The following is a 132406-nucleotide window of genomic DNA, read 5'->3' as shown; positions in this document are numbered from 1 at the left end:
ACATTGATCTATAGTAGATTTTCCCTTTATAAATCCCGCTTGTTCTTCGGCTAGAATCAAGTTTTCAAAAGCCCAAGATTCCAATTTACATAACAGATATTTAGCATACATTTTGGCTACCACATCCAAAAGGCTAATTGGCCTGAAGTTTTTTGGGTCCACTTTAGAGCCACTTTTATGGATGGGGACCACTGTACTTACTCCCCATCCCTGTGGGACTGTTCCATGTTGATTGATAAAGGTAAACATTTTGGCAAAAACAGGTGCCCACCACTCAGAGTTAGATTTAAACAATTCAGCCGGGAGCATATCTTCTCCAGGAGCCTTTTTAACAGGGAGTGCGTTAATCAAGCTAGATATTTCTTGTGAAGTAACGGGTTCCCAAACAGGGCAAGAATAAAGGGGAAAAAAATTAAAACTAAAACAGGTATCTACCATGGGACTAACCTTTGGAGGAGTAAAGGGGGCGGAAAAATGTGTGCACCATTGATCCGAGGTAATTTGATTGTCCAAGGGGCTATACTCCCCCTTAAGTCCTTTTGAAATCAGAGCCCAAAATCTAGCCAAATTCTTTTCTAAAGAGGCCAAGCCTAATTCCGTCCACTGTAAATGAATAAAATTATATTTTTTTACACATAGATTTTTATATCCTCTACATAAGAGGATATAAGTGTTAAAATTTTCTAAAGAATCTACCTTTCTTAAATTTCTTATGGCTCTTAATAGGGTACGCTTATATGCTACACATTGCTTGTCAAACCAACCATGTTTAATCTGTCTGGGTGGGGAGGGAGAGATCATCAAAGGCCTAATATCTGTAATTATTGTGTTATAAAATTCCAAAGAGTCTGGGGAGGCCAAAAGATAGTCTCTCAGGATTAGCATCCTAGGCGAGTTTAAACAGAAGTTAATGTCTTCTTGAAGGTTCCCATTCCACCGAAGGCTTTTTTCCCCTTGTAGAATTAAGTTTTCAGGAAGAATAACTGCGGGAGGAGTAGTAACAGTTGGAATGACCAGACCAGATTGAATAGGCATATGATCACTTTCCGGTCGTGCCAAGACCTCAAATGAGACAAAATAAGCAAACAAAGATTGGGATAGGATCATATAATCAATAACACTCTTTCCTCTAGGACCAATGTACGTATATAAGTCAGACGACGGACTGGTGGATGATCCGTTACCTATGAATAGATGGTATTTAAAGATAAGTGCAAACAAAGACAGTCCCGCCGAATTAATAACACAATCCTTGGAGGTCCTCATGGGGAAAGCAGTCAAATCTTCCGAATCCAAACCAAATTTTCCTCCCAATTTAAAATTATTTGGGCCTGATCTTGCGTTCGGATCACCTACTAACAAAATTAACGGATTTAGATTCAACTGATGCATAAAGAAAAGGGCCTGATCTAAATCTGACCAGAAAGATGTATCTGCATATTTGGAATTTAGTGGGGGACAGTACATGTTGATCATAAAGATCTTTGGCCCAGTGGGCCAAAGAATTTGAGTAATTAAGATGTTACTGGAGGTACCAACTTCAACCTCGGAAATGATTGGATTATGGTCGACCAAAATTAAAGTTGCCAATCCGCCTCGCGGTCTACCACCATTGTCGGATTATGTTGCAGGAGAAGAGAAGACAGCATAACCCGCGAGAGAAGGAAAGGGTGACAAAGTTAACCATGTTTCTTGGATACAGAGAATTTGGAATTGTGTACAGAAATCTTTAAAAGAACCGTCTGCAAATTTGGAAGGCCATCCAGCAATGTTCCAAGATAGAACCCTGATAGGTGGGACCCCGCTGGTCAGCCTAGACTGCAGCAGTCAAGGTTGGGATGTAGCATTTAAATTGTTCAGTGAAGGCAATGAGATATGGTTCTCCCTAAGACGTATTATCGCTTCGCAAGTATGCGCAGGTCTAATAACGTTGGAAATTAGCCGCTGCAGAGCATAAGGAGGCATCTTGTTCTGGGGTTTCAACGGAGAACCCTGTTCATCTTTCTCCAAAAACCTCAGATCAGTCTAAGAGGGGGTAGAGTGAGTAATGAGATAAGCCTTTCATTGGGGATCGTATGCTGTAGGGTAGGTAGGACACTCATATACAACTGGGAAGTCTCGAGGGGAAAAGCTTGTGTCCAGTTGGGAGGCCAAGTTTTGTGCATCCAAGAGAGGATGCGAAACTCCAGGTACATTCGGAGTGTTTTGAGTTTCCGGCTTGGAATATGCAAAAGGTTTGAGTCATCCTCATCCAAAGATGGTTTTGGAGTTTTTGCAGTCTCAAAGTAATGTCCTGTTGGGCGGACGTTGGAAGGGCAGAGAATGCCGCAAAAAGGTTTTCCTCCTCTTCATTACAAAAGCTTTGCAGTTCTACATTATTGTCAGAATTAAGTCCAGGCGATTCTGCATTTTTATCGGAATTGGATACAGGCACTTGGTTTAAGCTGGGTAAGGTGGTAACTAGGAGAGAGTGAGCACAAGGAAGTGCTCCAGTGTCAATAGTGGGCCGTAAGGGTGGAATAACCTCACCCCTGAGGGACGTCTTCGTTAATAAATTTGGAGAGGAGAGTGTTGGGTCCTTGTTTGAACTTTTTGCCCTCCCACCAACAAGACTAGAAGGTTTCGGTGGGTACGGTGGGTTCAACCTTGAGAGAATAGGACGAGGATCAGCTAGATTCTGAAAATATCTTTGAATGACTATACCGTGCTTAAGTAAGATTTGCATATTTGCACAGAGGAAGTTTACTTTGTCTGGGTTTCGAAACGTCAGCAAAATCTTTGCTTTTAAATAATTATTATAGAGATATTCCACCTTGGTAATGTCAGAGACTTTCACCTTGTCCAGAACCATCTGCTGTAGCATTTTAACAATTTGTAATTTCCGGTTAAATTGCATATCACGAAGGTTTATTCTGAGACAGTTTATGAGCACTAATTTATATGGAATAAATGTTAGATTCCAACAATTCTCCTTTTTTGCGGTGGAGTTAGCAGTTGGCAATTGCGTGTCAAGACGAGTTGCCTGCTCATGTACCTCTGTAGAATAAAATTGAGATGTCTTGGGTAGATCCAATGTCGAGGAAGAAAATGTTAAAGGTATTGTCTCTGAGATGAAATTAGATCGAATCGGGTGTTTTTCCTGCAGCGGGAGGTTATTTTGTTGAGAGCTCCTAAGTTTTACTAACTCTTCCAATAATTTAAAGAGTTTGGAGAAATTTATTTTTCTGCCCCTCGGGGCCTTAAAATTCTTCATGTTTTTCGTCTTTTTGCGTTTATGGTCTTTTTATCTTTATGATGGTGTTTAACTGTAGCTGACCTCTTAGCATTTCTTGACCGCATATGTAAGCTTTGGACCGTGACCAGGAAAGGGGTGCTAACAGAAAGGAGAGACCTATGAAAAGCATCCAATTTCTTAAATTCCTCAGCTAGAGTTGTAAGCAGGCTCTGCTATAAAAATTTTAATACAACAAATCTCCTTTGAAATTGCATCCAAACGAGTATTTCAGTCTTTACCATCAAAGAAATGATTAGAAAGATGTTTAAGGGAATTTCCCAAAGTTGCCTCAGAAGGTTTAAATGCCGAACACGACTTTAGCAGAGAGGTGGAGTTCAATTCCTCTGCGGGATTACTAGGAGCTGCAGAATTTCCCAACAGATAAAATGGCTGTCGGGTGAGTGGATTTTCCACTTGCTCTAATTCGAAGGCTAGATTGTGTAATGACGAAACAGGCTGACCCAATGTCAAAGTATTTTTCATATCTAACAACCAGTTCAAAATCTCGGCGTTTAAGGTAATGACCTGTGGATCTTGTGGCGGGTCTTTTGAGCATTCCTTGTCAGTACCCCTTAGTCCTTCGTCAAATGGGAGTGGTCTATCCAATTCAGAGCTTGGAAAAGTTACTTTTTTGAACTACAACTCCCATCAGCCTAATCCAGTGGCCATGCTGGCTGGCGCTGATGGGAGTTGTAGTTCAAAAAAGTAACTTTTCCAAGCTCTGATCCAATTCCTTCTCTTTCAGATTAGAGAGGAAAAAGTTTGTAATTTTCAACTGCTTTACATTGCTAGAGGGCAGAGTTGTTTCTCCCTCCAGCGAAATTCCTTGGACTCTATACATCTTTCTGGTGCAAACCATCTTACAAAGGGGTTAACTCTGAAAATAACAACATGAATGTAGGAGTCAGTAGCAACGACGTGTAATGCTTCTCGGAAATAAAATAGTTCAAAGGCCAGATGTATCACGACAGACTGCAAAAAGACATAGCCAAGGCAAAAAGGCAGTAAAGAAAAAAAAAACCTCTTACTTCCACTTCTTGCAATCTCGCCCGAAAATATCAGGTGGGAAGCGAGGACGTCGGTCAGGAGAGTGTATTTACAGCCTCCTTACCTCCCTCCGTAAAATTTATCAAATGCAAAACTCATGGCACAGGGGCTGAGAAGAGTAATCCAGCAAAGTAAACAATCCTCAGACTTAGTCATAATTTTTTTAAAGGGTCATGAAGAGGTATAGAACTCATTAATTTGATAAAACTGACGCGGAGGAAAAAAACCAGGCTACCTACAGTGCCTGACATCTTGGCTCCACTCTCTCTAGTAAATTTCTGACCTCTCACTGTCCTAACTACTTCTGCTCCGAAGTTTTTGTACACAAAACCACAGTATCAGATTAATAAGCAAAGAAATTAGGACAGTGAAGCAAGGGCCCAAGAATTTTGACATGAGACTAGTTTACCTTGCCAGTCAAAAACACACTTGCAGTTCCTGGGTGTCCCTGTTTTGGGGGCTCCCGTGGAGGCTACTGTCGATTGGCATTTCATGAGATCATAATATATTGTTAGAATTGCTTAATATGTTTTTTAATAATGTTGTTAACCCTTTTTAAAAGTTTTTTTAAAAAAATGTTTTTAATGCTGTTTTGTTTTAATGTATTTTAAGATCTGTTTTTATGATGTTTTAAAGTGTTTTTAGTGCTTTGTTTGCCGTCCTGGGCTCCGGCTGGGAGGAAGGGTGGGATACAAATTAAATAATAAATAAAATAAATAAATAAATATATAAGAATGCAGCCTATTTCCATGATCATAACCTTACTTTAAAAGTTTTTGTGGCTTTATTTTTGTGGTTGCAAAAATAGGTCATAGTGGGATTACATGAAGGACTGATTCACACTGCATTGACTCCATGCAATTGGCAGGCATTCAAGAGACCTTAGGACAGGGTGCTGTGTTCCTGCACGGAATACACAATTTGCAGCTCATACTTTCTAACTTTGTTATTATGTCAATGTTCTTGTACTGGTATGAATAAGTTCTAGGTTTGCATGCCCCATAAAAGAAACAAGACAGCCTTAATCTTAAAATGAGCATGTTTTACCACCTAGAAAACACAGGCAATTTGGCACATTTAAGGTCCTTGTGTGTGGAATTGTGTAGGTCTTACGTGTATAGAACACAATGTGATATATTTTCCAGTGTATCATACAAGCTTCCAAATACTGTAATTTGCAAGGCTTTTTTGGACCTCAACTATAGTAGCAAAATGTTTGGGTCCAGTACTAGAGCAAAGCATTGTACCAATCAAATTGATGCACTGGAAGTCATGCTTCAACAATAGCTGCAAATTAAGTACACACTAAGGTCCTTGGAAGAACATCACTTGTTTTAAAGGGTTATATAAATAACTCTAGAACATCAGAACATCATGTTGTCTTACTGTATATTCATGTTTCTAGAGAGCATAAATGGGCGCTCTTTTTCAAAAGCATCTCTCATTTTTGAAAGCTCGGTTTGGAAATCCTAGCATACACAAGCAGCTAGTACACAGGGCAAGAAAAAAAAGAATGTGGTAATTATTAAACAAGTACAATTATCGGGGGGGGGTGATCTCAGGCCTGGAGACCAAATGTGCCCCTCCAGGCCTTTCAATCTGGCCCTTTGAATTCATCTCAGGCCACACAACCTTCCTAGTCACACCCTCTTTCCCTAGGCTACATCCCTCACTGGCCTTGCTTCACATCTAAGTAGAGAATTATGGGAAAGACCTATGGGAGACTATACTGGGTGAGATGGGAAAATAATCTGATCTGGTATAAAACAATTTCCTGTGTGTTTGATGGCAGTTCCATGTTACTTATAATGCAGAGTTACTCTTTATGAGTGATCGAGGTCCCCTGAAAAGTGCATCCTTTGTAGCAGCAATATACCAGCAGGTAATGTGTGAGGTATCCTGCCAAAAGCTCACATTATTTCTTCCTGCAGATTTGCTAAAAGTGCAATGCAATCCCATACATGTTAACTTGGAAGCATGTCCCACTGTGTTCAAAACAGCATATTCCTCAGTAAGTGTAGTTGAGATGGCAGTCTCAAAAATGCAGGCCTTAAATCTCCCATGCTGTATCACTAATTATTTATTTATTATTTTTAATGATATTTATTAGTCGCTTTTTTCCAAAATGAAACTCAAAGCGACTTACAAAAAAAAATCTTAAAAACATATACAGAATAAAGATAACAGTACAAAAGCATACCAAGCAAAACTTAATACAATAAACAGAACAATACGATAAAAATCACAACACACAATACAACTCAAATATAGGTTTTCTGCTACCCCCCTCCTGGCCCCCAAACTCAGAACCTACTAGTTCAGCCATCGTAGCCAAGAACCCACCCACCCCCGGCTTAGGCTACAGGAAGCCCCACTTCAAGTATGTTTGGTGGCAGAAGCCACCTCGGAAACAAACAAACAGGATGCAACCGCGTTGGAGATGGAGGCAGGGCGCCTCCACGTGCCAAGCAGGGGGTCTTTGTGGATGCAGGAAGGCCATGGGGAAACCCAGCGGGCGGCCCCCACCTGTGTGGGTCCAGAGGTGCAGTTTGCTCTTGATGTAGATCTTCTCGCAGCCAGCATAAGAGCAGGTGTAGACGGCAGTCCATTTGAGAGGCCAGAAGCGGCGTCCCCTCTTGGGCTTGGCTTCCAACAGCTCCAGTGAGGAGGAGGGCGGGGTGAGCAGGCCCCCCGGGGCAGAGGCCTGGGAGGGGAAGCTCTCCTCAAAGAAGCCGGAGGCGCTCAAGTGTGAATGGGACTAATACTGGAGTGGGTGGGCAAAGGCCGGGTGGTAAGGCGGCTGGAGCTGCAGGGGTGCTCCCCAGTCCTCGGAGGCCGCCAGGAGGTCGTCGGGGCTGAGCAGCGGCATCCCTGCACCAGGGAGGGATATGCAGGGAGCCGGTGGCCAGCATGCAAGCCGTGGAGCCACCCTCCTGGTTGATCCCAGGGCAGGGCTGCAGTGCCAGGCCCAACAAGGGCCCGTAGTCCAGTTCCGTAGTCCACCTCCAGCTCCGGCTTGATGTTCTCCACCGCAAACAATATTGCAAATTTGTTTCTGCCTCCAGTATAAAAAGTTACTGCATTCCATGAGGCTTAATGGTCTCAGAGCTACAGAACACTGGACATTCTCCTCAGTTATGGAGAAACTGAGACAGCAAAAAGTAAACACTGCTTCTCGGGGGGTGGGGGGAGAAGAGAGCAGTTCCTCTGTTTACTGGCCATTGGGCAAAACTATGCCTGCCAGATGGACAGAGACCAATGTGAAAAAGGCAGCATTTTCTGCTTGTTCTAAGCAGACAGTTTCTATGGAAAGTCAAGCTGTGTACTAGGCCCAGTATTTATTCTTGATAACAATTTGTGCAATTCTGTGGAAAATGCAAACAAGGAAAGAGTTAAGTGAATGAAACTGCACACAAATTAGTTGACCTTCGATAAGCCAGTATATTGGGCATTCTGATGACTCCTATATTAAGAGTTACCTTTTATCAGAAGTTTATATTTTGGAGACTGTGTCAGTATCATTTTTCTTAGTGCCCCAGTCCTACCAGCAGGGGTATTTTAATAGCAACCAACTTGTATTTTTTATTATTTACAATATTTATTATTTACAATATTTTTTTCTAATCTGTTTTATAGACCACCCTTTATTATGTTGGTGATCCCAGGGCAGTTTCCAACATATAAAACAGCTCAATTAAAATACATTTAAATAAAACAAAAATTAAAATCAGGAAAGAGTTTTGCTGGACAGTTTTGTCCTGCTTATTAGATCAGGGTGTTATTGCAATGTAGAAGCACAAATCAGATGCAGTTCCTGAGCACCTGGCTGTCAGGTGTCCTATGGCACTTATTTTCCAGGGAGAGGCAACTGAAGAAAGCTTCTGATATTATTTTTTACAGATATGCATCTCAGTGGTATAAAAAAGTTTTAACTGTGCACTACAGACAATTATTTATTTGGAGCAACAGCAGCACACCTTGGGCTCTCTCAGCCTAAACTACCTCACAAGGTTGTTGTGATGATAAAAAGAGAGGGGAGAATCATGCACTCCATCCTGAGCTCATGGGGAAAGAGCAAGACAAAACTGTAATGAATGAATGAACGAACGTCTTCCTTACTACAATCCTTTCTCTTTCCCTTAGGGAAGAAATCTGTTCACTTTCCAAATTGCAGCTCCTCACCCTGATCTCATACAAGTCAAAGGGATAATGAAACTGAGTAGCCTAGATCATAAGAAGTTTTTAGATCATCAATTTCACCACTAAGCAAAACCTTTTAAATTAAAGTTATTTTTAGGGCATTGCTGGAAGGAAGAGGTAGCATTGCACCGATTTTTATTTTTAAAGGGTTACTTGTGTGTCTATTTGAATATGACGAGCTTGACGAGCTAGAGGGAGCCCCAGCTGACGAAGCGTCAAGGCGAGTTAAGCAGCAGAGCGAAAAGAGGGTAAGTAGCTCCCATTTATTCCATTATTTAATTGAAGTAAAACAGCTCAGAGCAATAACTAATAAGGGCAGCCCAAGGTCACCCTGAGCTAGGAGCCAAATCCTGAAAGAACCTATATCTTAGGAGACAGATCCTAGGAGAAGGAAGCCTATAGAAAGCTAGTTTTCAACACCACCCTAGCAGGAAAGCTTCAGGGGACACTGTAAACAAGGCTAAATTCCAGTCAGAGAGAAGGGGGAAAAGGAAACTCCACCGATACATACAGGGAGAGAGTCAGCTCAGTCCTTGCTAAAAAGGGCAGCTTCAGCCTTCCTGAAACACAACCACAAGCTCTGTTTCCTTAGGTTAAAGAAAGGTCAGGCTGTTCTAGGTGGGAAAACAACAAACACAAAAGACTTGCCTGGAAGTCGCAGCCCCTTGCTGAGATTAAAAGCAGCCAAAAGCTTAAACAGCCCCGCCCCTCGCTCAGGAAGGAAGCCTGAGAGAATACTAAAGAGTTAAGCCCCAGCTGATAGCCATCAGCCTCAAGTAACACATCATTGGCTGGCAGCAGTAGCTGGGAGGAACCAGCCACACATATAAAGTCAGAGCACCCTAGCAAGGGAGCCTGCTCCACGAGCTAGAGGGAGCCCCAGCTGACAAAGCGTCAAGGCGAGTTAAGCAGCAGGGCGAGGAGGCCAGGGCCCCCCACTCTGCCTGTCTGTTCCCTGACCTCTACTAAACCGCAGTCTCCAACCCATTGACGTAATAAACCTTAAACAAAACTATGCAGGTAAGAAGCCAGCAGGAGTGTGGGGGCTTTCCAGTGTTTTGCACCGCCTGCAGCATGTACGACTATCTGCCTGTTGGACAGAAGTTGTGGGTGTGCTCTCGGTGCAATGAGCTCCTGGCTCTTCTGGAACGACTTCATTTCCTTGAGGCCAAGGTGGCGGACCTGGAAAAGCTGAGAGAGGCAGAGAGGTGTGTGGAGGAGGCCTTCAGGGACGTTATAGCTGTGCCCCACTCCAACGATGATAGCTGTCCTGCTATCATGGACAACGATGGTCTTGGGGAAGGAGAGCATCCAGCTGAGGAAGAGGGAAACGATCCCTTAGAAGGGACCCATTCCTTGGGGGATGAGCAGCTATCCTCTCGTGCCGAGGATATATCTCCAGGGGGTGGAGGGATCCTTGTAGTGGGTGATTAGATCATTAGGAACATAGACAGTGGGGTGTGTGATGGGCATGTAGACCGCAAGGTGTTTTGCCTGCCTGGTGCGAAGGTTGCGGATATCGCCCGTCGTTTAGATAGTTTGGTAGACAGTGCTGGGAAGGAGTCAGTGGTCGTGGTGCACGTTGGCACCAACGACATGGGGAAATGCAGCCGTGAGGTCCTGGAAGCAAAATTTAGGTTGCTAGGTAGGATGCTGAAAGCCAGGACCTCCAAGGTGGCTTTCTCTGAAATGCTACCGGTTCCACGCGCAGGACCAGCCAGACAGGCCCAGCTTCGCAGTCTCAATGCGTGGATGAGACGATGGTGTCGGGTGGAAGGGTTTGGATTTGTTAGGCACTGGGGAACATTTTGGGACAAGCCGGGCCTGTACAAAAGGGACGGGCTCCACTTGAACCAGAATGGAACCAGACTGCTGGCACTTAAAATTAAAATGGTGGCAGAGCAGCTTTTAAACTGACTGAGGGGGGAAACCCGACAGGAGCTGAGAAAGGTCCGGTTCGGAATAAACCTCCCCCCTGGGATAAAAACCAAAGAAATGATGAAATTTTAAAAGGGGTAGGCCTAGAAGTAGGCATTGTGAGAGCAGGGGCACAGGATATAAATTCAGAAGAGCAAAATTACCACAGGCCTAACCACAAGTGCCAAAGACACTTGAAGAGAGACACTGCTTACAAGTGCCTGTACGCTAATGCTAGGAGCCTGCGAACCAAGATGGGAGAACTGGAGTGCTTGGTCTTAGAGGAGAGCATTGATACAGTGAGCATAACGGAGACCTGGTGGAATGGAGGAAACCAGTGGGATACGGTTATCCCTGGATATAAACTATATCGGAAGGACAGGGAAGGACGTATTGGTGGCGGAGTCGCTCTATACGTGAAAGAAGGCATTGAATCCAGCAAGCTCGAAACCCCAAAAGAGGCAGACTCCTCCACAGAATCGTTGTGGGTGGTGATACCATGCCCCAGGAGGGACTTAATACTGGGAACGATCTATCGTCCCCCTGATCAAAATGCTCAGGGAGACCTTGAGATGAGATATGAAATTGAGGAAGTATCCAAACTAGGAAATGTGGTAGTAATGGGTGACTTCAACTACCCGGACATAGACTGGCCGCATATGTGTTCCAGTCATGACAAAGAAGCAAAGTTTCTAGATATTCTAAATGACTATTCCCTAGACCAGTTGGTCATGGAACCGACCAGAGGGATGGCAACCCTGGACTTAATCCTCAGTGGGGACCGGGACCTGGTGCGAGATGTAAGTGTTGTTGAACCGATTGGGAGCAGTGACCACAGTGCTATTAAATTAAACATGCATGTAACTGGCCAATTGCCAAGAAAATCCAACATGGTCACATTTGACTTCAAAAGAGGAAACTTTACAAAAATGAGGGGATTGGTAAAAAGAAAGCTGAAAAACAAAGTCCAGAGGGTCACATCACTCGAAAATGCTTGGAAGTTGTTTAAAAACACTATATTAGAAGCTCAACTGGAGTGCATACCGCAGATCAGAAAAGGTACCGCCAGGGCCAAGAAGATGCCAGCATGGTTAACGAGCAAAGTCAAGGAAGCTCTTAGAGGCAAAAAGTCTTCCTTCAAAAAATGGAAGTCTTGTCCGAATGAAGAAAATAAAAAAGAACACAAACTCTGGCAAAAGAAATGCAAGAAGACAATAAGGGATGCTAAAAAAGAATTTGAGGAGCACATTGCTAAGAACATAAAAACCAACAACAAAAAATTCTATCAATACATTCAAAGCAGGAGACCATCTAGGGAGGCGATTGGACCCTTGGATGATAAGGGAGTCAAAGGTGTACTAAAGAACGATAAGGAGATTGCAGAGAAGCTAAATGAATTCTTTGCGTCTGTCTTCACAGTGGAAGATATAGGCCAGATCCCTGAACCTGAACTAACATTTGCAGGAAGGGATTCTGAGGAACTGAGACAAATAGTGGTAATGAGAAAGGAAGTTCTAGGCTTAATGGACAATATAAAAAGTGACAAATCACCAGGCCTGGATGGCATCCACCCGAGAGTTCTCAAAGAACTCAAATGTGAAATTGCTGATCTGCTAACTAAAATATGTAACTTGTCCCTTGGGTCCTCCTCCGTGCCTGAGGACTGGAAAGTGGCAAATGTAACGCCAATCTTCAAAAAGGGATCCAGAGGGGATCCCGGAAATTACAAGCCAGTTAGCTTAACTTCTGTCCCTGGAAAACTGGTAGAAAGTATTATTAAAGCTAGATTAACTAAGCACATAGAAGAACAAGCCTTGCTGAAGCAGAGCCAGCATGGCTTCTGCAAGGGAAAGTCCTGTCTCAGTAACCTATTAGAATTCTTTGAGAGTGTCAACAAGCATATAGATAGAGGTGATCCAGTGGACATAGTGTACTTAGACTTTCAAAAAGCGTTTGACAAGGTACCTCACCAAAGGCTTCTGAGGAAACTTAGCAGTCATGGAATAAGAGGAGAGGTCCTCTTGTGGATAAGGAATTGGTTAAGAAGCAGAAAGCAGAGAGTAGGAATAAACAGACAGTTCTCCCAATGGAGGGCTGTAGAAAGTGGAGTCCCTCAAGGATCGGTATTGGGACCTGTCCTTTTCAACTTGTTCATTAATGACCTAGAATTAGGAGTGAGCAGTGAAGTGGCCAAGTTTGCTGATGACACTAAATTGTTCAGGGTTGTTAAAACAAAAAGGGATTGCGAAGAGCTCCAAAAAGACCTCTCCAAATTGAATGAATGGGCAGAAAAATGGCAAATGCAATTCAATATAAACAAGTGTAAAATTATGCATACTGGAGCAAAAAATCTTAATTTCACATATACGCTTATGGGGTCTGAACTGGCGGTGACCGACCAGGAGAGAGACCTCGGGGTTGTAGTGGACAGCACGATGAAAATGTCAACCCAGTGTGCGGCAGCTGTGAAAAAGGCAAATTCCATGCTAGCGATAATTAGGAAAGGTATTGAAAATAAAACAGCCGATATCATAATGCCGTTGTATAAATCTATGGTGCGGCCGCATTTGGAATACTGTGTACAGTTCTGGTCGCCTCATCTCAAAAAGGATATTATAGAGTTGGAAAAGGTTCAGAAGAGGGCAACCAGAATGATCAAGGGGATGGAGCGACTCCCTTACGAGGAAAGGTTGCAGCATTTGGGACTTTTTAGTTTAGAGAAAAGGCGGGTCAGAGGAGACATGATAGAAGTGTATAAAATTATGCATGGCATTGAGAAAGTGGATAGAGAAAAGTTCTTCTCCCTCTCTCATAATACTAGAACTCGTGGACATTCAAAGAAGCTGAATGTTGGAAGATTCAGGACAGACAAAAGGAAGTACTTCTTTACTCAGTGCATAGTTAAACTATGGAATTTGCTCCCACAAGATGCAGTAATGGCCACCAGCTTGGACGGCTTTAAAAGAAGATTAGACAAATTCATGGAGGACAGGGCTATCAATGGCTACTAGCCGTGATGGCTGTGCTCTGCCACCCTAGTCAGAAGCAGCATGCTTCTGAAAACCAGTTGCCGGAAGCCTCATGAGGGGAGAGTGTTCTTGCACTCGGGTCCTGCTTGCGGGCTTCCCCCAGGCACCTGGTTGGCCACTGTGAGAACAGGATGCTGGACTAGATGGGCCACTGGCCTGATCCAGCAGGCTCTTCTTATGTTCTTATGTTCTTAACCCATTCTTTAACTAATTTACCTATCTATCTACAACTATCAATACTGTTTTAAACATGCAGAATGAGTGAAGAACAACCACACCACAATTAATAGATGCCTATTGCAGCAAGTGCTAGCTACAATTCTGGATCCTGGTTTCAGTTTTTCCATTCTCAGCTTGAAGAGCACTATGGGTTGATTGTTCCAACTTTCCTCCACCAGTCCACGGTCAGGAACAGAGGAGAGGAAGCCCCCTCTAGCATGGCTCCATGTCCAGCCAGCACAGAAATACAAAAGGCTGGCAGAGGAAGGATGGCACAATCCTTCCCTCCTCTGCCACCTTGTTCACTCACCTGCATGGAATTTCTTGTCACTGATGGCAACCAAGTGAGTTCGTAAAGCTGCGTTAATAATTAATGTTTTGATTTATGTTTGATTGTTCTTACTAGATTTTTTTTTACTGTAAGAACTAGAATACAGGCATTTTTATAAAATATATAGCCATGCAAATGTTATACATGCATGAATGGCCATGTGCCTATCTATTTAGCTGCAGGAGTGCATATTTGGCTGGCAAGCTGGCAGGGCTCCAATGACGTTAACAATTGCATCACAGGCACAGATTCAGATATCACCCCAGATTCAGATTCCCAGCATTACTATATAGCGATGTTGAGAAAAAGTTGCACCTGTAAAATTTCACCTATTATGAAGCACCTAAAGACACTGCCCTGGCACCATGTGTTAAAAACTCCGGTAGTTGGAAAAGCCTAAAGCTTTGGAGAGCCACTGTGAATCAGAGTATGAGACAGAACTGGCAAGACTGGGATGGGGAACCTCAGGCCTGGGGGGGGGGGCAAATTCAGCCTCCAGCCCTCTCTTGAGACCTTCCCAGGCCACACCTGTTATTTCCAGGCCACTTGCTTCACTGTCTATCCTCCTTGAGTGTTTTTGCTGGAAAAGAATGTGTCCTACAACTGTAATAATACCTCTTGCTTGCCTGAAGGGAAGACGGATGGAGAGCTGCATGTGCATAGAACCTCTGACTTTTGTGTGGCTACTGTACAAAGGCGAGAGTCACATCCATGGCTCTGCCCACTTTTGCAGCATGTGAGATCCACCCACTCTGGAAGGTTGCCCACAAAAAAATGCAGCCCATGGGCTGATAAAAGTTCCCCACCTCCTCTCAAAGTGTACTACTACTACTACTACTACTACTTGTTGCCCTGGGCTTCTACTGGAAAGAAGGGCGGGCTATAAATCAATTTATTGTTGTTGTTGTTGTTGTTTGCCTGCCCTACACCAATATGTCCCAGGGCAGGTTAGAAAATCTAAAATACAATATTAAAGAGAATTAAAACACATTTCAATCACAATAATAGGATGGCCAAAAGGGTAAAGAGGTGTGTCTTTAGCATTCACCAAAACCTATATATGAAGGTGCCAGACACACCTCTGTAAACAGGGAATTCCACAACTTAGGGGCTGCCACAGAGTAAGCCCTCTCCTGGGCCATCATACCCCAAACTTCTGAGGGTGGTGGAACTACCAAGAAGCCCCCCTCTGCTGATCTTAACACCCAAGAGGGTCTGTAAGAAAGGAGACTGTCTCTCAGATATTTGAGGCCTATGTCATTTAGGGCTTTAAACACCAACGTAAGCAGCTTGAATTGGGCCCACAAATGAACTGGCAACCAGTGCAACTGTTTTAGAACAGGGGGTGATATGAGTTCTAACAGCAACCCCAGCCAGAATTCTAGCCACTGCATTTTGGACCAGTTGTTTCTGAGGCATCTTTAAGGGCAGTCCCAGGTAGAGTGCTTTGCAATAATCCAATCTGGAAGTACCAGAGCATGGAGTACTGTTGCCAAGTAATCTCTGCCCCAAAGGGGCTTTAGCTAGCAAACCAGCCGGACCTGGAAAAAGGCACTCCTAGCCACTGAGGCTCCTAGCCACTGAGGCCACATGTAAGTGTAAGGCATCTCCTTAATTTCTACAAGACAGGGAAGTATCTCTGGAAAAAGGATATTTCATATTAATGAAAATAGTTGGTCTCCAAAGATTCTAGTTTAACCTCTTGTTTCACCAAATCCTCGGGAAAATAGTGTGTTGGTGTGTTTTAAATTATTATTTTTCTTGATAGGAGAAAGCATGTTAATACAAATCAGATGCCCCTTTAAACCACCCTTGGCGTACAGATGTTGGAAGAGTGATAAAAGCTAGACTCTCCTCTCCTGTGACCTTTCAAGCCATGCTGTTTTTCATGTGATCATCCTAAAGTGTTAGTTAAGAGATACTTCCCCACTTTTTTTTAGGGGGTTGTGGGAAGGTTAGCACTGTGGCAGCTCCTGAGGAATCACAATGTGGAAGGGCCCTCTCTCACTTTCAACCAAACTGTTGTTTTTAAAAATAATTTCCCCCTCAGCATTACATCCAAATAAAGTCTCAAGGAAAAATCTGGTGAAACTTTTGACGTCCTATGTTATATGAACACACGAGCTCTTTGGGGCATTGATAATGGGGGACGGGAAATGCCCTGCATCTCTTGCATCATTGTCCCCACCTGGGGGCCTGGTCCCTCATGCTGCCACACCCCTGATCAGCTGAGAGGGGGTAGGGAGAACCACATGCACAGGGCAGGGCAGAGTAGGAAGAGCACTCAGATCTGCCCTGGAGACTCCCACCTACTGTAGTACCAGCCCTGCTTCTTTGTATTGTTAAGCCAAAGCAATGGGGGGGGGGAGGTGAGCCTTGGTCCAGAAGAAACAATTGTTGCTCCTGGATCTGAGCCACACTGTGTCACATCAAAGGTCCATTTAGTCCAGTATCCTGTTCCATATGGTGCAGGGGCGTCACTACCGGGGTGCGGAGGGTGCGGCCCACACCCGGGTGTCACCATGAGGGGGGTGACACCCGGAGCCGCCCTGCCCCGCACTGTTGCCCGGCAAGGCTGCTCCAACTCCTCGGAGGCGGGCGGATGGGCGAGACCAGGAGCAGCGGCGGCGGGGCGAGGGAGGCGCGTTGGCATTCCCAGGCCTTCTCCGGCTGGGTGCCCCTCCGGCGTGCGCCCTCCCAGGGGCATGGACAGGGTGGCTGGCCTCAAGTGCACGCATGCAAGCCCAGCCACCTCGTCCATGCCCCTGGGAGGGTGCGCACCGGAGGTCCGCACCCCTCCCGCACTCCCGCTAGTGACGCCGCTGATACAGTGGCCAACCAGATGTCTTTGAAAAGCTCAGAAGCAGGGCATGGGGAAGGGACATAGCTTAGTGGCAGAGCATCTGCCTTTCATGCAGAAGGTCCCAGGTTCAATCCCCAGCATCTCCAGGTAGGGCTGGGAGAGAACCCTGCCTGGAACTCGGGAGAGCTGCTGTCAGTCAGTGTAGGCAATACTGAGCTAGGTAGACCATTGGTCAGACTCAGTATAAAGCAGCTTCCTATGTGCCTATGCATGAGGGCATTAGGCCTCCCTCTCTGTCGACCCATTCCAAATATTTATTTATTTTATTTAAAATATTTCTATCCCGCCCTTCTACCCTACAATAGGGCACTCAAGGCAGCTTATACTATTCAATTCAATATACTACTCCACAATATACTGCTCCACGAGCTAGAGGGAGCCCCAGCTGACAAAGCGTCAAGGCGAGTTAAGCAGCAGAGCGAAAAGAGGGTAAGTAGCTCCCATTTATTCCATTATTTAATTGAATTAAAACAGCTCAGAGAAATAAGCAATAAGGGTAGCCTAAGGTCACCCTGAGCTAGGAGCCAAATCCTGAAAGAACCTATATCTTAGGAGACAGATCCTAGGAGAAGGAAGCCTATAGAAAGCTAGTGTTCAACACCACCCTAGCAGGAAAGCTTCAGGGGACACTGTAAATAAGGCTAAATTCCAGTCGGAGAGAAGGGGGAAAAGGAAACTCCACCGATACATACAGGGAGAGAGTCAGCTCAGTCCTTGCTAAAAAGGGCAGCTTCAGCCTTCCTGAAACACAACCACAAGCTCTGTTTCCCTAGGTTAAAGAAAGGTCAGGCTGTTCTAGGTGGGAAAACAACAAACACAAAAGACTTGCCTGGAAGTCGCAGCCCCTTGCTGAGATTAAAAGCAGCCAAAAGCTTAAACAGCCCCGCCCCTCGCTCAGGAAGGAAGCCTGAGAGAATACTAAAGAGTTAAGCCCCAGCTGATAGTTGAGCCATCAGCCTCAAGTAACACATCATTAGCTGGCAGCAGTAGCTGGGAGGAACCAGCCACACATATAAAGTCAGAGCACCTAGCGAGGGAGCCTGCTCCACGAGCTAGAGGGAGCCCCAGCTGACAAAGCGTCAAGGCCCCAGCTGACAAAGCGTCAAGGCCCCAGCTGACAAAGCGTCAAGGCCCCAGCTGACAAAGCGTCAAGGCCCCAGCTGACAAAGCGTCAAGGCCCCAGCTGACAAAGCGTCAAGGCGAGTTAAGCAGCAGAGCGAGTTCGGCACCAGGGCGAGGAGTCCAGGGCCCCCCACTCTGCCCTTCTGTTCCCTGACCTCAACTAAACCACAGTCTCCAACCTATTGACGTAATAAACCTCAAACAAAACTATGCAGGTAAGAAGCCAGCAGGCGTGTGGGGGCTTTCCAGTGTTTTGCATAGCCTGCAGCATGTACGACTATCTGCCTGTTGGACAGCAGTCGTGGGTGTGCTCTCGGTGCAATGAGCTCCTGGCTCTCCGGGAACGACTTTATTTCCTTGAGGCCAAGGTGGCGGACCTGGAAAAGCTGAGAGAGGCAGAGAGGTGTGTGGAGGAGGCCTTCAGGGACGTTATAGCTGTGTCCCACTCCAGCGATGATAACTCTCCTGCTATCATGGACAATGATGGTCTCGGGGAAGGAGAGCATCCAGCTGAGGAAGAGGGAAACGATCCCTTAGAAGGGACCCATTCCTTGGGGGATGAGCAGCTATCCTCTCGTGCCGAGGATATATCTCCAGGGGGTGGAGGGATCCTTGTAGTGGGTGATTCGATCATTAGGAACATAGACAGTGGGGTGTGTGATGGGCGTGTAGACCGCAAGGTGTCTTGCAGACCGCAAGGTGTCTTGCCTGCCTGGTGCAAAGGTTGCGGATATCGCCCGTCGTTTAGATAGTTTGGTAGACAGTGCTGGGGAGGAATCAGTGGTCGTGGTGCACGTTGGCACCAACGACATGGGGAAATGCAGCCGTGAGGTCCTGGAAGCAAAATTTAGGTTGCTAGGTAGGATGCTGAAAGCCAGGACCTCCAAGGTGGCTTTCTCTGAAATGCTACCGGTTCCACGCGCAGGACCAGCCAGACAGGCCCAGCTTCGCAGTCTCAATGCGTGGATGAGACGATGGTGTCGGGTGGAAGGGTTTGGATTTGTTAGGCACTGGGGAACATTTTGGGACAAGCTGGGCCTGTACAAAAGGGACGGGCTCCACTTGAACCAGAATGGAACCAGACTGCTGGCACTTAAAATTAAAAAGGTAGCAGAGCAGCTTTTAAAATGAATGAGGGGGGAAACCCGACAGGAGCTGAGAAAGGTCCGGTTCGGAATAAACCTCCCCCCTGGGATAAAAACCAAAGAAATGATGAAATTTTAAAAGGGGTAGGCCTAGAAGTAGGCATTGTGAGAGCAGGGGCACAGGATATAAATTCAGAAGAGCAAAATTACCACAGGCCAAACCACAAGTGCCAAAGACACTTGAAGAGAGACACTGCTTACAAGTGCCTGTACGCTAATGCTAGGAGCCTCCGAACCAAGATGGGAGAACTGGAGTGCTTGGTCTTAGAGGAGAGCATTGATATAGTGAGCATAACGGAGACCTGGTGGAATGGAGAAAACCAGTGGGATACGGTTATCCCTGGATATAAACTATATCGGAAGGACAGGGAAGGACGTATTGGTGGCGGAGTCGCTCTATACGTGAAAGAAGGCATTGAATCCAGCAAGCTCGAAACCCCAAAAGAGGCAGACTCCTCCACAGAATCGTTGTGGGTGGTGATACCGTGCCCCAGGAGGGACTTAATACTGGGAACGATCTATCGTCCCCCTGATCAAAATGCTCAGGGAGACCTTGAGATGAGATATGAAATTGAGGAAGCATCCAAACTAGGAAATGTGGTAGTAATGGGTGACTTCAACTACCCGGACATAGACTGGCCGCATATGTGTTCCAGTCATGACAAAGAAGCAAAGTTTCTAGATATTCTAAATGACTATTCCCTAGACCAGTTGGTCATGGAACCGACCAGAGGGACGGCAACCCTGGACTTAATCCTCAGTGGGGACCGGGACCTGGTGCGAGATGTAAGTGTTGTTGAACCGATTGGGAGCAGTGACCACAGTGCTATTAAATTAAACATGCATGTAACTGGCCAATTGCCAAGAAAATCCAACATGGTCACATTTGACTTCAAAAGAGGAAACTTTACAAAAATGAGGGGATTGGTAAAAAGAAAGCTGAAAAACAAAGTCTAGAGGGTCACATCACTCGAAAATGCTTGGAAGTTGTTTAAAAACACTATATTAGAAGCTCAACTGGAGTGCATACCGCAGATCAGAAAAGGTACCGCCAGGGCCAAGAAGATGCCAGCATGGTTAACGAGCAAAGTCAAGGAAGCTCTTAGAGGGAAAAAGTCTTCCTTCAAAAAATGGAAGTCTTGTCCGAATGAAGAAAATAAAAAAGAACACAAACTCTGGCAAAAGAAATGCAAGAAGACAATAAGGGATGCTAAAAAAGAATTTGAGGAGCACATTGCTAAGAACATAAAAACCAACAACAAAAAATTCTATCAATACATTCAAAGCAGGAGACCATCTAGGGAGGCGATTGGACCCTTGGATGATAAGGGAGTCAAAGGTGTACTAAAGAACGATAAGGAGATTGTAGAGAAGCTAAATGAATTCTTTGCGTCTGTCTTCACAGTGGAAGATATAGGCCAGATCCCTGAACCTGAACTAATATTTGCAGGAAGGGATTCTGAGGAACTGAGACAAAGAGTGGTAACGAGAGAGGAAGTTCTAGGCTTAATGGACAATATAAAAACTGACAAATCACCGGGCCTGGATGGCATCCACCCGAGAGTTCTCAAAGAACTCAAAGGTGAAATTGCTGATCTGCTAACTAAAATATGTAACTTGTCCCTTGGGTCCTCCTCCGTGCCTGAGGACTGGAAAGTGGCAAATGTAACGCCAATCTTCAAAAAGGGATCCAGAGGGGATCCCGGAAATTACAAGCCAGTTAGCTTAACTTCTGTCCCTGGAAAACTGGTAGAAAGTATTATTAAAGCTAGATTAACTAAGCACATAGAAGAACAAGCCTTGCTGAAGCAGAGCCAGCATGGCTTCTGCAAGGGAAAGTCCTGTCTCAGTAACCTATTAGAATTCTTTGAGAGTGTCAACAAGCATATAGATAGAGGTGATCCAGTGGACATAGTGTACTTAGACTTTCAAAAAGCGTTTGACAAGGTACCTCACCAAAGACTTCTGAGGAAGCTTAGCAGTCATGGAATCAGAGGAGAGGTCCTCTTGTGGATAAGGAATTGGTTAAGAAGCAGAAAGCAGTGAGTAGGAATAAACGGACAGTTCTCCCAATGGAGGGCTGTAGAAAGTGGAGTCCCTCAAGGATCGGTATTGGGACCTGTACTTTTCAACTTGTTCATTAATGACCTAGAATTAGGAGTGAGCAGTGAAGTGGCCAAGTTTGCTGACGACACTAAATTGTTCAGGGTTGTTAAAACAAAAAGGGATTGTGAAGAGCTCCAAAAAGACCTCTCCAAACTGAGTGAATGGGCGGAAAAATGGCAAATGCAATTCAATATAAACAAGTGTAAAATTATGCATACTGGAGCAAAAAATCTTAATTTCACATATACGCTCATGGGGTCTGAACTGGCGGTGACCGATCAGGAGAGACCTTGGGGTTGTAGTGGACAGCACGATGAAAATGTCGACCCAGTGTGCGGCAGCTGTGAAAAAGGCAAATTCCATGCTAGCGATAATTAGGAAAGGTATTGAAAATAAAACAGCCGATATCATAATGCCGTTGTATAAATCTATGGTGTGGCCGCATTTGGAATACTGTGTACAGTTCTGGTCGCCTCATCTCAAAAAGGATATTATAGAGTTGGAAAAGGTTCAGAAGAGGGCAACCAGAATGATCAAGGGGATGGAGCAACTCCCTTACGAGGAAAGGTTGCAGCATTTGGGGCTTTTTAATTTAGAGAAAAGGCGGGTCAGAGGAGACATGATAGAAGTGTATAAAATTATGCATGGCACTGAGAAAGTGGATAGAGAAAAGTTCTTCTCCCTCTCTCATAATACTAGAACTCGTGGACATTCAAAGAAGCTGAATGTTGGAAGATTCAGGACAGACAAAAGGAAGTACTTCTTTACTCAGCGCATAGTTAAACTATGGAATTTGCTCCCACAAGATGCAGTAATGGCCACCAGCTTGGACGGCTTTAAAAGAAGATTAGACAAATTCATGGAGGACAGGGTTATCAATGGCTACTAGCCGTGATGGCTGTGCTCTGCCACCCTAGTCAGAGGCAGCATGCTTCTGAAAACCAGTTGCCGGAGGCCTCAGGAGGGGAGAGTGTTCTTGCACTCGGGTCCTGCTTGCGGGCTTCCCCCAGGCACCTGGTTGGCCACTGTGAGAACAGGATGCTGGACTAGATGGGCCACTGGCCTGATCCAGCAGGCTCTTCTTATGTTCTTACTATTCAATGGAATGCTGCCTCTAACTGTGGAAGTCCAATTTGGTTATGTCGACAGTGAATTCAGCTAAGGGGCATCCTTATCCTTCAGCAAGGCTGGTCCTATAGAAGAAGATGTGGCAGGAGTGTCAGTTTAACTCCCCCCTTTCTGAATAACAGACATGACCCAGACAAAACTGCCTTTATTAGGGCAGAAAGTGAAAGATGTATCTGTAGCATTCCTCTAGCTCCGCATAAAAGAATGATACCTAAAAGAGGCAATATGCTTTCCATGTTATCATCTGCTTTTTTTAAAAGTGTGTGTGTGTGTGTGTGTGTGAATGCCTTCTCTAGGGAAACACTCCTGGTGCAACATCATCGTCAGTTTTTAGGCACCAGACTAAAACATTCCTGTTTGCCCAGGCTTTTGGTTACTCATTTGGATGGTGTGCCCTGATTCCTGGCCCGTTTGTGTTGTTCCTCTTTTAATGGGGTAGGGTAGGATTCATTACTTTTATAGTTACTGTTGGATGAATACTTTTAGGCATGATGTTCTATCAGCATTTTTCTTTCTATCTAGTTTTTAAATTATCATCAGTTTTGTAGCTTATGGATTTGTAAGTCACTTTGAGATATTTTCTTGTGAAAAGCAATGAAGAAATGTAATATATAATAGTAATGATAATAGGTGGTGAGGAGACAGGAGTCTTCTGTGCCATTTTCCTACTGAGAATCACCTCTCCGCCTGTTATTTGCCCCTGAAGGTACTGATTTGGAGCAAATAAGAGATTAGCAGGGATTTTTTTTTAAGTGGGGGAGAGCTTCCCCCACAAATGTACTCCATAATTAGGCAAAATAAATGATTATACACTTGCTCAAAGCCAAACATTTCACTCTCTGGGGATATTTGAAAATTTACAAATGGAATTCCCTTTGTAAAATAAGAAAAAAATCGGAACATCTCTTATTTCTGCAGAGGAGAGACCTGCACTAAGAAATTGGGAAATTTTCACATCCCCTCCCTGGCCGGAAAGGATCTTCAAGCACTTTCAGACCTGCCCCTTCTCTTTCCACTCAGAAGAAAATAGCGCTTCTACCAATCTCCCTCTTCCCTTCTCTTGCCTACTCAAAGTAAATAGGAATGGGAAGGGTTGGGTGCCCAAGTGTTGAATTTCACTTCCTGTCACCTGGAGTCTTTTGTCTCTCCCTGAATGCTGTTAAGGGCACACCTGAAGTTCAGGCAGCAAGGAAGGAGTTACTGGAAGATCCGCTCGTAGGGAACGCCTCTCTTCGACGGCAGAGCAGCCTGTGAGTCAGTTTCACCTGAAACTAGTCTACAGGTAGTGAAGGGAGAAGCGGAAAAGGGAAACAGATCGAAGCTCCCCAAGGACGGGGGAGGCAGAACCCAGAGTGAGGAAGACGGCGCACAAAATCGAAGGGACGGTGGTGAGAGAACCTCAATCGTCAGGTCCCCAGCCAAGCACCCATCTACCGTAACTCTCTCCTAGAGGGCTTGCAGAGGCGAACGCTGCGTACCAAAAGGAAGCGTCACCCACGGACACGGCCTGAAATTGGTCTTTTTGGGAACAGCAGAATCGGAGTTATAAAAAATAAATAAATCTGGAAATAAGTGTTTTACTTTTTTTAACGCTCTTTGGGTGTTTGCTTGAAAGGGAGACAACTGGGAGACAATCCTTGGAGCATTTCGCGTTTCCAAGAAACTTCCTCGTCGTCGACTGCCCTTTCGCGAGCCTTCCTGCGATTTGAGTCTCCTTCTCCCTCTCTTTAAAAAGCACCACCCTTGTTCGGCTAGGGAGACCCACTCCTTGGAGGAAGAGGGGGCCTGCCTGAAGATGGCTCCAAGTCGCACCCTGCTCCAGGCCCGCCTGTTGATGAACCTCGTCGTAGCCGTGTTAGTACTTGGCCAGGAAGAGGCGCAGGAAGAAGTCCCTTTTAGCGAGAGCTGCCTGGCCCATTTCACAGCTGGCTTGCCCGAGTTTGTCCTGGACACGGATGCCTCTGTGCAAAACGGAGCCACTTTCCTGGCCTCTCCGCCTTTGGAGAGGGGCCGGGAGTGTGTGAGAGCCTGCTGCAAGAACCCCCAGTGCAATTTGGCCCTCGTGGAGCAGACCCCGGGAGGAGAGGAGCAAGACAGCATCCAGAACTGCTTTCTTCTCAACTGCCTCTACGACCAGGCCTTTGTCTGCAAATTTGCCAGAAAGGAGGGTTTCCTCAACTACGTCAAGAGGGAGGTGTACGATGCCTATGTGGCTATGCGAGAGCAAGGCAATCGTGGTAAGGAGACGAAGGCCAGCTTGTGGAGGTTTTTTCCGGGGGGGGGAGAGAAAGGTGTATCGTGGGATATGCCGAGGCTTGCACTCGGCTGGGGTCTTGCAGTAGAATTCCAGCAAGGCATCCAACAAACCGGACTGGCAGTTGGGATGGGGCTGGGAGGGAGAAATAGGGCTTCTACAGCAGTTAGGGGTAATTTGGGTGGCTGTTAAAAACAGGTTTAGACCAGGGTTGCCAACATTTTGGGTCTCGTGTGCAGGGGTGTAGTCGTCCAGGATCTTGGAGGGACTTAGACTTCTTTTTTGGGAGCCAAGTCCCAGCAAGGTCCCTGTGTCTCCAGTGAGCTATGAGCCAATCAGCATGAAAGGGGAGTGTATTATCCACTGAGAAGAGTCTTCTAAAGCAGTTTCCAAGCCTGGCCAGATTACCTAGCCTTTCCCAACCTTTGGGTCCTCAGCCAGCATGGCCGTGGTCAGGAACGATGGGAATTGTAGTCCGACAACATCTGGGGACCCAAAGGTTGGGAAAAGCTGGGAGGTTGTTTAATTTTAGAAGGGGGTGTGGCTGTGACTATTATGCAGGGGTCCTGCACTTCTGAATTTGCCACTACACTACTGCTTGTAGGCATATTTGTAAACTGGGAAACTGTTGTAGGCACCACATACCAAGGACACTGCAACCTATTCAGTTGGCTGCAACCAAATGCTTCTTTCAAGCCTAATTTCAGCAGTGTGAGGAGCGGGGCCTCTGTGGGCACCAGGATGGCCTCTGCAGGTGCTTGTACACCAACAGGTACTACATTGGTGACCCCTGGATTAGATAAATGGAGAATAGGTGTATCAAAACAGTTATGGGTTGTAGCTGAGTTGAGCATCCATGTCCAGGGACAGTGTAGCTGGGAATAGCCAGTGTTGGGCACAAATAATAGGAGAAGGTTGCCACTTCACACCCTGAGCATCCTCTCTCTTGCCAGTGGAAACAGAACGGTGGAGCTGGTGGACTTTGGCCTGATGTAACAAAACAGTTTAATATGCTTGTGTGTGAGAGGCTTGGGCTTTGCTAAGTATTTTTGAAAAATACACAAATCCATTACCTTCAACAAGAGGAGAGATAGACACATCTGTGTTACAAAGGCTAAGCACAGGGAGTATATCCCATTGACTTCGTTGGGACCTAATTCTGAGAAAAAGATGCTTGGATGATGTTGAATAGCCAGGATGTATCTTGGCTGAATAATTTAACTCTATATGTATGTCTGTGACTCTAGGTTGAATTCAGTCCTACTCGGAGTAGATATTTCCAGGTTACAGACATGACTAACGTAGGTTCATTAATTTCAGTGGGTCTACTCTAAGTAGGACTTGGTTGAATACAGGGGTGAAGGGCAGGGGACTGAAGTTTGTTGTTGCCCCTTTATAATGGCAGTCTTGTTGTCACATAAAATGCAGCAGGATGCCTACCTGAATATCCTACAAAATCCATAAAGCAATTTCGAACCAAGCAAATATTAGGAGTTGTCAGCTGTTAGCTTCTTCATCATTCGTTATCAGATCTCAAGACTTTTTCGAGGAAGAGTGCAATATTATAGGAATGTTCCAATTTGCTTTAAGTATGAAACCAGTTCTTTCTATGTTATGGCTTCATGTGTGCATAGGCACATTGTGGGCATGATGAAAAATCTATCCCATATCGCCTTTCAATATGGAGGGGGTATGACCTAGAGTAGCACTTCCATGAACAAAATAGTAACATAGGAAAATGCTACTAAAGGCCTTTCTGCACACCTTGATCCCTAGCACAACAAATGCACAGGTGTTGCTCTTTTTTTGGTGCTATCTAGGTATCCTCCCTCAAGGCTGGGCTTGTTTCAGGGAGGCTGCATTTTCCTGCCACTAAATGTGAAATATTTTGTACTTGGCAGCAAAGGTGGCCTTGAACTAAATGCTGCCTCAAGCAAGGAGCGTCTTGTTCAATTTTTGAATATCTTGGGTTTGTTAAAATTCCTTTTATAGCTCATTAAAAAACTGATGCAAAATTTGTATGTGTGATTTAGCTGTATTGCTTAAGACAATAAACTGACTGATCATAATCGGTCAAATGTGTACAGTTTGAGTGCTATTGATCTTGTAAATATTCCTGTGAATAAACCCCTCTCCACAAAACATTTAATATTAGCCATGCAGGAAAGATGATCTGCTTGTACTATCTGTTTCAGTCATTGCATTGCTTGCCTAGGAAATTACCACCCACCCAAAAGTGCATCCATTATTGTTGTGACTGCTTTCAGGTTGTGTCATGGACAACTGCTAGTTCTTGTTAGTGATATAATTGTATCGGTCGTCACTAACTAACCCCATGTTTATGTCCTTGGTGGTTGTGTACTATTCCATTTTTTAAAAAAAACAACAGTGAACTTACCCAATGACAACTATTACCCTGCAACAAGGCTGGCTCCACTAATCCCTCTATTGCATGGTGATGTGATGCTGTGCTTCTTGCACTAGATCAAGGTTGTGGAAATGCCATGTGTCATAATTGGGTGGAAATTCCCCAGGAGGTAGAGTGGTGTCCTACACTTTATATACTACTTGGACTAGGGAAACTTGGGTTCAAGCCTTGCTTAGCCGCTTGGTTTACTTGTTGTGACAATAAACTTGCTAGTGATAAACTTGCCATTGGCTGCTGCCCTGAACTTCTTTGAAGCTCCTGCCATATTAAGCAGTATAAGGGCAGCACACATGAAGAAACTATATTTTTGAATGCCAGTTGCTGGAAACAGCAGGAGGGGAGAGTGTTCTCGCACTCAAGTCCTGCGCTTTCCATGAACATCTAGTTGGCCACTGTTAGAACAGGATGCTGGGCTAGATGGGCCTTTGGTCTGATCCAGGAGGATCTTTTTATATTCTCTTTGGGTTGGTCAAAAGGCAGAGTTCTTTCTAGCCGGTGCTACTGGAGACAGAGAGGCATGGTGCCAGACCATAGGCAGGACTCTGATAGCAAAGTTTACTCTAATGTGCAGCTAGACACATTTTGTGCAGTGACAAAAAAATGTGCAGTGTGAAATAATTTTTTGTGCAGTTGAGCATTTGGGATTTAATAAGTAGCTAGGTAGTTTCTAAAAAAGAAATAGATGAGAAAAGATAAAAAGAAATAGAAAATGAAGACAAATACTGGTTCATTTCAAATCTTCATAATCTTATACTACTAGTCAGTGCTTTTTTGGTAAAAATTAGCTGCCAGTACTCGTATAATGATACGTAGTACTGTGAGTGCCAGCCCAAAATGGCTGGCATAGGCAGCAAAAAAAAAAAGGGGCTGGTACTCAGTACTGGTGAGTACTGTCACAAAAAAAGCCATGCTAATAGTATATTTTGGAACAAACTACTTGACTAGTTTGGGTGGTGGACAGGGTGGTAGCTGTTCATGCAGTAGGAAAAAAAAGCTAAGAACAAACCCTGTCTGATAGTACACAACGTGGCCAACCAGCCAGGTAACAATAGTGTGCACAGCAGTGTTTCTGTTCCTCTAGGGTTGTTTTCATCGTTTGCCAAGTACTCAACGGGCAAAGGTTTGACCTGATGTAAGACAATTTTCTCTGTTTGTCTAGATGGCCTCATGCAGCCTCGAAACCAACTGAATGCCAAGATAATAATCTTAAGAGATTTTTGAAAGGTTCTCCCTTGCTTTAGGCACCATCTACACCATACATTTAAAGCACTCTTGTACCACGTTAAACAGTCATGGCTTCCCCCAAGGAATTCAGAGTTCCCTGGGAAAAGGGATTGATTGTTAAACGAGGCTAGGAATCATAGCTCTGTGAAGGGAACAGGCGTCTCCTAACAACTCTCAGCACATTTACACATTACACTTCCACTGATTCTTTGGGGAAGACAAAACTGTTTAAAGTAGTATATAGGTCTGCTTTTAAAGTATGGCGCAGATGTGGCCTTATTCTTGTGTGCGTGTGGCAACGATAATTCCACAAAAAAAGCCGCCTCTCTTGTTTTTTTAAAAAAGCAACCATAATACTGTTTTAGCAAATGTAGCTGTTACTATGGCTGGGTCCACACTTTTCTGAGTGATTTTTTTGTGCTTTCTTTTGTGGAAACTGCTTTAGGTTTTTGTCGCAGCATTATCATTTGTCCTCAGCATAGTTTTATATATATATCTCATGCTAGGGATGCTAAATGGATGGTTTAAGGATGCTAGAGCAATTTGCCCTGTCCTCATTACACAGTTCCCCCTGAGGATGCTCAGAATTACTGCAGAATGTCTTGTAGTAGTCAAACCAAATTTCATGCCTAACTTATTAGTGGGGAGACTTCTAAAAAAGTAGGAAACAAGGGTGCTGTTGTAAATGGACCCTACCAGTATCCTGAAATGTGAGAGGTGTGTGTATAATTTTAAGAAAAGGTTTGGTGTTGCTAATGAATACCCCCCCCAAATTATTACATGGGAAATAAGAATTGTAAATAATTAAGGATACTAGTTCATATAATCGGTATTAGTTGAAGATTGTACCCATTAACATTGATTTGGCCTTCTTCCATGTGAACTTGCCCTTGTGTTGAGGTCATAATGTGAGTCCCTTCTGTGGCTGGCTGTGATGGATAGAGGCCCCCTTACTGATGTCGCCAGGTTGTGTAAGGCTTTTCCCATGAAGATTTGCTTGGTGCTTGGTCTTTGTTTTTGGATATATATAAAATATTTGTTTCTGTGTCTTCTTCAGTTCCAATTTCTTTAGTTCTTGCTCTGGTATGTTTTGTTTTTAAAAATCTTTTAATTGTAATTTTTATGATAGCTGCCTTGGAGGCTGACCTGTGGGATTGAAATATTTGAAGTACAATTTGCGATGACAAGAAATTGCGATGGGATCTGGGCCAGAAAATGAATGTATTCTGTAGCTGTGACATATGAACTAGGTCAGGAGGTGGGGAACCCTATGGAGATTGCGAGGCTTGTTTGAACAGGACAGGTGAGTGTATCATTTCCGTTGGGTGCCAGGGAAGAGTTAGGTTCTTGTAGGTGTGTTTCTAGGAGACTGGATTAACAAAGCCCCTGAGCAGTGAGGTTACTTCATCTACCTGGCAGATAGTTTGACATATACGTCATTTTCTTTCCATGACCTACCTGAGACCTTTGCAGACATCCTTCTCTACTGTGTTAGAGAGACTGGAGGAGACAAAACAGAAACGTTTGCCTCCAGTCTGTGCATATCATTAAACCTTAGTTTTGTCAGACAAGGTTGTGTAGCTTAGGCAATTCGTACATTCCTACCCAAAGAGTAACAAGCAGAGACAGCTGAGAATGTGTGCATAGTCCGCATTAGTTGCCATGTTTGCAGGAACACCCAACATTGGAAAGTTCCTGTGACCCAAAGTATATCGATCTGCCAGTCTGATGGCTAGCCTACCTAGATATGGAATTTGTGGTTAAGTGTATGAATGCAATCAATGTGCATGTTTCAAAAGCCTGAGTAGCTTCAGGAGTATTGGGAGGGGGAGTTTAACTCTTTCCCTGCCATGGTCTTAAAAATTGTCTTTCCAAAGGGCTCTGCTTACCTTGAAATGGAAATAGCCCCTTGGGGGAGTGTATTTTGGTTGGAACCATGGCAGGAAGAGAAAAGTTAAACTCCCTGACCTGTCTCCCACCCCCAGTCCCAAGGCTGTTCAAACTTCCTCTTTTACATAACAAAATGCATTTTATTGAATTTATATCCTGTCTTTACTCCAAGGAACTGAAACTGGTACACATTATTTCTCTCCCCCACCCCCCGTTTTGACATCACACAATGTAGTTGGGCACTCTGTCATTAGGTAGAGTGGGGCAGGGAGTAGCAGAAGCAGATCAGAGGACAGAGGTGTAAATGCCCTGTGGCCTGTTCTGTGCTCCCTACGCCAGTCTGCTACCCTCAGGTGCAGAGGAGTGAGTTTGTGTATGGAATGAGAGGGAGGCTGCCATCTAGCCCTTTACCTTGAGCAGCAAAATGCCTTGGACTGGTCCTATTCAGTACTTTCTTGCCATTAATTGAGGTGGGAAAAGGACATGATGTGCAAGAGAGAGAGTCAAAGGTAACTGAAAGGACATAAGGAAAGCCCTGCTTGATCAGGCCAAAGGCCCATATAGTCCAGCATCCAGTTCTCACAGTGGCCAACCAGATGCCTGAGTGCAACAGCACTGTCCGCACTTGTGATACGACAGCTGGTATACTGCCTCCGACAGCAGGGGGAGAGCACTGCTAGCCTCTGATAGGCCTATTCTAAATCAGTTTGTCTAATCCTCTTTTAAAGCCATCGGAGGTGGTGGCTGTGATGTTCATGTATTAGTGTATATATGGTAAGTGCTGTTTGTATAGGAGATACATGGTAAGTGGAATGAAAGAGGAGGGGGGAGTGAATGGGCAGTAGAATGCTGGATGATTGGCTGAGTGTTTAGAATGGCTGAGGGTATAAATGGAAGGATGACAGTTAAATCTGGGTGGACGGTGAACGTGAGTGGGTTGTTTTGGTGGGTTTTTGAGAGGAGATTGGGTGGAGAGTTGGTGGATGTGAGGAGAGTGTGGAGTTCGGATTAATACTAAGACCAGTACCTCAGGAATAGATGAAACCATATGCTTAAGTGCCTTTATAAAGTAATCTTGTTATCTCTGTTATTTAATAAATATATTTGGTTTACCAAAGGCCTGATCCTTGGCTGGGGTTCCACAGACCAGAAGGGAGGGTAAGGTAAATACCAAGGCTGAAGGGTAACAAATGGTGGCAGCGGTGAAGAGAATAACACCACAAGTATTCAGAGCAAACCAGGATTATCTGCATTGATACAAAGGGATTGGGACAGCTTAAGCACGCAGTCACAGAGGTAACCTGATAGAGAGACTCAGGCAGAGTCTCTGGGAATACGGGTTATAGGATGTGACTGTGGTGCTGCCTAGCAGGGGGATCTGGTGAGGTCTATGCTAGAGCGGGGAGATAAACCATAAAAAAGGACAGTCCGGACTGGTGGAGTCCCTGGTGGTGCCTAGTGACAGGCAGTAACCACGAGCAGGTAGGAACCTGACAGGGAGAGCCAGGGAAGGGCGTCACAGTGGCCACCACTACATAGAATTATTTTGGGTAGAGAAGCACTCCATTAGGATGGCCCCTACTTGCAATCTGAAGAGGTCCTGCTTGTTCATTTCCTTAGTCTCCTTCCCTGCAAGCAGGCTTGAAGCATTTAGGTTATTGTAAATGAGAGGGAATATGTAGAGTTGGGGGGGGGCAGTTAAGTAGGAGAGTTGGCTGTTCATATGGTTCAGTTTAGCAGGTATGTATCTCTACAGCGTGGCTCAAATAGTGCATGTCATGTGTGCCCAGCTCCTGCTTTATGGGTGCAAAGAGCACTAAGGCTGTAGGAATTGCAGGTGAGGGTAAGGAAGCTATATGGGTAATGGGGGAAACTTAAGCCAGAAGAGAAGTCAAGGATGTTTTATGTGCGGAAGAGGTACGTTGTCCAGATGGTGCTGTCCTCCTAGTGTAGGGATGGGGATGACCCTGTGGCCCTCCAGATGTTGTTGGACTTACATTCTCATCATCCCTGGCCATTGCCCATGCTGGGAGCCAGTGTCTAGCAACATCTGGAGGGGCACAGGCCCCCTCCCCTGTGCTGATGGATAGTTGTGTGAGATTTACAGTTGTGGGAGCCGGCTTCAGAAATGAACAGCTATGTGGCCTTGGCTGAATCACTTTCTTGCATCCTCAGTTTCCCATCTATAAAATGGGTACAAGGCTGATGTCAGGATGATTGGCCATAAAGCATTTTGTAACTTAAATGGTACGTTAGAAATAATTACTTAGTGTGGGTGGGGTGATGCAGCAGAGGGGTATGTATATGTCATTTCCGAAAGTGGGCAAACCTGGAAGGTAGGTCTGGGTTAATAAAATTACATGTTGAACTTGTAAATCTGGTGAAACAGTAAAAGTCATGGACAAATCCATAGCTTCAGAATACGGACAGATAAATCAGTCAGGTTGGCCATGTTACTTCCGTTTTGTCATCCTGTATAAGGCAAATGTCACAACTGGTATGTTAGGTATGATTTGTCCAGAGCCTTTCCCAGTTACAGTGGCAACCTTCACCCACTTGGTACAGCATTGTGACGGTCAGGACACCAAACACTGCTAACTTTTCTACACTTGGTTTTATTTGTTAGCTTTTGCACTCAAATCTATACACACAACATAACATTATAATGATCCAACTGGCCATCCTGGCCACACATGTGTGCATTGAGTTTTCTGGCCCACAAAAGCTACCTGTTAATTTCTGTAGAAGAAGTGAATCTGTGTGTGCATTCTGTAGATCAGGATGGGGAACCTGTGGCCTTCCAGATATTGTGGGATTACAGCTCACATTGTCCTTGGCATTCTATTCGTAATACACACACTCAAACAAGACTAGTTCTCCTTCCACCATATTGGCTACCAATGCATACTGCATTTCTAAATATAAACTGCAGCAGAAGTGATAAAACAACTTGGAAAATACAGGAAGGGATTCTAGAGGAGTGTGAGCCCCAACAGGAGAGATGCTATTAGAGCCTGTATACTTCGTTGTTATTATGTGCCTTCAAGTTGATTATGACTTATGGTGACCCTATGAATTGGCGACCTCCAATAGCATCTGTTATAAACTACCTTGTACAGATCTTGTAAGTTCAGGTCTGTGGCTTCCTTTATGAAATCAAGCCATCTCTTGTTTGGTCTTCCTCTTTTTCTACTCCCTTCTGTTTTTCCAGCATTATTGTCTTTTCTAGTGAATCCTGTCTTCTCATTATGTGTCCAACGTATGATAACCACAGTTTCATCATTTTAGCTTCTAGTGATAGTTCTGGTTTAATTTGTTCTAACACCCAATTATTTGTCTCCTTTGCGGTCCATGGTATGCGCAAAGCTCTCCTTGAACACCACATTTCAAATTGGTTTATTTTTCTCCTATCCACTTTTTCACTGTCCAGCTTTCACATCCATACATAGAGATTGGGAATACCATGGTCTGAATGATCCTGATTTTAGCGTTCAGTGATACATCTTTGCATTTGAGGATCTTTTCTAGTTCTCTCACAGCTGCCCTACCCAGTCCTAGCCGCCTTCTGATTTCTTGACTATTGTCTCCATTTTGGTTAATGACTGTGCCAAAGTATTGATAATCCTTGACAAATTCAATGTCCTCATTATCAACTTTGAAGTTACATAAATCTTCTGTTGTCATTACTCTAGTCTTCTTGACATTCAGCTGTAGTCCTGCTTTTGTGCTTTAACTTTCAACAGCATTCGTTTCAGATCATTACTGGTTTCTGCTAGTAGTATGATATTATCTGCATATCTTAAATTATTGATATTCCTCCAGTTTTCACACCTCCTTCATCTTGGTCCAAGCCTGCTTTCTGTATGATCTGCACATAGATTAAACAAATAGGGTGATAAAATACAGCCTTTTCACACCCTTTCCGATGGGGAACCAATCGGTTTCTCCATATTCTGTCCTTACAGTAACCTCTTGTCCATGTCCAGAGTATAAGTTGTACATCAGGACAATCAGATGCAGTGGCACCCCTATTTCTTTTAAAGCATTTCATAGTTTTTGTGATCTACACAATCAAAGGCTTTGCTGTAATCTATAAAGCACAGGGTGATTTTCTTCTGAAATTCCTTGGTCCATTCCATTATCCAACATAAGTTTGCAATATGATGTCTGGCACCTCTTCCCTTTCTAAATCCAGGTTGGACATGTGGCATTTCTCCCTCCATACAGGAATACCTCGCATTAGCGTACTCAATGGGACCAGAGCGAGTACGTAAACCGAAAATGTCCTTAAAGCGAAGCACTACCTTTTAAAACTTATTTTACCTCTCCTTCATGCGGAGCCTCAAAGCCCCACACTAAAGCCTCTGCTGCTGCGCTGCCGCGCCTCTCAGCTAATCATGATTGCGCCTCCCAGCTGATTTGCAGTGGCGCAATCTCGTCTATTTCCACCCCCACGGACTGTTAAGTGTCCGTAAGTGTGAAGCAAGTGTACATAAACAGGGGCATGGTGGAGTATGGAGTATGTCCGTAAAAGCGAGTGTACATTAAGTGAAGGTCCGTATAGTGGGGTATTCCTGTATATGGTAGGAGCCTTTGTTGTAGAATCTTGAGCATTACTTTACTAGCATGGAATATTAAGGCAATAGTTCAACAATTACTGGATTCCCTGGGGTTCCCTTTCTTTGGAATTGGGATGTATATTGAACACTCCCAGTCTGTCAGCCATGGTTTTATTTCCCATATTTGTTGACAAATTCTTGTCAAAATTTGGACAGATTCAGTCTCAGTAACTTGTAGCAGCTCAATTGGTATGCCATCTAGGGTTACTAGGTCTCGGTTTTTTTCCCCGGAGTCTCTGGTTTTTGGGGGGCCCCTCTGGTTCTCCAGCTAGCACCCCTTAATCTCCGGACTCTCAGCTTCAGTTTTAAAAAAATTAAGTTTCTAGGTAATCTGGTTCCCGAGATACACACCAAAACGTCAACCAGTACCCCCCGCGCGACTGTTAAATCTGTTTTACAGATCTTTATAACAGCTCCTAGCTCTAACTACAACTCCCATCAGACCAATCCAGTGGCCATGCTGGCTGGGGCTGATGGGAGTTGTAGTTTAAAAAAGTAACTTTTCCAAGCTCTGGCTCTAACCCCGCCCTTTGAGGATTGTAGCCAATAAATGAAGCCAGGGTTGTGACTTGTTGATCCAGGCATGCCTAGGCTTAATTTCAACGTCAGAAAATGGTGGCTTTGAGATTTTGCAGTTTGCGTAAGTAATATGGCTTAACGGGTTTTTTCTTTTGTGTGCAAGAGTCAGACCCTGGGCTATGAAATATGAAAGTATTTAATCCAATACTTTCCATGCACCTGGAGTAAACCTCATTGAACTCCATTAGGACTTACTTTTGAGTACACATGGTTAGGATTGTGCTGTAAATTAATGGGACTTTTGAGTAAACATAGCACAGACTTGTGGTTGTGTTGTAAATCTTTCTCTCCCCCTTCAATCCTATTTTTAAAGCAATTAGGCAGGGTTTACCTAGGTATCACAGTTCTTATTATGTAGGAAACTAATACTGATTTTTTTAAAAAATGTTCCTCAATGACCAACTGTTTTGACAATAAACTATTATAGGGGGTGTATTTTTACACCTGCAAGTGTGTGTGGAGCCTTTCCAACAACCCTGTGAGGTAGGGTTGGTGACTGGAAACCAACGCAGCTCACAATAAGAAATAAATCCCTTTAAAAACCAATAACCATAAAACAAGTATAAACAATTGCAAAACAGCTTAAAGTGGCATGATTCCAAATTTTGGCGTGCATGAATGAAGTTTATTTATTTTTATTTATTTATTATTTGATTTATATCCTGTCCTTCCTCCCAGCAGGACCCCAGGGCGGCAAACAAAAGCACTAAAAACACTTTAAAAATCATAAAAACAGACTTTAAAATATATTAAAACAAAACATCTTTAAAAACATTTTTTAAAGCTTTAAAAACATTTTTTGTAAAGAAAAGGTTTAAAAACATATTAAAAAGCAATTCCAACACAGACTGGGATAAGGTCTCAACTTAAAACGCTTGTTAAAAGAACAAGTTCCTTATCACTTGAGGGTACAGTTTTCCCTGGTTGAGTAAGCCCCATTGAATACATTGGGACTTGCTTCTGAGTAAACAAACATAGGATTGCACTATAAATATCTTTACAGGTTGTGTAAATAATGAACATATTTGATAGTCATGCTTATATAAATATTTTCTCATACTGTGTCCCAATAAGTATCCGATTTCACACTATGGTTGTACAATACTTCCTCTACATTTTAAGTATGCCTTGGGGTGGTCATGGTTCTCCATTGTTTTCATCCTGAGGGGCAGATAGGCTGAGAGATGGTGAGTAGCCCATGGTCACCCACTAATAGCTCATTTCCATTTTGAAAAATTAATTAAAACAATTTACAAGCAGGCAAAATTTATTAAGTGGATTCACACAATACATTTAAAGCACATCCAACTCGCATTTAAAGTGCACAACTTCCCCTAAAGAATCCTGGGAAGTGTCGTTTCCCCCTCACAGTTATAGTTCTCACCACTCTTAACAAACTGCAGTTCCCATGATTCTGTGGTGGGATTCATGTGCTTCAAATGGATGTTGAATGTGCTTTAAATGAATGGTGTGGATCTGCCCTAGGTATGATGTGCAAGAGTGAATTGAAAAGAACAATTTTAAAAGATACTTCTTATATTTACTCATTTCTCAGACCTCTTTCTGAAGTGAAGGGTCAAATCGGTAAAAATGTTTGGAGCTGCCACGTTAAAAGATAAGGGCACAGCATTCCAGACAGGGTGTTGCCAACCCTGCTTGGAGATGGATGTCTTTGCAGAGGATGCCTAGTCAAGCTTTACCAACAGCACAATCCAAACTATATCTACTCAGAAGTCAGTCCTGCTGAGTTCTATGGGGCTTAATCCCTTAGTAAGTGTGTTTAGAATTGTAGCCTTCAGGAGCATCCATCTTTACTCCTGAGTGTTCCCATCTAACATCTCCACAGCAGTAGGCTCCTTTGTCCCTACAGTGTCCTTCTGGTGACTGGCCTGGCCTGAAGGCACTTAAACCCTTCTTGCCGTAAACTAGATTAAATGTTCCCTACCCAGGCTCCATCTTTTAGCGAAGATGTCTAGCTTAATTTCAGGTCAGATATTTTTTTTAATTGTACGCTCCAAGCAACTGTGATTGATGCTTAATGTATCATGCTTAATGACATCACTTGGGCCCGCCTCCATGGCATCACTAGGGCCCACCCCTCAAATCTCAGGTTTTGGGATGCTTCTGACCTGGCAACCCTAATGCCATCTGTTCCTGGTTATTTGTTTTATCCAAGTATTTTAAGTGCAGCTTTCACCTCACATTCTAAAATTTCTGGTTCTTCTTCATACAGCTCATCCGTGAATGAATCTGTGACCTTTGCATCTCTTTTATATAATTCTTCAGCGTATTGCTTCCATCTTCCTCTTATTTCATCTTGGTCAGTCAATATGTTCCCCTGTTGATTATTCAGCATCCCTACTCTTGGTTTGAATTTCCCTTTGATTTCTGTAATCTTTTGGAATAGGGCTCTTGTTCTACCTTTTTTATTATCCTCTTCTATTTCTGTACAATAATTATTGTAGTAGTACTTTGTCCCTATGTACTAGTCACTGTATTACTGTATTTAGGGTTCTAACCGTGTTTCTGTCTCCTTTTGCTTTCCTTATATCTTCAACCATTTTAAAGGTTTTGTCATTCATTCATTGAGGTCTTTCTCTTTTTAATTAGAGGTATTGCCTTTTTGCATTCTTCCCTGGTAATGCCTCTCACTCCATAGTTCTTCTGGTTCTCTATCAGCTAGGTTTAAAGCCTCAGATCTGTTCCTTATTTGATCTTTATATTCTTCTGAGATGTTATTTAAATTGTATTTTGGCATTTATTTTATATTTATTCTTTTATTATTTGATTTATATCCCGCCCTTCCTCCCAGCAGCAGCCCAGGGTGGCAAACAGAAACGCTAAAAACACTTTAAAACATCATAAAAACAGACCTTAAACTACATTAAAACAAAACAACGTTAAAAACATTTTTAAAAAAGCTTTAAAAACATCTTTTTTAAAAGGGTTAAAAACATATTGTTAAAAAAACCACATATTAACAAGCAATTCCAACACAGATGCAGACTTGGATAGGTCTCAAAAGGCTTGTTGAAAAAGGAAAGTCTTCAAAAGGCGCCAAACAGATAGCAGAGATGGCGCCTGCCTAGTATTCAAGGGGAGGGAATTCCACAATTGCATTACTATTGCTTTCCTGTTCTTCTCTAGCTGTACTCTGATTTTCAAAATTACCAGTTCATGATCTGTACGGCAGTCTGCTCCTGATCTTGTTTTTGCAGAAAGTATGGAACTTCTTCATCTTCTGCTTCCAATTATATAATCAATTTGATTCCTATATTGACCATTTGGTGATGTCCACATTGTCTTTTCGGTTGCTCGAAAAATGTGTTTGCAAGAAACAAATTACTGGCTTCAGAGAATTCAGTAAGTCTTTCTCTTGCTTCATTTCAATCTCCAAAAGCCCCATTTTCCCACAGTTTCTTGTTCTTCTCCATTCCCTACTTTTACATTTCAGTCCCCCGTGATTATCAGAACACCCTGTTTGGGTGTGCGATGCTCTGATAATCATGGGGGACTGGAATACAACAATAGGGAACAGAAGAACTAGAAATTGTGGGGAAAATGGGGCTTAGGAGATAGAAATGAGTTCCTCAAGGAATAATGCTGTTGATCATAAACTTTTTTTGGATAACTGTTATTTCAATGTTCTTGTGATGCTGTGGTGCTCTGAAAACATCAACCTCTTGTGCTATTTCTATTTTCTCCATAACATGGGAATCTTGTGTATCCTTATTATGAAAGGGCAGGACCCAAAGAAGTTTACTGACAATAATATTTAAACTATGCTATTTAAACTATGTAATGTAATGTAAAATTTTACTGCAAACGTAGCCATAGGCCATGTGCAAACACAATAAATACAAGATACATAAAACCAAATAACATTAAAAAACCATTTAAACCCAAACTCAGATTTAAAAACCCTACTGAAGAGTTTCATTGGAAAATTTTGTTCTAAGTTTTTGTGCTGCTAATGCAAAATTAGCCACTGCTAGGGTTACCACTTTATAATTATCTGCCAATAACACAAACACCAGTTCCTATGTAGGGCAAGATACAAAGGGAGCAAGAACAGGAAATAACAATTTGCGCCTAGGATTTTCGTATAAAGGGCAGTAGAGAAGATAATGTGAAATCTCCTCAATAGCCTGACAACCGTAAATACAGTGGCGTTGGGAGGGCGGGATACTGCGATAGCGGCCTTCAAGGAAGGCCGAGGGCATAGTTTGGAATCTGAGGGCAGTAAACGCTCTCCTGATGGGAGCGAATGTTAATACACCCAGATATGTAGACAGAGTGGTTGGGCTTTATATATGGAAACCAAATTGAGTACGGCGCCGTCGCTATAGTAACTCGGTCTTGGTTGGCATCATGGTCGAAAATCCAATTGCGTAGGGCAACCTTGTTTAATTCAATAAATTTGGAGTGGGGCAGGTTATACTTATCAAGGATCAATTGACATTCTTGAGCCCACCCACCAATTTTTAGTTGCTCCGACCAGGACTGTTTAGTCAGAGAAGAGTCATCAAGACTGATGATTCGCAGCCAATAACGCAAGTAGGCCAGATCAAAATGCGCGGAAAGTGAGGGGAGGCCAAGTTCGGCCCTTAAATGGGCGACAGGGGTTCCTGGTGGGAGTCCAAGAATCTGTTTCATGAATGTATTTTGAATGGACTCTAAATTGGACTTGGCAAGAACTCCCCATAGTTCGGAGCCGTATGGTATTTTCGGGAGAATTTTAGTTTTTAGAATTTTCACCATGGGGACGATGAGTTGACCTCCACGAGAGTAAAAAAAACTTCTTGCTTGACCTAATGTGCGGGCCCCTAAAAGGGATACGGCTTTTATTTGGGAGGTCCAAGAGAGGGTGTTAGAAAGGTGGATACCTAGATATTTAAAGGTTTGAACCTGTTCAATAGGGGCTCCATTGAATGACCAGGAAATTTGAGTCCTCATAAATTTTCCTCAGACCATTATTTTGGTTTTAGACTGATTGACCGTGAGCTTCTGTTTGTGGCAGTATTCCTCCAATTTCAAAATCATACGTTTAAGGCCAACTTTAGTTAGAGAGCATAAGGCCAGATCGTCAGCGTATAATAGGGCAGGAATCTTCCTCTGACCAATTGAGGGCGGGAAGAAAGCAGGCGAAGAAAGCTCCTCCACTATGTCGTTAATAAAGAAATTAAACAAGAAGGGGGCCAAAAGGCACCCCTGTTTAACTCCTTTGTGCCCCGGAATTTTTGAGGAGAGAATGCCATTTCTCCCCACTCGAACACGGATTACATTCGACTGATGGAGGGCCCTAATAAGCCATAAGAGCCTTTTATCAATATTAGATTGGGCCATTTTTTCCCACAAAAGCTCTCTATCTACAGAGTCGAAAGCTGCTGAGAAATCGACAAAGGCAATATATAGGGATCTATAGGTTTTAGTTCTTGTTTTCCTAATTAGATGGTATAATATAAATGCCTGATCAGTAGTGCTTTTTTTTGGCCGAAAGCCGGCTTGTTCTTCACATATGATTGAGTTGGTAAAATCCCAATCTCTCAGTTTATTTAATAGTAATCTGGAGTACAATTTCATGGGCACGTTCAACAAGCTAATGGGTTGGTAGTTTGAAGGAAGCGCCAGGTTGCCTTTTTTAAAGATAGGTACCACTATACTGGTCAGCCAGCCAACCGGGATAGCTCCAGTGTTATTAATGTATGTGAAGAGGGAGGCCAAAAGCGGGGCCCACCAAGAAAGGTCCTGCAACAGAAAATCTGGTGGAAGCATGTCTTCACCGGGGGCTTTTCCAGCTCTAAGAGATTTGGCTAAATCCCTAACTTCCGCGGATGTTACCGGGGGCCAAGCAGGAAGATCGTCCAAATCATCAACTATAGCAGCCGGTGGGGAAGTATGTAAATTCCCCAAAATGGAATGAAAATGCGCTATCCATTCCTCCTGTAATATTGGAGGGATGGAGGTGTAATTATTTGTTCCGAGGCATCCTTGTAAGAGCTTCCAAAATTCAGCCTCATTACCTGTATTTAAACTATGACTTCATGGGTTTATTCTAGGTCTAGGCAAACCAGTTCAGTGGGAGTGGAATAATAACCTTCTTGAACTTTTGCCCACATTTAGAAATGCACCTTCTACAGATACTGGGAAATACTTGGAAGCACAGTCCACTTCCAGTTTTTATTTTATGGGCTGGGAAGAAGTGCCCCAGAACTGACACCATCCCACAAGCAGCTGTTGATGACTTTTGGATTTGATCCTAAGTACTTGGATATGGGAAAGTGAGTTCTATTGAGAGAGCTGGGGAATTTACTTCCAAGTACATGTTTTCACATTGGAGTGTTGGTGTGCTTAGCATTTTGCAGTTCATTTTCATAACAAGCTTTGTCATTCAGAAGGATGCTGTTATCCAATTTTTATGGAGAAAGAGCTTAAGTTGATAGCCAATTATTCATTCAGGTTCTTGGTCAGAACTAGGGTTGCCAGGTCAGAAGCATTCCAAAACCTGAGATTTTAGGGGCGGGCCTGAGTGATGTCATGGGGTGGGCCCAAGTGATGTCATTAAGCATAATAAATTAAGCATCAATCACAGTTGCTTGGAGCGTACAATTAAAAAAAAAATCTGACCTGAAATTAAGCTAGACATCTTCGCTAAAAGATGGAGCCTGGGTAGGGAACATTTAATCTAGCCTACTTGTTTTCAGTAAGAAGGGTTTAAGTGCCTTCAGGCCAGGCCAGTCACCAGAAGGTCGCTGTAGGAAGAAAGGAGCCTAGTGTTGTGGAGATGTTAGATGGGAGCATTCGGGAGTAAAGATGGATGCCCCTGAAGGCTGCAATTCTAAACACATGTACTAAGGGACTAAGCCCCCATAGAACTCAACAGGACTTACTTCTGAGTAGATATAGTTTGGATTGTGCTGTTGGTAAAGCTTGACTAGGCATCCTCTGCAAAGACATCCATCTCCAAGCAGGGTTGGCAACCCCCTGCCTGGAATGCCCTGCCCTTATCTTTTAATGTGGCTGCTCCAAACTTCTTTACAGATTTGACCCTTCACTTCAGAAAGAGGTCTGAGAAATGAGTAAGAGTAAGAAGATTCTCTACCCTTTCTGTCTGCATAGATGCCCTCATTCTTCCCCTGTGCCCAGCAGAAGCTCTGGGCCAGGCGGGACGCAGTGGCATCTCATAGAGGACACCCTTCCCTTTCCTGGGGTGTATGATTTGTCCTGGCCCAGAGCAGATTTTGGGGTGAGCACCCCCAGTTGCTTATTTTTTCCTGTATGTTTTGCTCTGCTTTGATTTTGTATAGATGCTCTCTTCTGTGCCCTGTGCCCAGCAGAAGCTCTGGGCCAGGTGGGACGCAGTGGCGTCTCGTAGAGGACACCCTCCCCTTTCCTGGGGTATATGATTTGTCCTGTCCCAGAGCAGATTTTGGGGTGGACACCCCCAGTTACTTATTTTTTCCTGTATGTTTTGCTCTGCTTTGATTTTGCATATATGTCCTTCTCCGTGCCCTGCGCCTAGCAGAAGCTCTGGGCCAGGCAGGATGCAGTGGCATCTCATAGAGGACACTCTCCCCTTTCCTGGGGTATATGATTTGTCCTGGCCCAGAGTAGATTTTGGGGTGGGCACCCCCAGTTACTTATTTTTTCTACATATTTTTGTCCATTTTGATTTTGCATAGATACCCTCCTCTGTGCCCTGCACCCAGCAGAAGCTCTGGGCCAGGCAGGACGCAGTGGCATCTCATAGAGAACACCCTCCCCTTTCCTGGGGTAAATGATTTGTCCTGTCCCAGAGCAGAGTTTGGGGTGGGCACCCCCAATTACTCATTTTTTATGATTTTATGACATCATTATGTATTTATGATAATATCAGAAGCCTAATGATTTTGATTGCATAAATGTGTTGTTGTTCTTGATGGGGAGAGTCCCCCAATCACAGTGATATATCATACAGGGTACCCCAACATATATTTTGGGGTTCAGAGACATGTTAAGTTTGGTTTGGCAGCTCTACTACTCCTTTTCATCTTCGTCAGGTGAGGCTGTTGATGTACTAGACCGCTGCCTGGCCGCGATAATGGGCTGGATGAGAGCTAATAAACTGAAACTCAATCCTAACAAGACTGAGATGCTGTTGGTGGGAGGGCCCTCTGCCCAGATGGTTGATGTTCGACCTGCCCTAGATGGGGTTACACTCCCCCTAAAGGAGCAGGTACGTAGTTTGGGGGTCTTATTAGACCCGCTCCTGTCACTTGAGGCTCAGGTAGCCTCGGTGGCACGGAATGCATTCTACCAGCTTCGGCTGGTAGCCCAACTACGACCCTATCTGGACAGGGAGAATCTCGCCTCAGTTATCCATGCTATGGTAACCTCTAGATTGGACTACTGTAATGCACTCTACGTGGGGCTACCTGTGAAGACGGTTCGGAAACTTCAGCTAGTGCAAAATGCTGCGGCCAGAGTTCTCACTGGGACAAAGAAATTTGACCATATAACACCTGTCCTGGCGCAGCTGCACTGGCTACCGATATGTTTCCGGGCCAGATTCAAAGTGTTGGTTCTTACCTATAAAGCCCTAAACGGCATCAGACCGCAATACCTGGTGGAACGCCTCTCTCGCTATGTACCTACCCGTTCACTACGCTCGACGTCGAAGGCCCTTCTCCGGGTCCCAACTCATAAAGAGGCCCGGAGATCAACAACTAGATCTAGGGCCTTCTCGGTGGTGGCCCCCGAACTATGGAATGCCCTCCCAGACGAGATACGCCTGGCGCCTTCTTTGTTATCTTTTCGTCGCCAGGTAAAAACCTACCTTTTCGCCCAGGCTTTTTAAACATTTTAAATTTAATTTTAAACCTAATATGGATTTTAATTTATAAACTCAATGGCAATTCTATTTTGGATTTTTATCATGTTATATTTTTCACACTTGCTCATATTTTAATTATGATTTTATTTGTTGTACACCGCCCTGAGAGCTTTCTGCTATAGGGCGGTCTAGAAATGTAATTAAATAAATAAATATATAAATAAATTTGAAGTTGCTGTAGTCATCTCTTTTTTTAGTGTTTTGAACTTTCAAGCAAATAAGGAACTGGGAACTAGGAACCAACTTCAGCGTCGTATCAGTTAAATAGATTAAACAGTCGTGGGGGGGCGGCTGACGTTTTGGTGTATATCTCGGGAACCAGACCACCTAGAAACCTTTTTTTTTAATTGAAGCTGAGAGTTCGGAGATTAAGGGGTGCTAACCGAAGAGCCGGAGGGCCCCCCAAAAACTGGAGACTCCGGCTGAAAACCGGAGATCTGGTAACTCTAGTCAGAACACACTATTGAATCTAGGCTTCCAGGATCCAAATTCAAAAGATCTGAGTCATGTACTTTTCATTTGAATCGGTTTGAAAATGTGGATTCAGCATGTTTGAGATTCAGAACTTTTCTTACCTGGCCTTTAATGATGATATTTTCAAGAGCTTTGAATTTCAGAATACAGACACATTCAAGCATTCAGCTAAAATTTTGGGCAGGGATGTGCATACAAGCTACATTCCCAATGTCCCTGTGTGCATAGCCCCATCTGCTCAATCCCCAATCTTCCTCGTGTTGAATGGGGAAGGCCTATTGGGGGCTTTTACTTAAGTTCACTTGAACATGAGTAGAATGCTTGCTTCATCAGGGTTCCCCAACGCATGGAAGGTTGTACTACTGTGAAGCACATGCAGATTTTACCTGGTCAACATGAGTATGTTGGAGACTGAGCGGGCCTGGTGGTGCACACTAGCTGTTGGGGGCTGTCCTGCCCCCCCCAATTTGACTTTGCATGTTTAGGCAAATACCTAGACAACTTTGATTCTGAATACAGGGCTCCATCCAAATCTGTTGCTGAAGTCATAACCCTTTTAAGAACAGATCTTGCATATTCTGCTGGTTTCTCCAAGGCCAGACTGCTGGTCTGTAAAGCTTTCCTACAGCATAAGTGTCCAAAGGATGAGAAATAACTGAAGTAGAACCTGATTACGCTTCTTTTCAAATGTCAGGTTGAAATTGCCACTCAGTCATGAAGCTCACTGGGTGACCTTTGCTCAGTCATACCCTCTCAGTCTAGCCTACCTCACAGGGTTGTTGTGAGACTAAAAAAGGTGCTGTCTTAAGCTCTCTGGAGGAAAGTTGGGGTACAATGAAACAAATGAGAAAAGCTACCCAAGACGGAGACTGTTCCAATTGTCTTCTGACTTGCTAGTTCTTGCTTCCATGCCATTAACTCTTCTCCATGCTAATTTAGTAACTGGCTTGGGGTGTTTGTGACAGGGGAGAGCACAGGTAATATGCAAGGAGAGATGCAATCTTTTTAAAATTGTATCAGGATTATTTAGAGGTTGTTTTTAAAAAACCAAACAAACCCTGACTTCTACTTGAGCACCTTACAACAATTTTTAAAACTGTAAAAAGTATGCAACAATACGATCCATAAAAATAAATATCAAATAAAAATATGACAGAATAAAATATGACAGCAAAGACCGCGGACTAGAATCAAAATGTCTACATCAGCTAACAGAAGGCAGTTGGAGGGAGCCACTCATGTTTCCCAGGGCAAGCTGCTCTACAGTACTGGTGCAGCCACTGAGAAGGCTATGCAAAGTCGTAACTACCTGGAATGTTTCCCAGTATGTTCATTGTCAGAGGCCTCTTATACTTCCTGCTTGTACTTTGGTCCATTCCAAATATATCTGAAAAACAAAAAGTGGGACACAAACCTTTCTCTTTCCTTTTGATTGATTGTGCTAGCTAGTGGCAAGTGTGAACGTTATCAGACAAAGTTGTGAGAGAGTCCTGAATTGGTCAGGATTTTGATCGAGGCTCACTGTGACATAGATGGCTGCTGCATTAGATTAATTTCAAGAGGCCTGGAAAGCTAAAACTGATCCATTGCAATGGCACCAAATTCATAGCAGTTCTTTCACAGTGGCAGTAGTGTAGTGGCAGGGTCCGTTCATGATAGTCACACCAAGTCCCCTCACAGCCACACCCATTTCCCACTTTGTCTCATCTCCGCTGTTCTGGTGTCATCTCTGAGTCCACACCCCACTGCAACAGATGTCTCTAGGAGCCAATCAGCATGAAAGGGGAGGCTGTTAGCTCAGTAGCTGACTCACCACCTGTCACTTGGATTAGCTCTGATCAGCACACAAGGACAAGGACTCTTCAGTGGCTAACGTGCTCCATTTTCACACTGATTTGCTCATACATAGGAACCTGGCTGGGACTCTGCTCCCCAAAAAGTAAGGAGGACGGACACACACACACACACACACACACACACACACACACACACACACACACACACACACACACACACACACACACACACACACACACACACACACACACACACACACACACACACACACACACACACACACACACACACACACACACACACACACACACACACACACACACACACACACACACACACACACACACACACACACACACACACACACACACACACACACACACACACACACACACACACACACACACACACACACACACACACACACACACACACACACACACACACACACACACACACACACACACACCCCCCCCCCCCCCCCAGATGACTATACTCCTGCACAGTGGTAGAATAATATTTAATGTTGTCGAAACTGCAGTAGCCTTCAGGCAAACATTGCTGCAGTTTCTTCAGCAAATCCACCAGAGAAAGTAGCTAAACCCGTGAGAACACAAAGCAGTACAGGTTAAACCCCAGAGTTACAGTGCTTAGAGTCAGAAGCTATTTGTCAGATCGCATCGTCCTCTATGTGCCTGCCTGGACCCTGAGATCTTCAGGAGAGGCCCTTCTTTCAATACCTACATCCGCGCAAGTACAACTAGTGGGAATACGAAATAGGGCCTTCTCGGTGGTGGCCCCTAGGCTTTGGGATTCCCTGCCTAGGGAGATAAGAATGACCCCTTCCCTGCAGTCCTTTCGCTGACAGTTAAAAACTTTCTTATTTCAGCAAGCCTTTGATTCCAAAGGTGGCCAAGGATAGGCCCAAAAGGATGTTATATTGTTCTTGCCAGTTTATTTTTTAATTATTCTGATTTTATTATTATTTTTTAATTATTAGAAACAGTTTAATGCTATTTTAAACTAGAGTTCATTTTTAATTATATCTGTTTATACTTATTCATTTATGTATTATATGCTTTTATTTTTGATAGGTTTTTAATTGTATGTGTCTTTTATCTGGAGTCGCTGAGTTCCAATCTGGAAAAACAGCGGGGTATAAATAAAGTTAATAATAATAATAATAATAATAATAATATAACCAATGCCAAAGAAAGAAAAAACTGGGCAGTTTTATGAAGCAGAACTTTGATCTGAGCTTATGATATGCAAATACTCTATCTGTGAACTTCGACTCAAATAAGCAAGTTAGTCTAGAATGGTTGTCAATGAGGAATTTGTTTTTCTAGGCCGCAATTAAAAAAAGAGAGAACTTTGTGTCCTGCACTTGTGTCGAAAGAGGCTGTAGCTGTAGGGGTCAAGTACATTCCTATGCAGAAAGCCCAGTTTCAGTCTATGACATCTCCAGTTAAAAGATTTTTGGATATAGAACTAGAGAAGCCCTTTGCCAGAGACCTCAGAGTATTGCTGCCTATCAGAATAAACCATGCTGGGTTAGCTTCACATGTTCTCATTTGCTAAAGGGGTTTGCTTACGATGTCTATGCTACAACCGTTACCCTGTTTAAGTGTCTTGGATCCTTAACTTGAGAACCTTGGGAACTATAGTTCTGGGATCTAGAGCTCTTTCACAGAATTGATTTTAAGTAGAAAGCTACAGAAGCTTTTATTTTGGGCATTAACTGGTCCTAATACTTATTGTTTCCACTGACCAACTGCGCACGCTCCTCCCTGTACTGTTACAGCTACCAAGGTCTTGATCTAAGTTTATGGTTCATATAGGCCTTTTAGTTCTTTTAATTTCCATGTTGCAAACAAATGCTCCAGATAGAGCAAAAGCCCAAGAGTGAGTGTGTTTGTCCCTCTCTAAGTGGATAGTACAGGTTGGATGAGTTCAGTGGTGTCTTGTGTTAATTTATCTCCTAAAGAGCTGATGTGATTCAGCTTTAGAATCTGTCTTCTCTTTTCAGAGAGAAGCTTTATTGGTATGAGTTTTATTTATTTTTCTTAATGTGTATCTTGAGTGAAATCTTTTGTCTGGAATAACATAGGTAAGACCAGTTTAGGCACATTCCAGGAATGGCTGAAATCCGGTTAATGTGAAGAAGGGTTTACGGTGTCTTGACACTCCGAGCTACAGTTGGGGCTTGCACCAAATTGTGCAGTGCAGAATCCTCCCTGTTCAGGATTCCAGCCTCTTCATTTCCTCTCCCTCCTAGTTTTCCATTTTTCCTTTCAACAGTCAAGCCAGTCAGCATTTTATGGCCACTGAGCATGCTCGGTTTTCATGTAGCTGTTTTGGGGGATTCTCAATAGGATGTGCTAACATTTTTGTACTTCTGCAAACCTGCTGACATCTCTCTCCTGTGGTATCATTTTGGCTACATAAGCCATGTAACTCACCTCTTTCCTCCTCCCTGGCAATAAAATTACAATAATAATTTGCACTTTCATGGAACCCAGAATCCGCCTCCTGAGGTGGATGCCTCACTCTTCTTAATGGGAGGGCCGCCCTGGCTTCAAGAGCCTTCAAAATGTTTGAAAAACCAGAGAGATTTTGTTTGTTGCTTGGTATGAGCAACCTCCGGGCCAAAGGCAGAGTTAGCACAACAGGCTGCCCTCTTCCTGTGCGCAGTAGAAGACCTGTGCTGGAAGGTAAGAACATAAGAAGGGCCTGCTGGATCAGGCCAGTGGCCTGTCTAGTCCAGCATCCTGTTCTCACAATGGCCAACTAGATGCCCATGGGAAACCCGGAAGCAGGACTTGAGTGCAGGAGCACTCTCCCCTCCTACAGCTTTGCATACTGCTTCTGATTATAGTAGCAGAGCACAGCCATCATGGCTAGTAGCTGTTGATAGTCTTAATTTCCATGAATTTGTCTAATCTTTTAAAGCCATCCAGGTTGGTGCTATCACTACCTCTTATGAGAGCAAATTCCATGGTTTAACTATGCACTGCATAAAGAAGTACTTTTGTCTGTCCTGAATCTTCCAACATTCAGCTTCACTGAATGTCTTTGCTGCTGCCTGACCTCACTGCAACCCAGGTGCTGCTTACAGTGCAAGAGTAACATATTTTAAGCTCCCTGGATTCCAAGGAGAAAGGCTGAGGTATGACAGTCAGTGAATCTGCCTTGGCTAAAGTTGTCAAATGGTCATCAAGCACAGATCATAATATAATATGGAAGAATATAATGTGGAACAGCGAGGTGCGTTGGGCTGACATGGTTGCCCCCAAGTGCCTTGTCCGGCATTGTGGAGCCTGGTTTGCACCTTGGTACAGCAGTGAGCTAAGGGCAATGAAACAGGCTGGACAACGGCTAGAGTGCAAGTGGCGAAAGATGTGCTGTGAGGCTGATCGGGCACGAGTAAAACATAACTGTGCCTACTGTGTGGCGGTGAGGGCGGCAAAGAAGGCCTACTTCTCTGCCTCCATCGCATCCTTAAGTAGCCGTCCAGTGGAGATTTTCCGTATTGTCAGGAGTCTGTTGACATCAACTCCAGGAAATGGAGTTGTAGACCCTTCGGAGGCCCACTGTGAATTGTTTGCAAGGCACTTTGAGGGTAAAGTTGCTCGCCTCCGTAACAGTCCACATCTACTGTAGTCCCCAATGAGGTGTCCAGTGCAACGTCTGCTGCAACTTCTTGGAATGGTTTCAGTTGATGCGGCCTGATGGTGTAGACAAGGTGCTTGCGATGATGCGGCCAGCAATCTGTCCTCTTGACCCTTGCCCTTCTTGGCTTATTAAAGCTTGCCGAGGGGGTCTGACCGAGTGGATCCAGAGTGTGGTCAACACATCATTGCGGGAGGGAGTGGTTCCAGTCGCCTTGAAAGAGGCGGTGATCCTACCATTCTTGAAAAAGCCCACCCTGAACCCATTGGTTTGTGACAACTACCGAACGGTTACAAATACCCACTTCTTAGGGAAGGTGAGGTGATTAAGATGGATGCAGCAATTGCAAGTACGCTTAGATGAAACAGATTATCTTGAACCATCCCAGTCTGGGTTCAGGCCTGTTTATGGGACTGAATCGGCCTTGGTTGCCCTGATGGATGACCTTTATCGGAAGAAGGACAGCGGGAGTGCGACCCTGTTATTCTTACTTGATCTCTCAGTGGCTTTTGATACCATTGTACAAGGTATCCTCCTGGGCTGACTTGGTGAGATGGGTATTGGAGGCACTGTTTTACAGTGGTTCTGATCCTATCTCCAGAGTCGTTCTCAGAGAATAGCATTGGGTGACTGTCTTTCGGCCCCCTGGCAGTTGTGCTGTGGGGTGCCTCAGGGTACCATCTTGTCCCTCATGCTGCTTATATGAAGCCCTTCGGAGGGGCTGCCCTTGAGGTTGGTCTGGAAGCTGCAGCTGGTGCAAAATGCAGCGGCGAAACTGCTCATTGGGGCAGGGTATTGCCAACATGTCACCCCACTGCTGAAAGACTTGCACTGGTTGCCCATTTGCTACCGGGCCAAGTTCAAGGTTCTAGTTCTGATGTACAAAACCTTTTACAGCTTGGGTCCAGCATACCTGAAAGACCGTCTTATCCCATAGATACCCAGTTGATCACTGCGCTCTGCAGGTGAGGGCCTCCTGCAGATACCATCTTATCAGCAGGTCTGTTCTGCACAACATAGGAAATGGACCTTTAGTGTGGTGGCGGCACCTACCCTGTGGAATTCCCTCCCCTTAAATATTAGGCAGGCGCCATCTCTGTTATCTTCTCGGTGCCTATTGAAGACTTTCCTCTTTCAAGAAGCCTTTTTAGTTAAGACCTATCCCAGTCTGCATCTGTGTTGGAATTGCTTTTAATATGTTTTTTAAATCCTTTTTATTTAAGATGTTTTTAAAGCTTTTTTAAATAATGTTTTTAAAGTTGTTTTGTTTTAATGTATTTAAGGTCTGTTTTAAAGTGTTTTTACTGCTTTTGTTTGCCGCCCTGGGCTCCTGCTGGGAGGAAGGGCTGGGTATAAATTGAATGAATGAATGAATGATGGCTTCTATCCTGGACATGCAGCAATGGTGGTGCGAAAAAGACAGGCTCTGATGATCACATCCCACATCAGCTAGGCAGTTGTCCAGATCAGGGGTGGGGAACCTCTGGTCCCCAGGCCAGTTTTGTCCCACAAAGCAATTTCCTCCCAACCATGCCAACCTGTTAATCACCTGGCATCACTTGTAACATCAGCTGATGGAGTTCAGTTCTGCTCAGTTAAATCCTGCTTAGTTTTGCTGTGCATGTCTGTTTCCTGCTGGGAAAAGGCACTCGCAGACGAAGCAAGTGGACTCTCCCCCCCCCCCGCAAGCACTGGAGAAGCTGGTGCAGGAGGATATAAGCCCTGCATGACAGCTGATGAGCGGAGGTTAAACCCTGCTCAGTTTGGCTGTGCCTCTCCACCCCTCCCCCAGTTCTCTGCTGGGAACAGGCATGCACAGCCTAAGAAAGCAGCCCCATTTTCCCCAAGCATCAGCTGGGCAAGGAAAAGCTGAAACCTCTTGCCTAAGCAGTGCTGGGGAGGGGGTCCATTTGCTTTGGCTGTGTGCACCTGTTCCCAGTAGGGAACAGACATGTGCAGCAAAATCAAACAGCCCCAGTTTTCCCCCCAAGCTTTTGGCAGCCATTTAGCTGCAAGAGGGACTTCTCCTGTGTACAGCGATGCCTGGAAAATGCAGACTTCCTTCCTGCCCCCTCCCTCCCCCCCCAAAAAACCCTGGAAGGGGAGAAGGAAGAACTGCTTTGCTAGCCCTGTACTCGGCACTTGCCAAATCACTGAGCGTAGGGCTAGCAGTGCACCTTGTGCTGTGGTTCCCAAGCACCTGACAGCCAGAGAACCACACTAAGGGATATTGACAGGTAGGCAGCCTTGTCCACTTGTCAAATTTGGCCTACAAGGCCAATCCTGATAAGGATCTGGCCCATGGAGTCAAAAAGATTCCCCACCCTTGGCCTAGGCAAAACCCCTACTGTTGAGAGACAACACTTTTCTCACCCACTCTAGGAGATTACTTTAGGAAGTGTGTTTGCACATGATTTACAGTGAAGTACTTCTTGGTGCATTTCAAGCCTGGGGAGTATTTCACTGTGAGATACAGGTAATCAAATGCCAAATAAGTGTACTTGTAATCTCCTAGAGTGGACTCCATTGTAGACTCCATTGTTGAAATCCAACGTGATCCTAATCCTCCTGTCCAGAATCTGTGGCTTATAGGGAGCTACGATTGACTTGCCACTTTCATAGCACTTCTTGTATCAAGCAAGTTGGTCAGTGTCTTCGCAAACAAGTAGTATGGGCTGAGACAACTAACACCTACATATGCCTGCTCTACCTGTACCATGGAGGGGCTGTGGGATCAAGCGTGCTGGCCCTGCCCCCTTCATCCTGACCATCATATGTTGAAAGGAATGGTCTGAATGGGGATGGAAAGTAAGCCTGATTGAACACACTTTCAGTCCTCAACACCATCTGAAACTTCCATGATCAGAATTCCTGACCAGTGGGCGGATTGTAACCACGTTCACCCAAATGTGCTTGCCATCCCCTTTCAGACCTTCATGCTTAACCTGGAGAGGTTGGGGCTGAAGCACGCAAGACCAGAATATCTCTCTTCTCTCCCCCACCCATGCTGTCTCATCTATGGATAGAATTTAACAACTGGACAGGCCTAATATATCAGAGGCCAATGTTACCTAATAAATTCATACCCTTAAAGTGAGGCCCTGTGCTTTATTTCACCCATGGTGTCTGCTGCTGGTGTACCAGTGTGGGACAGTGGTTAGAGTGTTGGACTAGCACCTGGGAGACCAGGGTTTGAATTCCCACTCGGCCATGAAGCTCACTGGGTGACCTTGGGCCAGTCACTGCCCCTTAGCCTAACCTACCTTACAGGGTTGTTGTGGGGATTAAATAGGGAAGGGGAGAACCTTGTATGCCACCTTGAGCGCCTTGGAGAAAAGATGGGATATAAATGCAATAAACAAACACCAGCGTTGTCTCTCAGGGCTCCACACAGTGAATACTCCAGTGTGAAAATAGGTACATGTTCTTAAATGGTTGTGTACATTTAGCTGGCTCCTCTGAGTGAGCTTCAGTTCTTCAGTATATGTGCACTAGTATTTAAAGACATGTATTGTGTTTGCTAGAGAGCCAGTGTAGTGGTTAAGGTGTTGGACTACGACCTGGGAGGCCAGGGTTCGAATCCCCACCTAGCCATGAAGCTCACTGGGTGACCTTGGGCCAGTCTCTGCCTCTCAGCCTCAGAGGAAGGCAATGGTAAACCCCCTCTGAATACCGCTTACCATGAAAAACCTATTCATGGTGTCACCATAAATCGGGATCGACTTGAAGGCAGTCCATTTCCATTGTGTTTGCTGTATGCAACAGTGTAGCATGCATGGTAAAGCACAATTGTGTAACGAGTGGGGCGGCTCTAACTACAAAACTAGCTAGTATGGTTCTGAAATCCAGTTCTCTCTAATGGTTATCCTTAAAAATCTTGTGTGTCATTGCCACATGGCCTAATGACAGAATTAGGATTAGGATTAGGCAGACCTATCTAGTCAGAGAGAAAAATACACATTTTCCACAGTGGTAAGAACTCACTGGACAGAATTTTTGATGGATCCATCCCTACCCAGGATTCCAAAAGACTGAGTCCTTACTGGACTGGTAAGATCAACAGAGGGTACCTGGAAAGGAGAAGCATAGGCACAGTTTGGGGATGTGGATCCCCGACAAAGCTGCCTTGGTGCCTGATTTCCGAGGGTTCTCCTAGTCCACAGAGAGATAACAATGGAAGTTTTCATTAACTGGTTAGGTCGGATGAAACAGACAGAGCATGGCTACAGAGGGAATAAGGAAAGAGGCCGTGTGAGACAAACACCAATGGAAGGGGAGGGATTAGCATTGCCCACTCACCTAATGGTCAGGTTGATAGGAAGGTAAAGCAGCTATCCCATCTAGCCAGTTGAGCAAGCAGCATCTGTGGGACAGAGAAAGAGATTCAGTGGAACATGCCCTGCATACTGAAGGTCCCTACTTCAGTTTGTGGATGAGAGACCCTCTGCCTGAGATTTTTGCAAGCTACTGCTAGTTAAGAGTGACTGGGACTGATGACTTTGAATAAGGCAGTACAGGCTTAGATTATTTTTGTGGTCAGCATCCACCCCTACCCCACTTTTGCATCCTCCCCCGAAGCTTTTCATGGGGCAGGGAAAATATAGGGACTCGCATGGAGAAAAATGTTGGGGAGTTTGATCTCTCAGATTCATGTGTAGTTTGAACCTCTGTACAGAGCAGCTTCATATGTTGGGACCTTTACCTTTGTGACATGAGCATAGCCTGTTGCTATGGAGAAACTGATCTAATGAGTTTCATGGGAAAAGAGGTGGCATAATAAACATGCCCAGGGAGTTATTCATTTATAAAGTTGTGTTTGCTGTGAATTGAAAACCCCTGTGACAAGCATCTGATCAGTCATGTATCTTTGTCTCAACGTACACCCTCAATGCACTTGTTCAGCATTATGCATGGTGTTGCTGCTGGCAGTACATATTTTTTGTCACACAGACTGCATGTTAATGGCCCAGAGTGGTTGGTGGATCATTTGTTAATGGGAGCCACTGGTTGGGAAATACCTGAACGTCTCTTGAGTGTTTAGCTATACAAATCTTAAGTGCTATTTTCAGGGACTTGGGGCACAGGCCTGTAACACAAATTTGCATAAATGTATAGAGTGCTTCTGGGCAAATTAAGATGATAGGTGGCTGCAGGTAGAGTCTCGCAGCCACTGGAGTGTACCCAGTTACCCTGTAAATAAAATGTCAATTTTAAAAGGGGGGGGAGATCTGGGGCCAAGCACAAAAGATGTTGGGCTAGAGGCACCTGGCCTACCCCCTAACATGGCCAGGGATTATGGGAGTTGTAGTTCAGCAACATGTGGAAGACCAAAGGTTCCCCACACCTGGTAGGACTATGCTGCAGGGCTTCTGTCTCCATATAGGAAACCTTACGCACACAGAAAATGGAGCCCTGTAGACTGAGCCAATCACATGTTGGCTGAGGATTATGGCCAGCATGTGCTTGCAGGCCCCTTCCTTTGTTTTGATACTTGAAGGCACCAAATACTTAAGCAGGGGTTGTTACTTTATCCATATGATAACAGAGTTCTGAGAAGGGGAATTGATGCCTGTTATGGTAACAGAGGAATTGGATGTTAAAGTAATTCTGTACCAATTGCCCTGGTTGTCAATGCTTTTGTGGGCCCAGTTCAAAGCAGGGCTGTGGAGTTGGAGTCTGGAGCAATTTTGGGTGGAGTCGGAGTTGGTAGAAATGTTCCGACTCCGATTCCTTCATAAATGGCAAATGTATATTAACAAATTTACTGTAGTAAAATGGTAGCACAAGGCATTTCATCACCACCATGTGAATCCAGAGCTTAGAAAAGTTACTTTTTTAAACTACAACTCCCATCAGCCCCAGGGATTGGGCTTGTGGGAGTTGTAGTTCAAAAAAGTAACTTTTCCAAGCTCTGGATTCACGTGCTGGTGATGACGTGCCTTGTGCTACCATTTTACTACAGTAAATGTGTTATTACTAGTTAATATACATTTGTCATTTATGAAGGAGTCCGAGTCGGACAGTAGAAAAATAGAGGAGTCGGAGTCGAAGGTCTGATGTACCGACTCCACAGCCCTGGTTCAAAGAACTGTTTTTGACCCTTAAAGCTCTAAGCAGTTACTTGAAGGACCACATCCACCCATATGAGCCAACACAGGCATTAAGCTCTACTTCAGGAGCCCTGTTTGTAAACCCACTGGTAAGGTCAGTTTGGTAAGCAGATTCTTTTTCTGGTGGCCCCCCGACCATGAAACTCCCTCCCTATGGAGGTGCACATAACCCTGACTTTTCACATGTTTAAGTAGCATTCAAACTTCATTTCAATCTGCCTTTTCCTAATTAAGGTCTATTTTTGAGGCCTTTTCTTGAATGGATGGTGTTTCTATTTTGCTGTCTTACTAATTTTAATTGGTATGTTTTTAAGTACTTGTACAACTCCTTTTGAATGGTCAGTTTTTTGTTTTTATTAGATGGGTGGGCTATGCCCCCAAAGGCAGCTTATTAATAACACACTACTGAGTAGAAGGGCTCAGGAGCAGAACAGATGCTCTCTATGCATTCAGTCCCTGGCATCTGCAGTTAAAAGGATCAGATCGCAGGTGCTGCGAAACACCTTTCACTGCCTGAGATCCTGGAGAGCTGCTGCCAGTTTCTTAAGTGCTGGCATTTTATATGAGGAAATGTTCTTAGGGAAATGATGAAAAAAGTGTTTGTGTGTGGCTATAGCCTACTCTAAGCCTTTGGGTGTGTCTTGGGCGTGTCTGGCAATACCATACAATGCTGTCAGTCTTTGGCTATTTTATCAGTCTCACTTGTCTGACTACTTTCAATGCTGAAGTACTGACAACTTTGAAGCTTATTGAAAACTTTGGAATAATTGGCAGCAAGGCAGTCTAGTTTGAAGTCACTGGAAACTTCATAGCACATTTCCATTTGATTTCAAAATATAATTTATCATCTTTGATTTGTCAAGCAAGTCTTTTTTTTTTTTTGCACTGCAAACTCTGCACTACTGGATTATCTCCCTGTCCCAGATGAACCGTCCTTGTTGCTCAAAATACATTGGGAAACCTTTTTTTAATCCCATCGTTGCAGAGGTGGGGATGGATCAGGCCCATTGTGCCTTTTTAAGTAGTCTGCCAGCCCAACCTCCTTGCGATGACCGTGCTAAGCTGAGAAGAGCACAGTGATGGGGAGGAAAACAGCTGTGTCAGCACTTCATTTCTCTGCTCAGCCCAGAAGTTTAAACCTCTCCTCTCAACCCCACCTTGTGATAGGGATTAGTGTATTTACATGTCTGTGGGGACAGGTGGAACAGTCAGTGTCACTTGCACAATGACTGTGCTCTGTCCCAAATCTGTGCATTGAATTTTTTATGTATGCATTCTTTCACAACATTTACATTTTTAAAAATTTATTTATTACTACATTTGTATCCCACCTTTCCTCCAAGGAGCTCAAGGTAGTATACATGTGTGGTTCTCTCCCTCCCGAGCTTATTCTCACAACAGCCCTGTGAGGTAGGTTAGGGTGCAAGACAGTGACTGGCCCAAGGTCACACAGTGAGCTTCATGGACAAGCGGGAATCTGAACCCTGGTCTCCCAGGTCCCAGTCTGACACTCTAACCACTACACCCCACTGGTTCAGTGATTTAGAAGACCTTACAAAGTGGTCTGAGGACTTCCCTGGTTCTTTTTTCTTATTTAATTTTAAATTGTTTCTACCTGATGTGCCTCCCCTCCTTGGAGGCAGCCATCTTTTTCTCTGTACAATTTTCCAGAAAGGGTATGCATGTTATGCTGTACTTCTGCTGCCGGGGGCGTTTTAGTTGAAAGTTTTGAACAAGGGTGGCAAGTGCCGTCTTTTCCAGCTGCTGCAAGCAGCAGAGTTGCATTTCAGTGGCTATAGCCGCTTTGGCCACAATCACTGCTGATAAAACAAGTTGTTATCTGTTTTTTAAACTTGCAGATTTTATCTGTATATTGATAATTGTGTTAAATTGTTTGAAAACTGCTTTAAGGATACTTTGGTTAAGCAGTTTATAATTCTAAATTAAATAAATAAATGTGGTCCTCAGAGGGGCAGGCAACCTTGAATGTGGCTTTCAGGCTGAAAAAGAAATCCATCCCTGGACTTATTAGTATTAGTACAGTATTAGTATTGACGCTTATGCCCTTTGGAGAGATCAACTGTTGAACAGAAAGGCTAGAGTGAACTTTCAGATATAAGATATTAGTCAAGCTTCTTCAGCAGCTGTCTCAAGGGCCTGCTTATGCAATCAGTAGTATCAACTGGTAATACTTTTTCTGAGCTGTATGCTCTTCCTATTTTATAGGGGATTGGTGTCTTAAGTGCTTCTCCATGAAAACAGCTCGCTGCACACAGCCAAGTATTTTCTCTCTGACAAGCTATTTTTTAAATATATGGTGTGCTTTTGATTCATAGAGGAGCAGAATGCACTCCCATACCTGCTTCTTGAAGTAGGCAATTCAGGAAAGCCAAGTGATTTTGCCTCATGTGTATAAGCAAAGACATAGATGTCCAGGCAGGAAAGGAGGCAAAATGGCGCCTTACAGAATGAAGCTCTCAGCTGTACAGGAAATGGTTTAACACTTGCAAAGCCCTTTTCAATACTGGAGTTCTCGACTTTGCTCATTAGTCAGACTGTAAAACATTTTTTTGCAGAGTAACTGGTAAGGTACTCTGGTCTTTCTGTAATGCCTTCCCTCATGTGAGGTCAACTAGGGGAACTCCAGCACTAACCAACTCTTCTCTCATTTTTCCCCTCTTCCTCAAAACTTCATTCCTCAGGGTGTCAGCCAGATTTCCGGTTGGGACTTGTGAGCCTACACAACAGCTTTGACTCATATTTTACAACTGAAAGTGTCCCAGGTCCATAGCCAGCCTCAATGTTTGGGTGGGGGGAGACTAAGCAAAGTAGAGGGATTTTTTTCTGTAATAAATTTATTTTTTAAAAATTTTTATGGGGGTAGGGTCCCCCCAGCCTCCCCTGGCTACAGGCCTAATGTCTCAATCTACTGTTAGGCAAATGCAGTATTTTCGCCTTCTATAGTTTAGTGTAGCCATGGATGTAAAGACTGGATAACAGGCAGAAGAATTTGGCATTATGTATTTGGGATATGTGAAAAGTGACCAGCAAATATAGGATCAGTGTTGAATTTTGGCCCTTAGCTTAGACCCAATGTAGTTAACTCAGCAATCACCAAGTGCAATTACACTTCACAGTTAGGTTTTGTGGTTGTAGTCTTGGACAGCATCCACACTACACCCTAAAAGAACATGGTCTTTCTCAAAGAATCCAGGAAACCGTAGTTAGTTAAGGGTACTGGGAGTTATAGCTCTCCGAGTGGTAAACTACAGTTCACAGGATTCTTTGAGGGAAGCCGTGTGCTTTAAATGTATGATGTAGGTGTGATCTTAACTGCAGCAAAGGATTGCTAAATATGATTCAGGTGGCCTATAAATGTGAACTATTAATTCCCAAATTTTTGAAATCATTTTCCATTTGGATGAATTGACTTCAGCAGCACTGAGCCCATATATAGTCATCCTCTCTGTGATGTAGTCCATCTCTTCATCTGCTGTTGTACATATTTATATGAGATGCCTGGGTAACTAGGAATTACATGCTAGCAATCCAAAATGAAGCTCCATGGTTACTCTTGCATCTTTTGGTGCCAATTATGGCGAGTGATGAGAGCTTTTCATCCTTGGCCCAGGGTCATTGCACTGTAGTTGATACTACTGCTAGATACAACTGCAAATAGTATTTCAGAAGAAAACTATAGTAGAATCGCACAACAGGGTTCTGCTTATCTGAAAGAATGTCTCCTCGCATATATTCTGTCCCCACCCTGATGCAATGAGAGACTCTCAGAAGGCTCTCGTGCGAGTGTTCCTGTGATCTGAAGTACAGCATATGGCCACGTTTTAGAGCCTTTTCAGTAGTTGTGGCCCCCGGTTTGAGGTTTCCTGTCCAGGGAAGGTTGCTTGGTATCCCACTGCTGGCTTTCAGGCACCAGGCAAACCTTTAAAAGAGCCTTTGATTAAATAGGAATGCAATCTTATGATGCTTGCTTGAGAGCAATCCCTGCTTCCGAGTAAATATGCATAGCATTTATTATTTCTAACATACCTCAATGTTTCTAGGTACTCCACAGAGATTTAAAAATTAGTTTGCTTTACAGCCAAACCCATGCAGTGGATCTTTTCCTCTTGCACAGTTGAATCTTTCAGCTGGAGTTGCGGCTTGGTGAAATTACATCCCCTTCACAGGACCATTTGTCCCCTGCAAAGGTGGGGGGCACTCTAAGGAGGAGGTGTAGATAAATTTCAACAGTGTGGACATGTGGCTCCGCCCTTTCAACAGCAGCAGCTCCAAGTGACAGCTTGGCTGTACAGCCCTTTTGAAAATCTAGCCAGAAAGTCCCTGGGAATGACCCATTGCTCCCAGGGGCATTCTGAACATTTATTTATTAATTTAAAATATTTCTATCCCACCCTTCTACCCTATAACAGGGCACTCAGGGTGGCTTACAAAAATAAAATCAAACATATACGTAATAAAAAATTAAAAGGTAAAATTACAAAAACATTAAAATAAATTAAAATGCATAAAATACAATTAAAATACATAAAATACAACACACATATACATATACATATACATATACATATAATACATATACATATACATATACATATACATATACATATATATATATATATATATACATATATATATATATATATATATGGATTGGTACTAAAGGGACTACAAAGGTAAAATTTAACGCAGAAGGCATAAAATTGGTGTCAGGCTCTACCTTCAGTCCCTCCCAAAGGGTCTCCGGAACAAGATTCTTTTCAGAAGTCTCAGAAAAACCAACAGGGAGGGAGCAGAGCAAACTTCTTCGGGTAGTGTATTCCAAAGCTTGGGGGCCACCACTGAAAAAGCTCTCTCCTGCGTGCCTGTCAATCTAACATCTTTCACTCCAGGCATGCAGAGGAGACCAGAAGATGATTTCAAACAGAATGGCAGCTGGGGTTGGAGTAGCAGCTCCAGTAGCAGCCAGGGCTGTGGAGTCGGTACGCCAAACCTTCGACTCTGACTCTTCTATTTTTCTAATGTCCAACTCCAACTCCACCCAAAATTGCTTTCAACTCCACAGCTCTGGAAAGGGCTGTAAATGTCTTTTTAAATTGGAAACTCTCATAGGAGCATCTTCAGCGCATATTCAGGCAGCGATAATCTTGGCATCACAGCATTTGTCTTCATCTGGGTCCTGTGTCATACACTGACACACAAAATGTTTTCCATCTTGAGTTATGGTGAAATGCTCAACTAAGCTGACTTCATGGGAAGCTTCTTTGACATTTTGAATTTATGTTTTAAAAAATTTGTCAATCAAAATTTATTTTGAAGTCGGAGTCGGTATGCTTCCGACTCTGACTCCACAGCCCTGGTAGCAGCAGATGCTGGTTTTGAATACAAGCTTGGCATTGTTATTTAAAAGGGGTGTGTGTAGGGGATGAACAACCACCCTAGGCCACATTGTTGATGTGTAAGTATATCCTCTTCCTCAAAGTCTGTTGTGACTACACCCTCTCCTTGTAAAGTGACAAAAAAAACCTAGTACTAAAATGCCAAGAACTAGTTTGATTTTTGTTCCTTGTCCCTATTTGTCTTTTTTATTCCGTATAGGATGTCTGTCTTTTTCTTTTGTCTTCTTTTGTTGTGAATTGCTCAGGGAGCCTGCCAATGGAGGACTATAATGTAATTTTAAAAAGTGAAATAAAAATTGTGTGTGTGTGTGTCATCGGCTTATGCTTCTGTGGCAACTTTGTGTCATAATCTCTTTTGGCTAACTGTTAATTTCAATTAAGTTTTAATTACATGTTTTTATTGATGATTTAAATATTTTTTGTGAACTGCTTAGAAACTTTATCACAATCAAATAGTATATAAATTTTGTTAAATAAAACTCATTTGTTAGATTGCTGTTGATGTGAGACTAACACCCTCTCAAATAAGAACTTTAAATTTATTGGAATTTAAGATGGCAGTAGAATATAAACCTTGCATGCCATTTTATGCTAATGTTTAAAACTATATCTTTGCCACTTTTTGAAGTTATATAAAGCAGCAGTCATTTATTCCTAGCAAACTGCTCATCATACATGGAGGGAGGCCTTGTGTGTTGCAAGGACTCCTGGCAGATTCAGTGAATCTTTTGAATACAGACACTTAGAATCTGTCTTTATGGACCCAGACTGGTTACCAAAGATCACAGGGGAGAGGCTGTCACTGGAGTGTTGTCTCCAAGTCTTAAAACTCTAGTTTTCCTCATTGGAGTGAATGGCAGCCATTTGTTTGCAGTTGTAAAAGTCAAGAAATGCTCTTGGGTACCCCACTGAAGTAGAGTACTAGCACCACTCCCTGCCCCATGTGACCCCCAGTTTTTGAAAATCAAACCTGCTCCTCTCTGCATAGCCCTTCTTTTTCATCTTAATCACTCCCATCCCAGATTGTTTTCTTGGATCACTCTAGAGCAGGGATGGATAACCTTTTGGGGGGCTGAGCGCCACATTAACCCACAGTCAACCTTCCAGGGGCCAAAGTGTAAAAGTGGGTGTGGTTCTCAAAGCTGCCTTCCAAAAGACTTTTCCATCAGCTATACTACTACATTTTAAAATACTTTTTATCAAACGTTATTAAATTAGTTAAGTTAAATTTAAAAACAAAATAAAAATGACAAGGGGGTTGTTTTGGAGGTCATAAAGTACCCTTTGGGAGGCCAGATGATCACTGTAGGTTAACCATCCTGCTCTAGAGGAGGACAGAATTTTTGCAAAATCTTCTGCAATTCAAATTCAGTTGGCAATAATATGTCTGGATTAATAGGAATATATATACATAATTATAAATATGAGTGTTCAGAAGTTTTCTGGAAAGATTAAGCACAGCAAAAATGAGGAAAACTTTAAAGAGGTCATGATGTAAACTTTTTGAAAGGACATTTCTCATATAGATTTTGTAACAGGAAGGTGCAAGGCAAATCAGCGTCAATTGTTTACCTGATTTGATGTGATTTCTTGTGACTTCTAGTGATGAGGTGGCTCAAAAGTAGAGTGCCTTGTGTGTTTTGTTCTTGAGGTTCCTCAAGGGATGACTCTCTCAATATTTGGAACATAAATTCAGTGTTTTAGGATCATTATCTTTCAGTGCTCTCTCATGAGTCATTTCTGTAACTAGGTCAGGTATCTACCGTATATTCCGGCGTATAAGACGACTGGGCGTATAAGACGACCCCCAACTTTGGAGAAGATTTTCCGTGGTTAAAAAGTCGTCTTATACGCCGGAATATACGGTATTTCTCTTTCCCTCTCCCTTGTTTCCTTCTCTTCCTGTCCTCAGAATTGCACTCATTCATAAGAATCCTTTCTACAGTTTATAAGTTCTTTTCAGCCGCACTGATTTACCTGCTCAAGAGAGAATTTTTAAAGGACTTCCACAACATGTGGGAAGCTAAACTTTACGTGTAGCATTCAACACTGGGCCTACTCAGAGTAGTTCCATTAAAGTTAGTGAGTGTGACTAACGTAGGTTCATTAATTTCAATGGGTCTACTCTGAGTAGGACTTGGTTGAATACAACCCTATGGGTATATATTCTATTGATACCCATATGTTCAACACTCCATGCTTACTAGTAAAATATGAAAATATGATGCTTTGATCTTGGGATATAAAAGACTCTAATAATACGTTCATCTTCTGGTGCATTTGCTGCAGTAAATCACAGTCTGCGTTGCTTCCGGTGTAGTCCATCCATCTCATGAGGAAGCACATGACTATCAGGCTGTCACTTTCAGCAGCTCCCACCCTGCTTTGCTGCCCAGTCAGCCAAGTTGCATGTCTCCCATTCTCTCCTTCCTCCCCATCTGACTGTGCTGTACTGTATTAAGCTGCAGTCATGGAGCCAAAAATAGGCTGCAGAAGTGCTGCTCTGCTTGGCCTCTTACTGTCCTTAAAACTGTCTTACCAAAAGTTGTCTACCACTTTGTTTCAATTTTCAATTAGACATTTTTTCAAACTTCTAATGTAGCATTTTAATCACTAGTAATACCTACCCTGACACCCATTTTTCTCTTACCCTGATGCATGTGGGGCAAGTGTGGCTGTCACTTCATCTTAGTCTTGTGCTTGTTCCTTCCATTTTACATTAAATTTTACTTTTGTAGTCCCTTTCGTACCAATCCATGTATATTTATTTATTAGATTTATTAGACGCCCATCTGGCAGGTTGACCCGCCACTCTGGGTGATGTACAGTAAGAAAATATATAGTACATTCAATATAAAAGCATATACAGAAAGGTTAAAGTGTGTGTATGTGTGTGTGTGGTATTTTATGTATTTTAATTGTATTCTATGTATTTTAATTTATTTTAATGTTTTTGTGATTTTACTGCTTACAATTTTATTATGTACATATCTGATTTTATTTTTGTAAGCCGCCTGGAGTGCCCTATTACAGGGTAGAAGGGCGGGATAGAAATATTTTAAATAAATAAATTAAAAGTTTCAGAATTGAATCCAAAAATTCTGTCATTCTTATTTAATCCTTTTGTTTTACAGCAAATTTTAAAAAATTATTCTGTTTTTATTATTATTTGTTACCAGGGTGCTGTATGTAGAACGGCAAGATATACAGTGAAAAAATAAATGCAAATGATGATGCTTTTCCCCCATCAGGTGATCAGCCACCTGTAGCCCGAGCTTGGATGGACATGAAAGTGCAGCCTAACACGCCAGTGACACTGAGGGGTACAGAAAGTGTTGATGACAAGGGTATTGTGACTTATGAATGGACACTTCTCAGTGGTGATGACTCAGTGGTGATGGAGGTAAGGCAGGACAATTTTTTAAATGTGGTTTGCTTGCATAACAGCTTTCAAGTCTTTACTTATGAGTACCATAGTGGCAGCATTCAGGCAACTGTATCTCTGCTTAACAAACTGAGAGATCAATAAGTGTTTTGCCTGCACTTGCAGCCTCTTCACTTCTCCCTTTGCATGAGCCACAACTGAACCAGGAAATCTCTTCATTAACTATTGTTTCCCATTTTATCTGAACCAGGAAACATGGTCTGAGGTTGCAGACTTGTTCTGAAGCTGCTGACTATAGTTTGAAAGAAACAGAAATCTATGGTTAACTAAGAAACTTTGTGGTTTGCGTGAAGGGAGGAGCAAAGGGACTGCATGCAGTGGCAAAAAACTGGTTCGTATCTTAAGTCAAGATATGACCATCCGAATTGAGCCAGTGAATTATTGTGTCATGATATCACCAGTATGGTTTGTTATTGATCAGCACTCTCCTCCTTTCTTTAAGCAAATTACTAGTAATGATATGCATAGGAGCAAGCTCTATGAGAATAGCCAGTAACTTTGCAATTGATGCTCTCTTATTCCTGTCCCCCTCTGACTGCTTTGCTTTCCCTTCCCAATAAATAACTTTTTCATACCCCTGCATTTGTTAATTGGTGGGTTCATTCATATTCTTAATGCTAAATGTTATAACATTGTCAAAATGTGAACAAAAATAAAAGGCAATGAGACTAAGAATCAGGGTTGTTAAGTCCAGGAACTGGCCTGGGGGCATATGGTTCTGCTAAGCTGGTCTGAGCCTGGTCAGTGCCTGGGTGAGAGATTGCCTCAGAGCCCTGTGCAAGCTGCTTTTGACAAGAAAGAGCTTGCAACATGTTATGCAAGTTTTATTATTTAAGGCCTGGCTCAATTTAAAGCTTGAACCTATCTTGGATTTGCATATTATAGGCTTGTGAGTCTGAGTTTCCACATGCCTGTTAAATGGTGGAATCCCTTGCTTGGTGCTGAGTAGATAAATCTAGTTTAGGCAGATTTCAGGAATGACTGCAAGGTAGGGCTCCAGCAGTTTGACACTCTAGTATGTTAGTATTTTAATAGCTTGTATTTTTGACTTTATTTTTTAACTGGCATTTCAGTATGGGTTTAATTATGTTTTAGCTTTTTAAATTATTAATGTATGTTTACATTGTTGGATTGTGGTTTTAATTGTATGAAATGCTTTTACCTGATGTACACCGCCCAGAGAGCTCCGGCTATGGGGCGGTATAAAAATTTAATTAATTAAATAAATAAATAAACTCTTGCCTTTCGACAGTCCTTAATGAGTTTAAAAGCAAGAGGTAGATCATCTACCACTATGACGGCTGGGTCAAACTGAGGAGATGAGCAGTGGACCACCTCTTCCCAGAAGCAGAGCTTGGAAAAGTTACTTTTTTGAACTACAACTCCCATCAGCCCCAGCCAGCATGGCCACTGGATTGGGCTGATGGGAGTTGTAGTTCAAAAAAGTAACTTTTCCAAGCTCTCCCCAGAAGCCAGGGCAAGGCAGAATCCTTTGCTACCCCTTGACTGGATGAATATCCTCATGCTTCTCAATAATATAATGCAGTGGTGTTTAAGCTGCCTCGAGGACAGGGCAGGTAGAAGTATCTGGGGAGCGGTTTTATTTGAGAATTACTGCCTTACCCTTCATGGGGGAGATGGGGGCTGGCAGCATCACATGCCTGTCCTGAGCATGGTGTGTACCTTCTGCTGGTGGAGAGAGAGTGCAATAGCCACATCGGTCCTGGCAATTGCCACCTCGTGTGTGAGAGAGGTAGTGGAAGGAACAAACACAGGGACAAATCCGCCACTGCTATGAGAAAAGCCCCATAGCTTAGTGGTAGAGCACATGCTTTGCATGTGTAACCTCTGCTTTGCTCTGCAAAGTGCTATATATATTCAGTAATAAGCAAAAAACCTTGTGGTTTATGAATGTACCTATAGCCTACATATATTTCTATCAAACTTTAAAAAGCAGGGAAATTGGGCAGCTCTAGTGAATGCACCAGGGGAGCAGGAGACCTGACCTCCTCTCTGAGATATTGGTACTGCCCTACAAATTTGTCAAAATGCAAACACAATTTGGGTTGGTCTTTCACAGTCCAGTCCACTTCCTGTGAAGCTTGAAAATTTTTAGTAACATGTGCCTCTGAGCATATAGTGAGTAGTGGCAACACCTGCCATCTCCAAAGATGGAAAATTACATTTTTGTAAGTTTGCTGGTGGTGTTCTTACTTTGCTTCTTTTCTGTGTTACTACTGTTTCTACGGAGAATATAACCTAGAAAATTATATTATTCATCCAATTTATTTTTATTAATTTCAAAGCCTTTTTATTGGTCAATGCCATATGATGATGAAGACAGCCTTTTGTGTTTCAAACTGGAGGTTATGCTCTATTTCTATTTTGCGTGCATTAACAGTTGAATCTGAAACTGCAGTTTGATGTAAAATCAGACTGATTACAATATGTTGCTACTTCAGGAATAACTCTAGCTGTTGGAAAAAACAAACTTTCCCCTGCCCAAGATGCATGTTTTCAGCTTGCTATGCTTAAACTACTCCACTTAAGGAAAGGTGGGCATGGTCAATTAACAATATAGAGCACACCTAGAATTTAGCTAGAATATATTTCACCTCTCACTGTTTTATCGTGTGCAAACTGAGACACTCCTCATGTCCATTGGAAACTATTCTGCAGTCAGTGCCCTTATTCCACAATTGTTTTTGGAGCTTTTTTTTAGTGTTGCAAAGTGTTGCTGTACTTCACATATTCACAGAAACAGAAGCAAAAGAAAATGATTGACTATAGGAAACTTCACTAAAATTGCGAAGTAAATCAACCCATTTAAAGTGACTGAACTATATCAACTGTTTCAATGTCATTGCTTCCTTCCTGCTAAAACAAGATCAGCACAGCACATTTCTTTCTGTTATTTGGGCTAATTGCAGATGTTGCCACCACTCACCATATGCTCAGAGGCACATGTTACCAAATTATTTCATGTTCCACAGGAAGTGGATTGGACTGTGAAAGACCAACCCAAATTGTGTTTGCATTTTCACACATTTGTAGGGCAGTACAGTATCTCAGAGAGGTGGTCAGGTCTCTGCTCCCCTGGTGCATTCACTATAGCTGTCCAATTTCTCTGCTTTTTAAAGTTTGATGGAAAGATCTATGGGGCTATAGGTACATTCATAAACCGCAAAGTTTTTTTGCCTATTAGTGAATTTCTCTGCTTTTTAATCTGGGAGGTAAGAAATGGGATCCTGTGCAAGTTTACTGAGAATGGATTGATCATTTGCATGCTTGAGTTCAGTGAGATTTACTCCCCTGCAAGTGAAACTGACCACAGGGGATGGGTAGAGGGGGAGGGGAAAAGGCAGGAGGGGGAGGGGGAGGAGGAGAGCAGGTTTGATCATTTGCATGTGTTGAGTTCAGTGGGATTTACTGCCATGCAATCATGGCTAGGATAGGTAAAACTAACGATGGGGGAGGGGAGAGTAGAGGGAAGGAGGATGGGGGATAGGTAAAACTGACCATGGGGAGGTAATCCTAGAGTAGGCAGGAGAGGAGGAAGAAGGAAGAGCGGAGGAGAGGAAGAGAAAGGAGAGGGGAAGGGTGGGAAAGGCCGGTCTGATCATTTGCATGCTTATTGAGTTCAGTGGGATTTACTCCTGTGCAATCATGGCTAGGATAGGTAAAACTGACCATGGGGGAGGCGGAGGGGGAGGAGAGAGTAGGAGGAAGGAGGGAGAGGGGAGCAGGGGGAGGGGAAAGGAGGGGATTGGAAGGGGAAGGGAAGGGACACAAGGGAGGTGATGGGAGGGAGGAGGAGGAGTAGAGGGCAGGTTTAATCATTTGCATGCTTTTGAGTTCAATGGGATTTACTCCTGTGCAATCATGCTTAGGATAGGTGAAACTGACCTGGGGGAGGGGCAAGGAGGGCAGGAATGGGAGGGAAGGGAGGGGGAGGGGAGGAGATTGGATGGGTGGGCACTGGGCAGAGGTGAAGCCCATTTCCAAAAGGAAAATATTGTGAACAGTACCATTCTTTTTCAGGGTTTCCCCCACCTTCTTATTCTACAGCAGGCACATGTAGCCTCCTACCCACATTTAAACCAAAGCTGTCCCTGGCCACATCCACACTAGACCTTGATTTCACTTTAGGCAGTCTTCTCCCAAAGAATCCTGGGAAGTGTAGTTAGTGAAGGGTGCTGTTGCTAGGGGAGGCCCTGTTCCCCTCACAGAGCTTCAGTCAGAACGGCTGACTGTTAAACCACTCTGGCAACTGGAGCTCTGTCAGGGGAATAGGAGTTTCCTCTCAGCACTCTTCACAAACTACACTTCCCAGAATTCTTTGGGGGAAGCCGTAACTGTCCAAAGTGAAATAAAGGTCTGGTGTGGGTGTGGCCCCCTGATTAGCCAAGCAGCTGTGAGTTTGGCTTTTCAAACACTGACAGTTGGTTCTTACTGAGCATGCCCGGCCTTATCATCGAGTTCAATGCAAAATTTATTAAATTAATTAAAAATCAGCCAGGCATTTTTTTAAACTTTTAAACTGCAGATGATGAAGGTCAGAGTATGGGGCAAGGTCAGTAATAGGAGTACAGGTACTCTGTGAACATGGCTGATTTTTAATTAATTTCAACAAGGTATGAGAACTCTGACAGAAAAGTCCAAAAGGGGTCTGTTTTTTCTCTCTCTTTTTACACTTTGAACTCTCGATTCTGACTGTTTTGTGTATCATCATGAAAATTTAGAGGGTTGTTAAGCAAGCTTTTCTGAGTTCAAGACTATAAGTTTTGTAAGGTTTTGTTTTGAAACGAGCTTATGGGAAGCATCAGAATGGCATGGGGGTTATTTTCAATTTAATGTTGCGGAATGCAAAAAATCCATGCTGACTATAGTGGCTGTATAATTAATGGTGCTGGTTTAGAAACAAAATTCAGGAGGGAGGGATGGAGAAGTGTCACACCTAAACACGGAGCAAGTAACATGTGTAGTGCACTTCCTATATTCCTGTAACACATCAGTTATAAGAGAAATATCCAGTGCTTTGTTTGTGATAGAACTAACCAGTTTGCAGTACCACCTCCTCTTTCTTTTCTTTTGCTGCCCAAGGCAACCATTTTGTGCTGGCACTCTCAGTGCTTTTATCAAAGTATGAGTACTGGCACCTCCTTTTTTACAAAAAAAGAAAACACTGGAAGTATCACTCCTTCAACTCATGATGGACTACAATCTCTCTGCTACTTCTTGTATCATGACAGAGAGAGAGTGGGGGGAGAGAGAAGAGGGAGGGAGACTAGAAGGTGACAACTTTCCCTTACTACCACAGTCATGAGGGCAGATGTAGTATCCTCAGTGCCTGAGGAAATTGTAGTTCGTGGGACTCATCTGTCAACTTTATTAAGCCCAGTGCCTTTTCTTCCTGTCCTAAATGGTTATATAATGCCATTTACATGCTCCAGCAGTGGTTACAGCATCCACGTTGTGCACAAGAGTGAATATGAAACCCTGATTTTCTGTTGGGCACAGGTGAGATGCCATAATGTATAGAGCCATTGTGGTATCTGGGTCTCTTAAAACCTTACATGGTTTAAGCCTTGGTGTGTGTTTTTCAAAACCAATATGAGCCTTTGGGCAACTTGATACAAATGTATGGCTTTTAAAAACACACCCACACTGCTTTAGATGCCGTGTAAGAACTGGGTTTTTAGCATATCGTTTTTTCATCTAATACCAACCTTGGGTAATCTCGTGCCAATCAGTTTGGCAGTGAAATGAGGCCACTTAGAAATATGGTGGTGGTTTCTGAGTACATAGAGAATTCCCCAAGTCTGCCAAAGTATATTCATTTTAAAATTAAAAGAAACCCCACAATGAACACAACAAGAAACTGTGCTCGCTGGCTTCCAGGCCTTATGGAGTGTTGAGGGCAGTTGAGCCAAGAATGTGGAGAATGTCTGGAGGAGGCAACAGGGAACTATTTGAGCCCCTAACACAATATAGCAGCATTTCTCAACCTTTGGGTCCCCAGATGTTGCTGGACTGCTGGTCATGATTCCTGACCATTGGCCATGCTGGCTGGGGCTGGTGGGAGTTGTAGTCTAGCAACATCTAGGAACCCAAAGGTTGGGAAAGGCTGCAGTATAGTATCCAGATCAGGGGGATATATGTCTTAAAAGCTCCCTTCCTTATGATACCCAGCACAGATAGTGAACCTGTGGCCATCCTGATGATGATGAGCACCAACACCCATCAGCTCCAACCAGCATGACCAATGATCAGGGGTGATGGGAGCTGTAGTCCAACAACATATGTAAGGCCATAGGTTTGCCACCTCTGCTATACAGAAGTTTGAGGAGGGGAGAGGGAAGGACCTTTTCCATTCTCCAACCCATTCACCCCCTCTTTTACATAGCAGTTCCAGCATCCTGAATCCAAGCTCGTTGTACAATATAGCACATTCAGGGCACAGTAGGGGAATGTTTCAGGAGGATGGGAAAGGGGCGGAGGCATCTTCTCCTTCTCTTCCCCTCCCCCATTTTTCCAACTCCCTGTGCAAGCCCTGAACAGAATTACAACTCTCCTGTTCCAGGCTGGCCAGAGCCCTGAACAGGAGCACTTCTAATAAGAGCCAAGGATAGGTAATAGAAAGAGTCCATACTAGGGCACTATCTTTATTGGGCCAACTCAAATGTCACACAATCGTGTGCAAACATTAGAGTTCTCTGGACCTTATTATGAAAAACACAAGTTGTGTGTGCAAGGAGAAAGAAGAGATTTGGCTGGCATTCAAGCCATCCAGGTCTGCATGCATCTGGTAAGAGTCTGGTAATAAATAAGGATCATCTTGAATTAAGATGAGGGAACGTTGAAGCTCTTGTTGTAGCATATGTTGTCCTGCCTTCTAAAAGGACCTCCCTTTTCCTTTTTTTACATGTGGCATTTTCAGAAAGGGGCAGATCATGTGGTAGTCACCAACTTGCAGGAAGGGAGTTACCTCTTCCAACTAACTGTGACAGATACCGCTGGACAGAAGGACTCTACCAACATCACTCTCACTGTACTGAATCATGAGCAGACGACAGGTGGGTCATTCCTAGCTGCACCTTTCAAAGGGAGAAGGTAGAGCTGATAACCTGGTTTATATTGGTCCTCTTGAACACATTGGGGAACAGTGTTATGTACAGGGGTGATAACAAGAGAGAGAATGTCGTTGAAGGAACATGGCACCATTCTGCTGTTGAGTCTGAAGATCTTCTGTCCTTTGAAAAGTTCTGTAAGGCAAACACTACATGACATGACTGAATCTGAATGATACTGTCCCCTTTCCTGTTAAATGCCAACTGCAACCGATAAAGTGGAGGATCTTGCAACCCAGTGACATCACATCATCATGTTTTGCCTTAATAAACATTATGGGGTAGTGAAGAGGAGACTACATGGGGCCAATGCATTGGTAGCAGCCACTCACAGGTGGAAACTCATTTGATGGCCTGTGAGTGACTGCCAAAGGCCTCAGTGCTACCTCAATGTGAGTTTGCCTTCCAGGAAAGTGTTCAACCATGTTAAGGGATTGTTGGGAGAGGCCATATTTTCTCCTGCCCCTGCATCAGATCCATAAGATGTCTGTGTGGGCATTCTACTTTTGAAATGGTCAGATAGAAATGGTGTCTGAGCGCAGGGGTCTTAATAAGACAGCACAAGCGCAGATACTTCTTGAAAGTTCTGTTTCTCCAAACTGTCACCATTAAAAAAAAAAAAACTCCCTTGGTCTATTTCCTGGAGAACATTATTTTTATTGTCTTTTATTATTCATTGTTATATTCATTTATTATATATACTTTAAGTAGATGATGCTTGCATTGCTGAGCACAATCTTCCCACAGTCTTTCCTCCACCCTCAGGGATAGGCCGGGTTCAGAGCAACTCTACAGAGAATGTCTTTCCTGGGGTCTCAGTTTTCTGTTGAGGCCTTTTTATGCGTAGCTGGACTGGAAGCAGCAATGTGTTTATGTTAATGTTCTCCAGGCAGAGTATTCAACCAGCTAGTCTGTAAAGGGCATTTGCCCTGGTGTAAGATGCATGGGCATATGGCTACCACATTTGACTCAATTCCTTAATGTCATGGCACAAACTTTACCTGGCCTCAAACCAGGTGCCAGCCTTTGCCCCAATTGATGGGAAAAGGGGGCCTAACATACCAAGTTGTGGAATCTGAAGATCAGATGTGGAACAATCCTTGTTGCTCATTTTACATTACACTTTCAAATATCTTATCACAACCCAATCTTGACCACCTCTTTGGGCACTGTCTCCAGTAAAAGCTACATTTTTGTCACTACTTAGTCAAGCGTCAGGAAGAACATTCTCCAGCCATTGGTATGGCTTGATTGAGAACTGACTTGCTCATTTCAGGACATCTCTCGAGACCACAAAGCCTGCTAAATTAGTGTCTTGTTAGTGGAAAGCTCAATCTTACCTGAATGGACTCTTCCCTTACGTGCCCCCTCCTTCCCGGTATCTTCCAACTAGCAATATTGTAAGATCAGGGGGAATAAGCTAAACCTAATGTTTGCCTTCTCTGACATGGATTGTGTTGGTTTTGTGTTTCTTCTAGAGCACTGCTTGGCTCCTTATAAGGTGGGACGTTGCCGGGGTTCCTTTCCTCGCTGGTACTACAATCCAGCAACTCAGCAGTGTCAGGAATTCATATTTGGTGGCTGCAAACCCAACAAAAACAATTACTTACGAGAAGAGGAATGTAAACTTGCCTGCAAGAATGTCCAAGGTTGGTGTGTTCTTTGAGTAAACCCCCTATTTCTGGATTTCAGAGATTTCAAGTGATGAAACATTTGTCACTTGGTAGATGCCATTAATAATTCTTCAAAGAGGTGGAGAATGGACCAGTCTACCAATTCTTGATGTGATGTGCTTGACCTTTGAGAGGCTGTTTCTGAATCTCTCCCGTACATTTGGAAATAATAAATTGCATTGGGGGTTTTCTAGCATCTTCCTTGCTAAACTGCATATAAATTGTGGCAGTTCCTGCCGAGCATTTATCTTAAAGATTGATAGGAACTGGATATTATAGATAAACAACACGAGTTTTTCCTGTCTGTGTACTCAGAGCTGCTCGTAGCATGCAAGAAAAGCATTTAATTAAAAACCGAACAAGACCCTAAATAATTCACCTTCAATTTTGTGGTCAAATCACCTGCACAATTATTTCAGGATGTAACCACAGAATGCTGGGTCTTGCAATACAGAACTCAAATGTTATTTTCTGCCCTCTGGCTTAGTACAACTGAATCTTTCTTAATAGCTTTAAATTCAATCAATTCTGGTCTCTTTAGCATGTGACATTTTATTCTAAGCTAAAAGTTAGCTGGGTCATGGAACCAGGAAGGACTGACAGGTGTTTCACTAATTCTGGGAGAGTGGTGTTACATCAGTAAACATCTTTTTCTCCTCTGCCCCGCCAGTAGCGTAGAACTGGAAGTGAATTGTGTGTATGCCTATATTTAAAAGTGAAAAAAGTTTTAAAAGTTGATAAAGTCTTTTTGTAGGGAATTTTTAGATGAGATCCAATGATTAGGAAACTGAATGCCTGAAACGTATGTTTGAAAGAACAATAAACTCACTCCTAATTTTTTCTCTCTCTCTTTTTCCAGGTGCTGTTGAAAAACGACAAGAGCCAGGTAAGCAATTCAGTGGCCTGGGTCACACAGCACACTAAGCCATACCTTGGCTTAGCAAGGCCACCCAAATTTGCAGGCTCCCCGCTGCTTTGCTCCTCCCCAGCCTTTTTGCTGCTGTGCTGTGCTGAACTAAGCCCAGGCTTGACTTACCATACTGTATGGACCTGGATGCTCTCCTCACTAACTACAAGCCGTAAGCAGGAACAAACCTTGGTTACAGCTCATGGTTAGTGAGGAGGGAGCTTTTGGACAACACATTAAGCCAAACCTTAGCTTTGCTCAACACTGTGCAACACAGAAAGGACCAGGGAGGAGCAAAGTGGCTAGGAGCTTCACTCTGGGAGCCCGCATGCTTTTGTGCGCTATCTCTAAGCCAAGGGTTGGTTTTGTGTGTTGTGCAAGGACCAGGCCTGTATGTCTGCATGATTCTTCCCTGCTACTTTCTTACTTTTTTGCTGACTTGAGGCTTAATAGCAAATCTTTTTGATTGGTTTCTTGCTCTGTGCTTGCAGCATTGCAAAGAGGTAACTTTCTTTGCACTGAGAAGCTCTTGCCTTTACTTCTTTCACTGGCACAGGCGTTAGTCCTGATCTGCCCTAGAAAGATTGGTCAGAAGCAAATTCTTCCATCTGGATGCTGAGAAGAGATAATTGTCTTTGTTGTGAACTGCAAGGTCTAACCTATATTTCTCATATAGTGTGCAATGGAAAGTGCCTGCCCTTCTATTTCAAATGTGAAGATGGATGCTGTATTGATAGCTTCCTGGAATGTGATGAAACTCCTGATTGTTTAGATGGCTCAGATGAGAAATTTTGTGATTCATGTAAGTAGGTGTTGCTGTAATGTCTTTAAAAATAGGCGTATCCATAAAGAAAGTGCCGGGAAAGATCTCCTTCTGACATTCTGGAGAGCCACTGCTATTCGGTAGTCCCCAAGTAGCCCCAAAGCAAATGACTGTAGTATCCTCCCCTCCCACCCCTAGCAACATTGTGTGTGTTTATAGATTTTTTGGGACTGAACACTTTAGCAAATATGGCATGCTAGAACCATTTTCACATGTTCACAAAATCAAACCTAGCAAGGGCATGGTGATCATATTCTCTCTCATTGCCTGGGATGGATTGTTCCTTACAGAGCTTGGAAGTAACTAGTTACAAGTAACGGATTGCTTGCAATTCTTTACTTTTGAGTAACGAGTGGGTAATTCCTTTATATTTTGATTGTAATAGAACTAGGAGTAATTTTACTGCTTTTGTGGAGTAATTGTAACGTTTCCAGAATTACTTTTGGGCATTACTGGGGGGGGGAGCAGGGGAAGTCTTCAGTTCCTCTGATTTGTGGATGAAAGTCATGTGCCTCTAACTGGGCTTCTGTGCAGTGTCGCTCTTTCCTCATGCTCTGGATGGGGAGGAGGCGGAGAGTGAGACGGGGTGGAGTGGAGAAAACAATTATTTTAAAAAAGGATAGTGGTGGGGAAGAATGGAGTGGAGGGGAAAAGGATCTGGATAAAGGAGGCGGCAGCAGAATGGAGATGAACTGTGGAGGTGAAAGATGACAACGTGTGGTGTGTGTGAGAGGGAGATAGGGGGAAATGTTTGCTTGTGTGAGTGGCCCTTCGCTGGTGGCAGGGCAGGGTCTGGGAGGTGGTTAAATGAGAGAGATTATGCTGGCTGGCTGAGTGGGGGGTTGCAGTTGGTTTGACGTGCAAAGATCTGAGTAGTGGCCTCAGCCTCCCTCCTCACCACCCTTACCAACAGAGAGACCACCATTGCTATCTTATGAATAAAAATAATTATTCTACTACCTCTGTATGTGTTTGTTTATTTTTAATGTTGTTTTAGGCTACTTAGATGTGCAGCAGCCAAGGCCAGCACATTGTAGGCTTTTTTTAAGTAACTGAAATGTAATTGTAGTGATTATTTTGGAGGAAAAGTAAAGTAATCAGTTACTTTCAGAGCAATTGTAACGGTAATTACTACTTTTTTGGGCCATGTAACTGTAATTTATTACTTTTTAAAATAATATTCCGAGCTCTGGTTCCTTACCATACTTTCCCATATCGATTTCACAGTCTACTCTGAAATGTAAACATGCATAAGGGCTGGTTCACTCATGCAAATGAGATACTTCTCTTACCGCCCTCTCCTTGCCTTACCTGATCCCTCCTCGCTCTCCTTGAGCCCAGGATCTCATGTGGAGAAACAGCAGCTTAAACAGGGCTGAATATAGACAGCCTCAATATATTTCCAGCCATTGCAGTTACTGGCTTCATTACAGACCACTACTGGTTGTATCAGTGTGTTGTCTGGTTCATACTGATGTTCCACCACCGGAATCTTTGTTTGGATTGAGGGGGAGTGTGATATTATTAAGAGGGGGAGCACTGTCCAATATTTCCCTTTGCTAATCTAATGCTGTTCTAGTTAATATTCTTGTTCAAAGTGTCTGCTTTGCACAACAGTGCAAAATTTGGCATATTGAGAACATGCCTTATATTTGAGGGTGGGTATTTAAATTTTTTTATTGTGCTGTATATCTTTTTGCGCAATAAAGCATAGGTAACAAATGATTAATTCAGAACAAGAATAATGAAAGCTAATATTATTTATTTATTATATTGGCTTTCATTGATTATTCTTGTTCTGATTTAATCATCTACAAGTGGGAGCAAAATGTTGATGTGTGAAATACAGCTGTCCAGGATTTCAGCTTCTCCATTCCATTCCCATCTACTTCAATCTTCTGTTTTATACACAGACAGCAACAATCAGTCAGCATTCTTTGGCTACTAAACATGCTCAGTCCTCACTGGGTTGTTTCAAACAAAACGTCTTTTGCAAACTGTGGGGTTCCCCCAAGCCGGCTACTACAGTGGCATGAATCCAGAGAGGAAGGCTTCCAGTCAGTAGGCATAGCTCCTTGCCATGACTTGCAAAACCAGAATAAATGGTTTAAAACAGTAAAAATTGCCAGATAAATTTTGCAAAATGAAAACGTCCAAATTTGTTCAAATTTCCATAATTTATTTTATCACGGAGTTCAGCTTTTCTTGCACGGAATTTAGACTGAATAAATGTAAAATATTGTGATTTTTTAAAAGTATGGCACACACAGAATATTTATTACTGTCTAAAATTCCTAAAATTAAGAAGAGAAGCAAACAAAATGAATCAGGGAGATCAGAAGAGGAACTAACAAAAAGATAGGCAGAAACTATTAAAAAAGGTTTCTGTCAGGGAGTTTCCAACTTTCATGAAAATGTTTCACACTGTCATTCAAAAAGAACCATTATGTGACCCAATCCCCCCTTTTGTGTGTCTTGCAGATGTTCAAGGGTTCAATCAATTACGCAAGATCAATGTTACAGTCAGCCAAAGTAAGTATATCACGAATGCTTATGGAGTGAGCTGTATTTTCGTCAAAGGGTCTAATGACCATCTTGTTTATCTACATTGGCACCCCACCCCCAATTGTAATTGAGGTTAAAAGGGGTTACTGTATTCCAACAAAACTAGAAATGTTGTGTAGTTATGTTGCTCAAATTAGAGTTAAGGAATAAACTGTGCCAAAGGCTTCCTGGAAACAAATACAGTAGCTGTGCTAAGCTTATGTGTATATGTATAATCTTGATGAACCCTAAGATTGGGCATTTACTGAATCACAGAAACTTAGGTCATTTGGCAGGTCAAATAGAGTTCAAGTATTTTTAGAGCATTAATTTTATTCAAACAACAAAAAGATACTTTGATCATCAACTAGTTTGATACTTTGGCTAATTACAGAAACCACCATGAGTCTTGTGGCATCTTATGGCATATAAAGATGAAAGTGTTTGCCATAATACAGTTGTTACTTTTCAGCATGCCACATGACACTTTTTTTTCCTGCTGCAAGAGATTAGCGCAGCAATTACCTCTTGGAAATTGTTAAAAAAAAACAACTCTTGAACTGTTGGGGCTCCCCTTTAGCTGGCTTAAGTTGCAGCCGCCAGACCTCTTCGCCTCTGCCTCAAACTTTGTGAGAAATTACAACCCACTGCTTCCTTTCTCAATTCTAAGCTTGTAGATAGGGAAGGGCAGCATGATTGGTAAAGGAATTGGAAGAGGGTCTGAACATGTTCAAAGCACTATGCAATTGCTGGAACAGTCCTCAAACTCCCCATAAGGAAGTCTCTGGCTTCTATTTATTATGTTTTTGAGGCACTTGGAGGACCTCAGAAGCATAGAAAAGCTGTGGGGATGATGGCTCTTCCTCTCCCCCCCCCACAAGATCAGAAGGCAGACGGGGACTCCTCAGCTAGACAGAGGACCACTCACTGTGGTCAAGCATTTGTCCTGGAACGCTAGGGTCAGCCTATAGTAGCCTTCTCCAACCTTCCAGATGTTAGACTACAACTTGCATCAGCTCCAGCTAGCATAGCCAATTGTCAGACTACAATTCCCATCCTTCCTGACAAGGTCTGGAGGGTGTCAGGTTGAAGAAAGCAGGCCTACACTTGCAAAAATAAAAAATAAAAAATTTGAACAGAAATAAAGCAAGGTAACAAGCAGCTGTTTTTTTTTAAGGCAGTTTTTAAAGGTAGTAGTGCTAAGTAAGAAACAGGCCAATTCTTTAAGCATCAATGTCTCCATGGAATATTTGATTGTGGTCAAATAAAATGTGATCAGCTGACAATACTTAACCAAAGTCATGATAGTAATCAGTATATCACTTATTTTGTGGCAGGTCACTGTGTGGATATGCCAGATACTGGGCTGTGTGAAGATAGTATACCTCGCTGGTACTACAATCCATTCACTGAGAAATGCAATCGCTTCACCTATGGAGGTTGTGAAGGCAACAAGAATAATTTTGAGGAGGAGGAAGAATGTATGAAATCTTGTGAAGGTGTCACAAGTAAGTAGAAGAACTTAAAGAAGTGGGTAGGAAATGTGGCATCTTTTCCTGAGTAAATGTTTCTTGAGTAAGTTCCTCCAATATAACGTCTTGGCACTATGCAGACCAGGGATCAGCAGACTATGGGCTTATTGGCCCAGGATCCTGTGGGGTCTATACTAGCGTGAAAGGCTTTTAAAATTGTTTAGTAGGTGGTTGGTAGCTAGGGAAGCCAGAGGGTGACATTTTTATACCTTTGACTACTAGATGATGGGAACTAACAAATGATTGTGCTTATCATGACCCCCTTCTGAAGTTCTCTATGACATCTGGTAGTTGTGAAGAGACAGAATGCTGAGCTTAATGTGCTTTTTTATTTAACCCAAAGTAGCATTTCTATATTCTTTTGAGAAGCTATCCTATACTAAGTCAGGCCAATGGCCCAATTCTAGCCCAGTAGTATTGACTGGTGGCTGGCAGCAAGTGTTGAATTGGGTCCCTGGAAGAACCTGGGTGGTTGTTTTTGCCGATTTTGGCTTGGTAGGAAGCAATAATCCAAGATCGCTGGTTCAGATGTAACTGGAAACCAAGGCTCCTAGTTTATCCCACTTGCACCTGGGGAAGAGCAAAGTGGGAGCAATTGGGCAACATTGCATCAGCATGCTGCTTATTCCTGATGCACAATAGGCCAGAATGCCTGGCATAGCACATGTGAAATTAGCCTATGAGTATTGAAAAGGATAACACGTGCATCTTTGCATTCCAATGATAATACTTTGCCTCGTACGGATGTCCCAGTATCACCATATTCTTGTTTCACCTTCCTCACTCTCTTCTTCTTTTCCCTCTCCTCCTTTTTTTAAAAAAAAGTTAATCTGCTGGAGAAGAGAACCCAACTAAACTGTTGGGTTGAAAATATGACTTAAATGAAATTTTTTTGAAAGAATTGCAGTATATTAAATTACAAGTGCATTATATGAATTTGTCTCTCTGAAGAGCCTCCACCACTATTCCAAGCACCATTATATGAACTTACCTTTCTCTCCTCGGCAGAGGCAGATGTGATCGGCCAGAGATGGAGCGGATATGAGGCACAGCAGGCGGGTTTAAGTAAGTAACTGAACTCCATTATGCTCCACTAGCTCACTTATTTCTCCTCAGCCTCCCAAACTCTGCTGTCTGTCTCTCTCCCACTTCTGCTGTAAGCTGCCATGCACTTCAGGGAAGATGACCAGGAGGAGCCACGGGAAGGATCCTGACACTTCTGTGTAAAAGAAGTGATGCATATTTTGTTACCCTTGTAGAAATGTGCCATGTCACTGAAGTGTAATGGACATTTTTCCATTGCTCCAGAGAACTTTCCCATTTTAAAAATGCATTGTTTCATAAAATTATTTTTTTGTTAGCAAAATTTATATACCACTTACTCAACAGAACATTTCTAAATGGTCTACAGTTAGTAACACAGTTAATGCGTATAAATCAAATTGAGGAATCGTTCCAGTCAAATTTAAAAACCGAGTTAGAATTAACTTTTTTCAAGTGACTGTCCCTAGAAAGAACATATACTTGCCATACAATCATATGCACATCAACTTGGAATTCAGCATGGGATTTACTTCCCTGTAAGCATATATAGGATTGCAGTCTTAGGGTGCAAGTGTGCATACACTTATTTGGAAATTTTGCATCTCTAGGCATCTATATGTCACATACCTTGTTGAGGGGATGGGAGGCTACAATGATGCTGCTTCTGTGCAACACAAAAAACTCCTGTGAGGGTGACTCGCATGAAGCTAGATTGTGACCCAGAAGCCTCTACATGTTGCAGAGGACTCTGGGAAGAAATCCATGATCATATCTTGCTCCCTGCTTTTGAGGTGGCTAGGCACTCTGCATTAAAAGAGTGCATCTCAAAATCTGTGGATTACAAAGGATTTGGGGTCTGTGCTTGCATTCACTCTGGGACATGCAGCACATAAGATAGTAGACCTAGCTGCACACTGCAAATAGAAGAGGTATCATTTTGAGTGTGGAATAGCATGTAGCAAAACAATCAGAAATGCCTCAAATCTTGGGTTACTCCAGACTTGAGTTGAAATATTCTTGTAACAGCACCTCCTTCTTAAAGCTTGCGAAGGCCAAAGTAGCAGGCGTGATTAACTCTGATTCTCTCTCCCCACCCCCACCCCCCTAATCTCTCACAGGCTCTTTTGAAGTGGCTATTGCAGTGCTTCTTGGTGTGTGCATAATGATTGTGTTGGCAATCCTTGGCTACTTTTTCCTAAAGAACAAAAAGACTTACCGACGCCGACGCCAGCCAGCTACTGCGGCCAACTCCACTCTCTCCTCTGTTCTGTCCACCACTGAGGACACCGAGCACCTGGTCTACAACAGTACTACGAAGCCTATTTGATTTGGAAGAGCTGCCCTCCGCTTCTGGGAGTGGGACAGTGATATTTACAGGTGTTGCTTTTGAAACAAAGGCCTGTGGCTGAAGGATTTCCCCTTCCCTTCCTCCATGTTTCCTTCCTTTAGACTGTCAAATTCCAGCCGTCTTACTGCCCCTGGAAATGGTTCTGACTGTGTGACAGCTTCTGAGGAAGAGGAATCGCAAGGAGAATATTCCCACCTCCCTTTGTAATAATGCAATGGTGGCTCTCTTTGTTGCTGTTTCCTTTATGTCTTTAAAGGGGAGGCATTCATTTAAGTATAAGGACTTGCTGTACCTGTGGAAGGAGCCATGGTTTGATTATTGGTATGGAATTCATCCTCCCACAAACCCATTGACATCTACATTTCTTTTCGTGTGTGTGTCATAGAATTTTTGCCTATTCTCTCCTCGATTCTCATGAAAGTCATGCAGCTCCCAAACCACCCTCTCTGCGCAAAGGGTCTAAGTAGTTCAAACATGGTGATACCTCTGAGAGTCTGGTGCAGGTTCCCATTGCTTGCTCAATGTGAACTCGGGGTTGCACATGGCAGTCTTTCAAATGATATATTGAATAGAAGCTTGATAGACCGCTGGAGTAAAACTGGCCTCATTTTCCCCCCCAAAGGCACTGCAGCCCATGTTGCATCTTAAACAGAGACTGATGCAATACATACAACATAAAATATATTATGGCCATTGCTTTGAAACATAGTTTTAACACATATAAGAGGAAATGCAGCTAAAATGTTCCTAAATGTGTCCATTCTCCTTTGCATTTCCCCCTCTATTCCTACCTCCAGGGTTGCCATTTCTGCTTTCAATGTTAAGCAACTAGCCCATAAGTGTTTGAGTTTGAATATTTCATCTGTATGTATTTATTTTTATAGAACCAAAATGTGACTAAAAAGATGAAGCTCCTGATTTACTAGCATGACTCCAAGTGCCCAGTAAATGTTGTGAGCATTAACTCCCTCCCTCCACCCCCAGTTACGGGGAATTCACACTGTTCATTTGTAAGCTAGTGCCACATATTGATTTCCCGTTACCTGTCTTCCCAAGAGCCTCAGAAGAGAGCAGCTTTGTGGAAGACTGTGCTTTTGGGAGCACAATAGCAAAAACATAAGTAGCAGCTTCTGACCCTAAAATGAACAGAAATGAACTGGGAGAAGGAGGACATGTTCCAGCTTCTCCATTATTCCCTGTCTTAGCTGTCAAAGCATAGACTATGTAAATCAATGCCTGCTTGTAATTTAATATATTGAAGTTGCTGTTGACAAGCCGAGCTGTTCTCCTTTTGCTGCTGTTAATCATTGTTCAGTGTAACAGATTTTTATCTCCCTCCCTCTCCCAAATCTGATATAGCCTCATTGTTTCTAGCATTTGATGATTTATACTAGAGTAACCAATGTGGTGCCCTCCAGATGTTTCTGGACTACATCTCCCATTGCCCTGACCAATAATGGTTATAGGAGTTGGGAGTCTGACAACATCTGGAGGGCACCATGTTGGTTACCCCTGATTTGTACTAAGTCCGAAGGACAGGCCTATTTTATGGTTGCCAGTCCTTGAAACAAGATCCATCTTCCATGCATTTCCCTACACTTTTGAAAAAGGCTGTGTACTACCTTCCCCATTGTCTCTGTGTTGAGTATAGAAGTATGAAAAGGGAAGCCTGTACATAAACAGCTGCTCATGCATGGATTCTCCATGTGTCCAAGACTCTGGCAAGGCCACACTTCCCTATCACACGCACATTTCCCTATGCATACAGGATACTTGTGAAAGGGGCTGGTGTGTTAGCTGCTCCAGGCTCGTCATGTGGCTTACTCCTATCATATAGGGTGTTTCCATGCAACTGCCAGGCATTCCTGATGGTAATTAGTAGACCAGCCCTTTCCTTCTAATCTAGCTGATCAGTCAACTCACATTTTCGCCCTCCGGAGAATCCAACAACCCTTCCAAATGTTGCTTTTATAACCAGACCATATACTATCCCTGTGACAGGTGGGCAGCTATCTTCTGAAGTAAATTTGATGCAGTTGTATCCCGTACTGGGAATGAAAATGTATATAGCTGTGCTGCTTTGGAAATAGCCTCTGCTATGAAGCTGAGAGAGTGAGCAGAGAACTTTTGTGTGTCTCCTTTTGTAGTATTAATGAGATCTTGTTTTATATGTGTGTATGTATATCAAATATGTAGAGAGGAGGACTTTTTTGCTTGGATGCAAGTCTCCGCTGGCTGAGGTCAACGGGCACCAGCAAAATGAATAGGGAGAATGCTGGGGTTGGGAAAGAATTCCCTTCCGAGGGAAGATAGCAGCTTTTTCCAAGGGGTGGATTTCTTAAGAGTGGAACTGACTAAGCAGGCTTGGGAAAACGGCAAAATGAGATGGAGACCATGATGAGACTCATCAATGTGTCTTTAAGGGAGGGGAGGGGGCAGGAGAGAACCCATTATCTTCCGTAGCTGGCAAGTTACTCTACCTTTTTTGAAACATATTTTTATACCTGCTAATTCCATCCTCCCTCCACCTTCACCCCTGCAGTAAATGTAAATTTTAATAAAATATTTTGTTTGTAACTTATTCACTTGAAATGTTCTCTTGCTCTGTCCTTGGCTTGGTTAACTTGAAAAAGCCTGAGGAGTTGCTGCTTTGTAAGTGCTTTAGGAAAAGGGGGAGGCAAGCAGACCTTGCATAAGACTGACTTCATTAGTCATTCAACACTATAATAGCAGGTCCAGCCTAGCTATTTCACTGGGTAGCAATTAGGGTTGTGTACATACCATACCTTTAAAGCACCTTTCACAGTCCAATCCACTTCCTGTGTAGCTTGGAAGAATTTGGTAACATGTGCCTCTGAGCATATGGTGAGTGGTGGCAACAACTGCTATCTCCAAAGATGGAGAATTGCATTTTTGTATGTTTGTCAGTGTTCTTACTTTGCTTCATTCCTGTGTTACCATTGTTTCTACAGAGAATCTAATCTAGAAAATTTTATTTCATTATTCATCCTAGAAACCTGTGTCAAATTTATTTTTATTAATTTCAAAGCCTTTTTATTGGTCAGTGTCATATGATGGTGAAGACAGCCTTTTGTGTTTCAAATGGGAGGTTATGTTCTATTTCTATTTTGGGTGCATTCACAGTTGAATCTGAAACTGCAGTTTGATGTAAAATCAGACTGATTACAATATGTTGATACTTCAGGAATGACTCTAGCTGTTGGAAAAAACAAACTTAGCCTGCCCAGGATGCATGTTCTCAGCTTGCTATGTTTAAACCACTTTATTTAAGGAAAGGTGGGCATGGTCAGTTAAAAACATAGAGCACACCAAGAATTTAGCTAGAATATATTTCACCTCCCACTGCTTGTGCAAACTGAGACACTCCTGATGTCCACTGGAGACTATTCTGCAGAATAGTCAGTGCCATTATTCCACAATTATTTTTGGCGTTTTTTAGTGTAAATTTTGCAAAGTGTTGCTGTACTTCATATATTCACAGAAATAGAAGCAAAAGAAAATGATTTCCTATAGGAAACGTAACTAAAATTGCAAAGGAAATCAGACATACAGGCATACCCGGCTTTAATGTTCGCAATGGGACCGGAGAGTGTACTTTTAAGTGAAAATCTACTTTAAGTGAAGCAATTGTCTTCACTTGTACTGCACGCAATCACCACTAGATGGCAGCAGCGTCATGCCAATAAAATGTACGTTATTGCAAAGCAGGGTATGGGGACGTATGGAGCATGTACGTTATAGCGAGGCAACGTTAAGTGAAGCAACATTAAGCGGAGTATGCCTGTATTTAAAGTGACTATCTGAACTATGTCAACTGTCTTAATAACGTTGCTTCCTCCCTGCTAAAACAAGTTCAGCACAGCACATGTCTTGTTTCTATTATTTGGGCTGATTGCAGGTGTTGCCACCACTCACCATATGCTCAGAGGCACGTGTTAGCAATTTTTTCCAAGCTACACAGGAAGTGGATTGGGCTGTGAAAGACCAACCCAAATGGTGTTTGCATTTTGACCAATTTGTAGGGCAGTACAATATCTCAGAGAGGAGGTCAGGTCTTCTGCTCCCCTGGTGCATTCACTAGAGCTGCCCAATTTCCCTGCTTTTTAAAGTTTGATAGAAATAGCTGTGGGCTATAGGTACATTCATAAACCACAAGGTTTTTTGCCTATTAGTGCATTTCTCTGCTTTTTAATCTGGGAGGTAAGAAATGGGATCCTGTGCAAGCTTGCCAAGAATGGATTGATCATTTGCATGCTTATTAGCATGGATCCACAGTTGGCTCCAGAATCGTACTCAAATGGTTCCTTCTCAAACTGGGTGGAAGTAACAAGTGGCGTACCACAGGGCTCAGTCCTGGGCCCAGTGCTGTTTAACATATTTATTAACAACTTGGATGAGGAGGTACAAAGCATGCTTATCAAATTTGCAGATGATACAAAGTTGGGGGGCATAGCTAATACCGTGGAAGACAGAAAGAAAATTCAAAGGGACCTTGATGGGCTGGAGCATTGGGCTGAAAACAACAGAATGACATTCAACAGGGATAAATGGAAAGTTCTACACTTAGGAAAAAGAAACCAAATGCACAGTTATAAGATGGGGGATACTTGGCTCAGCAGTACGACATGTGAGAAGGATCTTGGAATTGTTGATCACAAGCTGAATATGAGCCAACTGTGATGTGGCTGCAAAAAAGGCAAATGCTATATTTGGCTGCATTAACAGAAGTATAGTTTCCAAATCGCGTGAAGTACTAGGTTCCCGCTATTCAGTACTGGTTAGGCCCCATCTTGAATACTGTGTCCAGTTCTGGTCTCTGTACTTCAAGAAGGATGCAGACAAACTGGAACAGGTTCAGAGGAGGGCAACAAAGATGATCGGGACTGGAAAAAAAGCCCTATGAGGAGTGACTGAAAGAACTGGGCATGTTTAGCCTGGAGAAGACTGAGGGGAGATACGATAGCACTCTTCAAGTACATGAAAGGTTGTCACATAGAAGAGGGCTGGGATCTCTTCTCGGTCATGCCAGAGTGCAAGACACGGAATAATGGGCTCAAGTTGCAGGAAGCCAGATTTCGACTGGACATAAGGAAAAACTTCCTAACTGTTAGAGCCATACGACAATGGAACCAATTACCTAGAGAGTGGGCTCTCCGACACTGGAGGCATTCAAGAGGCAGCTGGACAGCCATTTGTCAGGAATGCTTTGATTTGGATTCCTGCATTGAGCAGGGGGTTGGACTTGACGGCCTTATGGGCTCCTTCCAACTCTACTATTCTATGATTCTATGAACTTACCATGGTACGTAGTGGGAATGTGTTCAGATTCAAACTTTCTGGATTCCAGTTTTTGAGGAAATATAATAAATCACAATCTTGATTCCAGAAAGGTACCTGCAGCTAGTGGTTTTGAATTGACTATGCAAGCTCTACCTGGAATAGCCTGGGCTGTATCTTTCAGATATAAGCAAACCTTTGTATTAAGATCAGGCAGCAGTTCCAAGCATCTCAGGAAAAAACAACAGTAAATATGACTTCTGGATTCCAGTTAGTACTTGCAAATAGGACCTGTAACAAAATGTTGCAGTGCGGAGTGCTCCTGTACAGTGTGCTTGCCAACCAGCCAAGCCTTCTTTCAGGATTCTCCATTTTATAATCTCCCCACCAGTTTTTCATCTTCTCACCCACCCCCTCCCCAAACAGGCATTTGGTACTCTGTGGCATGCTTGGGCAATCTTGGGTTCCTTTTTTGTTGCCCCTTTGGGGGGTTTTCGTCAATATTTTTTTAATGTTGGGGTTCCCCCAAGCCTGCCAGCACCTCTCGTGTATGGATTTGGTGTTTTAGCTACACAAGGATCCATACTTGGAGAATGAGCTTATTACTTGTATATAGGATAATGTAGAAAACCCCTCCCACTTGGATCTTGACCTTTCTACCCTATATTATCTGCATTTTCCAAAGTTGTTTTTCCAGAAGTCTGTAACTGAAAACAAAGAGATGCTGAAATCTCTCACTTCTCCATGGCTGGGTACTGCGACATGTAGAATCTTATCCTTGTGCCTGCCTATTGCCTAGTGAGTAGCATTTCACAGCTGCTGCTTTTGAGGGATTTTGTTTTCATTGGCACTATTACTTCCGGCCATTCAGTGCCTGTTTTTCCTCTGTTTCCAACCATTTCCTTCTGTATGTATGTATGTACTGCCTTCAAGTCGATTCCGACTTATGGCAACCCTATGAATAGGGTTTTCATGAGGCTGAGAGGCAGTGACTGGCCCAAGGTCATCCAGTGCGCTTCATGGCTATGTGGGGATTTGAACCCTGGTCTCCCAGGTCGCAGTCCAGCACCTTAACCATTACACCACACTGCTCATTTCCTTCTACAGTAAGCTTATTTGAACCCCTATAAAGATTGCTCTTCTGTCAGTGTTACTTGTGCTTCCCAAATGTCCCATCCAAGTGCTCAAACAAAAATGCCTATTTGCAAAAAACAGATAAAACTGCTCAAACCTCCTGATGGCAAAACATGGGACTATCTGTGTTAGCCTCGCTCCCAATATTTAGAGTTTGTGGTGCCCTCCAGAGGTTGCTGGACTACAACACCCACCATCTTTGACCATTGGCCATGCTGGCTGGGGCTGATAGGAGTTGTAATTCAGTAAAGCTGGGGGGGCCACCACACTGGCTATTTCTGATCTAAGATAATCTACTTAGTTTCCTCCTCAGTCCCTTCAGTTCGATTTTCTTCTCTCTGTGCCTGGTCAAGAACATCACCTGCTATAACAAGAGGTCAGAGTTCATAGAATCATAGAATGCTCAATGCAGGAATCCAAATCAAAGCATTCCCGACAGATAGCTGTCCAGCTGCCTCTTGAATGCCTCCAGTTAGAGCCTCCAGTCAGAGCCACTGATATTAAAGCTGAGTACTTTGGCATATTTTCTCAAAATCACCCCTTGTGCCATAAATTTGCAACCTAAGCTGGGGCTTTTGACCTTTCTGATTTCGTCTGTTTAGTAACTATGTTAGTTTTCTAGAAGAAAAGACACTGAGAAAGTGAAGAAAGAAATAAGACAGTGGCAAGTTTTCATGAAAAGGGGAGGGGAATCAGTTTGAAAATTGTAAATAAATGAGCATCAGGACTGTGTTAGTTGGCTAACTTCTACTATTTTGAAGACTGATAGGTCCATAGGAGCAGTCTCCTCACCTGATCATGATTTTTTGCTTCAAAGGAACCAACATAATCTCTAAGATGGACAGAATACATAACCAGTACATATGAAGAGCCCTGCTGGATTCAGTCAAATGCCCATTTAGTTTAGCATTCTACTTTCTCATAGTAGTCAGCCACATGCCTATGGGAAGCCCGTAAGTGGAACATCACCACCCTCCCACTTGTGCTGTTCATCAACTGGCATGCAGAGTCATACTGTCTGAAAGTACCACTAGCACCACCCTCAGGAGAAAGTAAATAAAAAGGCAATCTTTTTCCTCTTCCTACTCTGGAACGGTATGAGTCGTATCCTAAAAATATCATTATAAAACACTCAAGCCTGGAGCTGGCACCTCTCTGTTGCTATAGCATAGCAGGAAAAAGCTGGGGAGCCGAGATGTCCTTTGTCCCTTTCCCAGTCTTAAAATCCCCTCTTCTCTTTTAGGACTGACCCACACTACAAGGATCTGGTTCCAGACTCCTCTGCTCTGTTAGCTGGCTGGCCTCCTTTTAAGACTCCTTGGATTATTGGGAACAAGAAATGTTGTGGCTTAGTGACAGAGCAGAGCACGTGCAAAAGGTATCAGATTCAGTCCCTGGCATTTCCTAGTAGGGCTGGGAGAGGCCTTTGTCTGAAACCCTGGAGACCTACCAGTCACGGTAGACTCAGTATTGTCTGATTATACAGCCACAATTATACTATAGCCAGCAGGGATTTTTCACATTCCGCAATGTTAAATTGAAAATACCTCCCCTGCCATTCTGAGGCTTCCTATAAACTCATTTCAAAACAAAACCTTACAAAACCAATAGTCCTGAACTCAGAAACGCTTGCTTAACAATACTGTCAATTTTCATGGTGATACACAAAACAGTCAGAGAAACAGAGTTCAAAGTGTAAAAAGAGAGGAAAAAACCTCAGAGCCCTTTCGGACTTTTTTCTCTGAGAGTTCTCATAATCTGTTGAAATTCATTAAAAATCAGCCATGTTCACAGAGTACCTGTAATCCTAATACTGACGTTGCCCCATACTCTGACCTTCACCTACTGCAGTTTAAAAGTTGAAAAAATGCCTGGCTGATTTTTAATTAATTTAATAAATTTTGGCTGGGGCTCTATGATAACGTGGAGCATGCTCAGTAAGGACCAACTGTCAGAATTCTAAAAGCCTCCCAGCTGCTGGGCTTGCCTAATCAGGGAGCCACACCCACACCAGACTTTGATTTCACTTGAGACAGTAATGGCTTCCCTCAGAGAACCCTGGGAAGTGTAGTTTATGGAGGGTGCTGAGGGGAGACTCCTGTTCCACTGAGACTCCTGTTCCACAGGCCAGACTGGTTTAACAGTCAGCCACTCTGATTGAAGTCTGTGAGGGGAACAGGGCGTCTCCTAGCAACTCTCAGCACCCTTCACTAACTACACTTCCCAGGATTCTTTGAGAGAAGCCATGACTGTCCAAAGCGAAATAAAGGCCTGGTGTGGATGTGGCTTTGGTTTAAATGTTGGTGGGAGGCTACATGTGCCTGCGGTAGAATAAAAAGGTGGGGGAAAGCCTGAAAAAGAATGATACTGTTTACAATTTTTTTCTTTTGGAAAGGAAAGGGGCTTCCCTTCTGCTCAGTGCCCACACACCCAATCTCCTCCCACTCCTCCTCTCCTCCCTGCCTCTTCCCTGGGTCAGTTTTGGACTATGACCTGGGAGAGCAGGGTTCGAATCCCCACACAGCCATGAAGCTGACTGGGTGACCTTGGGCCAGTCACTGCCTCTCAGTCTCAGAGGAAGGCAATGGTGAAACTACCTCTGAATACTGTTTACCATGAAAACCCTATTCAAAGAGTCGCCATAGGTGGGGAGTGACTTGAAGGCAGTCCATTTCCATTTTCAAACATAATTGCTGTTACGAGGCAGGGCCATGGAGCCTGCTAAACTACAATTCCCACCCCACACCCCCACCTAATGGTATGGCTGGTTATGCTTTCCCACGAGGGTTTGTGCGAAGAGTAACAACGGCAGAAATTAAGATACAAAACTAAAGCTACGGCATAAATGTTCTGCATAAATGTTATCTTGTTCTTTGGCAAATTTCCCTCACCCACAGTGAATCCCACTGTTTGTTAGGAACCTTAGTTTGCAGGGTCAGTTAGAGATACACACACACACACACAACATCACCAGATTTTCATACCCTCCTTGGCAGGAGGGGGAGAGAGGAAAAAGTCTTTTAAAACTGAGGCTTGAATCTAAAAAAGAGGAGGAGAGGAAGAAAGAGGAAGGGGGGCTGAGGAACATCAGAGCTCCCACACACGTGTACGATGCTCTCAAGGAACGCATCAAGGACTGCAGGGACAGAACCGGGGAGACTCTGGGTCTCGGTGCAAAACCTTGAGACCAAGAGATACCTTCCTGGTTTTGGATCAGAGCTCTTCCACATAGCTTCAGCTGTATTCAACTGCCCACTCCGGGCATAGGATAGGTAATCTCTCCTACCTTTCACCTCTTATAGTAATAGGGTACTTTGATTTCTTTAGTTTAAAGTTATGAATGGGTTAGGATATTAATGATTAATGCTGCCACGCACCCAAGTAATTCTGTAATGCTTTCCTACTCTTTCTCTCAATAAAAGAAAGCTTTGCTTTATTTTGGTTTGGACCTGCATTTCGTGGGTTAAATATATACACCATTCAGGCACATTTCAGGGCAAAGCGCTTGTTTTATCCCTAGCAAAAGATCCCCTCCTCTCAAGGAGGTGTGTTTCATGGGACATGAGGGTGGCAAATTCACACACTCAGGTTCCCAAGAGCACATATCGTAACAAACTGGTGGAGAATGCGGGCAGCAAGGGTTGCAGGAACAAAGTAACATGTGAACAGTCTTGCAATCCAGGGAAACAGGTAGCCAAGTTCTGAATGTAACTGGAACGAGTGTGATTTCCTTTTCCTTTCTTACTATGTTTTGCTGTCTCTTGTTTTAAAGTGAGTGGGGCAATGTCCCTTAAATGCTGTGGTAAATCCAGAGGTTAAGGTATAGAAATTCCCTGGCACATTGTTATCCCCCTCCCCTTCTGTCCTTGGCAACGAAGCTTTGGCAAATGGTGGTTGTGATTGTGACACAGCAATTAGCCAAAGTTGATACTGGAGAGAAGGTTAACCCATTAGTGGCCAGAAGCTACTAAGTGGGTTCCCTAAACTGGGTCCCATCCATTTTGAAAGCCCTTGATAATAATTGTGTCTCCCCCCCATCTCCCTCCCCTTCCCCAATGTCCTGGGGAACAAAGCCTTGCAAGTATTTTGAGCCGGTGGGGCTAGGTACTTGGAAAAAGTGGAAACAGGATTTGCATTGGGAATGTTCAGTGCTCTGGCTGGCAGAGACTCCTAACTGGTTCCTGTCCCTTTAGATACCCCCCACCTCTGCTTTTTCCTTTTGAGAGTCAATCTGGGAGAAAAAGCTGGTCACAACAGCTTTACTCATGAGTGACTTAATTTGGGAATGTGGCATTTGAAGGTGGCTCATACCTGAACTTATTTTGAAAGTAGGTTTGGTTGTTTTGTGTGTGCACTGCTTCATTCTTTGCATTTGACTTTTGGTGTTGGAGATTTCTAAGCTATGGCAAAAGTGGCAGCCATGGAGGAAATAAAACACTTTATGAGTCCAGTAGAGTGCCTATCAAAAATAGAGAAATGGTTGATTAAGAAAGGAAGGTGTGTGTGGGATGATGATTGTTTTAAGACAGATGACCCTATGAAAACCATGACTGAGGCCTATGCGGGATATTGCAAAGAGTGCAGGCCTTCCAAATCAAAGAAAAGTGCTGCAGCTGCTTGGGGACTTTATAATACATGTCAGGATTTGTCAGACCTTTTAAAGGAGGTAAGGAGTAAGTTGGAGCAGGCAGAAGAGGCTTTTGAAAGGGAACGGGTAGATTTGACTGAAGGATGGAGAAATGATTGTGACAATTTTGGCCATGAACGAATGAATATGGTAGCAGAAAAAATCAGGTGGGCTTCTTCTTTAAGACAAATGGAGAAGGAGAGAGATGATGCATTAATTCAGGCTGAAATAGCTCGTAAGGAGTTGAAAAAAGAAAAGGATGAATGTACCAGAGCAAAATTAATGGCTGAACACTTGGTGGTTAGAGCACGAGAGCAACGGTTGAATCTTAGCCATGATGAGTGCAAAGCTCAAATTAAAGAACTGGAAAGACAGTTGAAGGTTCAACAGGGGCTGGTGGCCACAGTCATGCATATTTCAGGTGATGGTGATGAGGAATGGGGCCTTCCATCCTCTCTTCCCCCCCTCCCGGAAGAGGCTGTATCATCTGCTCCTTTAAATCCTGAATGGAAGGAGTCACAGGTACTTGCACCCATTATAGTGAAAAATGTGGTGGAAACCACTGGGATGGGACCAGCTCATAATAAAATTGTCCAAGAGATTGTACATTGGTCCCCTCCCCAGGCAAAGGCAGTGGCTGATAGTTTGGGTCCTTTGAACAAGGACACAGCTTTAATGTGGTTAACTAGGGCAGATGAAATGTATTCTACTGCTGATGCTCAAGATTTAATGCAAGTGGCAAGATATTGTGCCACAGAGCAGGATGCAGCGTCCATTGAGGCAACATTCAGAATGGGGAATGCAAGACATGTGTATGATTGGATGAGAATTGTGATTAAGGCTCTGTTGCCGGGGATGAATGTGTTAAAGACATATGTTATGGAGAGTCAAGGTGTAGGGGAAAGCCCAGAGGTTTATGTGAATCGGAATAAATTCCTTGCATGTTTATCAGAGCATGTCAGGCTTCGGGAAGATGGCCAGTATGAGTATAATGACAGAGAATTTCTGGAAGCTGTACGCATTGGGTTAAATGCTCAAACGAAGTTAGCAATAGGGAGAATGGATCTTGAAGGTGTTACTTCGTGAGAATTGAGTGTGGCTATTTCACAAGTCTCTGAGCTCCTTCGAGAGGTTGGAGGGGGGCGAAAAGCTGCCACTACATCGAAGAAGGTTCAGCTCGAGCCAATTCAAACTGTCACATATACCAATCAGGGGCCTCATTCATCTGTTGTACTCAATGCAAATCGGGGACCCCAGGGAAGAGGAAACTATCGCCCTTTTTTGGCCCCTGGTTCCAATCGGGGTAATTTCACATCAACGGGGGGAGACAGGAGATCTGGGTTCAATAGCAATCACAGCAACATTTCTCCCTCCCATCAACGCCCTACTCAAACCCGACAGGGGAATGAACTGGTGGATTTTGGGGATCGCATCCGTAATCAGCTTTGGTCCATACTTAAAAATTTGGGAGAAAATATGGATCAATTTCACAAGCAACCCACTGAAGTTTTGCTGAATGCTTTAAACAAGAGAGCACAGACACAGGCTCCCTCCCCCTCTGCTTCTGTTTCCCCCCCTACTGCCCCCCTTGCTCCTACTGCTCCTATCCAGCTTCACTCAGAAGAGCAGAGGCAGACCATACAAGATGTTCATGATCGAACCTAGGGCTGCCCAGTTCCTGCTGCTCCAGTCACAACCGTGTCTATGTTAGCACCAACTTTGTGGGGCAGAATGAATGTGCAGACCACCACTTGGGAACTGGGAACAGTGGCCAGAAAACCAAGCTTGGGTTTTTCATATGAATCCAGCCTGCAAAAACCAGAGGTCTTTGGTACAAATTCTGTAGCTACGGGGGGAGGCGATTCTCTCCTAAAACAGGGTGTTATGGATCACAGTGCAAAACCTTCTTTGGCACAAAAGGAAAAAGAAACAGTTGAAACCAGGAGGGCTCCTGTCTTTGAGCAAAGTCCTATTAATGTTCTTCTGAAAGTGCAGGCCCTTGCTTAAATGCTTCAGAGTTGCTTGAAAACACACAAGATGTGCCCACTTCCATGGAAAGAAATACGGATTTGAATGCTTCCCTTGGGTCTACTACACCACAGTCTCTTGCTAATGAACATTCTTTTCCTAAGGAACAATCTCTTGCTGGCAAACAGCCTTTGGATCAAAACAAGACTCAAAGTATAGAGCTTCTAGCTTCAGGAAGAGTCTATCCAGACGTTGAATTTACTTTGAAAATTAATACAATTTGGCTTCCAAAACAGCAGCTGGTTTCTGATGCCATCTGCATGAGAATGGACGAGTTGCAAAGCCCTGATTCCAACAGGGAGCTGCTTTCTTCATTGTCACCCTTTGAGTGTGCAAATTCAGGCACTGATGCAAATGTGTTATTGCATACAGTCCCTGACAGGCTGAGTAACAAAGGACCCAGAGCAATTGCTCTGCAAACAGGGTGTTCACCAGTGAAACTCCCTGACATGGTACAAATGGAAGCACAATTGTATTTGGAATGTTATATGCTGGTGCTACTAACTGTGCTTTGTTTTGCATTTGCAGCAAGAGAAATCCAAAAGAGGAAGATCCCACATGTATCAGAATTAAGCACAACATTAGGGAAAGGAATCTCAGATTCAAATGCATTACACAAAAAAGATTTGGACACAAAAGCAGTAAAGGATCCTGTAAGCAAATCCAAATCTAAGAAATGGGAAGATGTGAGAGTGACCCATGGTAAGAAACGGGGAAAGTGCATTCAGACAGTGGACAGACAAAGACATGAGGATAAGACTTACAGAGACTCTGACAAAGATGCCTGCAGGACTAAATATTTTCTTTGGGCCTCACTGAAGGTACAAGTTCTTGTAGCCAAGCAGTGGAAGGACAAACCACCTGATGTGCTCTCTCCCTCCAGTCCTAGTTGTGTGCATGCATACCAAATTCAGGACTTCATTGCCCAAGATGTACAGTAATATGGTATTCTTCAATGGGCACAGCTTAAATGGTGCAATATGCATGTTTTGTTTTTTTCTTTCCCAGGGTTGCAATTGTTCAGTTTTTTTAAAGAAATTTGCTCTGTTGGTCCAAGCAAGTGATTAAAGAAGAAAGAATGTGGAGGAACAAGGGTAGTTGTTAAGATTGAGGCATACAGGATGTAGACAGAAGGTTTGAGATACGTAGAAAAACAGTGAACAGGTTCAAGAGTCAGAGACTATTTGTGGTGGGTAAGGAACGTCTGGGGCAAATTAATGGATTGATTTATGGGAGTGGGAGGGAAAAGAATAATTTCTGTGTTATTTCCTTAAAGCACCAGAACATGCCCACTATCCTGTTGATGATATGTTGAATCTTAGGAGCACGTGCAGAGTGGAAAGCAGGTGTTCTGGAGAATACTGGCATCAAGCCCATCCCCACAAATGCTTGGATCTGTTATCAGGACCCAGAGGTGGAGATGGCCTGTCAATTTCCAGGGTTACTAAGTAATGCTTCCAGGAGAGAACAGCTGGAAAAAGATATCCTCCATCAGCTACCTGTCTCACAGAGTGCAGCTTGTGAGGAGTCATGATTAATTAAATGCACCAAAGGTCCCCAGATGCAGCAAGTTCATTTTTGCCATGATTCTTCTGTTGACACCAAAATTTCTTGCACCCCATGATTTGGTGAAATGTCCCAAGGCAGCAACATGATACATGAATAATTTTGCAACATTTTATGGATTTCTATGGTCACTTGGGGGGAGGGATCATCTTTGCACTTCCAGATTTTTATGGCAAGTGCCAAGAAAAGAAGAACCACCTATGAACTGGATCTTGTCCTGATTTCATCAAAAGGGCAAGAATATCCAAGAACTATAACGCATTGGAAGAGGTTCAGTGGCCTTATGGATGTGACCAAAATACATACTGTTGGTCCTCCAGACTGGATAATGTCAATCCAGGAAAAGTACTGTCATTATGGACAACATCATATTCCTTTTAAGTCAATAGGTTATGTTTCTATTATTGAGAAATATAGCACCCCAGGGTCTTATAGGTTGGAAGTAGGTTTGTCATTTAAGAAAATAATAACCCTAAATCCCCTTATTGAAAAAGTAAATGAATTAAGCCATTTGAGAAGCCCTCTTGTTGGATCTCATGTGATTAAATTGAACCACCCCCAGCAATTATTGATAAAACCAGGGACTGCACTTAAGGAAGTGGTAGTCTCACTTGAGAAATTAAATATTGCAAAGGAATTCCCTGTTTGTGCATCCTATTTAGAGATGAGCAATAGGGGATGGGATAACTGGGTTAAATTATGGGAGGGAGAGAATGGGAAGAGAAATAAGCAGGATTTGTCAGGATGGCTGGGAACTGGAGCTGCTTTTTTGGATGCTACCAATATTGAAATATTAGCCAACAAATTGCATTATACCACTGCAGAAATAAGTAAAATGACAGAACCTATCAACAGGGTGCTGGATAAGGCTACCGAAACTCCTAAAATTATAGCAAGCTTACTCCCAATGTGGGAACAGGGAATGGAAAAAGATAATCATGACATGGTAAACACCATGCAGTCCTTACAACAGAATATTTCCTTGGCCATTACATGCACCCAAATGCAGAATTGGGCCCATACAGTGGCTTTGGAACTTATTCACATGACAGATAGTGGGTTCATACCCAGGGAAATTAGGTCCTTAATTCGACATCAGGTGTCCAAGGGGGAAAGAAAATTGGAAGATTGGTGGAGCCTTGTCAATGCCACATATGATAGGCAAAATCATGCATTAAGATTGTTTATTGTAATGATAGAAGCATCTGAAATTATTACTGTTTATCCTGTAATTCCATTGGGAATCACTGTAGATCAAGATTTAGTTCTTTATGCCCAGGAAGTGCACCAGTGGGCTATAATTAAGCATGCAAGATGGGTAACAATGTGAAAGGATGTCAACACCATAAGAATCTAGGATTTGTTTGTGAAGATGATAGTTTGGAATCCCATCAAGATTGCTTTTCTCTCAAAATGATTAATGTACCTTATTGCTCTTTCATGCTAAGAAATGAATCAAGTTCAACTATTGTATATTCTCAGAGCTTGGAAGTAACTAGTTACAAGTAACGAATTACTTATAATTCATTACTTTTTTGAGTAACGAGTGGGTAATTCCTTTACATTTCGATTGTAATAGAACTAGGAGTAATTTTACTACTTTTGTGGAGTAATTGTAATGTTTCCAGAATTACTTTTGGGCACTACTTGGGGGGGAGCAGGGGAAGTCTTCTCCTCTGATTTGTGGATGAAAATCATGTGCCTCAAACTGGGCTTCTGTGCAGTGTCGCTCTTTCCTCATGCTCTGTGGATGGGGAGGAGGAGGAGAGTGAGACAGGGTGGAGTGGAGAAAACAATTATTTTAAAAAATTGATAGTGGTGGTGAAGAATGGAGTGGAGGGAACAAGGATCCGGAGGTCAAGAACATGGATAAAGGAGGAGAAGGAGGCAGCAGCAGAATGGAGATAAAGAACTGTGGAGGTGAAAGATGACGACGTGTGTGTGTGTGTGTGTGTGTGTGTGTGTGTGTGTGTGTGTGTGTGAGTGAGTGAGTGAGTGAGTGAGTGAGTGAGTGAGTGAGTGAGTGAGTGAGTGAGTGGAGTGTGTGTGTGTGTGTGTGTGTGTGTGTGTGTGTGTGTGTGTGTGTGTGTGTGTGAGTGTGTGTGTGTGTGTGAGTGTGAGAGAGAGAGAGAGAGAGAGAGAGAGAATACTGTGTTTGCACTTGGCACACAAAGTGGCCTCCACCACCCTTTCTGGCTACTGTGCTGTATTTGTAGTATTTTAACTTTTTTGCATCTCTGGGGAAAATGTTTGCTTGAGTGAGTGTCCCTTAGTTGGTGGCAGAGCAGAGTCTGGGAGGTGGTTAAGTGAGAGAGATTATGCTTGCTGGCTGAGTGGGGGGGGTTGCACTTGGTTTGACGTGCAAACATCTGAGTATTGGCCTCAGCCTCCCTCCCCACCACCCTTACCAGCAGAGAGACAACCATTGCTATCTTATGAATAAAAATAATTATTCTACTACCTCTGTATGTGTGTGTTTATTTTTAATGTTGTTTTAGGCTACTTAGATGTGCAGCAGCCAAGGCCAGCACCTTGTAGGCATTTTTTTTAAAGTAACTGAAATGTAATTGTAGTGATTACTTTGGAGGAAAAGTAAAGTAATCAGTTACTTTCAGAGCAATTGTAATTGTAATGGTAATTACTACTTTTTTGGGCCATGTAACTGTAACTGTAATTTATTACTTTTTAAAAGTAATCTTCCAAGCTCTGTATATTCTGGACATGGGTGCGTGTGCCTTAGAACATTTTGTGATTATGTTGTTATTGATAAGTATTATATACAACCTATGCTAAGATATATCAATAGATGCTTTTGTGGTATTGAGGAAATAGTAGGATGTGATTTTTCATTTAAAGTCCCTGTATGGACTATCCAGAGAATATTAGTTAATCCAGATTTGTTTCAACACCTCAAACCCATTGCATTAGGTTACGGCCTAGCTGATCTCCAGAAGTTACTTTCTCATCCTATGTTACAGAAACAATTAGAAGCAGTTAAACAAATGGGAGAGCAAGCTACACTCCAGATAACACATGATTGTCATACAATCACTAATATCGCAGCTAAGATTAAAAAGATAGGGGCACATAGATGGTGGGATTCTCTCTTTGGCTGGGGAGAAGGTGCCAAAGGACGTTTAACCCTTATAATGCACCCCATTGTGGTGATTTTGATGTTTCAAATAATTCTGGTCTTCGTCTTAATGGCCCTTGTAATATGGATCCGATCCCAAATGGCACAGATATACCAGAGGGAAGTAAGCATTAGAGCCAAGGGCAAGACTCAGAAGTCTAAGGTGTGAAAAGACATCTGAATAAGTATATACAGATGTTTTCCAATGGGGGGAGATTGTTACGAGGCAGGGCCATGGAGCCTGCTAAACTACAATTCCCACCCCACACCCCCACCTAATGGTATGGCTGGTTATGCTTTCCCACGAGGGTTTGTGCGAAGAGTAACAACGGCAGAAATTAAGATACAAAACTAAAGCTACGGCATAAATGTTCTGCATAAATGTTATCTTGTTCTTTGGCAAATTTCCCTCACCCACAGTGAATCCCACTGTTTGTTAGGAACCTTAGTTTGCAGGGTCAGTTAGAGATACACACACACATACACAACATCACCAGATTTTCATACCCTCCTTGGCAGGAGGGGGAGAGAGGAAAAAGTCTTTTAAAACTGAGGCTTGAATCTAAAAAAGAGGAGGAGAGGAAGAAAGAGGAAGGGGGGCTGAGGAACATCAGAGCTCCCACACACGTGTACGATGCTCTCAAGGAACGCATCAAGGACTGCAGGGACAGAACCGGGGAGACTCTGGGTCTCGGTGCAAAACCTTGAGACCAAGAGATACCTTCCTGGTTTTGGATCAGAGCTCTTCCACATAGCTTCAGCTGTATTCAACTGCCCACTCCGGGCATAGGATAGGTAATCTCTCCTACCTTTCACCTCTTATAGTAATAGGGTACTTTGATTTCTTTAGTTTAAAGTTATGAATGGGTTAGGATATTAATGATTAATGCTGCCACGCACCCAAGTAATTCTGTAATGCTTTCCTACTCTTTCTCTCAATAAAAGAAAGCTTTGCTTTATTTTGGTTTGGACCTGCATTTCTTGGGTTAAATATATACACCATTCAGGCACATTTCAGGGCAAAGCGCTTGTTTTATCCCTAGCAAAAGATCCCCTCCTCTCAAGGAGGTGTGTTTCATGGGACTTGAGGGTGGCAAATTCACACACTCAGGTTCCCAAGAGCACATGTTGTAACATTGCATAGAAATAAATCCCATTGAACTCAAAAAGTATGCAAATGATCAAACCCATCCTCCCGTCTCCTCCCTCCCCTCCCTTTTGCCCCTTCCCTCCCCCTTCCTTTGCTCCTCCCTCCCCATCCCCATCCCCTTCCAATCCCCTCCTCCTCTCCCCTTCCTTCTCCCCATGGTCAGTTTTACCTATCTTAAGCATGATTGCACGGAAGTGAATACCATTGAACTCTAATAAGCACAGAAATGATCAAGACTTTTCTCTTGTCCCAGGCATTTTAGCATGTGTTTTAAATTGTTTTTATATTGTTTAAAATTTTAAAATATGTGTTTTAAATTGTTTTTAAAATATGTGTTTTAAATTGTATATTTGTTTTAATGTTTTTGATTGTGTAAACTGCCCAGAGAGCTTTGGCTATGGGGCGGTATACAAGTGCAATAAATAAATAAATAAATCTCCCCTCCCCTCCCCCTTCCTTTGCCCCCCTCCAATATGTTCCTTCCCCTTCCCACTCCCACTCCTCCTCCCCCATGGTCAGTTTTTCCTATCCTAACCAAGATTGCATAGGAGTAAATCCCATTGAACTCAATAAGCATGCAAATGATCAGACCTGCTTTCCCCCTCCTTCCCCTCTCCTTTCTTCCTCCTCCCCTGCCCACTCCAGCCCTCCCTTCCTCCCCCTAGTCAGTTTTACCTATCCTAAGCATGATTGCACGGGAGTAAATTCAATAAACATGCAAATGATCAAACCTGTCCTTCTGCACCCCTCCCCCTCCTGCCTGCTCCCATCCCAGTCCTCCCTTCTGCATTGCATTTCCTCCCCTCCCCCCTCCTCCTCATCCCCTCCCCATCCTCTGTGGTCAGTTTCACCTATCCTAAGCATGATTGCAGGGGAGTAAATCCCATTGAACTCAATAAGCATGCAAATGATCAATCCACTCTCAGCAAACTTAGACAGAATCCCATTTCTTACCTCCCGGATTAAAAATCAGGGAAATTCACTCATAGGCAAAAAACCTTGCGGTTTAAGAATGTACCTATAGCCCACAGCTATTTCTATCAAACTTTAAAAAGCAAGGAAATTGGGTGGCTATAGTGAATGCACCAGGGGACCAGGCATCCTGACATCCTTTCTGAGATCTTGTACTGCCCTACAAAGTTGTCAAAATGCAAACACCATTTGGGTTGGTCTTTCACAGTCCAATCCACTTCCTGTGTAGCTTGGAAGAATTTGGTAACATGTGCCTCTGAGCATATGGTGAATAGTTGTAACACTTGCAATCAGCCTAAATAATAGAAACAAGACATGTGCTGTGCTGATCTTGTTTTAGCTGGGAGGAAGCAACATTATTAAGACAGTTGATATAGTTGAGATGGTCACTTTGAATATGTCTGATTTCCTTTGCAATGTTAGTGAAGTTTCCTATAGGAAATCATTTTATTTTGTTTCTGTTTCTGTGAATATGTGAAGTACAGTAACTCTTTGCAAAATTTAGACTAAAAAACTCCAAACATAATTGTGGAATAATGGCACTGACTTCTGCAGAATAGTCTCCAGTCGACCTCAGTAGTGTCTCAATTTGCACAAGATAATACAGTGGGAGGTGAAATATATTCTAGCAAAATGCTAGGTGTGCTCTATGTTTTTAATTGACTGTGCCCACCTTGCCTTAAATGAAGTGGTTTAAACATAGCAGGCTGAAAACATGCATCCTCTTTTTTCCAACAGCTAGAGTCATTGCTGAAGTAGCAACTTAGTGTAATCAGTCTGATTTTACATCAAAGTTCAGTTTCAGATTCCACTGTTAATGCACCCGAAATAGAACATAGCCTCCAATTTGAAACACAAAAGGCTGTCTTCACCATCATATGACACTGACCAATAAAAAGGCTTTGAAATTAATAAAAATAAATTTGACACAGATTTCTGGGATGAATAATGAGGGAAATAAAATTTTCTAGTTTAGATTCTCTGTAGAAACATTAGTAACACAGGAAAGGAGCAAAGTAAGAAGAACACCAACAAACATACAAAAATATAATTCTCTATCTTTGGAGATGGCAGGTGTTGCCACCACTCACCATATGCTCAGAGGCACATGTTACCAAATTCTTCCAAGCTACACAGGAAGTGGACTGGACTGTGAAAGACCAACCCAAATTGTGCTTGCATTTTGACCAATTCGTAGGGCAGTACAATCTCAGAGAGTAGTTCAGGTCTCCTGCTCCCCTGGTGCATTCACTAGAGCTGCCCAATTTCCCTGCTTTTTAAAGTTTGATAGAAATAGCTGTGGGCTATAGGTACATTCTTAAACCGCAAGGTTTTTGCCTATGAGTGATTTAATATAAGGCAGCTTCCTATATTGTTGACGAACCAATTAGCCTGTATTTGCATAGTGCAATATGGCCTTGTTGCTGCTGTGCCATAACTTTCAATATCCCTACCTACTTACCTACCTGTTTCAGGCTGTTTGGAGCCACCCTGAACAGCAGCAGCACTCTTAAGAAAGTAGGGATATGCTGCAATACGGTGTTGCAGCTCCAACTTATTATGCAATCAGAATTGTGAGCCTGCGGCAAGGAGCTGAAGTTCCTGTATTGGCCACACAGTGTCAGTAATGGGCTTTGGCTGCGTAGATGAAAACTAACAAGGAGTCTTGCAGCACCTTAAAGACAAAATACATTTATTATGACATACGCAACCATGGATCAAAGCCCACTTCATCAGATGCATCATTGCTATTGGATGACTCTTAGTCTAGTTTGCAGCAAATTACCCCTTTGGAAGCTGTTAATTAAAATTAGACAACAGTAGTTGCTCTTTTTTTTCTTCTGCACAGTGAGCCTGCTTTCCTCTTCCTTTTTTTTCCTTTTGTGCTATGCATGAAGCACAAATGATTTGGAAATTCTAGGACAGATTTATGCATCAGTCTTGCCCCTCCAGTTGCTTCAGATAGTGGGCAGTTTGTGTTTTAAAGATAAATGCACTATATATATGTTTGTTCGGTTAAATGTTCGTTTGATTTGATATTTGTATGCCACTTTTCCAACAACCAAGTTGAGCTCAAAGTGCTCACAACAGAGCATTAAGAAATAAAAACAACACTTCCTAATACAAAAAAGTATACAATAACAATACAATAAGTACAATAAAACAATTCAAAACAATAAAAGGTACAATAAATACAAAATACAATAAATGAATCAAAACAGTATAAATCATACAAATATGAATAAATCATTTTTATTTTTTAAAAAAGTATGATTGATTCTAACAAAATTGCAGAACTGTTATAGTGTGGGTAGGGAAAGGTAGAGGGGCTGCTGATGGCACAAAGCCAATCAGGGCTGTGCATTGTTTTCTGCTTAGAATGTGTGGAACTGTCTCTCTGTGCTGATTGACTGGATAGACTAAAAACCAAAATGGTGAAGGCAAGGTTACTGGAGCACTGGTCAGACCTTGTCCAGAAAGAAATTTCAAGGGGTTTGTGCATGAGACAGTGGCGGCTGGTGGCTCCATGCCAGTGGGCCAGTGAAATCTGCTGTGGGCTTTAGTCTGAACTAAAAATATGGACTAAAACCCAGAGCGGATTCTTAATTTGTTTTTTAAATTGACTGCCTTTTACTGCTGTTTTGTTTGGATGACTGTATTGTATTCCAAAACAATATGAGCCTCCCTGAGTGTATCTGGATATAGAAGAGTGGCATTTAAATTAAATGACAGAAAATCAGTCATGTGAACTGTGGAGGTTATATGTTTTGAGGTCAGGGTGGGGATAGGTGGGTAGGAGAGGGAGTTAGGGGTATCAGTCTACTCTCTGTCTCACTGGAGTATCCTCTGTATGCCATCTCACTAAATTTAGCCTTTGCACTTTGAATTCAAATGATGGGTCCAAATGGTTTTCTGATAGCTCTGGGGAAATTTTCTGTTGGCATGATTAGTGGTTCTGCTGATGCTGTAGTCAGTCTCTCGAATTCAGAGATGACCCAGCCAGTAAAGACAATTGCACTCAAGCTACTATGCTATCTAGTAGAGCTTAAGAGCAGAAGAAGAGCCTTCTGGACCAGGTCAACGACCCATCTAGTCCTGCACTTTGTTCTCACAGTGGCCAACCAGATGGGAAGCCTGCAAGCAGAACCAGAGTGCAACAGCACTTTCCCCATTTGCAAGTCCCAGCAACTAGTATTCAGGGGCCTACCTCCTCCGATGGTGGAAGCAGACCATAACCACTGTGCCTAGTAGTAGCCTTATCATTAGCTTTCATGGCTCCATGGTTTATGACAGCCACCCTGGGCTCCTGGTGGGAGGAAGGGCGGGATAGAAATAAAATAATAAATAAATAATAAATGACAGAGCTGGGAGCAATCAAACAATCTGAGGAGCTGGAGCCCTCACTGGGGCATTCCCTGTGGTGGTGATGGTGGCAAATATTTTTTCTGTCCCCTTTGCATCTACTGTATTTAGCACCAGCCAGTAGTTATTCCAAGTAGTGAGGGAGTCTTCTACAGCCAGGCTCCCAGGAGGGAGATGGCAAAACTGTCAGAAGTCTGCTGTAAACCAATATGCAAAGTACTTTGTGGTTAAAATCACTGGGATCCAGCCTCACTGGGTCTCCCAGTTATTCAGAGACTGTGCTGAGAGTTGCCTACCGATGAGATTTTACAGATGGATATTGGGAAATAAGTTTCATTGAACTTTGTGGGACTTCAACAAAAGATTTATTATTTATTTGATTTATATCCTGCCCTTCCTCCCAGTAGGAGCCCAGGGCGGCAAAAGATGTGTAACTATCAGGGTGTAACACTTGTTGGCCACTGTGGGAACAGGATGCTGGACCAGATGGGCCACTGGCCTGATCCAGCAGGCTTTTCTTATGTTAAGTATTTTTCTTTTCATGTAGCAAAAAACTCATACAGTTTCTCTACGAGCAGGAGCAATTACACAGTGCTGCTAGGGAAGCGGGGTGTCTAACAGCAGGCAGAGCTGCTACCTTGATGTCCTTCATCTTGTGCACTTCCAAGGAAGTATCTGGTTAGCCAGAGCTAGAGGAATAGAGGAATTTCAGACTAGACGGATCTTTGGTCTGATCCAATAGGGTAACTCTTACATTCATATGACTCAGGTTTGTTTGTTTGTTTGTTTTGGAATTTTGTCTCATTGCTCTCTGGTGTGCTATCGGCTTTAGCTAATCAGGTTTTTTGGCCATAGTCCTTGGAGGCCTGTGCATGTTGCTTGTTCTCACTGCTCTTGGCCCTGCAGGAGTGACTTTGATAAGTGGAAGCTTTGCTATTAACATTTCAGCTCCGGCATGCCCAACATGTGTCACTAGTGCTTTTTCGTGCTTTGAAGAGAGCACCTGTACTTACAATTAAAACAAAACAAAACCTTGTCAAAAGAAGCATTCGTTTAACTCCCAGAGTTGGAAAAATTCTCAGGGTAAAAAAAAAGCCCTGCCATTTAACACACTGATTTTCGGCAAGCCCATAATTAAACCAGTAGTACCTGTGTAGGATACTCACTTTACCACCCAAAGAGTTCTGGTTTAGCTAAGGTCATTTACACTCCATTATGTGCTTTCCACTTGTTATCCTTTATCATGTATATTCCCATACAGTTTGCTTAGTACCTTTTTTGTTGACACAGCTGGGACCTACTTTGGTGTTTTCCAGGTAAATTTCCTATCAGTTTATACTACAGAAATGTACAATTGTTACACATTTGTTGCATGAAACCTGAGTGTCTTCCATCAAGTAAACACTTCAGTTTCAGGATGATCACACTTTCCAGACACTTGTACAATAATATAATGTTGCAGGGAAACTGCAAAATTTTTCACCAACAATTGGGTCATTGCCATTCAGAGTGCTGTCTCAAATGTGGTCCCTCAAATATACTGAACTGAGCATCTATTAAAAAATTATCTCGATTCCCAACCTGTGGTTTTGCAATTGTTGCAATCCTAACATTTGCATTCAGCATGAGAAGGGGCAACTTGCATGATACTCTTAAATCTTTATGTAGTATCATAGCAATTGCGCCTGTGAGGTATTTTAACCCTCTAAAGGCTGCGTACATATACGCAAAAGAGCAAAACAATTGATTTAAAGAAGGATGCAGACAAACTGGAACACATTCAGAGGAATTAATAGCAAAACAATTGATTTAATAATTTTCCATGATACAGTCTCCCCACATTTTGAACAATGGACATGACTTCTTAGCAGCTTTGATACCGTATATTTATAAAGAATAAGTAAAACTATAACCAGATCTAAAAACCTTCCTGACAGTTTTATGATCCAGAATCATACTGGGATTTAGTAGCACGCCAGCTACACAAGGAAGTGAGGGGCTACTTTTGTAGGGCATTTAAAAATAAATATTTGTTTGTTATGTAATAGATTTTTGTTGGATTTTTTTTTTAAAGAAAGAGCTGGCATGCATGAGTCCTGAAATATTCTTAAGGTGCACGAACATTGTCAGCCTTCATTTTGGGACTTTAGTTGGACTGTCTGTCAAAATGAAATGGGCAGAGGTCTTCAGAGATAATGCCATGCCATGGTTTGGTGCTACAACAAGTCTCAGGCAGGGCTCACACTCCTTCCTTCTCTTTTCATGTGTTCAGCTTAATCTGATGCTTCCTGGTTTGGATGTAACAGCAAAGTGATTAGCTGCAAACTGACAAACTATGATTTGGGCTTTCTCTACAAACCAGCTTCAAACTACAATCCTGGTTTGCAGGGTAAGTACAAACCACAGTTTGCCAGTCTGGAAGTAACTACAAATGATCATTTGCCATCATCACCTGTTGTTGTTGTTATGTGCTTCCAAGTCAACTACGATTTACGGCGACCCTATGAATCAGCAACCTCCAAGAGCGTCTGTCATGAACCACCCTGTTCAGATCTTGGAAGTTTGCCTCAGGAGGGGAAAGGAACAGCATGAATTTGAGGTTCCTTAGAGGCATATTCTCGTAGGAATGCCTTGAGAATAGTTTCAGCTCCCATACAAGACTGCTCTTCACAGCTTGGATGTCCCCATCCCATTGTGCATTGGAATGCATGCCATCCAATCTTTAAAAATAAGGTTTGTTGTGAGGGTTAGAAAAAGCAGCCTACCCAATATCCATCATCATCTCTCCTCCACAAGATGCCTTTTTCAGCCATCTCCCTACTTATCATGAGGACTAGATACAATGCTATTGCCTCTGAATCTGCCAGGTCTAAAATCTGACGGGGCAATTTTTGAACTGATCAGTGGGATAAGCCCTATTATAGATTTCCCAATTGCCACTCAAAGTGCTCTTGAGCCTCTTTCTCACTACATGGGTGAAAGGCAGAAATTGTATGCAATGCACTTGTACTCTCAAATTTGATGATCATGCAATAAGGTACAATCCCATTTCAACTTTTCTGCCTTTTTTGTGTTGCTGGGTGTTGCTGGGTGCTGGCCTCCTCTGTGTGACAACATATCAGATACTTGAAGAGTGCTATCATACCCCCCCCCGTCTTCTCTTCTCAAGGCTAAACATGCCTGTCCTCATAGGGCTTTGTTTCCAGTCCCCTGATCATCCTTGTTGCCTTCCTCTGAACGTGTTCCAGTTTGTCTGCATCCTTCTTGAAGTGCAGTGTCCAGAACCAGACACAGTACTTAAAATGAGGCCTAACTAGTGCCAATTAGAGGGGAGCTAATAATTTATGTGATTTGGAAACTATTGTTCTGTTAATGCAGTCTAAAATAGCACTTGCCTTTTTTGCAGCCACATTACACTGTTGGCTCATATTGAGCTTGTGATCTACAACAATTCCAAGATCCTTCTTGCTGCTTTCACATGTAGTATTGCTGAGCCAGGTATCCCTCATTTTATTACTGGGCATTTGGTTTCTTTTTTCTAGTTGTAGAACGTTGCACTTGTCCCTGTTAAATTTCATTCTTTTGTTTTCAGCCCAATGCTCCAGCCTATCAAGATCAATTTGAATTTTGTTTCTGTCTTCCAGAGTATTAGCTACCCCTCCCAATTTTTTTATCATCTGCAAATTTATATTAAATTCATAAGGTCAGGTGCTTGTTAATTTCTCAAGGATTTTTCCTTCAGAAAATAGCAGTGTGGTATGCATGGACATGCAGTCCACTAATAGCAGTGCACATAGTAATAATTTTCAAACCTGACAAAGAATTAATGCACATTTATCACATATGAGCCAGAGGGGGTGAAGTAGTGAAGCAAATTGGTGATGGGCAGAAAACGTTCTTATCTAACATCCTATTTCCCACAAGGAGGACATGAGGACAATAGCCCTCTTGTGATGTTCCTGAGCAACTGGTGTTCAGAGGCGTACTGCATCTGATGTGGGAGGTAGCATACTGTATGCTGTCATGACTAGCAGCTATTGATAGCCTGCTCTTTCATGAGTTTGGCAAGTGGTAGCATTTAAAGCAAGTATTACTTGTGAACATCGACAGCACACACTAAGTGAAATGGTGGAGCAGTGGACCTTTCCTGAGTGGCCATTAAAGTACTTAAAAATACAAGAGGTTTGGTCTTTCTGTGTCATTCCTTTAGGATCATAGAGCACCAAACTAGCTTCTTCATATTACGTGGTGTTGCTTATACCTTTGCAAAGGTTTGTTGGTAGGTGGAGTTTCTGTTAAACTAGTCTGAACTGGATAGCGCTATTTGTGTCATTAATGTACAAGTGGCTAACCTACATTCAGTTCAGCTTGGATAAATCTAACAATGAATGGAACTGCCATCTGGTGCATTAAAACAAAGTTTGGCATCTTTTGTCCAATGCACATCATTCAGTGCTTAAATTTCCCCATACTTTAAATTTTCTCTCTCTCTCTGAGAAATCAGCTTCAGGCCACTTTGTTTGGCTAACAGCACACTAATATCCCCTTCACTCTTTTTTATTCACTGAGATAACCCAAGTGATTAATCCAGGAAGGAGAAAATAGTCTCAGCAGTGGGGAGGGCAAGGTGGCACAGATGCCTGGGAAAACAATGACACTAAACAGGATTGAAAAAAGGTGATTAGTCCATTGTCAGAAGCGTTGTTTAGACAATATTTCTGTACTACCAAAACTGCTGTTTTTCAGCCCACCCTGGAGAAGATTCTTATTCAGTGACACGTTAACCTGTGCCCAGTCACAAAGAAGAAACCAAAGAAGATACACCAATATCAGTGAACTTCCTACCCCAACTGCAAAATACCAGTTATCAAATAACAAAGGAGATGCTTCTTAAAGCATGCAAACGTGAATCCAGGCATTTGTTTGCTTGATCAAACACCAAGTGTACGTGTTTGTGTATAATATATGTGTGTGTAATATGTGTGTGTATACGAGTGTGCATTATATGTGTGTGTGTGTATGTATGTATGTATATAGTGACTTTACATATGCAAATGAATTTCAGTTTGAGCATGCAGATTGTAGCAGATACTTCTGCTGGATTGTATCCAAAAGGCTGCCCAAAGCAGAATACTGGACCATGGAGTTGAAAGCTAAATCTAAATCTGATAAACAACTAAAACTGCTTGTTTAACATGGCTGATTTATTTTCAACCTTCTTCCTGTTTAGACCAGCAAGTAGTCTTGTGAAGATCTGCATTTCCTCGTATTCTTCTAAACTCTCAGTAAACTATGGGCACAAGGGGGAATTCCCAGGGCTTCCTTTCCTCTGAGTACAACTGGATTTCTATTCTGATATACTAAGTGACACAAGCAATATGCATGGGAAACTGTTATTAAGACATTAATAATAGTTCAAGGACAGGTTCCAACCAGGAAAAAGCACTTGAAAAGGGGCTGGAGCAGTGAGCGGCATGGTCTGTCCTGGGGAGCTGTGGCTGCTGGTGGCTCCATGTCAGTGAGGCAATGGGATCCGCTCCAGGTTTTAGTCTGAACTTTCAAGGAGCTGTCCAAGGTGCCGAACCTATTGCGGGAATAGGTTTCAGCAACTTGGGCAGCTCCTTGAAAGTTTGGACTAAAACCCAGACAGGATTCCACCGCCTCACTGATGTGCAGCCACCAGCTGCCACTGTTGGGGAGAGCCTTAAGGGCTGGTCTAAAAGAGACTTGGAGGGCTGCATTCAGCTCCCATTCTGGCCTAAATTATTTTACAGAGTTCTTGGGATGATAAACAGGGACAAACTCTACGTATGTCACCCTGAACCTCTGGATAATTGAGTGGGTTAGGTGATATAAAACAAAGTATATCAAGATTTCACACAAATAATTTGAAAGTGACTTGGTATTTCAGTTTCAGCATATATTTCTACAATGTAAGGTCTCTGCAGGATCACAGAGTTGAAAGGGATCTCTGAGATCATCTTGTCCAATCTCTTGCCAAAGGTATAATATTTCTGATAAGTGACCATCCAGCCTCTGCTTAAATAACTCTGATGGAGACATGATCACAGGATTTTGTTTGCTTTAATGGCATCTCCTAATTCTAGACATCAGTTTGTATGAGGAAGGGACGTACTTTCACCCCAGGACTCTGAATCTCAATTAAAGTTGCTACAATCCTATTTTTTAGTATTCTGATCTTCCCGCTTTTGTCCTAGCAAAGAGACAACACAGTATTTGCAACCCCCTTCTGGAATTAGCATTCCCCAAGCACACACACAAGTCCACAGTTGTGGTTTTAGGACTGTGCTGGGGATAGATAGATGTTAGGGGGAAAGCTGTAGCTCAGTGGTAGAGCATCGATCTGCTTTGTATGCAGAAGGGTCCAAATTCAATTCTGAGCATTTTCAGGTAGTGCTGGCAGAAAACCCTGCCTGAAATCCTAGAGAGCTACTGCCAGTCAGTGTTGACAATACTGAGCTAGATGGCCAATGGTCTGACTTAAGGTCCCTCCAGATGACCTATTAATTGAACATTTATCTGAATTGCTTGCACAAAGCTTACACTGAGGTCAGGTTATTGAAAATTTGTTCTGATTTGTTTACAGGGAGGTTATACAATAATAAGCATTCTTCTTGATTTGCTTGCAAGGTGTTTACACCTCTTCCTGTTAGTCACTTGTTCATTCCATAGTTTTCAATGCATTTCACTTCCTAACTGCAAAAAGTCTGTTTTTTTAAAAAAAGATTTGTTACACTAGGGTGAGGGAGCACTTAACCCATTTTAAATGTGCAAAGCTAACGTTCTGGTTTGTGACTGAGTAAATCCTGCACAATATTGTCAGTCTGCAGGTGCCCTTTATAAAGCAGCTTCCTATGAAATAAACTGTATCTAACAATAGTAAATCTTTCTTTCTCACCTTCCCATGACCAGGCTTTTCAAGTTCTCATATGCTGCTTTGTAAACAGTGCTTTTCTTAATCGGGTCTGTTGCCAGGGCAGGACTCTTTAGCTAAGAGTCCCCAGGGCTGCAAGGTGATTAATGTACTCATCACAACTGTTGTGTTAGCCAGCTCAGCTTGACAATGTCACAGCTCAGCAAATTAGCTTTCCTCTAATCTTGGGTCACTCTAGTTCTTATTGCACTGTCTGGATAGACTGAGCGATGGCCACTCCTAGAGCAAAAAGGCATGCCTGGGCTTGATCAAAGCACAGCACTTCCTGTCACTTGTTTGTACCTTCCCTCGTCTCTTTTTTTCCATTTAATATCTCACTCTCCCTTGCCACCTGCCTTTGCCAGCAACGAAAGAACTTGAATATATCATACAACCATGTGAAATAATTGATGTTATTAGGGGCAGTACAAATAGTGATTTTTTACTTTGGATTTAATGGTTCTAATGGACCCCCTCTTTCGATGGCAATGTGCATGATTTCACTTATTTCAAAATGCAGTAAGCCTACCCTGTTGTGTTTGGAGACCCTCCTGCTCATTCCTTAGAGTGGGGCCTTGAACTTCTGCCCCACAGCCTGCCCCCATGGTAAGACTGAACAGAATTACATCAATTACCAGCCAGCCTCATTGCCTTTCACTAAGAAATCCTGGCTAAACCAGAGATTTAGATTAGATTAGATTAGATTAGATTAGATTAGATTAGATTAGATTAGATTAGATTAGATTAGATTAGATTAGATTAGATTAGATTAGAGTATTGTGACTTCATCCACCTGATGAAGTTAAGTTCTGAAATATCTTGTTTCTGGATGAGGCTCTGACCCATTACAGTAAGGCAGTAGTCTGTTATTGCTCCTTAGTCAGAGCTTGGAAGTAATTTGTTACAAAAAACAAATTACCTGTAATTCTTTACTTTTTTGAGGAACTAGTGGGTAACTCCTTTACATTTTGATTGTAAAAGAACAAGGAGTAATTTTATTACTTTTGAGGAGTAATTGTAATGTTTCCACATTACTTTTGGGCATTACTTGGGGGGAAGCAGGGGAAGCCTTCTGCTGCTCTGATTTGTGGGTGAAAATCATGTGCCTCAAACTGGGCTTCTGTGTAGCATTGCTCTTCCTTCATGCTCTGTGGGTGGTAGGAGGTGATGGGGTAGGAGGCGGAGAGCAAGACGGGGTGGAGTGGAGAAAACAATTGTTTAAAAAAATGGATGGTGGTGGAGAAGAATGGAGGAAAAAAGGAGCCAGAGGGCAAGAACATGAATAAAGGAGGTGGAGGAGGCAGCAGCAGAATGGATATAAAGAACTGTGGAGGTGAAAGATGACAACGTGTGTGTGTAAATACTGTGTTTGCACTTGGTCCGCAAAGTGGCCTCCACTGCCCTCCCTGACTACTTTGATGCATTTGCAGTGTTTTAACTTTTTTGCATCTCAGGGGAAAATGTTTGCTTGGGTGGGTGTCCCTTAGTCGGTGGGAGGGCAGGATCTGGGAGGTGGTTGAGTGCGAGAGATTATGCTTGCTGGCGGGGTGTGTGTGTTGCACTTGGTTTGATGTGCAAAGATCTGAGTAGTGGCCTCTGCCTCCCTCCCCGCCTCCCTTACCAGCAGAGAGACCGCCACTGCTATCTTATGGATAAAAAAGAATTATTCTACTACCGCTGTGTGTGTGTTTATTTTTAATGTTGTTTTAGGTGACTTAGGCGTGCAGCAGCCAAGCCCAGCACCTTGTAGGCACTCTAGTTTTTCTTTTAAGTAACTTAAGTGTAATTGTAGTGATTACTTTTGAGTAACGGTAAAGTAATCAATTCCTTTCAGAACAATTGTAATGGTAATTTATTCCTTTTTGGGGCCATGTAACAGTAATTGTAATTTATTCCTTTTTTAAAGTAATCTTCCAAGCTCTGTGCTTAGTCAATGCACATTTCTTCCAACATTTCTGCCTGAGTCAGAATCGACTCGAAGGCAGTACATACATACATATAATAATGACACTGCTTTATTTTAAGTATATCCTGCTTCTCTACAATATTTGCACACAAAGGGATGTACAGTTAAAATAAATAATCATATATATAAAAAGAACAAAACCATTAAAAGCTCATTAGACAATAAGTAAAAATCTTATGCCAGAACTGCCTGCCTGTTCGTGTACTTCCGTAAGCCTCCAGTATTGCCAAGAACTTCAGCTTCACTCCAGACTATGTTCCTCTGCCCAGTTATTTAATTAATTATTTATTTGATTTATATCCTGCCCGTTCTCCTAGTAGGAACCCAGGACAGCAGTTCTTGATTTCCACTTCAAGTTCTGCCTTCATCCTTCGGTTCACCAATGGATCCTCAGAAGAAATCATTTCCTGGTTTAACCCTCTGAGCTATTTCACTTCTCCCCTTTATTGCTAAAGGCTGGTATAGCACAGTGGGGAGGAGAGCCTGGCTGAGAGTTCGAGGATGTGGACAAGGTGCTTGGACAGGTTCGTGCGACCACTTCGGTACTGGATCCTTGCCCCCCTTGGCTAATTAAAACTAGCAAGGAAGGAACAGTTGGCTGGGCCAAGGAAGTGATTAATGCCTCTTTACGAGAGGGAGTGGTCCCTGGCTGTCTGAAAGATGCGGCAGTGAGACCACTCCTGAAAAAACCTTCCTTGGACCCAGAGGATGTCAGCAGCTACAGACCAGTAGCCAATGTTCCGTTCCTGGGCAAGATCCTGGAACGTGTGGTTGCTGACCAGCTCCAGGCGCTATTGGATGAAACCGATTATCTAGATCCATTTCAATCGGGGTTCAGGCCTGGTTTTGGCACTGAGACTGCCTTGGTCGCCCTGTTTGATGACCTATGTCGGGAGAGAGACAGAGGGAGTGTAACTCTGTTGATTCTCCTTGACCTCTCAGCGGCTTTTGATACCATCGACCATGGTATCCTTCTGGAGAGGCTTGCGGAATTGGGAGTTGGAGGCACTGCTTGGCAGTGGTTCCGCTCCTACTTAGCGGGTCGTCTCCAGAAGATAGTGCTTGGGGAACATTGCTCGACACCGTGGGTTCTCCAATGTGGGGTCCCGCAGGGTTCGGTTCTGTCTCCCATGCTTTTTAACATTTATATGAAGCCGCTGGGGGCGGTCATCAGGAGTTTTGGAGTGCGTTGTCATCAGTATGCTGATGACACGCAGCTCTACTTCTCCTTTACATCTTCTTCAGGTGAGGCAGTCGACGTGCTGAACCGTTGCCTGGCTGCGACAATGGACTGGATGAGAACTAACAAACTGAGACTCAATCCTGACAAGACTGAGATGCTGTTGGTGGATGGTTTCTCTGATCGGATGGTGGATATATACCCTGTCCTGGATGGGGTTACACTCCCCCTAAAGGAACAGGTGCGTAGTCTGGGAGTCATCTTAGACTCTTCCCTCACACTTGAGGCTCATGTAGCCTCAGTGGCCCGGAATGCATTCTACCAACTTCGGTTGGTAGCCCAGCTACGTCCCTATCTGAGTAAGGAGGACCTCTCATCAGTGGTACATGCTATGGTAACCTCGCGTCTGGACTACTGCAATGCGCTTTACGTAGGGCTACCTTTGAAGACGATTCGGAAGCTACAGCTAGTGCAAAATGCGGCGGCCAGACTGCTAACAAGAACTAAGCGGTCTGAGCATATAACACCTGTGCTAGCCCGTTTGCACTGGCTTCCAATATGCTTCCGGGCCAGATTCAAAGTGTTGGTACTTACCTATAAAGCCTTATACGGCCGGGACCACGATATCTGTCGGAACGCCTCTCCCGATATGAACTGGCCCGTACACTACGGTCTACTACGAAGGCCCTCCTCCGGGTTCCGACTCATAGGGAAGCCCGGAGAGTGGAGACAAGATCTAGGGCCTTCTCAGTGGTGGCCCCCGAACTATGGAATGGTCTCCCCGAGGAGGTACGCCTGGCGCCGACACTATCATCTTTTCGGTGCCAGGTTAAAACCTTTCTCTTCTCTGAGGCATTTTAATTCCTGTTAATTCTAAATTATTATATTTTGATTTTAGACTGTACAGTTTTGTGTACAGTTTTGTGTTATTTTTATTGTATTTTTAATGTTCACTGCCCAGAGAGCTGTTGCTAGTCGGGCGGTATATAAGCTTAAATAAATAAATAAATAAATCCCCGCTCGTGTCTCCTGCGTGTCAAGAGCCAGCTAAAGATCACCCCCCACAGTGAGTGGCTCAGGGGTTACGTGCCCTGCCACCTGTGCAGCCGTGGGCAAGCTGGGAGGACTAGCCTCAGAGGAAGGCAATGGTAACCCCCTTCTGAATACCGCTTACCATGAAATCCCTATTCATAGGGTCACCATAAGTCAGGATCGACTTGAAGGCAGTCCATTTCCATTTCTTGCTTGCCTTGCCCACAGCATTTTGGGCTTGGTACCACACTCTTAATCCTTTGCATTAGTTGTGTCTCATCTGTCCTCCTGACCCTCATCCTGTTTCTTCAGGCCCGTTTCCCCCAGGTCCTTGCCACACACGCTATATTCAAAATCTTCTGCACTAAATCTTCAGAAGGCACAGATAGCAAAGAGCGCACCCTTTCAGCGTCTATGAAATAACAGCTACTGAATAATTTTGGGTTAGGACTTGGGGTGCTTCCAGAGAGGTGTTTATTGTGGTATTGGTGCTGCTTATGCAGGCAAGTTATTTGCAGTGCCCACATAATGTCATGGACTTCAAAATACCAGCATGAATTTTCCTCATTTAATCCAGGTTTGCCAACAACTCATGTGCAATATCCGAATGACCTGTTTGTAATATTAAGCCTCCATCTGGAAACACCTTTTGGCCAGCAGGTGCTCTGCACAGGCAGTACTGCACTTAGATATGACCAGTCCAGAGTATTTTCTGTTTATGTGAATTCCTCAGTGTCTCCTTATTCTCTGCAAGGGAATGCTGAATCATTTGCAATATGAAGTGTGGTAAGAGAGAAAGCAGCGCAAACTGGGAGTGAATAATTAGAGTCTGAACACAGACACACACTTATTTCTAGGCAGAGCTTGGAAGATTACTTTTAAAAAGTAATAAATTACAGTTACAGTTACATGGCCCAAAAAAGTAGTAATTACCGTTACAATTGCAATTTCTCTGAAAGTAACTGATTACTTTACTTTTCCTCCAAAGTAATCACTACAATTACATTTCAGTTACTTTTAAAAAAAACACCTACAAGGTGCTGGCCTTGGCTGCTGCACATCTAAGTAGCCTAAAACAACATTAAAAATAAACAAACACATACAGAGGTAGTAGAATAATTATTTTTATTCATAAGATAGCAATGGTGATCTCTCCGCTGGTGAGGGGGAGGGAGGCTGAGGCCACTAATCAGACCTTTGCATGCCAAACCAAGTGCAACCCCCCCACTCAGCCAGCCAGCATAATCTCTGTCACTTAACCACCTTCCAGACCCTGCCCTGCCACCAACTAAGGGACACTCACTCAAGCAAACATTTTCCCCTGAGATGCAAAAAAGTTAAAATACTGCAAATGCAACACAGTAGCTGGAGAGGGTGGTGGAGGCCACTTTGTGTGCCAAGTGCAAACATAGTATTCACACACACATACACACACAAACACACACACATTGTCATCTTTCACCTCCACAGTTCTTTATCTCCATTCTGCGGCTGCCTCCTTCTCCTCCTTTTCTTGACCTCTGGATCCTTTTCCCCGCCACTCCATTCTTCACCACCACTATCTGTTTTTTAAAATAATTGTTTTCTCCACTCCACCCCGTCTTACTCTCCGTCTCACTCTTCGCCTCCTCCCTCGTCGCCTCCTGCCCATCCATAGAGCATGAGGAAAGAGCAACACTGCACAGAAGCCCAGTTTGAGGCACATGACTTTCATCCACAAATCAGAGGAGCAGAAGACTTCCCCTGCTCTCCCCCCAGTAATGCCCAAAAGTAATTCTGGAAACATTACAATTACTTCACAAAAGTAGTAAAATTACTCCTAGTTCTATTACAATCAAAATGTAAAGGAATTACCCACTCGTTACTCAAAAAAGTAATGAATTACAAGTAATTTACTAGTTACTTCCAAGCTCTGTTTCTAGGGAAGATAATTCTGGGATTGAGAATGCATCCCAAGATTATAAGAAAAGGCACAGTGACTTCCTTGGAGTTCTGTAACAAGGGTTCTTATGCTGAATTACCTGAAATGCAAGTATGAAAACCACATATGCTTACTCAGTTTCAGCAAATGCCCCAGTCAGATCAGCACGTGTTGTGTAGTGATTACTTAGGGAAATCCCTACTTCAAATCTCACATTGCTCATGAGCTCATTAGTTGCCTTTCGGTAAAGCACTCGCTTTCTGTCAGCCTCAGCTTCAATATGAAGATAATAATACAAGCCTATTTGTGGGAAAATGGGAGGGCGGTGTAGTGAAACGTGTCTTTAGGTTAGATGCACAGCAAAGAAAGAGTTAACTTTCTCTAGCGGGTATTACCCTCCCTAGACTCTGAGGGAGCTAGACTGATTTTATTTATTTATTTATTTTATTTATTTATTTAGTTTAATTTATATACCGCCCTAAGCCCGAAGGCTCTCTGGGCGGTGTACAAAAAGATAAAAACAAGCACAATATATAAATACAATAAATACAATAAATAATAAAAAACAAACAAACAAACAATAACGAACCAAACAACATCCAAAATACGGAAATGCTGTTTAAAATACACTTTAAAATGCCTGGGAGTATAAAAAGGTTTTCACCTGGCGCTGAAAAGATAGTAGCGTCGGCGCCAGGCGCACCTCATCAGGAAGACTGTTCCACAGTTCGGGGGCCACTACTGAAAAGGCCCTAGTTCTAGTCATCACCCTCCGAGCCTCTCGATGGGATGGTACTCGGAGGAGGGCCTTAGATGTTGAGCATAGTGTACGGGTAGGTTCATATTTAGTTACTGGAGCTAGTTAGTGAGTGTTGTGTGTGCTGGGTGAGGCCTGGCACAGCACAAGCTCAGATGATTTACTGTTTAAGAATTATTAAATAAAGAAGCTCTATTTTATCCTTGGTCTCATCCAGATCAATATAAGAGGTGGGAAACTGTTCTGCGGTTGAAATGATGGTGTTTCCTGGACTAAATTTTTCTGTTTCAAATATTACTAATAAACACTGAAGAAGGAAGTATGGAAAACTGGCTGCAGTTACTGTTGAAATTTATTTGGTAATGAAAAAAAAACAAAAGGGAAAATAATGATGTAAAAGAAAATGGCAGGATGAGAGTGCCAAATTTTAAGTTGTATTACTAGGCCAGTGTATGTATAATGGGGGAATGATTTAAACAGAGAAAATCAGAGATATATTGGAACGACAGTACTGTGAACTTGCAGACTTTGCTGTGGATAGAAAGTAAAGAAAGAGAATGGAATAGCATTTTATAATCACCTATTTGTTAACAATCTGGGACAAACACAAAGGAGATTCAGTCTTCCTAAAAGTCCATAGCAATTATATAGGTTTCAGTAAAAAATTACAACTGGGAAACTTTGCCATCTGGAAGACACATGTAGATATTTTTATTTGTTCAAAGACAATGATTTTCAGTCATATTTATTAAATTGGTTTCTCTATTCTGTTATATCTCTAATTAAAAGAATACCATGGAAAATTGAGACAAAACTGATAAGATACAACATAGATTTTGAAAAGATTTATATTTCTAATGACAGGTCGCTTTTCAGGTGAAAATTTATAAAATCTTACTTTTTTATTATGAAGAACAACTTTTTAAAAAATACGTATTGCAGCAGGGTCAGGATTTAGGGCAGAGGTGGGGGAACCTTTTTGGCTTGGCAGGCCAGATCTTTATCTTCTCCACCCTACAAGCCAACTTAGAGCCAATGAGCCAACTTAGTTGTCCAACCCACCTGTCAAAGTTGTCCAGTGGGGGAAGATATTGCAGGATTTAACTCCCTGTGCATTAGCTGAAGCACAGGATGTTCACTCCTGCTTTCTGCAGAGTTTGGGAACTGACTGGCACATCCAAACCAAGCAGGATTGAACTCCCTGCACATCAGCTGATGTACGGGGGGGGGGCAATCCTACTTTCTGTATGGTTTAGGCTTGCCAGCCAGTTCCCAGCGCATACTGGCTGGCACACCCAAACCAAGCAAGAGTGAACTCTCCATGCACTAGCTGATATGTGGCGGGTTCACTCTTGCTTTCTGCAGCGCTTTGGCAGGGTTTATAAATGTATGTTTTTCACAATCACACTTTAAGGCAACCCTCCCCAACCTTCCAGGCCCCATATATTTTAGGCTCTAGCTCCCATCAGCTTCAGCTAGCATAGCTAATGGTCAGGGATGATAGGAGTTGTAGATCAAAACATTTGGAGGGCATCAGGCTGGAGAAGACTGGTTAAAGGTAGGGTTGCCAGGCTCAGAGCCTGAGATTGATCCTGTATCTTTAGGAGAAGAGGAAGTCAGCCAAGTGCAGGTGTTCTTACAACACTGTAATGGGAAAAACCACAAGGTAGAATTCTCCCTTCCCCCTGCACAACTTTTAAAGATACAGAAGACCTCTTGGAGGCCGGGCCTGGCAACCAAGAGGTCTTTTTTTAAAAAAGTTGTGCAGGGGGAAGGGAGAATTCCACCTTGTGGTTTTTCCCATTACAGTGTTGCAAGTAGATAAAGGAGCGCCTCCAGCATCATCAGCTATGCCGCCCAACAAGATCAGCCTCAAAATACCTTCTCTCCATCCCACCAGTCAAAACAGCCAAACTGGTGAGGACTAGAGAGAGGGCTTTTTCAATTGTGGCCCCCACCCTGTGGAACTCCCTCCCAAATGATCTCTGCCATGCCCCTTCTATGATGAGTTTCCGCCGGGCCTTGAAGACCTGGCTCTTCAGGCAGGCTTTTGGGGTGGGCTAGATTTTATCTTCATTGTTTTTAGATTTTCAGTGTCTAGGTATTATATGCCTATGTTGTACGTCGCCCAGAGTGGCTGGACAGCCAGCCAGATGGGCGACTAATAAATTCTATAAATAAAAAAATAAACACCTGCACTTGGCTGACTTTCTCTTCTCCTAAAGATACAGGATCAGTCTCAGGCCCTGAACCTGGCAACCCTACTTAAAGGTATGCATTAAAACGTCTTACAAATACACCAAATACATGTAATGCATGTGAGGTGGCCTGAAATGCTGAGCATTTTGATCATCATCATCATCATCATGGGAGAAACCAACATTTTTCCAATGATGCTGCAAAGTAACGTTTAGGAGTAATGTGCAAGTTTGTTCTTAATCAATACAGCTAAGTCCTAGTACAGTAATAGGTTTTGTTCATTTTAACCCATGTTCCCCTAACTGGGCTGAGACTAGAAACCCACTCAGTGGAGGGTGGGGGGTGGCCAGGGGATGGTGTTTTCAGGGAAATAATTGCAGGAACAGTTAAGCATCCATCCTGCTAAAGTGGCCAGATGGCAGGAGGACAGGGCTCCTGCATCTTCAACAGCTGTGTAGAAGAGGGTGTTTCAGCAGGGGTAGCTTACATGATAGCCCATGACAAGCATAGCATGCTTGCCAAACTACATCTGCTGAAATTTTCCATTATATGCAGCTATTAAAGGTTCAAGAGCCCTGTCTTTTTTTCATCTGGACACCCCAACTCCAGGCTTTCAGACAGAAGCCTTTCATGTCACCAGCTACCAGATGCATTTTAACCTGGAGATGCCAGGAAATGTGAACCTGGCACCTTCTGAATACAAAATATGTGTTCTGCCTCTACCACCTTCTCCAACATGGTACCCTACAGGTGCTTTGGACTGCAGCTCCCATCAGCCCCAGCTAGTGTGGTTGTGCTGGCATGGACTCATGGGAGCTGCAGTCCAGAAATATATGGAGGGCACCAAGTTGGGGATGGCTGCACTGCAAAGTGAGATTTTCTCTACTGGCCTTTCTGCTGCCTTTTCCCCAACATGTATGCCCGTGCCTTTAACAGCAGGGCAGCAGGAATACATTCAACAGGTGTTAATTCTGGAAGTGGTGATGCACATGCTGAATTCTTGTTCTACGCCTCTGTGAGACAGAAATACAGTAACCCTGTGACATGCGGTTGTTTCTGATGGGCTTTGCCAAAGCCCACCAGATGATTTGCATTCTTTGTGAGAGAAATCTTTCTCCTTAAATGCTTTTCATTCTCCTCAGGGGAAATTGTGCAAAAATGTAACTGCCTTTGGCTTGGCTCCATTCAGGATAAATAGAGGAACAACAGCAACTTCCAGGAATTGATGACTCATGCAGGGACATCCTCAGGGTTGCTGCTTAGCAAAGAGAAGCAAGTGGTTAAAGCCAGGTAGCTCTTTTCAGTTTGTTTATTAAAGTTGTTATCTGCCTTGAGTCTGATCAAAGTTTGCCTTAAAAAAAAATAAAAACAAATCCTTCTCTTACTCATTCTCCCAATATATCTGTGAAGTAGCTCACTGTGGTTTCCATTTGACAAATGGTGGAAGTTGAGGCTTGGGCACTTCCAAGTTGTGCCAACTGGAAGCCATCACCTCCACAATCTGTCTTTCCCCAGTAACAGGAGTGGCAATTTTACTGCCAAACCAGAAGTGGGGGAAATGGCGCTGCCAGGTAGAGGTGCCTATGAGCATGGAGGTTTATACCAAGGGTAACCAATGAGGTTACTCACTGCCAGATGTTAGAGGGGAATCATGCACGTGGGCATGCAGATTCAGCCCACTATCAATGGTTATTTAAATCATACATCTGAAAGTGCCTTTAGATGTGTCCATAGGACGATCATAGTAATCTCTATGTTAAAATCCAATAGTCCAAACACAAGCATGCAAAGCAGTGAGATAGATGTCAACTCAGACCCGTTGAATCCAACCCTCTGCCTTGTGCAGGACATGCAGTCATGAGAGATGGCTCATTCCCATAAATGCCATTCTTCTAAAGGACTTGAGGCAGTTTGAAGAAAGTGGCTGAACTCTCTTCTTGCTGCTGAGGACACTGCATGGTGATTTTGAGCTGAATTTTTCATGACTGAGACAAAGGCAGCATTTCAGTTTTCAGGGGAGTGGGGGAGACCAAATGCAGAAGTGGGCTTGAGTCCACAAAAACCTATACCATAATACGTTTGTTAGCCTTTGAGGTGCCACAAAACTCTGTTGTGTTGGGTGCAAGAGATAAACATGGCTACTCCTCTAAAATGCTTCCAATCCTGGTAGCCTTTTTCCCCCAGTTCAGCCATAATGGAAAATGTACCCAGTGTTTGTTTATTGGAGCATGCAAAGGAGGGAAAAGGGGGAAGGGAAGGGGTGGCATGAAGATGGAGCATGCAGGCACAAGGCTGGTGCATATCTCAACTTAATAAGCCAAGATGTGCACATGCAGATCAGGTAAGTCAGTGGCAATACATCTCATTTCTTATGCTGATAACAAATCTATCGACATTTCCTATATTTTCTCTACTCCCCTCCATCTCCTTTCTTTAGACCTACTTCCTTCCAGACTGAGGTCAACGAGTAAGCACTGCCAAATGAATCATCTGCCTTTGTTTGGAGCAACCGTCACCACACCATACATCTAAGTACCTGGCTTTCCCCAGAGCGATGTGACACTCCCCCTTCTACTTGCAGAACATGAGGATGGGAGTGCCATCAGTGGGATGCCTCCTGTTGGTAACCAGTGGAAGGCCCTGAAATGGGATGTTCCAGAGATGGGGAGGGACTTAGCCAGCCTAGGATCATTTGAGTTCCAAGCCAGTCTCATTGCTTCCACATGATAGCCGCTCCAGGCTGGCTCAGTGACCTTACTGTCCCCTCTCCCGCCCCAGCTGTTGTGAGTGGCAGGACTGCAGATGCGGCAGTGGCCCCTGTTGCTCTGTGACGCCCTGCTGGGAGGAGGGGAAAGGGGTGCATGGATTGCAGCCTAAACCATTACAAAATGCCAATAAGCTTCATATGACCTCCTTCCAACATCAAACAAACCACTGAAAGCGCTGTGCTCCTGGCACTTCTCATCACTCAAAGAAGTTGGGCGAATATGACAGTATGCATATGAAATAAACATGAGCATGGCTGTAAGAATTGGACCCAAGTCAAGGAAATAGGCCGTAAGTGCCTGGAGACAGAGCTGGAATTCCCCAGTTCACATCTTAGCTGTGCCAAGTACTCGCTGGTGAAGCCACTGTCTCTCATCCTTAGCCCTATAACAGTAATATTGGCATAAGAATATTGTCATCCCTTAAACATGTGTAGGGATTGCTGAAGAGCTTTGTGCATTTAGGAAAAAATGTGATAGAAATAGTAAGTCCTGTAATTAAAGTCATATCCCCACCATACATTTAAAGCAACAGGCTCCCCTCCAAATCCTGGGAACTGTGGTTTGTTAACGGAGCTGGGAATTGTAGCTCTGTGAGGGGTAAACCACAGTTGTTAAGAACAGGAGTCATAGGCTCCTTATGTTTTTGGGATCAAGAGCCAGGACTATAGTCATCCAGGGTCTCAGGGAGTCTTAGAACCTTTATATTTTTGGGAGCAGGGTCCCCATGTCTCCAGCATCCTAAACCAATAAACATGAAAAGGGAGTGTGTTGGTCACTGAGAATAGTCTTCTGCCATGCTTCTTTGTCCTTTCCTGCTGATTGGAGCCAATCAGAGTGAAAGGAGGTGAGTCTTCTACTGAGAAGACTCTTTTCAGTAGCTAACACTTCCCACCTTTCATGCTGATTGGCTCCTAGAGATGTCTGATGTTGTGGGAGAAGGCATTAGCAAGAATCTCAGTCTCAGAGCACAAAAGGTGTGTGTGGCTGTGACTATCATGAAGGGACCCTGCACTTCTGAATTTGCCACTACACTACTGGCAGGGTCTCAGCCAGATCCCAATGTATGAGCCAATCATCATGAAAGGGGAACATGTCAGCTACTGAGAGAGGTCCTAGTCCTTTCGTGCTGATTGAAGCCAATCATAGTGAAAGGAGATGAGTCAGCCACTGAGAAGACTCTTCTCAGTAGCTAACACAGCCTCCCCTTTCATGTTGATTGGCTGCTAGGGACATCTGCTGTAGGGGCGTATGGACTTGTGAGACAACAAGGAGAGCAAGGGAGACAAGGGAAAGTGGAGAAGGGGGCACGGCTGTGAGGGGGATGTGGTGTGACTATCATGAACAGACCCTGCACTTCTGAATTTGCCACTATGATACTGGTTAGGAGACCCTTATTCACCTCGCAGAGTTACAATTCCCAGAGTTTCCTGGCAAGAGGGACAGACTGTTAAACCACTCTGAGACTTGCAGCTCTGTGAGCGGAATAGGGGTCTCCTAACAACTTTCAGCACCCTTCACAAACTATAATTCATAGCATCCTTTGGCGGTAGGGTTGCCAGCAGTGCTGGATTTAGGCATGAACTAAACAAGCTACAGCTTAGGGCCTCACAATCTGCAAGGGCCTAAAAAAATTTCAGAATTTTTTGGGGGGGGCTTTTAAAATTTTATGTGTACTGAATATATATATATATATTCTGTAATTTTTTAACAAAGGGCCTCCAAGCTTTATATAGCTTTGGGCCTCACCAAGTCTAAATCTTGGTTGCCAGGCCCAGCCTCCAAGAGGTCTTCTGTATCTTTAAAAGTTGTGCAGGGGGAAGGGAGAATTCCACCTTGTGATTTTTCCCATTACAGTGTTGCAAGAACACCTGCACTTGGCTGATTTTCTCTTCTCCTAATGGTACAGGACCAGTCTCAGGCCCTGAACCTGGCATCCCTATTTGCGGGAAGCTATGACTGTTGAAAGTGGTATGGTACTGCTTTAAATATACAGTGCAGATGGGGCCATAGTTTCATTCAGAATTAGGTGAGCCAAAATTTCTCAGAAGAAAATAAATTTTTTGCTTCACCATGTGAAAATCACATGCAAACATTATCTTGTGGTGATTTCAAGTGGCTGTGAGAGAATTGGGTAGCTGCGACTTCATTGAAGAGTACACTCAGGTGAGGTAGTTCTGCATTTTCAGTGTGCCACATGTGTGTGGAATGGGCAAAAGGGTTTCATGCAAAAAGAAGGACCTTTTCTTACAGGCTCCTAGTGAAATCCCTGCTATGCATGGATCTAGTAACTGCTGCAAACCAGCAGGGACAGAATAAATGAAGTCCTGGGTGCATCAAAATAGAGGTGGGTGGATAATGTTGGGTGCATGTTTATTCCCCTTCCAGATTGTGAATGATTTCTAAATAGAGAAATCCTAATATTCCTAGCATAATGATGAACTGAGCCCTACAGAGGACCAGCTCCTCAACTCTAGAGCACCAAGCACCTTATCCGAACAGTACTGTATTAGATTTCAATAAGTATCTAGATTTATTTCTGACAAACTTTTTCTCTACCTCTGAATGCAGTTGATTAATTTGTAGAGGTGTGAAGAGTTTGTCCCCTAGTTGACTGTGTTTCCTCCTGGCATACTTCTGGAAGGTTTTTAAACATAGATCCCTTGTGGTTATTAAAGGCTTTTGGATTATCATGAGAAATCTGCACTGTGAGTGCTGACAGTGACTGAAGTCCTGGGAGAGTCTCACCGACTCTCTCTTCTCCTGTCTCAGGAGTTATTCCCATGAAAATGATGATCTAAGGTGTGTGGTGCGTCATTGCATTGCACAGCCTGAGGCACCTATAGACTCACAGAAGGGGGGGGGAGGTGGAAGCACAGTTCAGACAGTCCGTCTGACCATACTTAGGCTTGTGTTTTTACAGCTTCAGATTGCAAAATGATCCTGCAGAGTCCTGAACTCTGGGACACAGATGCACCTATCCACCCAGATGTGGCTTTCAGTGAGCATGAGAGAACATAAGGAGCATCTTTTAGTTTGAATAAATCCCATAAACTACCCAGCAATGTCCCCAGGTGTTGCCTCATCTGCCATATTTATCCCATACAGTTTCTCAGGAAAATTCCACCATTTCAATAAAACACAGCAACAGTATAACTGAATAGCCAGGGTTCCACCCTTCTAAAAAATAACTTATAGCACTGCTAAGATTATGATAATTTCAGTGAGGTTAGAAAATAGAGAAATATCCATTTTGTTGATTCTTTATCACTGCTTTGATTTTCTGCCGTGTTCTCTGCAAAGCTCATGGATGCATTTCTCCAGATGTCAGCTAAGTCTCAGGTAAGTAATCTAGAGCAGGGGTTTCCAAATAGTGGTCCGTGAGATTAATTCAGGTAGTCTGTAGCATGTCTGTATTAAAAATTTATATTAATTTTTAATTGTATTTTTATTGCTTCTTCTACTTCTTATATTGTATTTTATTGTATTTCAGTTTGGATTCTATACACTTTATTTCTATATAAGAAGCAATAAAAATACAATTACAAATCATACTACATCTAGCACAGCACAGCACTGTTGTTACAACAGGCAAAGGGCCCTCAGCAATTTTCAAGCAGTGAAAAAAGTTTGGAAACCACTGATCCAATTTAAAGGAAAGATGGCATCTTAAATATATCTGCAATAAGCCCTTAAGGGTTATCAACTATGCCCATAAAAGTAATTTTTTCTTTGTAATTGTGAACATCTGATTGACAGTGTGTGTCCACCATATGTCTACAGATAGGTATCTCTATTCCCAGTTAATGTGTACAGGCAATAAGAGGGTGGGAATTCCTGCCATTAACTTCTAGGTGATGGGGAGGAATGGTGGAAGAAAGGAACACAGGGCCTCACAGTTGATCTTCCTCTTCCAGGACTAAACCATGTGGAAGTGTATGGTTGCTGACTAAATAGTCGTCCATGAAGACATTAACAGCCCACACAAGGGGGCAACTAGGAAGGTGATGGGCTGTCCAACACTGGAGGCATTCAAGAGGCAGCTGGACAGCTACCTGTCGGGTGTGCTTTAACTTGGATTCCTGCACTGAGCAGGGGGTTGGACTTGATGGCCTTACAGGCCCCTTCCAACTACTGTTCTATGATTCTGAGCTGCACAGTCACATAGTGCTGATTGAGGTGCTCCCTGCCTCCTTTACCAAAAGGTAAAGATGGGAATTCTGTTTCTTTTGTGTACCACATAGTCACACATAATGGTGCAACAGAGGTTGCTGGTTGTTTCACCTAGCAAACTGCCTGGCCAGCTAGCTAAGACTAAAACACCTGTGTGCAGGTGACAAAACAGACTACCATGTAATGTGTGAAATAGCTGTAGGAACACTGGAATATGAGAAGCTGTTTTATACCAAGGCAGACCATTAGGCCACGTAGCTCATTACTGTCAGCACCGCCTGGCAGTGGCTCTGCAGAGTTTCTGGTAGGGGTCTTTCCCAGCCTTTCCCAGGAAACACTAGGAATTGAATCTGGGATCATTTGCATGTAAAGCACGTGATCTTCCACTGAGCAATTGCCCTTCCCCCTCAGTCTAATCCACCAGTGCAATGGATTTCAGTCCATTTTCCAGACTGAAGCAACTTGAGCAATAGAGTTGTGGGTTTTTTTTCTCTTATAACAAGTGGATTAAGATGACTACTTCTGCACACATTCTGTTGCGTGGTAAAATTCTCCTAATGTTTGGCTGTGATGATAGAAACAGCCTCTGCAGAGGATTGACCACTGTGGGGTGAGTTCTCTCCCCTTCTCCCATTACTTGGTTGTCTCATCCTGTAAGAATCTTAGCAACCATCAGTTATAAATGTGTGGTGTCCATCTCTGGCAGCCAATTTTGAGTGTCATGAAAGAGCAGCACGTTGTTATTTAATTTATCGTTGTTGTATTTTTATTGCTAGGGAGGGAGGTGAGGTGCCTGTGGGATTTTCTGCCTCAGATACTAAAATCATTTGACTGGCCTTGGGTGTTATGTACTTTGACTTAAGGTGGGAAACAGGGCTGGGTGGGGACATTTGCTGCTCCACCTCAGGCAGCAAAACGTCTTGGACCACTCCTGAGCAAAAGTGGTTACCGAGGCACAAACAACTGGATGGGTTTCCAGGTAGCTACCTTATCAATACCTTGTTAAGTAACTATTTGCAAAATAGTCAGATGTATCCAACCTATGTTTGATAAGCCTGTGTCATTCTTTATTATAATAATAATAATAATAATAATAATAATAATAATAATAATTAATAATATTGACATTAATATTAATAATTCATTATTTAATAATATTCATTATATTCATTAAATATTCATTATTTAATAATAATTAATAAATAAATAAATTCTAAAATAATGTGATGTGTCTTTAAAGGTGGAATGTGACCCCCCTCCTGCAGAGGTGGGGCTTTGTGGAGCACCCTGACTGTTCATGGCAGCTGTGGCAGAAGGGGGAGAGGGCAACAGGGCCTGATCTCTGAGCTACCTCTGTGGTATTGGGTCCAGATCAGGCTCAAAGCCATTATGAAATGGCAGCTACAATGGCTCAGTACTGCGAGGGATACCAACAGCAAACCTCCCACCTGCCCACACATTTGGTGGCCAATGAGAAGCTGGATCAGCCAGCAGAGTTGGCTGGAGGATCACCCCTGCTCAATCCAACCCCCCCCCCAGCCCCACCATAAGGGGAATTTGGATTTGTCTGCCCACCAATGGACTCTTGGCTACTCTAATTTGGGAGTTTTCTCTGTGTGTGTGTGTGTGTGCTTTTTTTGTGCACCTCTTCTTTTTGCTGCCCATGCCAGCCATGTTGTGCCACCACCCATGGTACTTGTATCAAGATATGAGCATTGCAAAAACCTGGTATCAGTTTCATACACTCTGGTCTCTTTGAGAAAACTAGGCAAGGGAGATTTACAGTAACCCCTGGGAAGCCCTTCATTTTCATTGTGTTTCAGTTTTAATAGATTGTCTGCCCTGCCCAGGATTATCTCATGGGAAAGAAAACCCTGGCTTGGTGACATGTGGTGAAACTTGTTTGGGAGCCAGATTTCACACACCCGACGCACCTCAGTCAGAGGCAAACACACACACACACAGAGCACTTCAGATTCACAACACAGTCTCATGAGGGGGGAGGGATGGGGGCGTTGGTGGAAGAAAAGGAGACAGGGCCCTGCAGCTGATCTTTCTCTTCTGAGAGACTGGTTAGACCAGTTTAGACATGGAGCACTGCAGCACTCTCACTGTGTAAAGGGCACGGTGTCAGCCTGGGAACTGGCATCACATGATGTGGCAGATGATACCTGTCTCAGGGTTGAGCTTGAATCATTTCCCTCCTCCCCACCCTTCTTCACCAGCTTGCACAACAGTCCTTCACAGGGACAGAACAATAAAACACTTATTGTGTTGGGAACTTTTTGTCTAGTGCAGGAAGGCCTGCAGCTGACATGAGTCAGCAGGTTTTATTTAGGAGGCCCTCAGAGCAGGATAAGTTGGCTTTCTTACATCCTTGCCTTTTGCCTTATCCTGGGATCAAAGCCATGCTACAAATTGTATGGAAGGAGCTTGTTGCCTGTGGGGCTTTCACATTTGAGAAGGCAGTCTGTTCTTCATGGGCCTGAGTCAGTGCGGTCCAGGAGAATGATGGTTAAGTGCTGAGGGCCGGGGTTAAGAGTTTTGGACTGGGACCTTGGAGACCAGGGTTCAAATTCCCACTCAGCCAGTGACCTTGGGCCAGCCACTATCACTCAGCCTATCCTACATCATCATCATGCAATGCTGAGCTCAAGTCCCAATTCAACCATGGTTTTTCACCAACACCCATCTCCCTTCTTCCCCTTTAACCTGAGGTTTGGCCGCCTCCTTCTTGATCCATATTCATTCCACTCACTACACAGAGGCCTTTGACGTCTCTCTCAAACTCCCTTAGCAGAGCCACACTGAATGGCTCTATCTTCTTTCCTTTTCTGATCAGTGCCTCCATCTCTGGCCTATTCACCCAACCTTGACCGCCATTTGGTCTCCCCTACCCTTTCTGTGGGCTCTACTGTCCATTCTGCCCCAAACCTGCTTCTATTGTCTCCTTGACCCACCACCACCTCCTTTTTCTCTTGAAAATGTGCCACTTTCCTTGGCAATCAAGAAGCAGTGAAGCAGGAAGGGAGGGGGGCACTGAATAACCAGATCCCAGGTGTCCCCACCTATGAAATGGGTGTGTGTCCTCCCTCGAGCAAATCATTACATCTAAGAGCTGGTTCATATGTTGCTTGGCTCACCCTGCATAGTTCCCTTATTTTCTGCTGGTGAGTGTGAAGTGGGACTCGAGGATCTCACCTGGTCACTGAGTAGAAAAGCATTGTGAATGCATCTGCCCTTGCAAACTGGATGAACAAATAAAGAAAACAATATCCAGAAATCATCTTGATACTGTTTCCCCATAGAAAGGCATGCCACATATCTATGACGAATAAGGAGTTTGCTTGCTTGTTGGCTTTCTTGCTTCTATAATTAATATATTTCCTTCAGTGACCAATCACTATTGCCAGGTGGCTTGTAAAAGAGTTTTTAAAAATACAGACATTACAAAACAAATAAAACAGCAGCAAAGCACAGTTAAAGGACAGGACAGGACACTCAATCTCAGATACTGCTGCTACTACTTATGGACAGTAAAAAAAGTACAACCAACTAAAAGATCACAAAGAAATGAGAAGTTTCCCATTGGGCTACAAGTTAAACAAGCAACAATGGGAAAAAAGGCAGGGGTTAAAGTATGGGGGTGTGCATGAAATGAAAACACCCAGTTAGTCCCTTGGTATTTTGTGCAGATAGATGAAATAAAAATTTGAAAATGAGCAGACTAATTTTTTTTAAAATGCCTTATAGTAATGTTGCCTGTTTATTGGATTTTGTTTACAAGGGGAAAATGCCCCTAGCCATGACTCAGGGGAAGTGAAGAAGCATCTTTATTCAAAACAATTGTATGTTATCTAAAAAGGCCACAATAATTAGCATAGGTAAGTTAAGTTCCCTGTGGTCTCATCAGCATTACCAATTGAAAGAGGGGGGGCTGGGGACACCAACATTTACAGTTGGCCATGCATTTTAAATAGGATTTGGAGAAAGACAGCAGGAAGTGTGAATCTTTTGGAACTTTTCAAAGCCTGGCCGCGCCTCG

General features: G+C 43.2%; 1 protein-coding gene across 1 annotated transcript; it reads left to right on the top strand.

Moving 5' to 3' along the window:
* Positions 1-23468: 23468 nt before the first annotated feature.
* SPINT1 (serine peptidase inhibitor, Kunitz type 1) lies at positions 23469-84744 on the top strand. The gene is made up of 10 exons (XM_061611412.1): positions 23469-24618; positions 64969-65120; positions 72103-72238; positions 73771-73941; positions 74825-74851; positions 75549-75674; positions 78177-78227; positions 79577-79747; positions 80780-80836; positions 81934-84744. Exons 1-10 carry the CDS (start codon positions 24177-24179, stop codon positions 82140-82142), a joined length of 1542 nt encoding a protein of 513 aa, XP_061467396.1. The 5' UTR covers positions 23469-24176; the 3' UTR covers positions 82143-84744.
* Positions 84745-132406: the final 47662 nt, after the last annotated feature.

Source organism: Rhineura floridana, chromosome 2 (assembly GCF_030035675.1).
Source record: "Rhineura floridana isolate rRhiFlo1 chromosome 2, rRhiFlo1.hap2, whole genome shotgun sequence".
NCBI lineage: Eukaryota > Metazoa > Chordata > Lepidosauria > Squamata > Rhineuridae > Rhineura > Rhineura floridana.
The sequence above is the reverse complement of the archived record's forward strand: the minus strand, read 5'-3'. Positions and strand labels throughout refer to the sequence as shown.

Bases quoted from the DNA above. Each gene is read 5' to 3' on its own strand.
- SPINT1 (XM_061611412.1), top strand. From the start codon at position 24,177: ATGGCTCCAAGTCGCACCCTGCTCCAGGCCCGCCTGTTGATGAACCTC. The intron at 73,942-74,824 runs GTTGGTGTGTTC...CTCTTTTTCCAG, and splicing joins TGCCTGCAAGAATGTCCAAG to GTGCTGTTGAAAAACGACAA. The intron at 74,852-75,548 runs GTAAGCAATTCA...TTTCTCATATAG, and splicing joins TGAAAAACGACAAGAGCCAG to TGTGCAATGGAAAGTGCCTG.